The sequence below is a fragment of the Spinacia oleracea genome, chromosome 5 (assembly GCF_020520425.1).
Source record: "Spinacia oleracea cultivar Varoflay chromosome 5, BTI_SOV_V1, whole genome shotgun sequence".
Lineage (NCBI taxonomy): Eukaryota > Viridiplantae > Streptophyta > Magnoliopsida > Caryophyllales > Amaranthaceae > Spinacia > Spinacia oleracea.
The window spans coordinates 53,179,272-53,323,450 of record NC_079491.1 but is presented as its reverse complement, the minus strand read 5'-3'; the positions used below and the strand labels follow the sequence as shown (position 1 = coordinate 53,323,450).

Sequence of the window (144,179 nt, the reverse complement as noted above, 5' to 3'; positions counted from 1 at the left end):
GGTGCTTGAAAGGTTCAAGATGGCAGACTCCAAGCGAGGCTACCTACCCATGTCTCGTGGAATGACTCTAAGCAAGACTCAGTGCCCAAAAACACTCGATGAGCGTAGACGAATGAATGGGATTCCATATGCATCATTGATTGGTTCAATAATGTATGCTATGATATGTACACACCCGGATGTTGCGTATGCACTCAGTGCTACGAGCAGATACCAGTCAGACCCAAGAGAGGCACATTGGACTGCTGCCAAGAATATTCTGAAGTACCTGAAAAGGCACAAAGATGACTTCCTGGTCTATGGTGGAGATGATGAATTAATTGTTAAAGGCTATACGGACGCAAGTTTCCAAACCGACAAAGATGATTTCTGATCACAGTCTGGGTTTGTCTTCTTCCTCAAGCTGGAAAAGTGCTAAGCAAAGCACCATTGCGGATTCTACAACTGAAGCGGAGTACATTGCTGCACATGAAGCAGCAAAGGAAGCTATATGGCTAAGGAAGTTCATAGGTGAACTTGGTGTAGTCCCCTCCATTAAAGGACCAATAGCCCTATATTGTGATAATAACGGAGCTATTGCACAGGCAAAGGAGCCTAGACACCACCAAAGAGTCAAGCATGTACTTCGTAGATTTCACCTTCTACGAGAGTTCGATGAAAGAAAAGAAGTCGAGATAAGCAAGATTGGAACTGATGACAACATCTCAGATCCATTGACTAAACCTCTTCCGCAGGCGAAGCACAACTCGCACACTGCAGCTATGGGAATCAAGCATGTTGGAGAATGGCTTTGATGTCCTTGTTTAATGTTTTAAAGTTTTAGAGTTTAATTCTTTGTAAAAAATTATTGGTTAATCATTCACAATAAATTAATAGAATTCATTTTCCATTTAATTTGTGGTTTATTAAATGATGAGTCCCTTCAATTTGACGAAATATTCAAGATAGACTGTCAGGACCAGTCCTGTGACTAAGAAATGTCTATCAATTGAACTTGAATGTCAAAAGTTGAAAATGGTCCCTAGTCGGAGTTTTCTATAAAGATGGACGCATAGAAAACGTGAGACGACTAGAATGCAAGATGACTAGTAGTTCTGTTTCTTGAACTATGTGGACATGGCAATGTCATAATCATTTGCATAGAAACTTACTTTGGGAAGACTGGTATCGGACAGACCTATGAAACTTTACTGTAAGAGATGAAAATCTAACATAAGTAAATTTCATTAAAATTATTAGACACTAAATCCTCAATACCTGAGTGATTTGAGATTACTTGTTTGAGAACTGCTTACTTTGACGTTGACCAACCGTCGCACCGTAAAAGGAGGCTATAAAGGCAACGCTCAGGTAATCACCTATCAAACGAAGTCTAATCTCAAGATCGCAAGATTGGGATTGTCCTCCCATAAATCGGGATGAGATGCTTAAAAGTTGTACAAGGCCACTCGGAGAGCTAGAAACTGTAAAATGCATGGCCGTGCTCGGATGAATCATAGGCTATGATTATCTGTTTATTTGATCAGTTGAACTCTGAAACCGAGAAACACCTATGGACGTAATAAGGATGACAACTCTTACCTTATGTTCAAGAGCAAGCATCGAGCGACAAAGGAATTAGGAAATGCACACTTGTCCCTAAGGACAAGTGGGAGACTGAAGGAAATAATGCCCTTGGTCCAAGTATGCATATAATGTTAAGTCTAATAAATGCGGTTCAGTATTAATTAACAAGTTAATAATTCAGTGAGATCAAGAGAGCTGAATGCCTAGCTAGAGGCCGCTTCAGTTCAAGTGGAATTAATGATATTAATCCACAGTTTACTCTTGACTAAACCCGTAGGGTCACACAAATAGTACGTAAACGGATCAAGTATTTAATGGCATTAAATACTCTATCTATGGATATTCGGAATCGACGAATCTTGGTTTCAGTGGGAGCTGAGATCGTCAAAGGCAAGCAAGTGAATACTCCGGAAACAATGATATTGCCGGAAACGGAAATATGGATCGTATCGGAAATATAAATATTATCCAAGTCGTAGATGTTGCCGGAAACGGAAACATGGTACGTATTGGAAAATATTATTGGAAATAGAAATATTGCCGGAATCAGAAATATTGCCGGAAACGGAAATATTGTTAGAATCGGAAATATTATCGAAATCGAAAAATAATTCCGGAAACGATATTTGTTCGAAACGGAAATTAATTCCGGAATCGGAAATATTAAATATTGTTCGTATCGGAAATGAATTCCGGAATCGAGAATTTAATCGGAAAGCGTATCGTACGAATTAGCATCGGACGAGGCCTTCCAGACGAAGGCCCAGCACGAAGTCGGGCCATCGCCCAGGAAGCCAAAGCGCAAACACACGCCAAAGCCAAGACCAGGCCCAGCGCGAAGGCCAGGCCCAGCCAAGGCCTTGGGCGCGCGCGCAGGCAGCGGCGAGCTGGGCCGTGCGCTGTGCGTGGGCCGTAAGACCTGCGTGCGGTGCATTGCCACTCGTGTGTGTTACTCGGAATCCTAAGGCTACCGGGATTCGTAATATGATTAAATCTAATCCTAATAGATAAAGTTTGTTTAATTAGAGTCCTAGTAGATTATAATTAAATAGATTTGTATTCTAATAGGATTATAATTCCTTTCCATAAACTCTATAAATAGGTGCCTAGGGTCACATATTTACATCGAGAATTGAAGTATTCAAAGGTAAGATTTTGGAACAAAATCAGCCAAACACTTGTACCTATTAGCCGAAAATTCTTAGAACCTTAAGGGCGATTCTAGTTGGTTAAGATTAAGGCGGATTCGGACGTGCTGTGGACTATCTACGGAGGGACGACACTTGGAGTCCTAAAGACTTGTTCTTGTTCGGTTCGGGCGCTGCTAGGGAGGGCACGCTACAAAGTGTATGTATCTGAATTATGCTAAATGATTATGTGTAAATAATATGTTTCCTGGCATTAAGGTTTTCCGCATGATTTATGTTTTGTCATATGTATCATAACCTAACACCCTTTCCACCCTGAAGGCTTTGGGCTTCTCCGAGTACGATCTAATCCTAACTACCCAGCAGACCATCAAGTTCTAGGGCATTGCATACAAAATCCTGGGGGTCCTCGATCTAGTCTTTTCTTTTTAGACTTACTACAACAGTGCTGAATTTCTGGTCATCGACGTGCCTGCCGACTTCGATCTACTATTTGGAGAACCTTGGTTCGAGGAGCTATTGGATGGCCCTACCTGTCTCATCCCCAAAGCTTCAAGCTTCTATGAGACTTCCATCAAGAATACACCGGCCTTGCGCAAGGAAAGGGATGAATGTATCCAAGGATACTACCATAGATGGAGAATCTCTGCTCGTACAATCCAGCCTGAGCTGCCTGAGGGCAAAATGGTGAGAATGTTCCTCTTAAGGCTCAATACCTCATGCAAAGGCCGCTTCGCTGCATTTCCCTATAACACATGGCACCAAGTCTGGCATCAAGTCTTACAGATCTGTGGATGCAGCCCCGCCTATGATGATGACGATGGTGATGAAGACGTTTGGGAATACCCCGAGAACTATCTCTATGATTAGTGTCTTTTGTTCAAGTCCAGAGTATGTCTTTCAATTTTCGAGTCTAGTGATGAGTCTAAGAGTCTAGGGTTAGAGTCTTGCATCAATCAAGAGCCTCTAAAGGCCGAACTTCAAGTTAAAATTGTCGATGTAATGATTGCTGATTTCAATAACACTTCAATTTCCTCTTACTCTTCAAGTCCAAATTCAAAACACACCCCTAATCCAAACAACTTTGCCTCACAAGAAACTGACCTTGAAATACTAAAAGCTATTGAAAATCATGAAAACAGGATGCCCATAATTGAGGAAACATAAAAAGTTAACCTTTCTAACAACAGTGATCCAAAACTAGTTTAGATTGGTTTGACTCTATCTCAAGCAGAGCCGGATGACATTATCAAGCTACTTTCAGATTACATAGACGTCTTCGCATGGTCCTATCATGATATGCCAGGGGTTGATCCAAGCATCGGTCAGCATACAATTCTCCTCATCCCAGGTTCAAAGCCCATCAAGCAGAAACTCCGTCGCATGAAACCGGACGTTTCCCTCAAAATTCAAGAAGAAGTCTCTAAGCAGCTAGAGGCTGGGTTTATTCGAGAAGCCAAATATCTAGAATGGATTGCAAATGTCGTCCCAGTTCCAAAGAAAGACGGCAAAGTACGAATTTGTGTTGATTACAAAGATCTTAAGAAGGCTAGCCCTAAAGACGGTTTTCCATTGCCTCACATCGACATCTTGGTCGACAACACCGCAAATCATGCCTTACTCTCTTTTATGGACGGGTATGCAGGCTACAATCATATTCCCATGGCAGAGGAAGATATGAAGAAGACAACCTTCATCACTCAGTGGGATACATATTACTATACAGTTAGGCCGTTCGGACTGAAGAACGCGGGGGCTACATATCAAAGAACAGCCACAACCATCATGAGCGACATGATTCATAGGGAAATCGAGGTATATGTCGACGACATGATTGTCAAATCCAAAGAGCGACACGAGCATACCTCAGTACTTCGAAAGTTCTTCATTAGACTCAGGCAATACAATACGAGGCTCAATAATAAAAAATGTGCATTCGGGGTGACGTCAGGCAAGTTGCTCGGATATGTCATCAGTTCTCGGGGCATCGAGGCTGATCCTTCAAAAATCAAGGCCATCCTAGATATGAAACCGCCAGCGAATGAGAAGGAAATTCGGGGGTCCCTTGGCAGATTGCACTACATCAGTAGGTTCATTTCAAAGCTCACTATGATCTGTGAACCGGTATTTCGAAAGCTCCGCAAGAGTGAGCCCAAGGTATGGGACGAAGACTGTCAACATGCGTTTGACACTATCAAAGACTACCTTTCCAACCTGCCAGTGCTAAAGCCATCCATGCCAGGGATTCCCCTCAGGCTTTACCTTACAACAACAGATTCAGCAGTAGGGGCCATGCTTGCCCAGGATATTGAAGGCAAAGAGAATGCCGTATACTACATAATAAAAAAGTTGATCGAGTACGAAACCAGATATACTCAACTCGAGAGACTCAGCATCGCCTTGGTTTGGGCCACAAAGAAACTACGGTACTACATGCTCTCCCATACAGTGTATGTAATTAGCAAAGCGGATCCTCTCAAGTATCTATTTGAAAAACCAGCTCTCAACGGATGGTTGTCCAGATGGTTGGTCATGCTAGTGGAATTCGATCTCAAGTACATTCCTCAAAAATCCATCAAGGGTTCAGCAGTCTCAGACTTCCTAGCCGACTGCCCCATCGAGGCAGAAGAGGAGGATTATGAATTACCCGAAGAGCAAATTCTAATGACAAGCAATGACAGTTGGTCGCTGCACTTTGACGGTGCCTCAAATCAGAACGGATGTGGTGTTGGAGTGATTCTAGAAGCCCCAGACGACACTCACATTCCTATGTCAGCAAAATCGCAATTCAACGTCACAAACAATGCGGCAGAATATGAAGCATACATTATGGGCCTAGAAGCCGCCTTAGCATTGGGTGTCCAGAAACTTCGAGTGTACGGGGATTCCTCCCTGATCATCAATCAAATTTCTAGCAAGTGGAAAGTAAGGAGCGAAAGCTTGGCCCCATACCAGTCCTATCTTGAGAAGCTGTCTAAGCAAGTAGAAGAGCTTCGCTACACATATCTCCCGATAGAGGAGAATCAATTCACCGACGCACTAGCAAAGCTGGCATCAATTATCAACATTCCAAATGGCAAAGCTGAAATGCCACTTAAAATTGAAACACGTCAAGAAGCAACATATGTCCATGCTATTGACGACATCGAGCCAGACAGAGACGAGCCTTGGTTTACAGACATTCAAAGGTATCTGCAAAACTCTGAGTATCCCCCGCACTTTTCAAGCAAGAGTCAAAGGGCTTTACGGATACAATCAACCAATTTTGTCATAGAAGGCGGCGTTCTATACAAGAGGTCCCCTAGCGGCCCCAATCTCCGATGTGTTGACAAGCACGAAGCACAAAGAGTCATGGACACCGTATATGCTGGAGTCTGTGGCACCCACATGAATGGGAAGATGTTGGCCCTCAAAGTCACCAGGGCTAGATATTACTGGACTACCCTCGAACGGGATTGTTACTTCTTTGTCAAGAAATGTCCTACTTGCCAAATATGTGCGAATCTGAAGCACATTCCCCCATCCTTGCTATATTCTCAGTCATCACCATGGCCATTCTCAGCTTGGGGTATCGACGTCATTGGTAAAGTCACTCCAATAGGCACTGGGGGTCATGAATTCATACTGGTCGTCATCGACATTTTTAACTAAGTGGGTCGAGGCCAGGTCATTCAAAGTGTTGGGTTCCAAGCAAGTGGCCCAGTTCATACTGTGAGGGGGTCGAAAAGGCGCGAGGCTAATGCATGACCTCGTCCCTCGTGGGTGTGACGATTCTTTTTATTCAATCAAGTGTAATTGGATTTCCTGTGAGTATACACCCAATTGACTAGTAATATAGGAGTCGCCATTCAAATTTTAACGACAATGAGAAAAACTGACAAAACTCGGTTATCGTGACATAAAGGGAGTGCAATTATGTTTGACCACGACGGCCGTAGATTCCCTTGTGATCCCTGGTGTGGGGATCTCTCAATATACACCCGCAAGGTAGAGATTGAGGGTTCGGGGGACTGTAACTACCGAGAGGAGTACTTCGCTCGTCGATAACTCCAGAGGCAGGATATCCTTACTAGCTCAGCATAAATAATTGAAGGGACATGCGTTAACTATTAAACTAATCTGAGTTGATTTTAGCAATATGCAACATATAATACTAATTCGATCGTGATTATCTGATTTAAATAGCATTAAGGGACCTAGCATGATAATCCGATTTCCCAAAAATATCATATTTGTTAGGCGTGATAGAACAATCAGATTTAGTTAGTTTAACAGCTCATAAAAAGGGCGAGGAAAGCAGTTAAATCATCAAAAAGGGACACATTACGACGCACCCTTGAGAGGTGCGTCACGGTTCTCAGAAAACTAACCACTTTGACTTTGCTATTTCTCCTTTTTATTTAAAGAATCTCAATTATGGGACAGGATACGTTCTGTTCAATTTATGGATCGATTGTGACAGAACGCGTGAACAGTTTCGCAGCGAGAGGCTTAGGCTAAGGGTTGGAGTCAATACTCAGAATATAATTGTGTGTTGTTGTGTGTCCTTTCACGTCGAATTTAGGGGGCTATTTATAAAGAAGAGTTCGTGGAAAGATAGAATTGCAGAGTTCTAATCCACAAAGAATTAGGAAAAAACATGTACCCAGGTATTTTCAGCGCCCAGGCCTGGGCGCCGAAGATTTCGGCGCCTAGAGCCAGGCGTTGAAAATAGGGTATGGGCTGTTTTCTTTAGTCAGATTCGGATTCCTGAAATCCGTAGAGTTTGAGATTAATTCGAGTCTTTTAGCGCGTATCAATTTTGTGACGGAATGCATCCGGGCCCGTTACGAACTCTAGGCTCGTTAGGATTTTAATTAATACGTAACTCTTATTTCCGAATCATATTAGGAATAGGATTCTCGCAGTTTTCTATCTCATTTAGGATTTATGTTGGAATGCAACACCTAATTCTGACAGGTTTCTATCTTTTATGATCTCCCACTTTTAGAAGCTACCTTTTACGGCAGTTACTATTTTTAGCAGGTTTCCATAAATAGCAGGTTTCGGGTGATATGAAAAGGGGAATTTGAGATTCGTTATTTTATAGGAGATGCGTTGTCAAGTGGAGATTTACGTTTTCATCATCGAACCTTTCCCTTTCGGGAATGGGGACAAAAGTAGGTGTCTACAGTTAGCCCCCACTTTGACTGAGTCTTGGAATAAGACGATGGTCAAAGTATTAGACGGAGTTCGTCACACAAGCCATGGTGACCTGCTTTTGCGAGGGTCTCACGAGCCCCCGAGTGATAACATTTGACTTAAGAGTCATCACTTGAAGTGTCGACATATCCCTCACGTGTCATTGGGATTTGTCAATGGATAGTATAGAATACTCCCTCACTTTGTCATTGGGATTTGTCAATGGATAGTATAGAATACTCCCTCACTTTGTCATTGGAAGTATCTAAAGAGGCGTAGAAACTCCCTCACTTTGTCATTGGGAGTAACTACAGATGTTTTCGAAATCAAAGCTATAAAGTGTAATTGGGCCTGGCCAAGCCCAACCACAAGGTAAAAATGTTTTTAAAGATTCTTATTTTTAGGGCTAGCTAAACGAGAAAACCCCCTTGTTTTTATGGGACGTAAAACGAAGGAAAATCCAGCACATCGTTCTTTTTTGGAAAAACGGAAAACCAATCCTTTAATTTTTGGAAAAAGGGAAAACCGAAAAAATTTATCGCTGCAGCGACTAAGGACCTGCGCGGTTAGTGACGCAGACCCCGCCCGCTGAAGGTGGGCGAGCCTGTCCGCTGAGGGTGGACGCCCGTCCGATAGAAGTGGACGAATCTGTTTTGATGTTTTGAAAATAAGGACCTACGCGGTTTGTGACGTAGACCCCGCCGGCTGAAGATGGCGAACATGTCCGCTAAGGGTGGACACCCCGTCCGATAGAAGTGGACGAATCTATTTTAAAATTTATTTTTCTTTTTTGAAAATAAGGACCTACGTGGTTTGCGCCGTAGACCCCGCCGGCTGAAGATGGCGAGCCTATTTTAAATTTGAAGACTTTATTTTTGTCGAAAACTGAGGACCTGCGTGGCTAGTGACACAGACCCCGCCCGCTGAAGGTGGGCGAGCCCTGTCCGCTAAGGGTGGACGCCCCGCTCGCTGGAGGTGAGCGAACCTGAATTCGTCTTTTTGATTTGGGATTCGCGTGCCGCGGTCTTGCCTGATTGAGGTGGACAAGGTCCTTATTTTATTTTTTTCTTGTGATTTCTCTTGAGAATTTCTTTTCGTTCATTCTTGTAGGAGCGAATTCTTTCGAGGGATGCTCGGATTTAGTTGTAACCTGAATGTGGGTTGACAATGTGTTTAGATGGACCATAGTCTCGTGGTCATCACCTTTTCATGGTTTTGAGCTAGTCTTTTCGGCTCAATTTTGCCACTACCTGGGTCCTTGATTAGGGGACTATGTATAAGTATCAACGGCGACCTTTGTCTTGAGGTCGTAAACCGGTTTTAATTTTTGAGACATCCAAACACGGGACTTCGTACAGCGTAGTCTGGAAATATTGTTTTTACCTTTGTATACTCTATATTTTCTTTCGAGCCCCCAAGAATTCGTGCTTGACGGTCATTTCTTGTTGAAGAGGTTCCTTGGGGATACGCATTTCGTAATGTCCTTGATCGTGTTTGGGATTGCGCTCGTAAGTGCGAGCGATCTTTTTAGTGGCGTGCTACTTTTAACAAAGCCGTGAGGTGCGACTTTCGGCAATTTTAAAGTCGAATGAATATGGCAGGGCCCTATAGAAGTCAGAGCTATTTTTTTTTGGGTCGGTGATCATTTTCGGCGCCCAAGCCTGGGCGTTAAAGATTTCGGCGCCCAGCGCTGGGCGCTGAAAATAATTTCCGGCGAGGTTTCTTGATCACATAGTTGGCCTCTTGTTCATTCGCTTATTTCACTTGGAAGTTCTATGTATTCTCTCTTCTTTTGTTTTTTTCTTTGTTTTTAGAACGTGATGATTTTCTTGAGAAGCCGTAGCCGATTGGTGGACTACGGTGCTTGTTGCTTTGGGCGATTATTTTAAGGAACTGTTGCTCTTAAGGCGTACAGTTATTGCGATAGTTGGGCGAGTCTATATGGCCCGAGGAACATACCTTGAGGTGTAAGACTTTGATCGCTCTTATATTTTTTTGAACGTGTTCGTGAATGATGATATGTATGTGCGAACGAGCGTTCATAGAATGGCCGTTGTGTGCGGTCCATTAATCAGATTGCTTGAATTGTTTCATTTTTTTTTGAGCAACGACTGATTTTGAATAGTTTGCTTAGAAGCTTGATAGGGTTCAGGCCCATTCATGAAGTGGGCTCAAACATCGTGCCCTTTCGATTGTTCAAACATTTGCTTCGAGATTTTTTTTATTTTGCTATGGTTGTTTCGTAGCTTGGAGCTCCCAAGTATGCATGTTGGGATGCTTCCTTTTGGCGTACGATTTTTGTAGGTTCTTTCGAGAAAGATGCCTTGGGGTTCCTCTCGTGTAGGTGCGAGCTATCCCTTCCGTGGTAGGTAATATTTTGCTACCTTTAATCCTTAATGTAGAAGTCGTGTGGCTTGCATTTTGAATTTGGGCGATAAGTAGTCTTTGCCTCTTTTACACGTGCTCTTGGTCGTGCCTACATTAGTGCAACATGCCTTACTCTTCTTTTAGACTTGTACCGTGGGACGGTTGAACTTATGGTGCGACGTAGGCTTGTGTGGCCTAACGGCGTGTCTTAGAACATTCTTCCAGGTGTTGGGATATCATTTGCATTGGAGTATTTCATCATGCCTTGTTCAGGTGCTCGAATAAGTGTAGCACCTTCTGCGTGGGTTTGCACGGCTTATTACTTCGTTCGATGCGAGGATTCATAGGTGTTTCTTTCTTATTTTTATATCTGGGTAAAACTTGGCTAGCAGAAAGATTCAGCGCCTAGGCTGGGGCGTTAAAGATATCGGCGCCCAGCTCTGGGCGTTGAAAATGATTTCGGGGCAGAACTTTGACAGTATTTTTTTTTTCTTTCGCTTTTGCTTTGGAACGATGTAGACTGTGTAACAGGCGCTTTATAGGGCGAGCGTTATGTGCAGTGGTTTGATCGGAGTTTTGGTGACTCGCGATTTTCAGTTACCCTTGTTAGTGGGGTGACTTTATATATTCTAAGTAGCGCTTAGAGTTTGGGAGGAGTTGTAGTCATTCTAAGGTTTGTTTTACACGATTAGAGCTTAGGATTGAGCCCCTATGATGTATGTATAGCATTAGCGCCGAGAATTTGCGATGAAATCGTCATTTCGAGCATTTTTAGAGTGTTTTTCTCAAGCCTCCAACTGTAGCTACGGGATTGGCTTGGTGCTATAATGCCTTGCATACGTTTTTGTGCATTCATGGTGACATGGATCATGAATAGTTTGAACCAAACTCGTTTAGTGCGAGGTACGTTCGAGTAGTGATTTTGCTACTTCTCTTGTAAATGTCGTATTGTGCGACATTGCCATGGTCAAGGTAGTCACATGTTGAAGTGTGCCTTGACCAAAATCTAGGTGCCTTTCTTTACCCATAATCATATTTAGAAATCTTTTTGACTTACTTGCAACATCAAGATAAACACATACTTAGCTTAAACCAAACGACACTTTATTATGTTCGAAGAAGTCTTTTTATTTGAAGTCCGAGTCCTACTGTATACAATCTGAGGTGTCCTAAGTAAGTTGACTTATAGAAGGGTTCGTACAGGATTACATGAGTGAATCAAAATACTGTTACGATTTTTGGAATGTTGTCTAAGGATTAGCTGGAAGCCAAGGTGCAGGTGTCAAGGTATACTTGTGCCCGTTTGGCATATACTTTAGGCTTTTAGGGCCATCTTTTCCAAAATTTCGGGAATATAAACCATTTTCAAATTGGCTTAGATTTACTTGGTGTATGTCTGTATAAAAGGTCGAGGTATACTTAGTTCCTTCCCTATCTCTTTCATTTCAATATTTAGCCCCCAGTTGCTGTTATGTCTTTCCATTAATAATGTTTTCAGATTTCGATTTTAGATGCCCGTGTCATATGTCTGAGTAGGGTGAGCCTTGGTTAAGTGCCAAGTCCTATTGACAATGTCTGTTTTTTTTTAAAAAAAAGGGGATTCGCAAGCATTTGAATTACCATGAACGGGTGCCCTGAGTTCGAAGGAACGATGGGGCAATGCCGTAGAACAATTCTCTTTATTGCAAGCTTACTGCCTTTACTACTTGTCGGCGACTATGACTGTGTCTAGGGGTGAAAGAAGGCTTTAAGCGAACGACTATGTCTAGTAGTGAAAGAAAGTCTTTAAGTGAGTTAGTTCGCTTTAGGGAGGGTCAAGTCGAGTACTTTAGAGGTCATGGACGCTTGCGCTAGCCCCCATTCAATTGAGGCAAAGCGATTTTTTGAGTCTTGGCTAAGTGCCTAGGAGTGTGAGTGCTCCTTCTGGCAAAGGTACGTGCCCTTTATTATTTTTTGATGTGTGCTCATTTTGGCATCTTGACGACTTGGATTCTTTCTTTGACTTAAATTTTTCTTTCGACTTGGATTGCATGTAATTAAATTTCAATAAGGGACTCTATTTCTTATTCTTGTTTTTCTATAGGCTTTAATATTTTTGCAAATTGGTTGGACCGAATCATGGATTGCCTACGTATCCGCCTTAAATAGATTTAATTTGGAATCAAGTCTTGCGTAGTTCTTAGCCAGAAAATGGTTTCTTAGAATGCCGAATTCGATAAGTATGTTCTGAGATGGAAACATATTATTTGAAACGGTAGAATAAGTGAGGTTTATTATTATTTTAATCTGCTGCTTTGCCGTAAGCCAAAAATTTGTTTTATATATTTTTTGAGTACATGTATTTTTTTGGTGGTACGTATGTCTGAATACGTGTTGTACCCCCCAAGTGTTCGTTATTGTTCCGTGTATGTGCGGATAAAATGACGAGCGCTTCTGGACAAATTTTAGCAAGCAGAGAGATTCAGCGCCCCGACTGGGGCGCTAAAGATTTCGGCGCCCAACTGTGGGCGCTGAAAATGACTTATGAGCGGATCTTTTTTGGTGCGCTAGATGCTTCTTTTCCTTTTTAGACTAACTTAGAGGCGCTTTGCAAAGTTTGCTTTTTATTTACATTTTTTGTACTTTTCATTTGTCTTTTTTTTTTTATATTCGCGACTCAAGACGGTTTGAAAGATGGGTTGAATGAGATAGGATAATTTGTATAGGTATTGGTCAAGCATGAGGATTATATTTGCTAGGGCTCACAATTTGCAGCCTCGAACTAGTGTCATGAGTTTACATCAACCAAGGCCAATGAGTAGCATGGGGACGGCTCAAGGGAATATCAACAGGATGCATTCAAACAAGTTATATGGTCATTATGCTAATGGTGGTGTAAGAGCAGGTTTTGAAAATAATGGGCATGACACGCGTGTCAATGGCCGTGCGTGGTTTGCGGTTGACAACAAGTTCGAGAACAAGAGTCGGGGTAATGGTTTCTTGGGTTGTGGCGATGAGAACATGGATGGGTTAAATGAGCTGAACAGGGGCCCCAGAGCGAAGGCGTCTAAGGATTGGAAAGGGTAGACATCGTAGAACTTTATGTAGTCTTTGTGGCATGATTTGGATTGGTTGACTCAATTCTTTTCCTTCGTCTATTTGGGTAAATTTTGCACTTTGGGAGGTACGGGCTAAGTATTTCATGGCTCGCTCTTTTCGCTCTCCCTTTTCTCTTTCTCTTTTTTTCTTTTCGCTCGGGATTTCTCCCCAACATAAATCCTTCAATCAATTTGGGCTAAAAGGTAGATGGTTGTGGTCTTTGAGTCACGAGGCGAGACTGAGTGAGCCTCGTTTGGTAGGCCTATAGTGGACCTTTACCTTTAGTGGGCCTAGGGTGGACCTTTAATTTTAGTAGGCCTAGGGTGGACCTTTAAATTGTTTTACTTTGCAAGCGTATATAGTCATTTATTAAAATGTGCAAATGGCGTAGATTCAAAATCTTTTTTTTACTTTATTGAAATTTAACGAAAGAATTACATCGAAAATAATTTTTTTTTGCTTCTTTTCAGATTCCAGTTTTCGGGATTTAATTTGACTCAAACTTTCATTAATTTTTTTGATTTTAACCCGTGTATGAATACAAGGAGGTGGCCTAGACTTAAAATAATGACATGGCGTAAGCCTATAATACTTGACCAAGCGACTTTCAGACTTAGGCTAATTGGACCATAACTTTCGTTGGTTGACACTTTAGATTTTAACCCTTGGGTGTTCATTTGTCATGCGCCATTTTGCTTAATGTTGGCAAGGTGGTTAATTGGGGAGATCGAATTTTCATTTTTGCAAGACTAGAATCATTAGTGCGGCTTCTCTCTTAGTGTGTATTGCTTTTACCCCAATGGTAGCCTTATGGTATGCCGATTTGGGTATTTTCATGGTTGGTCATGTTGTATTCATGGAAAATCTTTTAGTCCGTACTTAGTAGTATTTCAAGGAGTGAGTGACTCGAGAGGACTATGATAGTCGTGACCCAATGTGATCCTAAGCCTTGAGGCTATTAATTTTTGCTAACGGTATTGACACCTTAGGTTCACTTTGGGGTTTGTGCGACTATGGGGGAATGATTTTCAGAATGTGACCGTTTCCATTTTGCAAATACTTGAATTAAATAATATGTTCTTTTTATTGGTGAGAGAGAGTATTGAGGACGTGGATAATTAGCAAGGGATGACAATTACATATGGGTGCTTATTGATTTAAATGTTAGGAGGGGAGACTCAATATGGTTTAACCTTTTAACTTGCAGAACGACACCAAGCGTTGGGACAAATTCTATGGATAAGACAACTAAGACTTAGGATTTAGATTGTACTTTGGCATAGCCTAGTCTAGACTCGGATTTATTTTTTTATTCGAACATTATTTTTCTTGAAGACTTTATTTGAACATTATTTTTTGAATACTTTTCCCATGTGATATTCATAGTTATTAGCATGTTCGGTTTTGGTGTCGAGCATTGTCGTCGTAGGAGGCCTGACAACGACACAAAGAGTTATTTATTTTTATTTTTTAGTCGCTTTTAGAATCTAGTGCCTTTTCCTACGCCCTCGCAGCAATTTTTTTCGAAAAGTTTTTTTTTTGCTACGTATATTTTTTATGCGCGGGCACCGAGGCTGCTGTGCCTGACCAAAAGGCCAGGCAGCAACTTCAGCGCCCAGCAGTGGGCGTGAGAAATTTCGGCGCCCAGCCAGGGGCGTTGAAAATGCGTCCCTGGCTGGTTCTCGTTTTCTGTTTGCGTCTACTTTTGTTTATGCGACTTCGATTTTGCGTGCTTGCCTAATAACGTCCTTACGCGTTGTGCAGCGTTTGTGGGATTCGTTACAGGCCATCCCGAGCGTCGCTTATTTTTGTGGCGATCGTTCGGGTTTGTGGAACACGTATTTTGGTATAACTCTTTGGCCAATTGGTTTATGAATGTTTGGGTAACTTTTAAGGTCGTTGGTTTTTCTAAGATTATTTGTCTAGCATTATTCGTATGCACAATCATAACATAGTCACATAGTTCGCTACACATAACTACATTACAAACATGGATTTGAAAATTAAATATGTCACGTAATTTATGATAGGCTTCTATGGGTAGTATTTGCGCCTGGCTTGGTACCGCTTCTATCGTAGATCCAACACATGCCCCGGTCGAGGTAGTGTCTTCAACAGACGAATTTTGCCCAAGAGGCCAACCCGCAAGTGCAAGCCAAGGGGGCATGCAGGCGAGAGGGACCTAATGAGCGAGCGATTGGGTTCGGGATAGGTGTACTACCTGCACAAGTACCGAGTGGGAAACATGTGCGGCGTATGCACCCCCCTATTGGCGAAGAAAGGTATCCTTAGTCCCAACTCCCGAGGGAGCCGAGATTCGTTATGCTGTTCTGCCCGTTCACATTAATATGCTGATTTTCAGGTCGTCCCAACTTGATGGGGAAATAAACGCGGGGTAGGATCGTTTCACCCTTCGGCTATTTTGATTACCTACAAGCACGAGTATTTCCTTCACTATCCCCAGTGGAGTCGCCACTGTGAGGGGGTCGAAAAAGCGCGAGGCTAATGCATGACCTCGTCCCTCGTGGGTGTGACGATTCTTTTTATTCAATCAAGTGTAATTGGATTTCCTGTGAGTATACACCCAATTGACTAGTAATATAGGAGTCGCCATTCAATTTTTAACGACAATGAGAAAAACTGACAAAACCCGGTTATCGTGACATAAAGGGAGTGCAATTATGTTTGACCACGACGGCCGTAGGTTCCCTTGTGATCCCTGGTGTGGGGATCTCTCAATATACACCCGCAAGGTAGAGATTGAGGGTTCGGGGGACTGTAACTACCGAGAGGAGTACTTCGCTCGTCGATAACTCCAGAGGCAGGATATCCTTACTAGCTCAGCATAAATAATTGAAGGGACATGCGTTAACTATTAAACTAATCTGAGTTGATTTTAGCAATATGCAACATATAATACTAATTCGATCGTGATTATCTGATTTAAATAGCATTAAGGGACCTAGCATGATAATCCGATTTCCCAAAAATATCATATTTGTTAGGCGTAATAGAACAATCAGATTTAGTTAGTTTAACAGCTCATAAAAAGGGCGAGAAAAGCAGTTAAATCATCGAAAAGGGACACATTACGACGCACCCTTGAGAGGTGCGTCACGGTTCTCAGAAAACTAACCACTTTGACTTTGCTATTTCTCCTTTTTATTTAACGAATCTCAATTATGGGGCAGGATACGTTCTGTTCGATTTATGGATCGATTGCGACAAAACGCGTGAACAGTTTCGCAGCGAGAGGCTTAGGCTAAGGGTTGGAGTCAATACTCAGAATATAATTGTGTGTTGTTGTGTGTCCTTTCACGTCGAATTTAGGGGGCTATTTATAGGGATGAGTTCGTGGAAAGATAGAATTGCAGAGTTCTAATCCACAAAGAATTAGGAAAAAACACGTACCCAGGTATTTTCAGCGCCCAGAGCCAGGCGTTGAAAATAGGGTATGGGCTGTTTTCTTTAGTCAGATTCGGATTCCTGAAATCCGTAGAGTTTGAGATTAATTCGAGTCTTTTAGCGCGTATCAATTTTGTGACGGAATGCATCCGGGCCCGTTACGAACTCTAGGCTCGTTAGGATTTTAATTAATACGTAACTCTTATTTCCGAATCATATTAGGAATAGGATTCTCGCAGTTTTCTATCTCATTTAGGATTTATGTTGGAATGCAACACCTAATTCTGACAGGTTTCTATCTTTTATGATCTCCCACTTTTAGAAGCTACCTTTTACGGCAGTTACTATTTTTAGCAGGTTTCGGGTGATATGAAAAGGGGAATTTGAGATTCGTTATTTTATAGGAGATGCGTTGTCAAGTGGAGATTTGCGTTTTCATCATCGAACCTTTCCCTTTCGCGAATGGGGACAAAAGTAGGTGTCTACACATACAAGAAAACATCATATGCAGATATGGAGTTCCTCACGAGTTCATTAGTGACCAAGGAACCCATTTTCAAGGAGAGTGTGAAGATTTATTCACCGAGTACAAAATTCAACATCACCGTTCTTCGCCTTATCGCCCACAAACTAATGGGGCAGTCGAAGCAGCCAACAAGAATGTCAAAACCATCATCATGAAAATGAGAACCAATTACAAAGACTGGCCCCAGAAGCTGCACTTTGCATTGTGGGGGTATCGAACATCAATCCCCACCTCAACGGGCGCGACCCCATTTTTATTGGTCTATGAAATGGAAGCAGTACAACCTATTGAGCTAGAGATACCTTCTCTCAGGATAGTCCTCGAAAGCAAAATCCCAGAAGCTGCATGGGTACAAGCAAGATATGACGAGCTAGTCATGCTCGATGAGCGCCGGCTTCAAGCCGCTCACCATGTACAACTCTATCAGCACCGAGTGGCCAGACATTTCAACAAGAGGGTCAGAACCCGAAACATCAAGGAAGGAGAGCTTGTCCTGAAAGCCCTTCGCAAGAGCGTCATGGACCCAAGGGGAAAATTTAAACCCAACTGGGTCGGACCATACATTGTCAAGAAAATCCTCTCCGGGGGAGCAGTCGAATTAACAGATGTCGATGGGACAGAATTCCGAACCTTGACAAACCTCGACCAGCTCAAGAAGTTCTATGTCTAAGTTCTAGATTCAAAATTCAAAATCAAATTCAAAAAGTTTTGTAGGTTAGAACTACATTCTGCCTGATTCCTTAACGGGACACGTAGGCAACCTCATTCCGAGGCCCGACCACTTTAATACAAAAAAAATTCTAAATTTCCTCAATTAAGGGCATCCTAAAAATCAAATCAAAATTCAAAATTCAATTGTTGTTGTTGTCTTTATTCCAAATGTGCAAATTCAAAGCAAAGCATGTTCAAGCGGAATTTAACACAATAACTCTTTATTTGGCTCTAAGGCCTTCAAAGCTAATTCAAAATACAAGGTTGGGATCAAGTGAAGCAAAGTTCAAAGCATTTTCACTTCCACTAAACACACTTCCTAAACACATTTTCTAAACACATTCTTAAACACAGTTCCTTCTAGTACAACTTCAAACACATTGAGCCTACAAAGATCTGGAGTCGGGCGACTATGCTCTTGAGTCTTAGCACCTTGAGTACTATCCCCTGGCTCTTCCCGCAGTCATTCATCAATCTTCCCCTTGCCCAAGCGGCGGGAGAGGGAACTTGCTAGTCTTCCAAGACGGAAGATGACGAACCTCCTTTGGACTCAGAACGGTCAAGCACCGGAGGGGCCACACTCCCATCACCTTCCTCATGATCAGTTGATGCAGGGCGTCTAGCTCTAGAACCTCAGACTCTTGCTGGTCCGGAGAGAGAAATGTCCCTCTGGCTTGGGACTTTCATCCATACAATATACCCCGCAGACAGAGTAGCATGCTCAGGTGGGTATTGAACATTCAAGAATGGTTTGTGATAGTTCAGTAGGAACACTTGACAAGAGGGGGGGTGAATTGTTTCTTGGGAACTTGAGTAAGTTTCTTGCGGAATTTAAACAATAAAGAGACTGAGAACAATGAGCGAAGAAAGATATAAAACGGAGGAACCTTCTTGACCCTAATCAAGAAGAACCTCACTACTCTTTTGTATTAATGCAATAACTCTATTACAAATACACTCTTTAACTCGAGTTCCTCTCGAACACGAGTTCCGCACAGCAATCCCCTTCGATTACTGTGCTACTCTTTCTCTCTCTGACTTAACTCTAAGTCGCTCCTTTTCTTTTTGACTTAACTCTAAGTCACTGTTTCTCTCTTTGACTAAACTCTTAGTCGCTCTTTCTCTCTTTGACTAAACTCTAAGTCACTCAAGGATCACTCAATCCTTAAACCCAAAATACAATATGATAGATAGATTCTAGTACGTAATAAAACTTATAATAATAAGGAACTCAAGGAACACTCTATTTTGCCAACTGATTCTTTTAAAACGTTTAAGCTCTTTAAGATAGATTTTGTAGAAATCAGTTGTATTTTGAAAAGCCAAAACTCTTCTCCTTTTATAGGAGAGTTTTACCTAAGGTTGGGTACCCATGTTCTCCTCAACTACCCACTAACAGTTACTGCTCAGTAACATGGGCATAGTTGGAGAGAAACAGGGAGACCAAATCAAAACACTAAATGCACGTTTAAACAGAAATACGTGGGAGAGTTTTAAGGATCATGGAAAATCTTTTGCTTGAGAAACAAGGAGAATGAAAACAGAATCCTATGTTTACATTTATTAATTAAATTCATTTTATTTATTAACAAAGACTTTCCAACTTAAAACTCTTTTATAATTACAGTTAATATATTTCAATTTAAAACGTACCAAAATACTTAGGTTCCTTTCGTTCCAAATTACGTATAAATAATATTAAATACTTACATAAATCCTAAACATAAACTCATATGTTGTAGTCTTCATGTTGCACCTTTAGAAGCTTCACTCGAAGACTTCCCAATTTGTTCCTTCTCTGGAACATCGAGGATCCACATAATATATGAGGATCTCGCCTTAGGAACTCGCCTAAGGATCTCGCCTTTGTAAACTTGCTTAATGATTATATCTTCAATGTAGTGTCTGACATGGATCAATTACTTGCTTATATTCCACGTTGCTTAGTTTATCCAACTCAGGATCTCCTTAACTTAGCATTATCCCTCTAAGGATCTCGGAACCTATTATGCAACATAACTTAACCAATTGTCAGGAGTTTGCTTTGTCATCATCAAAACTTTAGGGTCAACAATATTCCCCCTTTTTGGTGATGACAACAAAAGCAAACTTTCACTAAATGTAACAATAATCAATTAGCATAAATATAAAGCAATAAATTAAATAAATTATTTTTATAAAAATTAATCTAAACTTCCTAAATGAAATTAAGGAAAATTGAAATTAATTTTAATAAACGAAAATAAAATTAAAAACGAGAAATAAAATTTTTACGAGAAATAAAATTTTATAAACTTACATCGAGAAGAGAGTAGTGAGACGGACTCAAGTGATCAATTTAAGTTAAGTTTGCATTCATTTCCCCCTGTTGGCATTAACAAAAAGTAGAAAAATACAGTACTAATATATACCGATTATAGCGCCCTCCGATCAACGGTTGGCAAACTAAGTTAGCCTCAAAGTTAAGTTCCAACGTACTAAATTCGAATATAAAACATAATAATTAACAAGTCAAGTATTTAGAGATACGATCTTTTAGGAGTTCCACAGAAATAAAAGAATAAAAATCGTATGTTTCCCAACAGAGGGTTACATACCAAAAAGAATATAAAAAATAAAATAAAAAGTTCCAAAAAAAATCAAAAGCGTAATGTAACACAAATGGATAGGATCAGGAAAGATGGCTTGGGTATGTAGCAAGTTTAGGTTGTTCCTTTTTCAACTGCATATAGATCCATATCCCTTCTCAATTGCGTCTTTTCATTCTTCCACTTTCTCATCATCATTCTCATTATCATAATATATATCAACAAACAACAGAGAACTGTTCACCTTAGGAACCACCATTTAAACCCTTTCATACTATTTTTTTTTTTTTTTTTTAATAAAATAAAGCAACGTCTTCCCCTTAATATATACATCATAACCCATTCTTGATGTTCTAGTATTTCAACGAATTCCTCAATTTTTCACACCAAGTTTATAAACTGCAAACCTTTTCACCAAATATGCATCCTCAACCGAAGGAACACGGGATGAGGTAACTTCCCCCTAAGAACAATCCGCCTTATTTCTTATTTCTTTTTTCTTTTTCTTTTTTTTTCTTTTTTTTTCGGTTTTTGCAACTCCTCATTCTCCTCGGCGAACTGAACATAAACAAAGGGGAGTGTGTGGGCGTGATTTGGGCCGTGGGTTACCGCCGCCACCAGCGAAGGGTTGGGGTCACCGACACTGGTGGCCCGCGAGACTGTGAGGATATGGTATGGTGGCCGTCGCGACAAGGAAGGGAGGCCGACGCTGTTCCATGGTTGGGCTAGGAGTTTTGTTTACCGGCGCACGGCTGGATCTGGGTTAACCACCGCTACCAGCGAAGGGTGGCCGAACAAAGGAAGCCGACGCAACGGTTTGAAGTCGCGCGCGGCTGGTCTCGGTCGATTGGCTGGGCGAGTCCGGCTCGACGAGACCGGCGGTCATGGCTGGGCTTGACGGGCCGCCGTTAGTGGTGGTTAGGGTTTTAAATTGGGGGATTTTTTATTTAGGGTTTGAATTTGGGGGTTTTCATTGTTAGGGTTTGAATTTGGGGATTTTTGAATTTTAGGGTTTGTGGTGGTGAAATTGATGAGTTTTGAATTTGTGGTGGATTTGGGTATGAGAGATCCATAGGTGTGATCCATTAGCTTTTAATTTTGGAAAAAATAAAATTTAATGGAAAATAAATAAAAATATGGATATATAAAAAGAAATAAAAATAATAAAAATAATTTGTGGAAAAATAAAAGATGGAAGAAAATTGTAACAAAAAGAGTATATCCATGATCCTCCTATTTTAGTGGAACTGTTTTAATTACGTATCTCATATTGCTTGACTAATTAAATACATATTTTAATTTTAAATTTTTAGTTGTTCCTTAACAATGGTAAACTTCAGTTATGCTTTACGCACATGTATTTATAATGGTATATAGTAGTTATGCATAAATCTATAAAAGTAATACCTTGTGAGGAACTTTCCTGCTTACTTATCTCAGCTTGATCATCCCGAGGTCCAATCTCATTTTCCCGTGCTTCTTTCTGCTTGTTTACTTTGCATGTTCCTTGCACAAATTTTCATTAGTTGTACCAAACAGTATATTATCAACGTAAAATTGTACAACTAGTGAGTCAGTTCCTTTTGATTTTAAGAATAAAGTTTTGTCATATCTGCTTCGTTTAAAATCATTTTTCAGAAGGATTTTAGATAATATTTCGCACCACGATCTTGTAACTTGCTTTAACCCATGGAGAGCTTTGTCAGGCTTATAGATGTGATTTGAAAATTCATGATTTTTATAATGGGGAGGTTGTTCCACACATACGTCCTTTTTAAAAAATTCATTTATGGAGACACTTTTGACGTCCATGTGGTACAACTTCATTTCTGTAAAGGCTGCAAAAATAATTAAAGTTTTTATAGTTTCTAATCTAACAACAGGAACAAAAGTTTCTTCGAAATTAGTACCTTCCTGTTGATTGTAGCCTTTAACAACTAACCTTGCTCTGTTCCTGACCATTGTTCCACGTTTATCAAGCTTGATCCTGTACATCCATTTGAGTTCTATCCCCTTCTGGTTATTTGGCTTGATTATGGAGAGGAACGCATGGAAAGTACAGAAGTTCCTAAGTTCAGATCTTGTCACAATTCCTCTTTCAATGTCGCTGACGATCAGATCCATTGGAGAGGAACTCTGATGTTTCCATGGCTTAGGTTGAGATTGAGCCACAAGAATATTCAAACTTTCCTCAGTTACTTCTGTTTCTTGAGTTCCTTGAGATCCTCGAGTTCCTTGTTCCTGTTGAATAATAGGGTGATCCTCAGGAACAGGGACTTCTGGATCATGAACTCTAAGATCTTGTTCCTCTTGAGTAGGAACTCCCTGATTCACTTTGATTTCTTGAACTCCTGATTCAACTGTCTCTTTATGTTGTCTAGCTGGAGAAGTTTCCTCATTGTTATCTGTGAAGTGAATCAAACCATTTTCGAAATCCTTCTGTTCCTGAACTTCATTAGTTTCATCAAGCATAATATGTTCATTTTCAACTCTTTTAAAAGAGTCTTTAAGAGAGGTGTTCCTGTCAGGCAACTGAAAGAACCTACCATGTACATCAGATTTAACATTATCGAGGTAGGTTGTGTGTTCTTTGCTAAGTTCCATTGCCTTGTCACTTTGAGCCTTTATTACGATAAGCTTTTTAAAAATGTCTAGAGTTTCTATCAATAATTCCACTAATTTATTTACAGACAGAGATTGAAGAGTTGAGGAACTTACTTCACTTGATGGATCTTGTGTTGATTCATCGATCTTTGCCATAAGACAAAGGTTTGCTGTTTCTTCTGGTTGATCCTCATCTTCTTCCGAGTCAGTGGCTTCTTCCCAAGCTTCGATCATAGCCTTCTTGAAGTTGGGCTTGGCAAAGGTGGATTTGTTGAATCTTTCCTTATATTGATCCTTTCCCTTGCCTTTCCCTTTTTCATTTTCCCACTGAGGGCAGTCTTTGATTTGATGGTCAGAATCACCGCACTTGAAACATCCTTGGTCAGACTTGGAACCGCTTGGTTTTCTCATTGAGTTCCTTCCTCTTAGATTTCCAGGTTTAGAGTTCCTGTAAAATCTTTTCATTCTTCTGACCAACGTAGCAACCTCATCTTCATCAGGTTCTGAGTCCTCCTGTTCCTCAGCCTTGAGAGCAAGGCCTCGGTTCTCAGGAACAGCTGCTCCTAGATGTAATTCATGAGTCATCAAGGATCCCGCCAATTGTTCAATGTTGAATTTGGTGAAGTCCTTTGTTTCAAACAATGCAGTGACCTTGGTTCTCCATCTACCATCCTGTGGCATGCTCCTTAGGATCTTCCTAACCTGTTCATCAGAGGGAATAATTCTTCCAAGAGAAACTAGCTCATTAGTAATGTTAGTGAAACGAGTAAACATTTCCTGGATTGTTTCTCTTGGTTGCATTTCAAAACGTTCATACTTAGACATTAATAAATCAATTTTAGAACGTTTGACCTCATTAGTTCCTTCATGAGTTATTTGAAGAAGATCCCAGATTTGCTTTGCGCTCTTGCACCCCATAACTCTGTTATGTTCGTGAGGTCCAAGGCCGCAATGCAAGATTTTCACAGCCATTGCATTGATTTCAAATTTCTCAAAATCTTCCTTAGTAAATTCAGACATGGGTTTAGGAACTACCTCATTTTGAGCATTGGTCATTGTTACCTCGAAATCACCGACTTCTATGACTCGCCAGACTTGATAGTTCTCTGCCTTGATATAGATCTCCATCCTGTTCTTCCAGTAGGTGTAGAATTTCCCGTTGAACATTGGAGGTCTTTGAGTGGAATAACCTTCTTCGAGTTTCTCGTAAGCGTTCATACTTTCCAGGAACTTTTTCTCAACAGGGTTTCCTGTATTTTTGTGAGATCCTGCTCTGATACCAACTGATAGTTCAGTAGGAACACTTGACAAGAGGGGGGGTGAATTGTTTCTTGGGAACTTGAGTAAGTTTCTTGCGGAATTTAAACAATAAAGAGACTGAGAACAATGAGCGAAGAAAGATATAAAACGGAGGAACCTTCTTGACCCTAATCAAGAAGAACCTCACTACTCTTTTGTATTAATGCAATAACTCTATTACAAATACACTCTTTAACTCGAGTTCCTCTCGAACACGAGTTCCGCACAGCAATCCCCTTCGATTACTGTGCTACTCTTTCTCTCTCTGACTTAACTCTAAGTCGCTCCTTTTCTTTTTGACTTAACTCTAAGTCACTGTTTCTCTCTTTGACTAAACTCTTAGTCGCTCTTTCTCTCTTTGACTAAACTCTAAGTCACTCAAGGATCACTCAATCCTTAAACCCAAAATACAATATGATAGATAGATTCTAGTACGTAATAAAACTTATAATAATAAGGAACTCAAGGAACACTCTATTTTGCCAACTGATTCTTTTAAAACGTTTAAGCTCTTTAAGATAGATTTTGTAGAAATCAGTTGTATTTTGAAAAGCCAAAACTCTTCTCCTTTTATAGGAGAGTTTTACCTAAGGTTGGGTACCCATGTTCTCCTCAACTACCCACTAACAGTTACTGCTCAGTAACATGGGCATAGTTGGAGAGAAACAGGGAGACCAAATCTAAACACTAAATGCACGTTTAAACAGAAATACGTGGGAGAGTTTTAAGGATCATGGAAAATCTTTTGCTTGAGAAACAAGGAGAATGAAAACAGAATCCTATGTTTACATTTATTAATTAAATTCATTTTATTTATTAACAAAGACTTTCCAACTTAAAACTCTTTTATAATTACAGTTAATATATTTCAATTTAAAACGTACCAAAATACTTAGGTTCCTTTCGTTCCAAATTACGTATAAATAATATTAAATACTTACATAAATCCTAAACATAAACTCATATGTTGTAGTCTTCATGTTGCACCTTTAGAAGCTTCACTCGAAGACTTCCCAATTTGTTCCTTCTCTGGAACATCGAGGATCCACATAATATATGAGGATCTCGCCTTAGGAACTCGCCTAAGGATCTCGCCTTTGTAAACTTGCTTAATGATTATATCTTCAATGTAGTGTCTGACATGGATCAATTACTTGCTTATATTCCACGTTGCTTAGTTTATCCAACTCAGGATCTCCTTAACTTAGCATTATCCCTCTAAGGATCTCGGAACCTATTATGCAACATAACTTAACCAATTGTCAGGAGTTTGCTTTGTCATCATCAAAACTTTAGGGTCAACAGTTTGGCGACCCAATACCGCCTCCAAACTTCAAGTCGATCAGAATTCAGTGCAACGGGTTTCGGATGTTCCTCAGCACAATCCGGGATTTGTTGTTTCAAGCCGTACTGTCTCATTACTCGAGCAGGCGAGTAGAAAACTAACATTGTGAGGCTTGGCACCCTCAATGCATTAGAGCCATGGGCATGTCTCATAGCAGCAATCCCCCCCCCCTCCAAGGAACTACCCACCTTATACAAGATTCAACCCCAGAAAGTGCGCATCGCCACTCGTCCAATGAAAGTCGGCCGCACATCATGGGTCGCACAGTGAACCCTTTTCTATTATAGCTTTCCATGTTCTCCGGTGGTGCCACCAGCATGAACCTCTCCATAAGCCAAGCCTTGGGGAGTATACAAGAAAAGCAATTCAAAATTCAACATTCAAAATACAAGTACAAATTCAATATACAAAAAAGCACCAGATCCTTACTTGGAGTAATACCGGACTTCCCGACGGCAAAGAAGAGGGGTCCGACCTCAACATATCAAGGCCCATCAATGTTTCGCCAATCACGAGCGGCATTTGGTCCCGGCCACTAGCAAATTGCTCCAAAATCTCTATTAGGGAGGCATCGCCATTGCCAAACCGCTGCTTCGAAAAGAGGAAGCAAGCGAAGATACAAAAACTCAAGGCCCTCAAGCGGAAAACCTTGGGGACGTCAAACCCAGAAAAGTAAGTAACAAGGAGGGACAAATCCACCCCTCGGCCATATACAACAGCACTCAAAAGTGGGGGCTTCAAGCCCAAATATCTTTCAAAGCCCAAGAAAAAGTGTTCTTCAACACTAGGCATGCATGGCTCTGTCATAACGGGCCACCCCAATATAGCACTAAACACTTCAGGGAGGGGACATACCTCATTATTTCCAAAGCGGAAGACATGATTATTTGGATCCCAAGCCTCCAGAGCAGCAAGAATGAAGTGCACATCAAGTTTCACAAATCGGAAGGAGGCGAGCACCCCAAGATGCATGCCATCAAGCTCCCTTTTCTCCAATTTGTCTAGCGAACCAAGCCAAGAGTTCAAGGAATTTTCAAAAGACATGGCCACTTTCTTTCTTTTTCGTGAGGAAACAGTATGCAAAAAATGCAAGGAAGGATTGATGCAAAGTATGATCCGGAAAGCTCCCTATTTATGCAAGAACCGGCATTTATGGTAGTACGCCGGGGCCAGGCGCCGAAGCCTGCGCCAAGCGCAGGGGTCTGCAACAAGGACGAGGCCACCGTCCCATTTATGATTCCGAGTACGCACTCTTTATAGATTTGGACAGCTAAGTGCAGCCCCAATAATTCAAGATTCCAAGCCGCAAGCCGCGCAATTTCAAGCAGTCCGAGTTAGCGCTTCGGGCCGATTTCGGGTCAATCTGTTCAAAATTCAAAAATTCTAGTCCTAGATCGGCGTCCTAAGTCGAGTCTGCATATGCATAAGCAAATTTTGAATATACTTTGACTTGCGCTTTTTCTAACCAAAAAACATCAGTCAAAGTGGGGGCTTATAGTTGGTATGTACACCCGAAAAAATGGGCAAATTTTTTTCAAGAGTCTGCATAAGCAAATTTTGAATTTACTTTGACTTGCGCTTTTTCTAACCAAAAAATCTCAGTCAAAGTGGGGGCTTATAGTGGGTATGTACACCCGAAAAAATGGGCAAATTTTTGCAAATTTTGCATGCATACATATGGCTACAAACTTCAAAGGCACACACAAAGCATACAAAATTCAAATTTTCAACCACATAAAATTCAAATTTTCAACCATACAAAATTCAAATTTTCAGCCATACAAGATCCAAAAATTCCAAACCTTACAATATTCAAGTACAAAACCATACAAAATTCAAAATTCCAAATACAAGCCTAAAACAATCCATACAAATTCCAACCAAGGCAAGCTGGAACTCGCTACCATGCAGGATCAGTCCGAGTCATCATCAGCCGTAATGTCAACCACAGGCTCCTTGTTCCTGTTTCGGCTCCTATAGCGCTCCAGATCCTGATCCAGCTCCGTCCCAGGGGTAGCAGGCTACTGCTCTGAAATAGGAAGAGTACCGGAGGGACGATAAGTTCCCTGCTGAGAGGAAGGATACTGATAAGGCGACGAGAACGCCATGAACTGGCGCTGCATCTCAAAAGCCTGGGACTGACGCATCCGCTCCATCTCCTTCCAATAAGCCCAAGATTCTGCACTCCAAGGGGGAGAGCTACTCGCTCCGAAGTAAGGACCAGGGGGAGGCATAAAAGGCATCGAACCGCCCGGACCTCCAAAAGAATGCCTGGTAGGCTCAGCATATGCAAAGGGTACAGCTCCCCTAGCAACATCAGAATGCCTCTGATGAGTACTAGTACCAGAACCCAGGCCCAGACCTAAGCTCGGTCCCTCCTGCCCTACCGAAGTCTCCACCTGGGGCTCCCTGTCAATGGAATCTCTGCGACCTCGACGGCGCTCCTATACAAAATGCAAAATTCAAGAATCAGACATCCATGTTCAAATTTCCAGAATACAAAAATTTCACAGTCAATGAATAAACCTCTCTATCCCGGCTAGTAAGCTTCTTGGTCAGATTGGCACACTGCCTCTTCAAGGAATTAATTACAAGCATCCAGCGACGCACTCTCGCCCGAGGCGCCTGCATACAAGATTCAAAATCAATTTCCAGATACAAGATTGCAATCAACTTCAAGAAAATACAACGGTACTTACAGCTGCATAATGCTCCGGTACAGCATCATACGACCTCCGATGTGGAGGAGAAGCTATAGGAACAGTCACCTCCACCTGCTCTCCGTCCGAGTCAACATAGCGGACGACCCTGTCAGCATAGGGAATATCCTTGGGGTCGATCTCCTCCTCCTACAAGCATTCATACAATAGTCAAGAATACAAGAATACAAGAATATAAGATACAAATTCAAAAGCTCACTGGCAGTACGAAGCGTACAGGTGGAGCGAGTCTCGCCAAAAGGCCCTCATGACTGCTTTTCCTATCTACAAAATTCTCCCAAGGGAGACAAACGGCATCGCCCCCATCATCCAAATAGAGCCGGAGAACATCTTCAGTCCGTGCTAGCATGATCTTCGTTAGGTCCTTAGGGACAAGCCTGCCCCTCGTACTATGTTGAAGGGACACTCGCTCCCCCAAGTACCACATATGGCGATACATCCCCGGGAGCAAGACCCGCCGTCCAGACAAGAAGTGGGACTGCATAGCCAAAACAGGTATAGGAACACCAACAAAAGGACGCCAAATCACCTGCAGAACAGACAACTCAGACAAGTATACAAGTGCAACAGATACAAAAGACCAGAACAGTACAAAGGCATACCTCCTCAACAGGCAAAACCCGCAAAGCTCTGCGGAAGGTCGCCAAAGACACCCTCCGCGCACCGCTCCTACCCAAGAGGCAGCATACGGGTAAGCCGCAACCCCAGTACGACCCGGCGCCAAAGTCGGAAAATGCTCGTACATCCAAATCTTCAAAAAAAGCAAGCAAAAGCATCGGTCAAATCCTATGTGTACAAGATTCAAGATACAAACATACAAGTACAAAATACAAAGTACAAGGAGTCCTAAATACCTCCAGCACGCTCCACAAAGCAGCAATGCTCGCCTTGCTCTCCGGTGAAGTCCGGGGGGCGTTCTTTATTTCATACAAAAGGTGGCTGTATGCCAGACCACCCCACTTGAGGCCTAAAAAAACCCTCAAGTCCCTCAAATCTTCCAGGAAGCCAATCAGCAACCGGCTATTCCTGCTCGGAGCCATCACTCTACTCACAAGAGCCAAGAGGAAGAGCCGAACCCTCTGCTCCGCAGATATGTGAAGGAAATAATGCCCTTGGTCCAAGTATGCATTCTATGTTAAGTCTAATAAATGCGGTTCAGTATTAATTAACAAGTTAATAATTCAGTGAGATCAAGTGAGCTGAATGCCTAGCTAGAGGCCGCTTCAGTTCAAGTGGAATTAATGATATTAATCCACAGCTTACTCTTGACTGAACCCGTAGGGTCACACAAATAGTACGTAAACGGATCAAGTATTTAATGGCATTAAATACTCCATCTATGAATATTCGGAACCGACGGATCTTGGTTTCAGTGGGAGCTAAGATCGTCACAGGCAAGAAATGAATACTCCGGAAACGATGATATTGCCGGAAACGGAAATATGGATCGTATCGGAAATATGAATATTATCCAAGTCGTAGATGTTGCCGGAAACGGAAACATGGTACGTATCGGAAAATATTATTGGAAATGGAAATATTACCAGAATCGGAAATATTGCCGGAAACGGAAATATTGTCAGAATTGGAAATATTACCGGAATCGGAAAATAATTCCGGAAACGGAAATATTAAATATTTGTTCGAAACGGAAATTAATTCCGGAATCGGAAATATTAAATATTGTTCGTATCGGAAATAAATTCCGGAACTGGAAATTTAATCGGAAGCGTATCGTACGAATTAGCATCGGACGAGGCCTGCCGGACGAAGGCCCAGCACGAAGCCGGGCCATCGCCCAGCAAGCACGCGCGCCACAAGCCCAGCCAAGGCAGCGCCCAGGCCTACCGCAAGGCAGGCCCAGCGCGCGCCAAGGCCACGGATGCGTGGGCCGCGCTGCATGGGCTGCTGCTCGCACGCGCATGGGCAGCCCTTGTGGCTGCCGTGTGTGTGTGAGTTTGTGCTCATGCGTGATTCCTAAATCTACAAGTGTTAGTGTATGATTAAATTTCTATTCCTAATTGGATAAATTAATTAAATAGAATTCATGTAGGATTCTAATTTCAATTAATTCGTATCCTACTAGGATTACGATTCCTTTTCCATAACTCTATAAATAAAGGCCTAGGGGTCATTATTTATACACAAGTTTTAAGTATTCAAAACTAAGATTTTTAAGCAGAAAAATCAGCCAATATTCTTGCCTACCTAACCGAAAATATTAGAACCTTAAGGGCGATTCTAGTTGGTCAATCTTAAGGCGGATCCGGACGTGCTGTGGACTATCTATGGAGGGACGACACTTGGAGTCCTAAAGACTTGTTCTTGTTCGGTTCGGGCGCAGCTATGGAAGGCACGCAACAAAGAGTATGCATCTAAACTATGCTAAATGATTATGTGTAAATAATATGTTTCCTGGCTTTATGGTTTTTCCGCATGATTTATGAACTGTCATATGAATCATAACCTAACAGTGGTATCACGAGCCCCTTATTATTTTCATAATCTAAATTGCATGAACATGGTTAAATATTACAAATTTGCAAGAATTAAAAGGGGTGATTAATTTTCGTAATTGTTAATTAATTGCAAATTGCGTTTATTTAATTATACGTACGCAGTTTTTCGGCAGTTTCTTCGTTACTCATCCAAATCGAGTGATTTTTGTGTCAATTCCGCATGTAAAAGGCATTCTAAAATTTTGACAAAAATAATTTTTTTCTGCCGAACCCAGAATTCTCAAATTCGAAGCCTAACTATGACTTTTCGAAGGTTTTAGTTTTTCGAATGCAAAATTTCGTAGATTTAAGATGTTAAATTAAATATTTGCGATTCTTGTTGATAAATCTTGAATTTTTGATTGACCTACTGCATATGTTTAACAAGTTTGAATGCCTAGTCTTGTTAATTATGCAATCTAATTTGTAATTATGATTAATTTGTTGAAAATTAGAATAATTTAGAATTAATTTGATTTTCATAATTAATTGTAATTTAATTAGAAACCTATGATTAAAAACCACCATAAAAATTGTAAATTTACGATAAATTTTAAATTTTTATGACCTAGACTTGAATCCATAACAATCGGAAATCAATTGGATAATAAATTTTCGATTTTTTCGCCCTAAAATTATGAAATTAATAATATTTATTAATTTGTCATTAATTTTAAATATAAATTTTAAATTTTTATGCGATTCGTTCATATAACTTGCACGCACGAAGCAATGGACGCTTCGTGTTACCCTTAAGGGGTGTTGTATAATGCGGGCATGCGACGACGAGCAAGGGAGCTCGTCGCCCGTGCGGCACGAATGCAATGAGCAAGGGCGTAGTGCACGAGCACAAGGCAGCAGCCCTGCCTTGTGTCGTGTGCCACGAGCAATGAACGAATGGGCATGGGCGAAGGGCGAGCCAAGGCAGTCGCGTGTGGGCAGCAAGCGAGCTGCGCCACAGCGCGCGCTGCCTCGCACAAGAGCGCGCAGCCTCGCGCGCAGCGAGCGCAAGCTCGCGTGCCACGAGCGCAAGCTCGCGTGCCACGAGCGCTGCGCCCAGCATTACTCGCGCGCACAGCGCGCGATGTCGCCCGCCCAGCGAGCGATGTCGCGCCCCAGCGAGCGATGGCTCGCGCGCGCAGCGAGCGATGTCGCGCGCCCAGCGAGCGATGGCTCGCGCGCCCAGCGAGCGATGGCTCGCGCGCCCAGCGAGCGATGGCTCGCGCGCCCAGCGAGCGATGTCGCGCGCCCAGCGAGCGATGTCGCGCGCGCGCACTGCGAGCGATAGCTCGCGTGCGATGAGCGCTGGCGCGCGCAGCGAGCACAATGTGTGCGGAGGCTTGCGATAGGGAAGCAGCAGCTATGCGACGAGCGCATGGGCTGCGCGCACATGGCCAGCAATGGCTGTGTGCGTACGGTCCATGGGCGTGCAACGCGTAGGGTGTTTGCGTTACGATTAGATCGTTTTGAATGTTTAATTTGAAAATTTCAGTTCACGTAATTTTAATTGATTTTAAAATTAATAATTTGAATTATTTTCTTGGATTTTAATTTTGAATATTATAATTATAATAAATGTTATTTATTCTAATTATTTTACTAAAATTAAAATCATGAATTAATTTAAATACGACTGAAATTAAATTAAATTTTTGGATTCAATTATAAATTGATATGAGCTTTAAATTTTAATTAAATTTGTATGTTTCCGGTTGGACTAGAAATACATTTTTATGTTTAAAATTGGTAAAGCATATGAATTTATTGGTTTAAGTGGGAGCGCTTTTTAGTCATAAACTCTTGATTAGGTCTACAAATCCTTAAGGTTAAAACAACTTGATTAGAATTAATAAGGACTGAATAATTGGTAGATTATTGGTGCCCTTGATTAATTGCTGCAAATGTTTACGTGATGCATAATGTGTTTTACTAACCAGCTATGTGGGCCATTCATGATAATGAATGGGTGAATGGTATATATTGTATATGTACTGTTTTGCAGGTTATGAAGTGACTAGTATGGCCCAAATAGGATAGAAAATATGGTCTGCGTACCATTAATTTGAATGTAATTGGTCTAAAGTACCAAAGTTATTTTTCAATTCAAATATGGTCTGCGAACCATCAAATAGTTGTAATTAGTTATAGCTTATCCTATTTGAAGAAAATGGTGCCTCCCACGGAGATTTTCAAGACGGACTTTGAAGTCAAAGCTTCAAGATGAAGTCGGGCCATACTAGATCACAAATATCTTATGCATGTTTTAAGTTATTTATTGCTTTAAATATGTCTTAAAATGCATGAGATCAAAAGCTTGATTATGTTGCATGATTAAGGATTTTAGTTCACTTAAAATCTAACCAACATAGTAAGAGCCTTAAGTTCCAAACTTAAAAATTGAGTTAAAAGGTGCCATGCCAAAATATACACTTGCTTGGATATCCTTTACATCAATCTAGTAATAGTTTTCGCTCAGCGAGGTGTTACTTATTGGTCCTAAAGGGGCAAGGTACACAAATAATTGTGAGTACATGTTAGTTTTGGTGAAACTCAACGATATAAGTAAGGAGTCCTTTTATGTCGTGGCAAATTCGATAGGTTTACCTAATAAGTTCTTAGACGTACCTATCAACCAAGAATAGTTTCTAGACTATTAGCAAAAGGCTTTTGCTTACCTAAGATGTTCTAGGATTAAGTCGACAAACTGTGCTTAGTTCTTCAATGATTTTAGGATCTTGGAATCATTTTATTCACACCTGCCGGAACACATAACTTGAATAAAATGCTTAATAAACATTGAATTATGCATGTATGCTAGAATTTAAGTTTATTAAGAGAAACTGTGAATGGTTATTTATTTGTTTATTCTTTTCAATTGTAGTTTTTAATATGGCAAACAACAATTCATTCAACATTCGATCAATTCTCGAAAAGGAGAAGTTGAACGGGAAAAACTTCCTTGACTGGCAAAGGAACTTGCAAATAGTTCTTATGCAGGAAGAAAAGGAGTATGTCCTAGATGAGGCGATGCCCGAAGCTCCAGGCGACGGGGTCACTCAGGCAGCCCTCAATCGTTGGATTGATGCCAACAAGGATGTGAAATGTCTAATGCTCGCCACCATGAGTGCAGATCTGCAGAAAACGTTCATCAACTCAGATGCTTTCACAATCATCAGTGAGTTGAAGAACATGTTCCAAGATCTGGCTCGAGTCGAAAGATTCGAGACTCATAGGCAAATTCTTGAGACCAAGCTTAAGAAAGGCGAGCCCGTAAGTCCACATGTTCTCAAAATGATTGGACTCATTGAGAATATGAGTCGGCTGGATCAGCAATTTTCTCAGGAAATGGCTATAGACACCATCCTCCATTCTCTTCATAGCGGGTATGATCAGTTCAAACTGAACTACAGTATGAATAGTCTGGACAAAACGCTCACTGAGCTTCACGGTATGCTGAAGACCGCTGAAAAGACGCTCAAAAGTGATAAGCAGGATGTGCTTATGGTGCGTGGGGGCAAGTTCAAGAAATCTGGAAAGAAGAGGAATGCTAAGAAAGGTGGCAACAAGGCCAGCCCAACTAAGCAAACTGGCGCCAAATCTGCAAAGAGGAAGGTCAGTCAACCCACTTCTGAATCCGAATGCTTCTACTGCAAGAAGAAGGGGCATTGGAAGAGAGATTGCTTGAAGCTAAAGGAAGATCAGAAGAACGGAACAGTCGTTCCATCTTCAGGTATTTTCGTTATAGACTGTATACTTGCTAATTCAACTTCTTGGGTATTAGATACAGGTTGTGGCTCACACTTATGTTCCAATCCACAGGGACTAAGAAGAAGTAGAAAGTTAAGCAAGGGTGAAGTCGACCTACGAGTGGGAAATGGAGCACGGATTGCTGCATTAGCTGTAGGAACTTACTATTTGTCGTTGCCCTCCGGGCTAGTTTTGGAACTGGAAGAATGTTTCCATGTTCCAAGTCTTACTAAAAACATCATTTCAGTTTCTTGCTTAGATGCTAAGGGATTTTCCTTTATAATAAAAGACAATAGTTGTTCGTTTTATTTTAAAGAGATGTTTTATGGATCTGCTAGATTAGTCAATGGACTTTATTTATTAGATCACGACAAACAAGTATATAACATAAATACCAAAAAGGCCAAAAAGGATGATTCAGATCTCACCTATCTGTGGCATTGTCGATTAGGCCATATAAACTTGAAACGCTTAGAAAGACTTCAAAGGGAAGGAATTCTAGAACCATTTGACTTAGAGGATTATGGTAAATGCGAATCATGTTTACTTGGCAAAATGACAAAGCAACCTTTCTCTAAAGTTGGAGAAAGAGCAAATGAACTATTGGGTTTAATCCATACAGATGTATGTGGACCAATGAGTACAAATGCTAGAGGTGGTTTCAGCTACTTTATCACTTTCACTGATGACTTCAGTAGGTATGGTTATGTCTACCTAATGAAGCATAAGTCTGAATCCTTTGACAAATTCAAGGAATTTCAGAGTGAAGTAGAGAATCAATTAGGCAAGAAGATCAAGGCACTGCGGTCTGATAGAGGCGGTGAATATCTGAGCTATGAATTTGATGACCATCTGAAAGAATGTGGAATTCTATCAGAATTGACTCCTCCTGGAACACCACAATGGAACGGTGTGTCAGAACGGAGGAACAGAACCTTGCTAGACATGGTCAGGTCAATGATGGGTCAGGCCGAACTTCCATTAGAATTTTGGGGACATGCACTAAATACAGCTACACTCACTATAAATAGAGCTCCGTCTAAAGCTGTCGAAAAGACTCCATACGAATTATGGTTTGGAAAGCCTCCAAATGTGTCTTTTCTTAAGATTTGGGGATGTGAAGTATACGTCAAACGATTAATTTCAGACAAACTTCATCCAAAATCTGACAAATGTATCCTTGTGGGCTATCCAAAGGAAACAAAGGGGTATTACTTCTACAATACATCTGAGAACAAAGTGTTTGTTGCTCGAGATGGTGTCTTTTTGGAGAAGGATCACATTTCCAAAATGACAAGTGGGAGAAAAGTAGACCTCGAAGAAATTCGAGTCGAACAACAAACTCTAGAGAATGCTCAAGATGACATTCAAGATGAAACTCAGAGATCTTTAGAAGAATCTGGTGAGAATCATGGTCAATCTAGAAATGTTACCCCGCGTAGATCGCAAAGATATAGATCTCAACCGGAAAGGTACTTAGGTATTTTGACGAACGAGAGCTATGACGTTCTATTACTTGAAAGTGATGAACCTGCGACTTACAAGCAAGCTATGACGAGCCCTAGCTCCAAGCAATGGCAAGAAGCCATGCAATCTGAATTAGACTCCATGTCTGAAAACCAAGTATGGGATTTGGTCGATTTGCCAGATGGCTACCAAGCCATTGGAAGCAAATGGGTTTTCAAACTGAAAAAGGACAAGGATGGGAAACTTGAAGTTTTCAAAGCTAGATTGGTTGCAAAAGGTTACAGGCAAGTCCACGGTGTGGATTACGATGAAACCTTTTCACCAGTTGCAATGCTAAAGTCTATTCGAATAATGTTAGCAATCGCTGCATATTACGATTACGAAATATGGCAGATGGATGTCAAAACTGCTTTCTTAAACGGCGTTTTAACAGAAACTGTGTTTATGACACAGCCTGAAGGTTTTGAGGATCCAAAGAATGCTAAAAAGGTATGCAAGCTAAAGAAGTCAATCTACGGATTGAAGCAGGCATCCAGGAGCTGGAATATACGTTTTGATGAAGCAGTCAGTGACTTTGGTTTCATCAAGAACGCGGACGAATCTTGTGTATACAAGAAGGTCAGTGGGAGCAAAATTGCTTTCCTAGTATTATATGTCGACGACATATTGCTTATCGGAAATGACATTCCTATGTTGAACTCTGTCAAGATTTGGCTTGGGAAATGTTTTTCGATGAAGGATCTAGGAGAAGCACAGTACATATTGGGCATCAAGATTTACAGAGATAGATCTAAAAAGATGATTGGACTTAGTCAAAGCACTTATATCAATAAGGTGCTTGATAGGTTCAAGATGGCGGACTCCAAGCGAGGCTACCTACCCATGTCTCATGGAATGACTCTAAGCAAGACTCAGTGCCCAAAAACACTTGATGAGCGTAGACGAATGAATGGGATTCCATATGCATCATTGATTGGTTCAATAATGTATGCTATGATATGTACACGCCCGGATGTTGCGTACGCACTCAGTGCTACGAGCAGATACCAGTCAGACCCAGGAGAGGCGCATTGGACTGCTGCCAAGAACATTCTGAAGTACCTGAAAAGGCACAAAGATGACTTCCTGGTCTATGGTGGAGATGATGAATTAATTGTTAAAGGCTATACGGACGCAAGTTTCCAAACCGACAAAGATGATTTCAGATCACAGTCTGGGTTTGTCTTCTGCCTCAACGGAGGAGCAGTAAGCTGGAAAAGTGCTAAGCAAAGCACCATTGCGGATTCTACAACTGAAGCGGAGTACATTGCTGCGCATGAAGCAGCAAAGGAAGCTATATGGCTAAGGAAGTTCATAGGAGAACTTGGTGTAGTCCCCTCCATTAAAGGACCAATAGCCCTGTATTGTGATAATAACGGAGCTATTGCACAGGCAAAAGAGCCTAGACACCACCAGAGAGTCAAGCATGTACTTCGTAGATTTCACCTTCTACGAGAGTTCGTTGAAAGAAAAGAAGTCGAGATAAGCAAAATTGGAACTGATGACAACATATCAGATCCTTTAACTAAACCTCTGCCGCAAGCGAAGCACAACTCGCACACTGCAGCTATGGGAATCAAGCATATTGGAGAATGGCTTTGATGTCTCAGTTTAATGTTTTAAAGTTTTAGAGTTTAAATCTTTGTAAAACATTATTGGTTAATCATTCACAATAAATGAAAGGAATTCATTTTTCCATTTAATTTGTGGTTTATTAAATGATGAGTCCCTTCAACTTGACGATATATTCAAGATAGACTGTCAGGACCAGTCCTGTGACTAAGAAATGTCTATCAAGTGAACTTGAATGTCAAAGGTTGAAAATGGTCCCTAATCGGAGTTTTCTATAAAATTGGACGCATAGAAAACATTAGACGATTAGAATGCAAGATGACTAGTAGTTCTGTTTCTTGAACTATGTGGACATGGCAATGTCATAATCATTTGCATAGATACTTACTTTGGGAAGACTAGTATCGGACAAGACCTATGAAACTTTACTGTAAGAGATGAAAGTCTGTCATAAGTAAATTTCATTAAATTATTAGACACTAAATCCTCAATACCTGAGTGATTTGAGATTACTTGTTTGAGAACTGGTTGCTTTGACGTTGACCAACCGTCGCACCGTAAAAGGAGGCTATAAAGGCAACGCTCAGGTAATCACCTATCAAACGAAGTCTAATCTCAAGATCGCAAGATTGGGATTGTCCTCCCATAAATCGGGATGAGATGCTTAAAAGTTGTACAAGGCCACTCGGAGAGCTAGAAACTGTGAAATGCATGGCCGTGCTCGGATGAATCATAGGCTATGATTATCTGTTTATTTGATCAGTTGAACTCTGAAACCGAGGAACACCTCTGGACATAATAAGGATGACAACTCTTACCTTATGTTCAAGAGCAAGCATCGAGCGACAAAGGAATTAGGAAATGCACACTTGTCCCTAAGGACAAGTGGGAGACTGAAGGAAATAATGCCCTTGGTCCAAGTATGCATTCTATGTTAAGTATAATAAATGCGGTTCAGTATTAATTAACAAGTTAATAATTCAGTGAGATCAAGTGAGCTGAATGCCTAGCTAGAGGCCGCTTCAGTTCAAGTGGAATTAATGATATTAATCCACAGCTTACTCTTGACTGAACCCGTAGGGTCACACAAATAGTACGTAAACGGATCAAGTATTTAATGGCATTAAATACTCCATCTATGAATATTCGGAACCGACGGATCTTGGTTTCAGTGGGAGCTAAGATCGTCACAGGCAAGAAATGAATACTCCGGAAACGATGATATTGCCGGAAACGGAAATATGGATCGTATCGGAAATATGAATATTATCCAAGTCGTAGATGTTGCCGGAAACGGAAACATGGTACGTATCGGAAAATATTATTGGAAATGGAAATATTACCAGAATCGGAAATATTGCCGGAAACGGAAATATTGTCAGAATTGGAAATATTACCGGAATCGGAAAATAATTCCGGAAACGGAAATATTAAATATTTGTTCGAAACGGAAATTAATTCCGGAATCGGAAATATTAAATATTGTTCGTATCGGAAATAAATTCCGGAACTGGAAATTTAATCGGAAGCGTATCGTACGAATTAGCATCGGACGAGGCCTGCCGGACGAAGGCCCAGCACGAAGCCGGGCCATCGCCCAGCAAGCACGCGCGCCACAAGCCCAGCCAAGGCAGCGCCCAGGCCTACCGCAAGGCAGGCCCAGCGCGCGCCAAGGCCACGGATGCGTGGGCCGCGCTGCATGGGCTGCTGCTCGCACGCGCATGGGCAGCCCTTGTGGCTGCCGTGTGTGTGTGAGTTTGTGCTCATGCGTGATTCCTAAATCTACAAGTGTTAGTGTATGATTAAATTTCTATTCCTAATTGGATAAATTAATTAAATAGAATTCATGTAGGATTCTAATTTCAATTAATTCGTATCCTACTAGGATTACGATTCCTTTTCCATAACTCTATAAATAAAGGCCTAGGGGTCATTATTTATACACAAGTTTTAAGTATTCAAAACTAAGATTTTTAAGCAGAAAAATCAGCCAATATTCTTGCCTACCTAACCGAAAATATTAGAACCTTAAGGGCGATTCTAGTTGGTCAATCTTAAGGCGGATCCGGACGTGCTGTGGACTATCTACGGAGGGACGACACTTGGAGTCCTAAAGACTTGTTCTTGTTCGGTTCGGGCGCAGCTAGGGAAGGCACGCAACAAAGAGTATGCATCTAAACTATGCTAAATGATTATGTGTAAATAATATGTTTCCTGGCTTTATGGTTTTTCCGCATGATTTATGAACTGTCATATGAATCATAACCTAACAATATGTCCGCACTGAGGATCCCAGACATGATCACCGTCATAGGAGCATGGGTGTCATCAGTTATCAAGTTAACAACAGGGCCAATCAACTTCCTGACACCGCTCGAATACCATTTCAACTCAGAATCGAAAGTCACATTCCTCTCAGAGAAGGGAAGGCCTGTGATCATAGAAAACTCGAAAGGGGTAATGGTGATCTCCCCCCATACCATATGAAAAGTGTTGGTGGTATCCCACCACCGCTCCAGCAGGGCCTGTAGTCGGGCTTTGACGCCCGTCCTCCCTTGAGCATCTCCCAAAGCACGCCAGAAATCGACCAGGCCCGTCTGCAACCAGATCGCTCGAGCCTCCGCGTTGTCATAGACAGCATGGAAAACATCATGAAGATCCTTCAGGGACCAAAATGTTCGCAACGGCTCTCCGTCAGCCTACAGACGATCGGATCAGTTCGAAACCTGTACAAGTTCAAAAGACAAATCACAGTACAAGACTCACCAAACCAGCGCGAGGCCGCTGGGACAAATGAAACTCCGATCGAAACACAAGATCAGAAGGCCACCATCCATTTCCGTCAAAGGTAGGGACTCTCCGCGGTACCATGCTTGGCTCCAGCACATTCATCACGGCCGCTTCGTCATCCGAAGCATCCTCCATAGCAGCTCGAACCGCCGAACATTCGGCAAGCTTTCTCCGGGTGTGACGAGGCATACTAAGTCATTAGAAATGCAAAAATATCAACATTCTAGATTGGGGGCTATCTTATACTAGCCCGTACAAAAGTCAAAATTCTAAAAATCCCCGATGGCAGTACAAATTCAGCCAGGGACCTCTACTTCAACATACAAATTCTACGCCAACGCCTAGGCTATCCATGCCGAAGCAGGTATATAAATTCTACACCAACGCCTAGGCTATCCATGCCGAAGCAGGTATACAAGTTCTACACCAACGCCTAGGCTATCCACGCCGAAGCAGGAATACAAGTTCAACACCAACATCTAGGCATCCTAGCCTACTCTCCCGCGATACCCAACAAGATCACCAGTGAGATCACTATCTACAAATAACAAGTACAAAGTTCAAGGAAAAGTTTAAAATTCTACAGGTTCCAAAAAATTCAAAAATTCAAGATTCTACAGAAGTTCAAATTCTACAAGTTCCAGCAGTTCAAGTTCAAGTGGCTACCAAACCATTTTCTACAAGATTCAAGAAGCCTACTATCATACAAGAATCATATCAACAAATATTTGAAAGTACAAAAATCAAAGCTACATGCAATCCTAGAGATTATTTCATAAACGAAACATGAAATACTTACATGGACAAGGCAAGAACAACAAGATCAAAGGTGAGTATTCGACCTTTGAGAGAGAAAAAGCAAGATAATGAGAATGTTTGCTCTTCAAATGGCACGACAAAGGGGGATTTTATAGCCCAGCCCCACGCCGAATGCCTAGCTCTGCGCTGGGCGCCGAGCTGCTGCATGCGCGGAATCTTCGGCGCATGGTCCTCCGTACTGATTGTACGTTCTTTGCTACTACGGTTTTCTGCACCAGACATCAAACATCAAATCATGCTATCCTCCGAAATTACGAGTATATACCTGTGACTCCAAACACCAACAGATAAGTATCTCAAGAATACAAAGTCTGAAAAATACAAGAATTCAGGCGTTTGACTCCAAACGGACCCAAGCTCTAGGAAAGTCAGCCGAAATTTCAAAATTTCAAGAGCCAATAAAAATCTCTTCTCCCCAGTGAAGCACATCCCCAACGGATCAATTCAGGGTATTCAAAATCCAAAATTCAATATTCAAGAATTCAAGATTCAAAATTTTCAATGCCAAGCTTCGTCCTGAACTAAAGGCGGAAAAGCAATACAAGTACAAACCAGAGTCGTCACAACCGCACGGAGGTAGACTCTGTCCTTTTTTCTAACGCCTGTCTTGTGCAGGTACCGGCGTACAAAGAATGGTCTTGATTGCAGTACATCTTGACCGTTCTCCGTCCCAAGTCGAAAGCTTTGACTTGCGCTTTCCTAACCGGACGCCCAGTCAAAGTGGGGGCTTCTGTAGACACCTAAATCGTGTATCCCCATTGGGATGATGACGATACCATTATCCTTGCTAGGTGGTTGGAACAACTCCGTGCGGAAGTCCTGATTGCTGAATATATTCCGAAATCCAAGAGCCAAAGTCTAATCCCCGAGACCGTTCCCATTCCGGAACTCGGTACAAAATTCATTCCGAAAACCAATTTCAAAATCCAGGTACAATCTCACCCAATGGACCACTCCTTTGGCTTTACAAGGCCTTTTCCAATCAAAATGAAACTAAGCAATCCAAATTCGGGTGCCGACCCACAAAACCGAGCACGCCGGGCCTCGTCCCGTAAAATCGAATTCAAAAACTGAAACGGCTAGTTTTTAGTCGCAAACTTCGTTAATCCCCAAGCAAAACTACGTGCCAAAAAACTTACAATTCGTACAAAGGTACGCCCACTACAAGCCAAATGCAAGGACGGCATCTTTGTCCTTGCTTGGCATCTTCTGTGCCACGTCAGGGGGGCCTAACGCAGCTGATGCGCTGGACGCAGCTGTCAGCTGGCGTTTAGCCCCTCATTTTCCTATTTAAACCCCTAATTTTCAGCATTTTAAGGCAGCAATTGACAACAGAACGTCGTAATACAAAAATTGCCTCTCAACATCAAAATACAAACTCTTCAAAAATCCCATACAAACTTCAAATATTCAAGCAATTGGAACTCCAAGAGGAATTCTAACCTAAACCTAACTAGGTAATTCCGAATCCCAATCCTAATCTATTATGTTTCCATGATTTCTCTTTCAAAATGATTAGTATAGTTGGCACTTTTATTCTTAAAAGTGTCACTTACAACAATCACATATTTTTACAAAATCAACACTTTCTATGATACAAATACAAAGTTTCAAGATTCAATGATGTTTAAGGTTGTTTGTAATCACTTCCTTAAACTAGAATCATTTTCAAAACATGGAGTAATCAAGGTGAGGCCTTTCTAATGTTTAAAGGTCTAATCTTTGAGATTCAAAACTCCACTTTTCAAAATTCAAGTTCAAGTTTCAAGGTTTAATGATGTTTAAGGTTGTTTGTAATCACTTCCTTAAACTAGAACCACTTCAAAATAGGAGCACATCAAAGATGAAACCTTTTCAACATTAAAAGGTCTAATCTTTGAGATTCTAGAATCCTTATTTCAATATTCAAATACAAGTTTCAAGATTCAATGATGTTTAGGGTTGTTTGTAATCACTAAACTAGAATCATCTCAATATATGGAGCATATCAAAGATGAAGCCTTTTCAACATTAAACGGTCTAATCTTTGGGATTCAAGACTCCTAAGTTCAATATTCAAGTTCAATACTCAAGTTCAATATTTCAAGTTCAATATTCAAGTTTCAATATTTCAAGTTCAATTTCTATGTCCAAAATCTAAGACACTTTAGGATGAGCAACTTGTCCTAAAGTCGAGATTTTTAGACTTGAATCCATGTCGGACGCACTTATTCATAAGGAGTCGTTTGGCGTTCGGATCTCAAATACAATAGTTCAATTTCAATATCGCAATTTCAATAACGCCTTTAAATATTGCACCTTTCAATTCCGCACTTACTATTATGCAACTTTACTTGCCTAGTCCTTCTAGGCAATGTGGTTTCCCACCTAGTCCTTTTCTAGGTGGTGATGTATTTTTACTAATTATGCATTTATTTTCTATTGTGATGTTGCTTTACTTGTTTTTTGCTTTCATCATCTCACATGCTAAATACAATAAAATGCAAGGTTACACCACGCTTAACAAAGATAATTTCTTGGACAAACCGGTCTTAGGTTCCCTTAAATTAACTTTAAAGCAAAGTGGTCACAATACAAAGTAGAAATTCTATTTGTTTAAACACTAAATCAAAACCCACATAGTGTCATGACTAGGGTTTTTTCGAAATTGTTATGTGCCATGCATTCGAATATAATTTCTAAAGCTCGCGGAATAAGCATCTTGTTCCCTTGCCCGGATCTCACCCATCCGTTTCTAAGATTCAATGCCTTATCTGATATAGAGTCAACTTTGGTCTTTCCAAACGGGACCCTTAAAAATGTTTGGTGGCGACTCCTTCGAAATCCAAAAATACAAAAGTTCTAAAGCCGCTCTCGTATGAGAAATACAAAAAGTACGAGAGGAACACAAAAAAAACCCCTACAGTTTCGTACTGACTTTTTCAGGAAAAAAATTTCTTTGCCCCATTGTGGACGGTTACCCTAGTGTTTTAGGTGATCAGTCTAATTTGGGGCGCTAATCTAGGCCACTCCTTAGGCCGTCAACCGATTAGTCTTTTCTGACGCTGCCGATGAGGAGTTGTCAGTTTTTTATTGACCGTCTTATTGAGTCAATTTGCGTGTGTTTTTTATATCTTGGTTTTGAGAGTTCCTATGCGATGTGTGGCTTGTTAGGCCGCAGTGATAGTGAGTTTCAGAGTTTGATAACCAGAAAATTATCATAGAATTAGTTCATGTTTAAAGTAGGTTGGCCGTTTTGCAGGCGCATATTACAAGCCGTTTTGTTGGCTCTTACATAATTTTTAGGCCGTTTTGTAGGCTCTTACATAAAATACCCTGACTAATATATTGAAATCCTATGTCCTAGCCACTTTTTTCTAGCTTAACTGGGATAATCTCGTTAGCTGCGGGTGGCTCTTCTTCATACTTTCTTTTGCCTTTGATCCCGGTTGAGTCCTTCCTCCATGCTGACGGGTTAAGAGTTGTGAGGTAGCAGTCCCGTGCTTGTTGTTGATCTCCATGTATAGTTCCTATTTCTCCGTCGTCACATACATACTCCATGAGCATGAGATGGGTGACGACCACTGCTTTGATCTTGTTCAGAGTGGGACGTCCCAAGATGACATTGTATGCCGTTAAGTCCTTGACGAGTAGGAAGTCCACACCCATCTTTCTTCCATCATTATGTCCTCCTATCCGTACTGGCAAGTGATGACGCCCACAGGGTGTATGATGCTTCCTCCAAAGCCAATGATAGGGTAGTGGATGCTTTCAATTGTCTTAGGGTCATGTGCTAGACGGCTTAGACACTCCATGCTCATTATATCAGATGAACTTCCTGTATCTATCAATATGCGTTTTACCCTCATGTTGGAGATCTTGATCTAGAGAGCGAGAGGGTCGTCATGCGGGGTGGCTACGCGTCCTCCATCTGATTCACATATCTCTATCCGAGGGAAGGGATCCATTGGTGACTTTCCTGATAGAATCACTTGACCTAGCCGGCGGGCATAATCTTTCTATCCCCTCATGGTGGGTCTTCCAGCAGCTGGTCCTCCTGATATGACGGCTACAAACCCTCATGCGCTGTGATTTCCTTCTGCAGTTGAGACAGGTGACTTGTTTTTCTTGTACTGGTTTTTTCATGTGTCGTGAGTGCTTCATTGAAGGTAGTTCTTCAGGTGCCCCTTGGAGGCTAGGCCATCCAGGGCCCTCTTCAGACTTCTACAATCCTTGGTATCATGACCTATATCTTCGTGGAACTGGCAATACAGCTTAGGATCTCGATTCTCAACAGGTGATTTCATTGGAAAGGGTCGTTCAAGGTCAAACCTGGTCCCCACGTCCACTAGGATTGTGAGAAGGTATGTATTGTATTCAAAGTATTCTCTCTCGGAGAATTGGAATCATGCTCTTTCGAAAGGGCCCAAGTACCATTAACTTGTGAGACCTTCCTATCAGTCTTCTCTTTCTTCCCGGATGAGTCTGTCGCCTCTCCAGCCTTTCCATCTTTGGACACACTGCATATTTCTGTGGCATAAATAAAGGCCTCGGCCTCGTCCAGGACTTCTGCCATCGTTCGCACACTCTTCTTAACTAAGTCAAACTTGAATAATCCCTTCTTTAGGCCTCTGAAAAAATTGTCGAAGGAGACGCCATCGGGCAGATCTGGGATTTTTCCTGCTTCCATATTGAAACATTTAACATAGCTTCGCAAAGACTCATCTTTCCCTTGTTGAATGCGGCCCAGGTGCATGCTTGTTTTCCTTTCTTCCTTGTATGCCATAAACCTGGTGGAAAACAGGGCATGTAGCTCGTTGAAGGAGGCAATTGATCCTGGAGGTAGTCGCTCGAACCATTTGGATGCTACTCTTTTGAAGGTAGCTGGAAAGTACTTGCACCATGTGGCTTCATTGGTTCCTTGAACATACATGTGGTGACGGTATGCAACTAGGTGCATGTCTGGGTCTGTGGTACCGTCATAAGCTTCAATGGTAGGAGTTTTGACTTTATGCTCTTTCGGGCGTTCATTATGGCCTCGCAGAAGGGTGCTCATGTGCCTCAACGTCAAACTATTCAGTCCTTGTTGGATATGATAAGTGGGTTCACGGCGGCTTGAGACCATACGAGGACGCGTGCTTACTCTGTTTGGTGTCATCTGAGTTTGTCCTCGAGTGGAGGGGTAGAATGGAGGATCTTCCATAACAGGGGTGGATCCAGTGTCAGATAATTCAGATTCGGCTTCATAGTGCTCTTGTCGTCTTGAGGGTGGTCGTAGGATGGCAGGTGGATTTACTCAAGAATGTTGACGGGCTGCCTGTTCCCGCCGAGGTGGGAGAGCTCGATGGACGTGGTCAGTTTCTGGACGTTCTGCCAAAGGACTGGCTCCCCGGCTAGCTTGTGGACGGGAACTTTCTCCTGCTCTCCAGACGTTGGACCTGAGCCGCATTTTGTTTATCCGATTAACGCCTAGGCTGAGGGGCCTTTGTGGGGTCGTCCTTTCAGTGTTGTATACCAGCATGTTCCTTCGTATTTCATCCTGCAACGTGGTGCTCATCTGCTGTTGGAAGGTTTAATTCATTTGTTGTTGAAACCCTGCTAGGATTTCGAGCAGCGATCCTACCGAGACTGGTAGGTCCAAATTTTCATCCAGCACGGCGTCCCTAATGCTGGGACTAAGATGGTCGCCTGGGGGAGGTGCCTCGACCTCCGGCTCCTCCTCAACAATCACCTCGGCCTCCTGCACTCAGCGTGGTGTGTTTCCAGCATTGGAGACTCAATTTGCTTCTTCTATATGATGTTGACTTCTTTCTCGGGGTCGTTGTTCCCCTGATCCGTCGTTGTGCTCTTCACCTTCAGATTGCGGTTCGGCCATGATACTATACCTCCCCACAGACGACGCCAAATGTTGTGGGATCTTTTGGGGTGATTATGTATCACGCGTTCCTCGGAGGTATCAAGTATGCACTGGCACGATCTTCCTGCAACCTGCAAAACAAGAAAATTCCCGTAGGAATATTCCCTTCAATGCCTTTTAAGTATAGGCTAGAGAGAGAAGTAAATTTTAGAGAGAAGGCAGAGCAAAGATAGTTTAAGGTAGGTGGGAATGAATTGAATGCCCCTTTTATCTTGGGATCTGAACTATTTATAGGGCTAAGGTTTCTTGGGAATTGATCCCTAGACCCTAGCTGCATTATTGGATGTCTTCTGAGGTTGGGACATGTGTCTTTTTTTATGATGTTTTCTGGGCTGAGGGTGCCTTTCTGAGTTGGCCCTCTCTTTTGGGCTTTTATTTTATTTCTTCAATAAGACATTTCTTAAGTGCCTATCTCATCATCAGAGGGTCACGTGTCTCTCTTAGGGGGACTTTTAGTTTAGGCCACATCACAAACCTTTACTTTTGAAGGTAATGTATTATGCTTAACAATGATACGATACTCGTGCAATCATCAAAATCCATTTTAGTATTTTTTTAATGATAACATATTCTCAAAATTATAGCTACTAACGTGTATATATATATATGTCTATATATGTTAAATTTAGAATAATTTAGCTATTAACGTATTACGTATATATGTTTATATAGAATAATTTAGAATACTAAACTATTATTCTTTAACTTAGTTAATAGCTAAATTTAATAATTTAGTATTGCACGGCAATAATTCAGTATTGCACGACCTTAAAATTATATTCTTTGAATCTTTAACATACATAGACAAATATACATAAGAATATTTAGATTTTAGGTATACGTAAGAATACATATGTCTATATTTAATTAATTTCCGTATATCTTTTTTAATGTACAAATCTTTAACGTATAGTAAGTATATTTTCTTTGATATGCACAAATCTTCAACGTATAGTAAGTATATTTATTGTCAGTATATATATTTTAATCAATCAAATCTGATTAAGCATATTTTAACATTAATTAATTACATAGTTAAGTTAATTTATTTAGGGGAAGGGAAAAGAGCGAGAATATTTTTAATGACAGAGCGACATGTGTCATCTTAGGTTTTAGGGGTTTCTCTTTTAGTATAGTTATAGATGATACTTAGATCATGATAAAATTTCGTTCCAATTTACTATACCTAAATAAAAAAATGATATTATTTAGATTATGATATAATATTGAAAATGATACTTTATGCCAGTTTTATTATAACTCTTTTAGTATAGGTATAGTAAGATCATGATAAAATTTTGTTTGAAGTTACTATACCTAAATATAAAATAGTATTATTTAGATTATGATATAATATTGAAAAAGATACTCTATGTCAATTTTATTACGGAGTATATATCTTTTAATATAGGCATACTCCGTATTAGATTATTTCTATTATTAAGTTTATCCCTGTTCGGTAGTAGCTTTTGGAGTAGCGGGTAGTGTTTTGACCTAGTCTAAACGCTAGTTAAAAAAATTGTGAGTGTTTGGCAAGGTAGTGTTTTAGGTAGAGGGTAGAGGTTAGAGGTAGAGTTTGAGGAGCTTTTGTCAAACGTTAGAATTATTAACGTTTCATCATGATAAGTAGCGTTACAAATTATTCTCAACATATCCCACGTACATCACGTCTCTCCATCTCCTCCAAAATCCCCCATCTCCTTTACCACTCCCCAGTCTCCATTGAAGGTCGATCTTCTATCATCAATAGATATCTCTTATCTCCTCAAAAAGGTAAGTTTTTCTCTTCTTTTTTTTTTTTTGTTCTTTCTTTTTCTTTGTCCGTGTAAATTAATTGATTTTCTATTGTATGTATTACCTTTTCTAGCAGCTTTTGTGTTGAAAATTTTAGGGTTTTTCTAGGATTTTAAAATATACTACCTTCATGTTTACTATTGTAATTGATACGATTTTGATTACTTCCTAAGATAGAGTTTTAGCTTTATGTAAACTATTTGTACGTAATATATTGTTTGGCAGAATTAATAGCAAGACTGGTAATTTAGAGAATTTTGCCTTCTTTATGCATAATTTGATTGAAGTATCCTTTAGGTGGTTAATGCCTGACTGGTGGGGAAGGAAAAGGTAGCCGAAGGAAGCACTTATTCTTGTTACGTTTACAATTTTACATGTTTTTTATCCTTCGACATCTTAGCTGATCAATCTTCTAATTTGTATTCTCTTTGCAGGATTATTCTTGTCATCTTGTGTTGCATTATGAATTTATGATGGAACATCTTATATTAAAAACACCTGAAGTATAATCCAGGTTGTGATATTTGACTTTTAGTGCATTATTATTGTGAATTTGCGACCGACCGTGAAAATTAGGGATGTTAATGGGGCGGGGCGGATGCGGATGTAGGTCCCTCCATCCCCATCTAAATTTTTCATCCCCATCCCCGCCCCATCAACCATGGCGGGTACAAAATTAATCCCCATCCCCGCCCCAACGGGTACAAACTAAATTCCATCCCCGCCCTACCACCCGCCTGGTTATCCATCCCCATCTCACCCCCGCCCCATACCCGCGCCAATACCCTCCTAATTTTTCTCATTTAGCAAATATTTGTCATATATACGGAGTAATGAAAAATTAACTTTAGAAAAAGTACCATATACTAAAAGTAACATATATAATCGAAAAAAAGTATCCGCCATAACAAAGAAAATACAAAAAAAAAATTTAAAAGTCTCATCTAAATTCATATTATCACTTACAAACAAATAAATCCACATCCGCACCATCACCCATGGCGGGTATAAAGTGGGGCGAGTGAAAATTATGATCTTTTGTAACGTTAACCGCTAGTTTTGCCAAACACCCATACAATCAACCGTTACCTTAACATCTAATCTCTACCCTCTACTCATAGACCGCTACCCGCTACTCAACCGCTAAAAGCTACCCGCTACCGCTAGTTTTGCCTGAATAGGGCAATATATATATGATAATATTTCCTAAAAGTAATATTCATAAGCAAATCAAATAATATTTTAGTTTGGAAAAGATATTCACACATAATATTATTAAATTAAAATTGTAATTGTAGTTCATTTATTTAAGGGAAGAAAAAGAGCGAGAAAAAAATCAATGTGAGAGTGACATGTGTCAGTTTTGCATCTAGGACCTCTCTTTTAGTATAGTTATAGATGGTATAGAAATGCATAGGAAGTACTCCCTCCACCCTGAATACTCGAACCGGTTTAACCGGCACATAATTTAATGCAAAATAATTGATTTATTATTTAAATAGATGATAAATGATAGTGAAGTATTTTTTAATATAGATAGTGAAAAATGTGTCAACTTTTTAAAGAGTAGTGGAAAATAACTTACTTTTTAATGTTTTTTCAGGGAGCATGAATATCGGTGGGTCCATGGGTAGGTATGATATTAATAAAAGCTTGTCATTTATAGAACGGTGCGAGTAATTCGAAACGGATTTATAAGAAAAGCGGTGCGAGTATTTCGGGACGGAGAAAGTACCTATTAGGCTATTACAAACTTGGAGTTCCCCGTTTTAAGATACCCAAGGCACCAAGTATGTAATCATACCAAGTGCCTTAGGAGTATTCCGGGACGGAGAAAGTACCTATTAGGCTATTACAAACTTGGAGTTCCCCGTTTTAAGATACCCAAGGCACCAAGTATGTAATCATACCAAGTGCCTTAGGAGTATTCCGGGACGGAGAAAGTACCTATTAGGCTATTACAAACTTGGAGTTCCCCGTTTTAAGATACCCAAGGCACCAAGTATGTAATCATACCAAGTGCCTTAGGAGTATTCCGGGACGGAGAAAGTACCTATTAGGCTATTACAAACTTGGAGTTCCCCGTTTTAAGATACCCAAGGCACCAAGTATGTAATCATACCAAGTGCCTTAGGAGTATTCCGGGACGGAGAAAGTACCTATTAGGCTATTACAAACTTGGAGTTCCCCGTTTTAAGATACCCAAGGCACCAAGTATGCAATCATACCAAGTGCCTTGGGAGATAGGATGCATGACAACCCAGCATTACTCAGAAATCAAGATACCTACACATTTCTGAAACAATAGAGTTTAACTGCAAATCTGGATCAGTACAATTTTTTAAACATAAAGCCAAAAAGGACTAGAGGGGGCATCTCAAGACACCGATGTGTGGAAGCCAGGTTACTACTTACTACAATTAGCTTTATCTACAACAAGGTATGAAGCTATGAATTACTGACAGTAAATTAATCTTGATGCAGAAGCTATGAATTACACGTACAATAAAAATGTACAATATTCCTCACTTTCAAATTTGAATCATCATATTGTTACCAAAATGGTAAATCAAATCAAACTACAGATGGAAGAGATGTTGCATTCTTTCCCATGTCTTAACTTGCTGATAAGCAAATGGCCGCATTTCTTTCCTATACAGATGTCCATAATATTTTTAAGCAATCTGCACGTACACATTAGAACTAGCATATTGAAAATAAAGGACTAGATAAAGATAAACATTAGAACTAGCATATTGAAAATAAAGGACTAGATAAATTAGTATTCTTACGCTCAGCTTGAATTCAACGAACTTTCTTCACACGCTTGGATGGTCTTACAATATCCTTTCTCGAATCTTCGAAACTCTTGATTTCTTTATAACTCTGTTTGAGAATTGTCAAGAAATTTGAAGAGAACAAAAAGAAATTCCTATTCAATTTGTACAAACAGACAAGCTTAACTGTTTTGTTCTAGGTTACAAGCTTCAATGCACTGTGTTTATGACACCAAATAGGGCTCACAAGATGAACATTATAGCACAAAAGGTACGATGACTTTATTCACCAAGCACCAAGGGCAGCAACAAGCAAGTAACAGCCTCCGTATAACACAGAACAATATACCTCATACAACATGACTTTAAAGACTCATACACTTATGCCCCTCAAGTTTTAATAGACTTCCACCAAAAAAAGGAGCCAACATCTATAGAAATCTTCTGTAACACAAAAGTTTATCAACCAAAGAAAGACTCCGCCATCTAACTTTCCAGAATATGTGTGGTCTACTCTAGAAGAAGAAACACATGATGCTTATTAGTTATTACATATTTGTCTCATATATGAAGGCATTACATGAAAAGAGTAGTAACTCAGCTTCTTGTAGGTTGGATAAGCACACATGGGAAACACAATCTTTCTAAGTTACGGAGTCTTTTGTGTTCACCCCCCTTCATTTTTCTATTTTGATCTCTTTTATTTTTTCAAGGACCAAGAAAACCTACCTTCAACATTCGGCTCCCACGCTTTCAACCATCAGTTGCCTTCGCTTTCTAGCTATACCTTGCTGGCAACATTACTTAGTGTCCATAACACATAGGATTACATATTTACATTTATGTATTATTCAAACTGGGATTGCATTTAAGAATTGGAAATCTTAACTAAGTAGGCACAATTCAGCTGCTAAGGCACTACCTTTTAACTCTCTTATTAGTTAATCCGCATTCGCTTATTTGTTTTTCCTTCTACAACTTGTCACCTATATATTTAAGAAAAAACATATAGGGTATGTTTTTTGCAATAGAATAACAGGGTAATCTTCTCTCTACCACAAACAACGTAATCAACTCAATGCTTTTCTACCATTGGTAGCCAATAACTCCTCCAAGATGCCACAAGTTGTGGCAATCCTTGATTACTTACAGCCACACAAAGTTGTGAGACTTGTGTCTCACTTCATTTTCCTTGTGACTCCTTTTTCACCTCCATGCAGTTTGTTAGGAGGTATAAAGCAACTGTCTGACTTTCAATATTACGGACTAATCAAATGTAGAGCTAAATGCTTTCTGTTTCAACTTTGTTGCAATGTATAGCTAGTTCATCTCTTCCAATCAAACTTCACCGAAGGAAATAAGCTCACTGTAATTATTCAATAACAACTGTCAGAAGTTTGGTCCTCTATTTCGAGAAGAGGGTACGTGTTGGTGCCATGGTGGTGGTGATAAGAGGGAGGACAAGGGAGTTTGTATAATAAAAAAGACTTGCTTCCAGCATAGATTCCATTTTACGTTGAAGCAGCCACTCGGCCCACTCCTTAATCTGAGGGAAAATCTATAACTTTATACTACGGAGTAAAACGGAAACTGGGAAAGACACATGTCACTTCATTCTGCAAAATTTTCCCGCCAAAAACTCTCGTCCTAAAATATTTGTTTGTACTTTATTTTTATTTTTATTTTCTATCCTTCTTTTATTATGGAAATAATAGTTATCACTTAATAATAATTTGCTGAAAGTGATTTTTGGTAATTTGTCATATAGGTACCAATAAAGAAAAAAATATCAGTTTTTTCATGAAACGCCCTCGAGTTTAACGGAACGCACCAAATAACCCAGCAAGTTTCAAAAAACATAATATACCCCAAGGGGAAAAAAATTTGCACCAAATGCCCCTGAACTTAACGGAAGTCTAACGCCGTTAGTGATTAACCGCTGATTAATCTAATTAACCCCCTAATTAACACAATTAAACCTAATTAACTCTAAACAACCCCCATTGCTTCACTTTCTCTCTCCTCGGAAAACTTCAACCTTCCTCCAATGGCGTCCACTTTTCTGTCTCCTCATCCTTCTTCTCTCTCTTCTAAAACCCTCTCAAAATTCCGCTTTTCCCCTATTCCTTCCCCCGATACCAACCTCAAAACCACCTCCATCAAATCATCTTCTTCTTCCAACCTCAACCCCATATCCACCTTTTTCTCCCCGAAAACCCAACATCCAAGATTCCGACAACTTTGTCGGATTCTCCGATGACAAGCCCCGTGAGGAGTGCGGCGTTGTCGGAATTTATGGCGACGCGGAAGCCTCCCATCCATGTTATCTCGCGCAGCACGCTCTCCGGCAAGATCATTTAAGTCAATCTCCCTGGTATGCAATTTGTATTTGGGGAAATTTGGAGCATGTATTTCTGGGATTTTTCAATCAAATCAAATTGGGAGAAAAATGTAAAAGAAATTTCAACCTTAATTCCGTTTATTCGATTAAGGTATGACGTTAATCTTTGTTCATAGTAATAATTTGCAGAGAAAAAGTTGATGATAATGATGACGCGCAGGCCCAAAAGTTATTGCTACATTTCAATAAATGAGTTCATCACCGGAGCTAGCAAGAGCATCCATTTCCACGAAATGCGATGGAGGATATTGCTACTCTTCTCACTCTTCTACACTTAGATCTAGGATCTTAATTAATAAATTTTCGTGCTTTGGTGTTTCAATTTTGGAGTTCTTGGATTTGGTGTTCTTAATTTCTGGGTTTATTATGATGGTTGGGAGTCGGGATGAGAAAGGGGTTAGGGACAACATTGGGCTCAGGCGAGGTGGGTGAGTTGGGGATTGGGGAGACATCGAGTTACGTGAGATCGATTTGGGCAACGGCGGGAGCGGTCCAGGCGAGGTAAGTGAGAAGGGGCCGGGGGTGGTGACGGGCACAAGGGTGTTTAGGTGGGTGGTTGTGTGGTTATGTAAGGTTTAGGTTTAATTAGGATTAGTTTAGGGTTAATTAGGTTTAATTATGCCAATTAGGGGTTGTTAGGAATTAAACACAACTTAGTTAAGTCGACAAGAATACAAAACGGACTTGGAGTTAAATATAATATATTGTTTCCTAGTTTACGTAGAATTGTAATTAGGAAACTAATAGTATTTTGGTATGTAACAATCTCTAGAATTATTTAGACTTGGGGAGCAAGTATAATTCTAGTAGATGTAGGTTTCTAGTTTAGCCTATAAAATGGGGTTTAGGCCTAGCTAGAAAATAAGAACGAAAAGAGGGGAAAATACATTGGTGAGAGGAATCATCAATTGAGGGGTTATTGTGTTATTTTGTAGGAACTTAATAATACGATAATATTTGAGGGGAGGAAATCTAAATTTCCTCATAAACACTTGTGTCTATTATTATTGTCTTTGCTATTTGTCATATATTATATTGTAGGGTTTGTTCCCAATCGTTCGTGGCACGCGTTTGGTTATAACAGGGGTTAATTAAGTTAATTAGCGATTAATCACTAACGACGTTAGACTTCCGTTAAGTTGTGGGGCATTTGGTGCAAATAAGTTTAAATAGGAGTATATTAAGTTTTTTGAAACTTGTCGGGGTATTTGGTGCATTCCTGGTGCGTTCCGTGAAACCTTGAGGGCATTTCATGAAAAAACCGAAAATATATTTACTCAATATTTGGTCAAATTAGTATATTAAGCATATCGAATATTTGGTCAAATTAGTATATTAAGCATATCGAATATTTGGTCAAATTAGTATATTAAGCATATCGAATATTTGGTCAAATTAGTATATTAAGCATATCAAATATGTAATACAAAGTACTCCGTAAGACGAAAATATTATTAATTAAAGACCCGTTCGCTATCATTTGTTGTTTCCAGTTTTGTGTTTTTTACAAAATTAAAAACCAAAAATTGAAAACCATAAAAAAATTTGTTGTCAGTTTTCAAAATCAACATAATTACTGTAGGTATGACTAATTTTTGGTTCATAATTCAATCTAATTCATATGACTTACAGAACCAAAAAACCAAAAACTGACAGTGGTACAGAACGAACCCTTTTGCAACAACATTAACAAAGCCTTAGTCCCAAAATGTTTTGGGGTCGGCTAACATGAATCGTCGTAGGAGATCGTCACTGTCATCAATCAAACTAGAAGGAGCGGGAAGTTAAAAATAAAAACAAGGAAGAGAAAGTGGAATTAATGAAGAGGAAAATGTATATATATATTTTAAAAAAAATATTATAAGAAATAAGTAAAGTTTAAAATAAATGAATAAGTAAAATAAGTACATTTTAAAATAGCATGTAAAATTTAAAAAAAAATAGAATTTAAAAAAATAGAAAATAAATAAATTAAAAAAAAAACAGAAAAATAGAAGTTGTATAAGTCAAATGAAATTATCAATGTATATCTCTCCCTCCATTTTGTCCTATCCAACGCCATATTTTCCTCAATCCCAAGAAAGCTCATATCGTGCTCAATCACCTTCCTCCGAGTTTTCTTAGGTCTTCCCCTACCCCTTGCAATTCTATCACTTTGTCGCCCTTCTATCCTCCTAACCGGGTCATCACTTGATCTTTTGCTTACATGTCCAAACCATCTTAAACGATTTTCCATCATCTTAAACTCAATCGGTGCAACCCCTACTTTTTTCCTAATAATCTCATTCTTCAAACGATCCTTTCTTGTATGCCCACACATCCAACGTAACATGCGCATCTCCGCCACATTCATCTTATGACGTGACAATGTTTCACTTCCCAGCATTCCGTGCCGTATAACAAAGCCGGTCGAATTGTCTTGCGGTAAAATTTTCCTTTCAATCTTTGGTGCATGTCTGGATCACATAGGAACTCGGTGGCACCTTTCCACTTCAACCAAACTGCTTTGATTCTATAAGCCACATCGCCATCCAATTCTCCATCATTTTGGATGATAGATCTTAAATAACAGAATATTTCAGAGCCTTGGACAATTTTCCAATCTAAGGTAATCACCCCTGTATCTCTGTCTTGGACTCCACTAAACTTACACTCCATATATTCCATCTTGTTTCTACTCAGTCTAAAACCCCGAGATTTCAAAGTTTGTCTCCATAACTCCAACTTACTTTTCACTCCTTTTGTTTCATTAAACAACACAATATCATCTGCAAACATCATGCACCGAGGTATACCATCTTGAAATGACCTCGTCAATTCGTCCATGACTATAGCAAAAAGAAGCGGGCAAAGTGCGGAACCTTCATGCACTCCAATCGTAATGGGGAATTCCTCGGTCTTACCAACACTAGTTCTCACACTCGTGCTAACTCCCTCATGCATGTTCTTGATGATATCAATATACTTCCTCGGAATTCCTTTCCTACTTAATGCCCACCAGATAATTTCCCTTGGTACCTTATCATACCACAAAACGAGCCCTTTAGGGGAAAATATTTCAGTTAAATATTTTATTAAAAATATTGGTCAAAAAATAATTTAAGAATATTCATGCGTGCATGGTACCTAATCTAGTTTGGCAATAAGATAAAGGGTCTGTAGTTTCGTTTCTATAAACAGATAGAACATGTAATATTTGAATTCATGGATTCCAAAGCTGGCTAAATCAATATGCAGGGACTTCGTAAATGAAGTCTTGGAGATAGTTTTGATGTTGAAGAGGCAAAAAAAATGAAGAAAAAAAAGATCCACCAGGGAAGCTTGGGAAGAAGAAAGAACACTAACATAAACCATTGGAGTTATATGAGTTATTAATCAGAAATATACTCTCTGAAACGAATATTAGAATAGTTCTCACAAGTCAGCATACACGTTTTATGGTGTCATGTGATGACTGATGCCACTAAGGCTCTAATGCATGTTCCTCAAAGAATCCAAGAGAAAGTCATCAAAAATACATTATTTGAAGTAGCTTGTTTACAAATCAACATATTAGTAGTGGATGTTTTGTTGCTGGAGACAATATACTTTATTACTCAATAATTGGTAATATAATAATACAGTTAAACAGGTGTTCTATCTTCACGAGGCAACATGTAATAAGTCGGAATATGCATGAAGTCATTTTACTTATTTATTTTACCTCTTCCCATCTTCGCTGAAGCTCAAGAAGTTCGTGGCAGTAATCCAGGCATTCAGCATGATAAGCAGCAGCCAAGTCTTTAATCAATGACTTTCGTCTGATGATACCGATCACTTTGAGGACACGAAACAAGAATCACCAGTAAGAAAGAAAGAAAAAAAATTGAGATAAATTCAGAACTAACATTCAAGAACAATAAATGGAAAACTGTGAGGAAATCCAAAATCATCATGCCAAAGCAGAACATTTATCTTTAAATGGAAACACAAGAAAATTTCGTAGAGACTTTGTTTTCTCCCGGGTGTTCGGCAGGGTGCACACGATGATTTAGGTAGAAAACATAAATCAAGAGACAAATGCAGCGACAATGTGAAAGTTACAGTTACTAATTTATGAACACCCACTACTCGTCCTAAATCAAAGAGAGATACAGTAATATCTAAAGGATTTACCAACTTCGTCTGTATTTGTTAGTGGCATTACTAGTTCAAATCAAAATGTCTACTGACAGTTAATTCTGAAAAGGGGGTGTTTTTTTTACCAGTCAAATCCTGTAGGAGTAACACAAATTATCTATCACATAAAATCGAAACCATTACTATTCCATTCCACGATTACGAAAATCCAAGAACCATAAATTGACTACTTCGTTATGCTTGACCTAACTGGGAACCTGACTATCGGCAAAAGATTACTGTAAATTGTTAAAGCCCTCTACTAAATTCGAACAAAGCCCTAATTCGTTTCTTGCAAAAAAAAAATTCTAAATAAAAGCACCGTAGTTTTTAAACAAGTTCAGAAAGCATTAAACCATTGTTTAAGATCAAGCAGTTGAATAATCATTAAAGCAAGAAATTCATTGAATTCATAAATAACTACTCAGGGAGGGACAGAGAGAATACTTCGACTAGGGTTGAACTCGAGGACAGCGGGTGAGGGATCAGATTGCAGTTGCGGAGATTCGGGACGCGGAGTTGGTAACGGTGCCGATTCCGGCGGAGGTAATTGAGTTTGAGGCGGATGAGGTACCGGTGCCGGTGACTGAGGCGGGGGAGCTGCCTGTACTTCTTCGGACATTCTATCTCAGCAAAGTTTCCGATGGAGTTTTAGCAACAAAAAAATTCAATTATATAACAGATTTTTAATGAAATACCCGAGTTTTACCGTAATTCACCAACGTCCATTAAGTTTCACAAATACATAAAATGTTGATTGGCCTCTCTTTTAGATATAAAAAAAATAAAAAAATAAAATACTTGATTATTGTTATGAAATTAGGGAGAAAGGGGGAGAGAGGGTAGAGAGAAAACAGGCGGTTATCATCTTATTCTCATCAATATAATATGTACATATACATGTATTATATAGGATACAGATGTCAGGTGTATAATGGGCATCCACAATACAATATATTTATAACACTCCCCTTTGGATGTCCATTATCTAAAACAATACAATGACCCTGTAATATACATGAGATGATGCCTCATTAAAAACCTTTTTAGTAAAACTACAGGATAAAAACCTAGTGAAGGAAAATAGTACAACACTCATCATAATACGCTTAGGATGTTGCCTCGTTAAAAACCTTACCAGGAAAACCCAATGGGACAAAACCATGGTTAAGGGAAAAAAAGTGCAACGCGTATTTTCTCCCCCTGATGAATACATCACTTGAGATCTTCAAGTTCAATGAATATAATATTGTTGATAAATTTTCAAATGTATCAACATGTAACTCCTTGAAATTTGATTCTCCACCATTTGACTTGAATTTTCAAATCTTCACTTGTATGCACTAGGTGAGTATTTATATCACCAAACTGTTGAAAATAATACCTGAAATAAATATATATTCTTGCATATAATATTACAAAATGTATCCTTTCATATTGGACATATGTATAAGCCTTTTTCTGGAGGTCATAAGTAGTAGTAATAATCAATGTTGATCAAAATTTCTCTAGTCATACTTTCATGACAATACATGAAAAATAATAATATCTTGTCCAACTTAGGGTATAATATAATTTATGGTTCTTCTCGACCATAAAATAAAACTCAATGTAAGGACATTATATACTTTTATCTTCAAATTTTGAATCAACTCATATTCGAACAAGAATTCTTCTGTGAATAAAATAATATGTATATTTCATAATTCAAGTACTCAAACTACTGGTTGAGACAGTCATTTCAAAATCACTCTTTAAGACTTTTGATAATATTTGATCAATGTTATGACATTCATATGTAAAACTTAAAGGGCAAGATGTTTAAGAACATCATGTATAAGTTTTTCAGGAACTTTTCTTATTTGCATGATTCATAACATGTTATTAAATCAACATTATATATATATACTTCTTTCGCAACTGTTTGCCCATTGGAGTAAGAAACTCCTCTTATAATATTCATAAAGTTGCAAATCCGTCTTACCCTTTGGATGCATATTCATATACGACATTATAATAGTTTTGAAACATATATAACTGTATAATGAAAATCATATCATGATAAACATAAAACAAACTAAACGTATGATGAATGATGCATTTGCCTATTAACTACACATGTATATGTGAATGTAAGACTCAAAATGCAAAACATTGTACAGTGTGGATATTTCAAATCCATAACTTGTTGGACTTCAGGTCCATGAGCTCATTTGATCATTATAATGATGTCTACATCGAAATAGATATAGATTTACAATCCCCTATTCAATCCATTATTTCTTGCATATGCATTATATTTCGGTTCCATCATCTACCGGTATCATCAAAATTCTTCAACATATTTTTTTCATGCTATTCATCAATAATATCTGAATAATTATTCAATAGGTACCATTCATCTTTTTCACACGGGCCATCTATTATAGTTCAGATATCTATACCACTCCAAGGGTATTTCATACACTATATAATAGTGTTTTCTTTCTTTTCAATAATATCATCAACTGCATTATCTTGCCCTTTTCATATAAATAAATCTATATCTCATCATTATTTGGAACCGTATAAATAATCTATACTTCAGGTGTAGAGATTTAAATAAATATTGGCAAGATATATGTCTCAACACTTACTATGTGTAACATCGAGCACTATGACTAACATATATCTTTATGTCTCTAGACATGTAAAACTTAACATAATTAAGTCATATATATTTATGTCCAAACATACTTCGAGGACATAAGGTTGGCATTTACACTTACTCAAATGGGGATCAATATATTATCTTTCAATTTTGCCAACTTATTCTAGCTCGTCTCCCCCCAAGTTGAGAAAATATTTTCAATATATTATGGGGCATAAAATCTTTCACCAACTAATAATACACTTTTCAGCGTGTATTTTAATAAATGTTTCATACTTTCGTTCTCTTCTGGAGATTAACATTGATTATGGGGAGTAGATGCAATATGCAGTTGTATTCTTTTCATATTTTCTCATTTCGTGCTGACATATGATTGCCTGATTGCCTCAATCAAGAGATTTACGGTATTTTAATCAATCATAGAACAATTGTAAACTTCTTGGTGATTTTCATATCACCTACTATCATTCTGGTGAACTCCAGGTCACTTACTATCATGGTGAACTTCATATCACCTATTATATAAAAGTTTTCAAAGCTATTAATATCTCTTGTATTTATTTTCTCAATCGATTCATTAAAACTGTTCGATTGAAATACAACTCAACCTCATCATTATGTCTTGCCTTTGAATATACTAGTTGTTGGACCGCGCACGTTAATACTAACGTGCGCGGTCCCCCGAGATATTGAAATTAGTTCGTAAAATTAAATCAAAAAAGGAGAAAGTGAAACAAAGAAAAGAAATTGGTAATATATGTAATTAACAAGAGTTGAACCTAGGTTGTTTGAACAAGCAACATAGAGCATCTAAAGGGAAGGAATGAAAAAAAAAATCTTAGTAATAGTGAATTTCACCATTTTGTGACTCATAACACTATTCTTAAGCATAGTACTCCAATTGTGAGTATTTTAAAGGTTTGGGATACAACATATGAGGGAGTGTCAGCACATAAACTTTTATTTAACAATAAACTCTCATGACGGGTGTTCTTAAACCCGGATGGCCTAAATCATCACATCATACATATATAATATAATATAAAATATTTCATTCGATAACTGTTGGTTATCTTCCCAAAGTGATCACTGGAATTATAAAATACTATAATTTGGACATATTGTGATGTGATATAAGGACACAAACTAGTGTCTCATTTGTAATAGCAAGACAACCCAACAAACTTATGGAAAGATAGTTTGTACTCTTCTGGAGTATGCATTGTAATTGTGATACATATCAATTTCAATAAACATATTCATCTTTCTTCATCTTCAAGATGATATCAATATCATAAACTCATACTCGTGTTCATAATTTATGAACAAAAACCTGTACCACATTTACCATCCATGTATCATTTTAATCCATATGTCACTATTTTGTGAACTTAAAAGCTATCTCACACTGATTTTTGTATATATTCTATTCTTAACTATTGTGGGAGCAATTGTACCTACCCACTAAACATATCTCTTCATGATCTATTCTCAAACTTAGTTCCCATAGGCAGTAATATATTTGCTCTTCTGGAGCCTTCTATAATATTTGTACTATCCGATATAGTACTTTTCAGTAATATCAAGGGCCCAATCTCAAGTTTTGGTTTGGGATTTAGTAGGGAAAAAAAAATATCTATCGTGATATCATAATAATTCACAAGTACTAATATATCAACACTTGCAATTATTTCATATACGAATTCATCCGTATCAATATAAGTGTATATGCGTATTAATTAGAGGTTACTAAAAGTATCATTCGTATATAAAACAAAGTACGAACATCCTTCATGATATCGTTAATACAAATTCAGTTACAAATATATCATAAATATAAAAATCAATTACGAATGTCAATGCAAATGGAGACATCATATTGCATCAATCAAGGTGAAATTGAAATACATAAATAATGGAACATCATATTAAGGCACTATCAATAGATTAAATAGCACTTATCAACAAATTATGACAGTAAATCAAATAGCACTATCAACAAATTAAAAAGAAACCATTAAAAGTGAAAAGTATACCAAAACGTGAACTACCGAATTATCGATTGCGGTGAATGATGATCGATCAAAATAAGCAATAATATGACCAATTACAAACCAATTACAACATATAATGAATAAAGATCAATGAGTTTAAAGTAATTAACCAATAGGAAGATAGCACACAAATGCATGTAGACGCATGATATCATAATTTGTTTAATACTATCTATCCGCCAAACCCACACATAAAAGCATTTTAAGATGACTCAGCTTAAAATGGTCACCAATTGGTTATCATTGCCAAGTCATTGCTTTGTCACTGTCTAGTCAGCTGAAAAAATTTCAAGTACAATTCAAATTTGAAATTCAAATAATAAAAGGATTTAATTTTTTTTTTTTTTTGGTGAAATGTCGATGAAACCGATGTTTTTCATCTCCCCCAAGTCAGTTGATCTGTTATGTTTCGTTTGTTTTGATTTTCCAGTAAAAGATCTTTGTTTTGAATTCTCCTTCTTCATCGTTTTATCATCTATGTCAATGGAGTAATTCCTTTGAAATTGTAATTTCTATGTCGATATTTCCAATGTTGGATTTGGTTTACTGTTGCATATCTGTTATGTTTCGTTTGTTTTGATTTTCCAGTAAAGATCTTTGTTTTGAATTCTCCTTCTTCATCGTTTTATCATCTATGTCAATGGAGTAATTCCTTTGAAATTGTAATTTTTATGTCGATATTTCCAATGTTGGATTTGGTTTACTTTTGCATATTTTTTTCCTAATAAGTGATAGTATTCCCTAATTTTATCAATGTTTTGTTTAAGTTTGCAAATAAAAAACATGGTTTGTTGTTCACAAATTGCATTGAATTGGAAAAAGATGGAGCGAAAAATTCTGGACAATTGGATAAAAATGGAGCAAAAAAAAAAAGGGTGGGGGGTTGGTAGGGAAGAAGTGAATTGCGCGTTTTATTATGCTCAAGCCAGTACTCGAACCCTTGAACTTCGTGTAAGCAATGCTCTATGTTAATGTTGTAGTTGTGACCATTGTGACGTGAGGCCGAAGCCATTGTTGGTTTTGCATAGGAATTGTATTTGTTCGGTTCCATTATCTTTACAATACAATGTAAATTATATTGTATATAAAGGAAATCGCTGATTTATTAAATTGTATACAAGAAACATTCTTAAAATAAATTGTGTATAAACTGTAGTTAGTGTAAAGATTTAGTTGTAATATAAATGAGGATATGTAGTTTTTTATGAATTGATAATGAACCTATTTAATCCATTACCACTCAATCCGTTGTTTGCTACATTATATGTTTTGGAGTTTGGTTATTGCAAACGTGTGTGTATTTTTACGGGATTGAGTCGTAATTGTTCCAAGTGTAAGATTGTCAAACATTCACGCAACATACTTAATACGTTACTTTAATGTATGCAACATGAAAATTTTTCCATAGCATTAGTTTAAAAATTAACAACAAAAACTCGGTTATTGCTAAGTCGATCAGAATGTTTGTAGCATCACAAGCATCCGTAGTTCATGAACGAGGCGAGCACATTGTTTACAAAATCTTGATCTTCCATATCCATGTAATTCAACTCAACATCTTGGGCAGGGCCTGCTACAAAATTACAATTGCTAAATTAGATATCATATGAAAGTCATACTGAGAATGTTTGTTATGAGTATCATAATACGAGGGTTAATTTGCATGTTACCTGCATTGTTAGTGTTTTCAATTTCTTGGTTGATTACGTTTTGTGCGTTCGGTGCGGCTTGTGGGGGGTTAAAGATTGCTGCCCACTCTTCCTCCCTAAACTGATGTTCGACCCATGGTCCTTTGTAGTAAACCTTGGATATGACGTAACTTCCTTGTTCTTCTCCTAGGTCATTGTCTGTAAGGTGGTACTCTTTCATCCTCCATAACGTATGTTCTCCACGCCATTTGAACGACAGACTTTTGATTTCTCCTACCATTGTTCCCAAATTAAACACATTTATAGCCGTACCTGAGATTTTCCATTGGCCTCGACTAGGCGTCAATCTGTTACGCACTCCTCCTCTTTGTACGAAAAAGAACCATGCATTTTCCCCATAATCAATTGGTGACATATGTGGTAGTTCCCATGGCTCGTATGCGTAGAAATCAATATCTGTAATTGCCTCGCAACCTAAAGGTTGTTCTCTAATCTTTCTTTTTAGGTACCACACTAGTAGTTCCTCATTCGTCGGGTGGAACCTCAAACCAGGTGCAAGCTTCTGTAAATTTGTGCAGAATACATAATTAGGTTGACAAACAACTACAACACTACTTAAGAGTAAAACCCGAATTAGTTGATTAAATCGTTGCAATATACTTCCTAGCATAAAAATTGCGCGTAAAAGTTGTGATTTTGCTACTACATTAGTGACACAGTTGTGTACGACGTACTCCATCTAACCATGTACTTCGTTTCTTCCTCGAAAAATAATTTATGGTTTCGAAATATATAGTATTTCAAGTTAATAATTTGTAAATAAATGCAGTTTTCTGAACTAATCTCAACATCAAAAGAAAGTATACAACCCACATGTAAAAATTGTTTTCATTAGCTTATGCATCTAATAAAAGTTATTGTATAGCCACTAATTTTGCTGGGTTTTAGTTATTATTATTTTTTTTTTAACTTGAATTTTGTTAAAGAAAGGACGTAATTAGTTGTTTTGTTGTTAAAAATTGTAGTTAAATGTGGTCCTATAACCTAAATAATCAGTCGTAATTTGTATATTTTACGATTGTAATGAGTACAAATCAACTAATGATGACTAATTATGCATTATGTGGGACCGACGTAATCCCACTGTAAGTGGTCAATATATCTTCACGTAATCCCACTGTAGGAAACCCTAATTAGCTAAGAAAATGAGTATGTTGATTTCTACTTCCTAGCATCTACATTGAACACAAGATCAACAAGAACACCAACAACAGATCGATCAACAACAAGACCAACACCAACAACAGATCGATCAACAACATGACCAACACCAACAACAGATCGAGTAACATCAACAAAAATAACAGAATACATCACCACCAACAACAGATCAACACTCAGAACATTAAGAAAATACCACAAAATTATCAACACCAAGAATAATGAAAGGGAACATGCAGCTAAAGATTCGAATGAAACACACGTAATTTCGACTTTAATTAACATAAAACTAGTAAAAAATTGATGAATTAGACAAAGAAATGGTAGTATACAAACCAAGTTCTCCCCCAAAATCTGATTGACCATAGTTATTGTTGGTAGATTTTTTTTTTCGCGTGTGATGTGAGAGAGAGAGACAGAGGTGTTGGTTTGTTTGGTGTGAGGAATGAAGTTGAGTTGGTGAAGCTTTTATGGTAAAGGTGTGGTGGTCGGACTAAAAAAAACAGTGGACTGAAGCAATTTTTCGCATGTACAGTATACAGTGAGGTTTGGTAATAGGGTGGAAGACAAAGGTTGTTGTGATAGAATCCATATTTTTAATATTTTTTATTTATCTGATTATTCGTTATTAGATGTTTTAATTTTATGTTCTATGTGATTTATATTTTGTATAGATAAATCAAGTATGGAATATTAAACATACTTTAATAAGAAACAGTACCAGGAAATGCATGCGTAATAGTTTTTTTTATGGAAAAATGGATTTCGTGGTGGTAATCATCACTCTTTTTGAACATTTTTCTCTTCTTCCAAGTTGTGTGCAACTCTTTTTGAATGTTTTCAAGTAAATGGGTGCAAATAGTTTACAAAATTGTTATCTCACCTAATATTTTTATCATCTACTATGAAATGTTCACGTATTTTTAACTAAAACAAATCAAAAATCAATTACCAATGTTACGCAAATGAAATATCTTTTTAATTATACCTAATGAAATGAATATAGTACGTTCAATTATTTTATAATTCATAAGTTATGGTATGTGAATCATATATATTTTGTTGAAATTAATTTGTGATATTATGTAGTTCTATCAACATGTTTAAAATTTTCATTTCTATTAATATGTTACTTATAATTTCAGTGATATACGTGGTTACAAACATTCAACCAATAAACCTAATACGTTAGTTTGAATGTTATCTAACATCAAAATGTTTCCACATCACAATTGGAATTACGTACAACAATTAGTCGGTTAATACTATATCGATCTGAATTTATGTAGACTTGGGAATGAACGAGTCCAAAATCATGTGCAAATGATCTTGTTCTTCCAGTTCGATGAAGTTCGCCTCGTAATGCAGGTCATTCACATCATTTTGTCCAGGGCTCGCTACAAAATAAGAAATGCTAAATTAGATACCCTGCCATATGAAATTTATAACGAAATTGTTTAGTATGTGTATCATAACATGGGGTAAATTTGCATGTTACCTGCATGGTCATTGTTTGCCATACTTTGGTGGTTTGCGTTATCTTCGCTCTGTGCGACTTGTGGAGGATCAAAGAGTGGAACCCATTCTTCCTCAACGAATTGGTTTTCGTTCCACGGTCCGTTGTAGTAAAGCTTGCAGATGACATATTTGTGATGATCGTGTCCAACGTCATCACCGGTAATGGAATACTCTTTCATCCTCCATTGCGTATGTTCTTCACCCCATTTGAAATAGAAGTTTTTTACTTCTCCGACAATTGTTCCCAAATGAAACACATATTTTGTCGCTCCAGAACCTTTCCATTGACCATCCCTAGTCAATCTCTTACGTTCTTCTCCTCTTGGTACAAAAAAAAACCACAAATTGTCCCTTGAGTCCAACGTTGATAGGGTTGGCAGTTCCCACGGCTCGTAGTTGTAGAAATCTACTTGAGTAATAGCTTCCCAACCATACGGTTTTCCTGTGATCTTTCTTTTGAGGTACCACTGAACTAGTTCCTCGTCTGTTGGGTTGAATCGAAAACTCGGTCCAAACGGCTGTACATTTGTTGTAGCATTTGTTTAACAAAAGGGTAGCAAGATGACTCACAATGGGATGCAATTAGTTGTAAAATGTGATGCAAGCAAATTTAATGGTTGAACTATCTAATGTGTATAAAATGAGATGTTTGTGAGATTACCATAGAGTGTCATGTACACATATGTTCGTTTTTTGATACATTTGTATTTAACATTTGTTCTTTTTTTTATTAACCAACTTATTATTATAGTTGTCACCAATTTCACATGTTGTTTTTACTTTGAAAGCAATTGTAAAATGAGTGGCAATTAATTAATTTCTGTAATAGAACACATATTATCAATTAATCTCGATTAAATCTAATTACATTTTTAGCAAATTAATATGTGAAGTAGAACCAGTTTTGGCGAATGAAATTGTCCAGATCTGAATTAGTTGTTCATAATGTAAACATGGAATCCCAATTTTTAGTCAAACCCTAATTAGTTTTAAACATTTAATGGATGAATTATACTTTTTAGTTACCAAAATTGAACATGTGACCTCTTAATTCTTTTGGATTGTTGTAAGAAACAAGACAAAAAATACCAATCTTAACTTAGTACAACTCGAACAGCAACACGAATAGCAAAAACATGACCACCATTTACAACACCATCACCATCGCCAACACCCACACCAACACCAACACCAACACCCATCACAAACAACCACCAACAACACCAAGCACTTCCAATTTCGTGACCAAAACAACTAATCACAGCAGTTTATCAAAAGAACTTAAATTAGGATTTAAGTACAACATAATTAGTATACAATAATCGAAACACACAAAGGAAGGGTTGGATCCATACCACGATTGGCCCCAAATTGTAATTCGCCATCTCTGGAAGCTCGTGTTGGTGTTGAGAGTCCATGACTACACTCAAATTTGGGCGTGTTTGGTTTGTGGAGAGAGAGAGGAAATGATTCTCTTTTTTGAGCTTTGTGAAATGAGTTTGTGAGGTGTGTGATGTAAGAATGAGTGTAGTCTGATTAAATGTAAAAGGAAAATGAACTTAGTTTTTGCATGTAAAGTAGTCTGAATTTTGAGACAGGTATGGTAGTATGGGGAAGACAAAGGTTGATGTGATTGCCTTGTTGACTTTTTGACTCCATAAATTATAAATGTAAATTATTTATTTGTGTATATTCTTTTAAAAAAAAGTTATCCGTTTTTAATTTGTCACTATTATTTTTAATTTTAGTCGTGTATGGAAAATTATTCATCCATTACCAATAATAAGTTCCAAAATACGCAAATGTAAGAGTTAATTTTATCGACAGAAGGTACATTGTGGGTGTCATCATTACCCTTATTTCTTCCCCAAATTTGAACTACGTGATTATTTTTAGTTATTCTTTTACCAAAATTTGACATTGTGGTTACTTTAATATCAAATGATGTTGAAATTATATTTTACTGTGACCTATTTAGTTGACGTCATATTAATTTGACCCTTACATGCATGTTAATGAAACAGAAAACGTTGTTTAATAAAATATACTTTTACAAGCATATGAATCCGCATATGGGATATGTAAGAAAAATTATTGGGTTATTGCAAAATCTAGCCGCCAAAATTTTTACTACGTGTTCATAAAACCCTTAGTCGCGGTATACTTCAAGGTCGTTGCCCTACCAAGTATCATCCATTACTTCGTCACAATGTAATATTTTAATCATGACAAATTCTCTCCATTTTTTGCAAACTTTAGCTATTTCCATTGCCTCCGTAGACGTGAAACGTGGAAATATCAATCTCCCCATAATGTTTTCGTCGAATAGTGCCCAATGTTGTTCTGGTTTCAGCTGCAATGTTATTATTTTAATTTAAAATAAAGTTAGTAATCATCTCCTAATATCTATCAGTAAATTGCAAAACCAGAAGCTGAATAGTACAATTTAGGATAATTACTACTTTTTGGACAACTATATGACTATATACATAAATTGATCATCTCCTTTAATGTCCACTCGAACGTTTGCAGTAGATAACTCCATCTTAGTTCATGTAATTAAATATTTAAAAATACACAAAATTATACACACAAACATGTAGAATAATTTTCCCAAATTACAACCCCTTTGTAATGAAATTTAGTTTAACGACTCCATTTTACAATTTACCAATTACACCTACATTATTTCGATTTTGTGTAGGAAACAAAATCATTTAACACAACTTGAAGTGTAAATCGTAGTATTAAACAATCACTCCCCCAATTTTTTGATTGATTATTCACAAAATTATTAAATCAACAACAACATTAGCAATTGAGCATTCTTTTTATTTAAATTTCGTAACTAACACCACAATCCACAACTAATTAAATTATTAATTCCAGATCTAGCTTTAACAATCAATTAACATCCAAGGGGTCATCAATAGTTATGAAATAATTTCATCTCAAATGTTAAAATAATAGAATTAATTCCTACATAATCACTATATAGACATGAAATAAAGAATTGAGAGGTAAGCTTCTTACCAATTCCAACCCAAGTTGTGTTGGTAGCTGTTGTTCCCCATCTTGTTGTTGTTGATTTTCCATTCCGTGAAGATGTAGTTTAGGGAGGGTTTTGGAGTTTATTTTTTATTGAGAGAGTGATTTTGTGGAGTTGTGTCTTGGAAGCTTACTTACTTCTTTGTAGTTCTATTAAAGTGATTTTTCTCTGAATTTTTAGACAAGAATGGGAGTGTAAGGGGAGACAACGTATGATGTGATAGGTTTGTTGACTATTGGACTACCTTTATTTGTTTTATTTAACCTGTTTTCAATTTATACGAGATATAATACTGGTTGTGTATGTTAAGTTTATTTTACGGTTTTAAAATATATTGTGTATGTAATAATAATGATGCAATAATTTTTGTACCAACTCCCAAGACGCAGACGCTTGGGTTAATTTTATCGAAATTAATGAAGTCGTGCGTGTCTCAATTCTGCTGTAACATTAACTGTATAAATCATTTTTGTTGTAATTGTTAATGGAATTGTAATCCCAAGTAAAGCTTTTGAGTTCCATTTCATAATTTATTTGGTTATAATGTACAATAATCTATTATTCATTATTGTAAATTTGAGGACTTCTGTCAATACATACTTTAAGTTAATGGCACAAAAAAAAGTTGCGTAGGGAATTTATTTTATTAATTAAACGAACGATAACGTGACGAAGCATTGTAAGGCAAATGTAGAAAACGATTACAATTATCAAATCCTAGTGAAATAAATAAGCAAGGCAAAGGCAATCATGAATGCCATCTTGTACATGAATACTTCTGCGTCACGTGCCTTTTCGATTTGGGCAATGAGCATCTCATTTGCAAGAGTTAATCGCACACTCTCTTCCCGCAGATTTGAATTATCTTCTTGAAGTACCTCAACAATGTTGATATTGATGTCGTTCTCCCAAGTGAAGAAACCACAATTATCGTCCTGCATCCGAATCTAAATCATTATTATCCATCCCATATACTAAAGTAGGCACTGAAAAAAAAAATTAGTGTATTTGTTACCAACCTTCCAATAAGGGCATGAGTAGAACCTTTGTCCAGCGTTCTTCGTGTGTTTAAAAAGGTCAAGTTTGGCTTTTTGACCATGGTAGCAAAACAAATTCTTCACTCTACTCCCACGGGTGTGTCTTGTTGACGGGGATGAGGTTCGGGATTCATAATCTAAAACCATGCTCTTAATTTTGTGATTTATAGTTTTGTAGTGGAACTGTTTGGTTTCAAGAGTACTTTGCTGAAGTAGGCAAGCCATACTTATAGTCCAATATGTTGGTTTTAGATTTGAAAAAACGGTACATTCTAAATATGACCGTTGTTATGTGGATGTTGGTTGGTCTGTCTGGAAATTATATGTTATACTTGGTATAATATTGGACATAAATGGAAAAATAATTCCAATGAGTCCTCATTCTAATACATATAATTTTACATATTCAGTAAATGTTTATGAATTGTGAAAACATAACAAGGAAAAGAATGAAAACAAATTTATTACAATCACTTATTGGGATCACAAATTTCCCGCACAATTAAAAAACTGAATGACCTACTGATATTACACTCATGCACAGAATTAAATTAAAAAAAAATGAAGGATTAAAAAACGAAATAATACAAAACCTTAATAGAAAGTATTTATATGTCACCGTACACATAATCCACAACTACCTCGTCGAACCCATAGGAATCATCTGGTCCTTTGTCTGATTTCAAGACCCTGTCCACGCTTTCTTGGTCCCATAGACGTAGACGACTTGAATTTGGAATTTTTTTTAGGATTCTCGTACTGTACGCCAGTCGATCGATGTAGATTATCTGTAAGAACAGAGTAACTGTTTTAACAAATACAATTTAAACAAGTTATCGTACCCTATTAATCAAAATGTTTCAAATGTGGTACTCACGAGCAAAAGTAGTGTACACCCCCCGTATCCTTCTTTTGAGGAATTGAATTTGTTTCCATATTTGATAAGCCAGTCCAGTACATAACGTCCCCAATTATAAGTGGATGCTTCGCTCGCTATCTGTAGGACGCTTAGATGCAAAGGGCTTATCCATCCACACTTTTGAGTTGGGCATAAAATGGTTCCTAGTGCGTACAATAAGAAGTCTCTTTGAAAGGACTCTTTATCAGGCCGGTGACAGACGATTTTACCAAACACTTCAGATTGTGTAACAGCTCCGTACATTGTGTTCTGCTTGTATAATGTTTTTATGGTTAGAGCTGTGCTCTTATTTGATAAACTAGGATGCATCAATTCTTTATCGGACGGTATTCCTAACACCCAATGTACCATTTCCTCATCAATTGTAACCATGTAGTTGTCCCTAACCTTTAGTTGTAAGGTATTAGGATCAAACCTGGATGTAATCCAGTACCCAAACTTTGGGTCAATATTGAAAATCCTAGTGAATAAAAGTTCCTCAAAGCCCATATCAACAATCCACAACTTTTGTTTACCGGATAATTTCCCAAGTAGAATTCCAAATTGACTAAGAGCACATCCCATTCTAGGAATCTGTAAGTATTTGAAGTTGTCTTAGTGGGAGAGTTAATCATTTTGATTAAAATCAGACTTTTACATGCATATTTTATAATATCGGGGTTGTGAAATTAATATTAGGTCGTTGTAAAAAATCTAATTAACGTAGTTGCGTAAAATATGAGTGGTTACCTTCCTCCCGATATGTTCGTTATCCTTAGTGGATCCAGTATGCGAATCAGAACTGTCCGAGTCTTTTCCATTTGATTTCTTAGTCTATTAATATTATAATATTTATTAGACATGTAATCAAATAATTCATAGCACAATACAATAAAGTAGTGTATGGACAATTAAATGTGACTCACCCTAGGTTTTTTGGTAGATGTTGTTGGGCTGGCCGCAACCTTTCTTTTTGCAGCCCCTCTCCCTTCTTCTTCAACATCTCGATGTTGAACCACGATTTGAACAAGTGGATTGGTTTTTGTGAGTTCAACCAGCTTCACAAAGTCATCCTCATCTTTTATTGGCACACCATCCTCGTGAAATCGGTCCATATCTGCAACGAACCAGATCGTATACTCTTTTCGGCATCCTAATTCTTCGATTAGGTGTTCCATATGTGTAAGGCTTAGACGAATTCTATTACTGATAATCGTCTGTGACAATCCATTCTCATATCCTCTCTTGGGATGGAAAATGAACTTCCCATGATACCAAATGGTAAGGAATATTATTGTTTTCCAATTGCAAAGCCTGTATCACATTTAATCATAGACTGCTTCAAATCAACCAATCTAATTGAAACGAATCTAATTGAACAAGTAGAAAATCAATGGTTGACAAAGTGTGGAATAATTTACCTTAAATTTTCCTCCACGGAGAGCATTTTTCCGTCACCGATTTTGTGTATCTGTGTTTGGTTTTTGTCATACAGTTGGGTAGTTATTCAAAAGGAATTGTGTAAAAAGCGGGGTTTCCAAAGGTACATTCAATAATGCGATGCTGACTAGAAAAGCGTGATGTACGATTAATTAATAATACATACATAATAAAATGCACACAAATAATTTATAATAACTGGTTAACATTGTTAACTCCAACAACACAATGTAATAAAATAGAAGTTAATACATGAAATACCTTAACTAAATATTACATTAATGATTTAAAAAATGTAGAACATCGTGATTATAACAAGCCACCAACTATTCGTCGGTCAAGTCAATGACTTCAATCTTCTTTTGTCTCCCGATCATCATTAAGTATTCATTCTCTTCAATTGGCTCCCTCTTGATTAACCTGTCGTCCGCTTTAGCCACCGATATTATACGTTGCCCAGACGAGTTTGGTTCAATACCTTGCCAAGAGTAGTTTTCTAACAAATAGGAGTCCCTTTCATCCATGAAAACCTCGCTAACTTTAGGAACATAATGTAATTCACTTAGCAATTTCGATGTCTCTGAAGGACCTAGACGATTAATCACCACTCTCATGAACATTCTCCACTCGACTTTGAACCTCTCCTGCTCAATTTCAACAGCCAGGTATTTCGACCATCTTCTGGTGGGTTGAACATCTACAATTTTTAAAACAACATTAGGTTTTGTATTGTTTTGGTTACACTAAAGGACCACATTGTTGTTTTGACAAATTTTAAACATTAAAAAATTACCTTTTCCATTCACTGTGATAGTTTGGGATGCACTTCCTCCAGATGATACATTCCTTCCTCTCCTTGTTCGTGGGTTGACTGGTTGCCAGATTTCTTTGCCATTGTTGAAAGGAAATGGGTTAGTGGATTTGGTATCGGTTTTGTGTATGTAGTTGATTGCTTGAATGAATATGAGTACAATTTCAAGGGTTGTATTTATATGGCACTTCTTTGACTCACCAAAGACCAAATGTTGGAGAAATGGCGGGATTACTTGGCGTAATATGTGGTGCACATATTTTATTTGTCACAACAGAAATTAATTAATAAGTTTTGTAATTTATTTTGTTTGATGAAATCGTTGTGTATATGAGTATGAATGCAAGTTTATTTGTTTTCCCACACTATTAATCACCAAATTAAATTTTCCCGCCAACACAAAGGGTTGGTCATGCAACCAATCAGCTAATGACCCAATCCTTGTAGTAGGCAAGAAGCAGACGAACCAATCCCTGTTTCACCAAACAGTAGTCGGGTCCACCATAGTTGTAACAATAATTTGCTATAGAATTGTGTATGTGTTTTAAATGTCCTTCGTGTTTGATGGTATATTCCTGTATGCACATTAGTTAAATGAATTGTGTATGTGTTTTAAAGATGTCAATTAGGTTATACCGATGATGGATGATGGCTCGGGAAACATGAACGGTTATCTCAAATCTTGGTGAGGAGATAACTTAGGTGTCATCATCTACTAGGTTATCCGGGATGATTGATTGCTCGAGTAACATGAACGACTTTCTAATCGTGGTACGGAGATCAATTAGGTGTCATCATCTACTAGGTTATACCGATGATGGATGATGGCTCGGGAAACATGAACGGTTATCTAATCTTGGTAAGGAGAGAACTTAGGTGTCATCATCTACTAGGTTATCCGGGATGATTGATTGCTCGAGTAACATGAACGGTTATCTAATCTTGGTAAGGAGATCAATTAGGTGTCATCATCTACTAGGTTATACCGATGATGGATGATGGCTCGGGAAACATGAACGGTTATCTAATCTTGGTAAGGAGATCAATTAGGTGTCATCATCTACTAGGTTATACCGATGATGGATGATGGCTCGGGAAACATGAACGGTTATCTAATCTTGGTAAGGAGATCAATTAGGTGTCATCATCTACTAGGTTATACCGATGATGGATGATGGCTCGGGAAACATGAACGGTTATCTAATCTTGGTAAGGAGATCAATTAGGTGTCATCATCTACTAGGTTATACCCGTGATGGATGATGGCTCGGGAAACATGAACGGTTATCTAATCTTGGTAAGGAGATCAATTAGGTGTCATCATCTACTAGGTTATACCCGTGATGGATGATGGCTCGGGAAACATGAACGGTTATCTAATCTTGGTAAGGAGATCAATTAGGTGTCATCATCTACTAGGTTATACCGATGATGGATGATGGCTCGGGAAACATGAACGGTTATCTAATCTTGGTAAGGAGATAACTTAGGTGTCATCATCTACTAGGTTATCCGGGATGATTGATTGCTCGAGTAACATGAACGGTTATCTAATCTTGGTAAGGAGATCAATTAGGTGTCATCATCTACTAGGTTATACCGATGATGGATGATGGCTCGGGAAACATGAACGGTTATCTAATCTTGGTAAGGAGATCAATTAGGTGTCATCATCTACTAGGTTATACCGATGATGGATGATGGCTCGGGAAACATGAACGGTTATCTAATCTTGGTAAGGAGATCAATTAGGTGTCATCATCTACTAGGTTATACCCGTGATGGATGATGGCTCGGGAAACATGAACGGTTATCTAATCTTGGTAAGGAGATCAATTAGGTGTCATCATCTACTAGGTTATACCCGTGATGGATGATGGCTCGGGAAACATGAACGGTTATCTAATCTTGGTAAGGAGATAACTTAGGTGTCATCATCTACTATGTTATTATCAAGCCGTTTTAAGTCAATCATTCAAGGTACATGAAAATTTATACATGAATGGTTTTTAAAAATTTAGAGGAACATGAATGGTTAATAAAAATTTATACTATTACTTCGACATAAATATGTAATTAATAAATCATTAATACTGACCTTATTCATTAGTAATTGAAATATTTGTACACATTGTAACATAACCAACAATTTAATTATAATTAATTATTAAGGAGGGTGCACAACTAGGATATTATTTATATTTTAATTTTTTTTCAACTAAAGTTAATTTGAAAATTGAAAAAGCTAACACCTACTCACCTACATGTCGGACGACATCATTACCATGTTTGACCAATTTGTTTTTCATGTGTTGTTTTATTTGGAAATTAAATTCGCCGGTTTAAAAAATTAAAGCTTGGTCTCCCTCAACCATTTACTTAGAAAACCACTACAACACCCAAACTCTCTCCAAACGCCGACGGCCTCACCCGCGTGAACAGTGAATGTAAGTAAAATTGATCTCATCACTTAAATCGTTATTCTAGATGCACCAATCAATATATTTGGTTTGTGTTCATGTTAAAACATGATTGCATGTGTATTTTGTTTTAAAATTGATTAGTAATTGAAGTTTCAATCAATTAGGGACGACCCTGCTGCACACGATTTTGGGGAGGTGGCTTCGATTGCTGCAGCCTATGCCATGAATTCAGATTCAATTGATTGCAATACTGGTGAAACAACCCCAGAACAAGAGGAATTGGAAGCCGATGCCCTCGAAGAGAACGAAAATTGCAGTCCAGAAAACACCGTTGATAGTGGCGCCGGTTCTACTGTTTCCCCACAAGTATGTTACACTTACCATCCGTTTTGGTTTAGTAAAAGTTTTTTGTGAGAACCTAAAATAATAATAAGCTAATAAATGTTGGAAAAAGGCAAGGTTAAGTATTCATTTAGAATATAATCAAGTAATTACTCTGTTGAATATGATGTAGACCGTTCAAATAGAGAAAAATGGACAAAGGGAAATGGAAGAGATACCCATCTTTCACGACATCGGAGTGTCTCAGGTATTATCTTTTAAGACATTACTTTTTAAGAAATTGGGTAAAAAGTTGTAAGTAGATGAAAATGAATAATGTTATTTAGTTATAAGAAAACACACGCACAATTTTTTTCAAATATGATCCTTTACGGGTATAATGTTGTGCTTTACAATAGGATAAAATTTGGGACGACATAGGCATTGGTGAGCATTCAAGCCCGGTTCTAAACTTTGAAGACATTGAGGTAAAACAACCGTAATGTCTTACTTAGTTATTTAAAGTTCAAAATTACTTGATAAAATAACAGTGGTCAATTGTATTAGTGGGTAATGTTACATGTTGCTGCAACTTTTGCTATTGTTAGAATGACATTCTACCTGGACATCAAGAAACCCCACACGATGACCAGTCCGATGATGTTATCAACCACCCCACAAACGTTGAACCTAATAATGAGCAGATGCCACAAAGGGAAACGGATAGGGTGGTGAAAGATAAACGTCCACACTGGCCTAGGAGAGGAAGGCCGCCTTTGACGGATGATGAACGGTTGAAGCGTGGGAAGCCTCTTGGAAGATGGGTTCCGGGTGGCCCAGGAAGGCCACCATTGGGGAAGGGTCAAAGCAAGGCAGCAAAACCGGTATTTTACTTTTTAAGCTTTATTAGTCTACAACAACAATTCGTAACCATTGCTTGTCGTGTTTGTAACGTGTTTCCATAAATGTTTCATTTTGTTCAGCATACGTCGTTAAGGGTTTACCCTCAATTAGTTATAGACGCAGTGAATGCAATGTGTCCAGTAAGAAAAGATTGGGTTGCGAGTGCGGGGTTTAGGTACATTCTACAACTTAAGGTAAACAAGGTAGATAGACATTTTATGACTTGGTTAGAAAAGCGGTGGGACTGGAAGAGACAAGTTCTTCTTATACGTGATGACTACGAGATTACAATTGATGAGGAAATGATATCTTGGATCACTGGCTTACCAATTGGTGACCAAGACTTCAACTCAATGACATTAGGGGAAGATGAAATTGTAGAATTCCAAACTGCTTACAACACTCGTAGTGGGATTGATTACACAGAGGTTTACAACAAATGTAGTGTTGAGGTCAATAAGTTCTGGTTTACAAGGAATTTCTTGTTGTTGACTATGGGAAGTCTATTTTGTATGAACAAGTACAACTTCATAACCCCAAAACTACTGCCATTATTGAAGAAAGAATACGTTGAGAATCCGGCTACATGGAATTGGTGCGGGTTTGTGTATGAATGGATGACAGGTCGTGGGAAGGAACCAGGAAAAGCTTCTGCGTTTGTGTTATTGGTAAGTTAATAGTTTATTTATCTGTGTTATAACACTGTGGTGAATTATTAATCAGTATTTTGTATGTTGACAGATTGCATACCTGGATCGTATCAAGTTTAAAAAAACTGGAAAGTTATGGTGCAAAGAAAAGCCACGCATAGGTGCTTGGACCACCGAGGACATGGACTTGGTCATTGCTACTGATAAAGGGTCCAACGGCGAGTTTGGAAAAGCGGAGGTAAATTCGTAAAAACACACACATATCTCACATTATCATAGCTGAAAAAAGGAATGAATGCACTAACACACCAATGTCATAACACACTGAAAACAGGTGGTTCGGGACGTTGTTTACGGTAAAGAGTACCCAATTGGAAAACCAGTTACAATACCACCTTGGATCCATCATCTAGGAGACAATGTTGTTGGGGAACCCATCATTCCTCCAGATGTGCAAAAGGTCAACTTACGCCAACACAAGGATCAGCAACAACCAAACAAGAAGGTAGATTACCTTAACCAGATAGTATTTTATACAGCCTATTCCAAAATTTTGAAAACATTCACTAATGAAATGTATGAACTTAACCAAATACGTACCGAATGTAGGGTAAAGTCCCTAATAAAAGGAAGCGTAAAAAAATTGCTAAGAGAACATCCAGTAGAAGTTCCGAGGATGAATACGATACCAGCGAAGAAGATGATGAAACCCAGTCCGACGATGACATCCACAGAAGGGACTTCGCAAATCAACCGCCGTTGGTTCATCCTAAGCATGCAAGGATTGCTGACACGATACTGGCAAAAAACAAAAAAGGACCTCAAGTTCTTTTCAAATGCGGGGGACATTCACTGACTCGTGGTTTGTTGTATTCCTCTTTTACGATTCCAGGAGAAATAAATCTCCAGGTATGTGTTGTCAAATTATGTGCGTTTTCATAACATATGGGCCACGATATTCTGTCTCGGAAACATAATGGTAATTTCCACTTACAGATTATGGATGCTTGGTGTGCTACTTTGAACATGGACATCTTAACGAACCCTGGAAATAAATCATACGTGATCCACCCAACGCTTTTGGTAAGTGTATTACAAGAGTTGATGTTATAGCAGGTGGATTAAGAATAACAATAATGACCATTTTCTTGTAGAGTGATATAATGGAAATTGACATAAAATCAAACACGTATATGGAGTTGGAGGTGCAGAAGGTGAATGAAATAAAGAAAGACTTCGCAAACAACTTTGTTTGGAATGAAATCAAAGAGGTAAAATATCCATTTTATGTCGTTCATATATTCACGCTATTTGGCCTAATCATAATTCAGCTTAAACCCACTTGAAATGCAGTTGTATATACCCCTTTTCCTTGGTGACAATTGGTTAGTGATTAACATATCCGGTGGAAGAAGAGAGCTGAGGTTATTTGACCCAAGGATAAAGCCACATACAGCTGAATCTGCTGTCCGTTTACTAGGCCTCAAGATTGTACGTCCTCTATAATTTTTATTTGTTAGTTGAAATGATAAATCGAATTGTGAATCATGCGTCCTGAAACTTTTTGTGATGTACACCAGGCTAGCATAATTGGGCAGATTTCACCCCAACCCACCGAGAACGACGTGTGGTCATCGTTTTCAAAAGGCGATATCAAATTTGTTGTTAGAAACAATCCGTCCGCGAAAATCGGTACGGACTGTGGCTTGTTGTGCATGCTCCACTTGTTGTCTGTCCTGGAGAATGTGCAAGATATGATGAAGGTAACACAATACTTTTGTATGGCTTTGTTATTAATTAAACAACATACAAACGATGATTCAGTTGAATGGTTTGAATTGCAGACTTATTTGGACAACGATAATGGTGTTAAGAAATTCCTACTTGCTCGGTTGGTGGGAAGCCATCACAATGAGGTCAAGTCAAATGACGTTTTGAAATTAATTCTAGGCAAATATCCGGCATAAGTTTCGTTCCAAATTCCTACTACAACAATGATTTCTTTAGAATTTGTGTGGATTAATATTACGATGTGATCATATTGTATTCAGTCACATTCAGATTGTTACATTATTCAGAATATTTTTCTCTTAATCCCCCGGAATATGTAATTCATGCATCAACAACTCCCTTTTCGGTTATTTTAAACCTACATACATTTAACTCTAGCGTAGATGATAACAAGATACTTATCATTCTTACGTAACTTTGGTCTGCGGAATTAATTGATTTTGATAAGAATAACCTTGTTCCTATATTCCGAGTCCATCCGTTGCCCAGAGCAGGCCGAACCTTCCTTCCGGAGGACATCATGAAATGTGTAGAGGAATCGGAATCAGTTGGAAACACATCAATAACATTATTGACCACTAGGACGGCAACATTGTATTGGGATGCAATGGACTTCAAACCGTATCCAATTGCACGAAGCAATTGTGTTCGTGACTCTAGCCCTTGAGCCGTGTTCTCAAAATGGCTAGTGCAAATACTTGCAATAGAGTCTATAACAACTAACCTGACATGCCTGCATGTGTTGTGCGACTGTTTAATCAACTTTACAACCCAGTCAAGTACGTCAGGTAACTCATACGGTGATTCAACCTGTTTGGTTGTTATATGATCACAGGGGTTGTCATTGGGATCAAGAGAGGTCTCTAAAATGAAGGGTATTAGAGAAGTTAACCTTCGAATTGGAAAAGGTCCAATTGAGTGTATATAAATGGTTGCCCCATACATTTCACCCACTGACGGAGGTAATTGACATGCAATACTAGTTTGAAGGCAAAGTTGTGTCTTACCGGTCGCATTCTCCCCGCATAATTCAGTCACTTCACCAACACTTATTCCACCTTGCAAAATACTATCAATAGAATCGTACTTCGTTGTAATTTTTGGATGATTTGCTGACATTCTTTTACTTTAATTTACTTTTACACTAAACAACCATTAATATATATACAAGTTGGATTGTGCTACACTAAACTTGGATGTCAACAAGAAGATTAATTATGTCACTCAAACTCATACAAACTACACAGAAACTTAAACAATTATTTCTACAATTTGAAAATTACTAACAAAATACCACAAATAAAGACACCAACATTTTCAACAACAAATGTGAACAAAATAAATGTAAAAATATTCCAATGTAGTAAATTTAATTTAATTAATTAATCGTTGTATGCGTGTCAACGAACTGTAATTAAAGACGGTATTCTAATTACTTTTATCAGCACGTGGAGCATTAAGTCAAACTATTAGTATATTCTGGACGCAAATGAGGCAATGGCTTCGGCCTCACGTCACAATGGTTACTGCCTTAACATAGAGCATTGCTTCCCCTTTGGTCTGAGGTTCGATACCTGGTAGCAGCGGCATTATGCATATTAACCTTCCCCCACCCCCCCCCTAACCCGCACACTTTTTTTTGTAGCTTTTCCCCATACTATTTTGATGTCAAATTCAGTTCAACGCTTTGCGTTTATTTAAAGTTAAAAATTAGATTAAATTTAAAAAGTACCAATAAACAAACTTCAAATGACAATCTAGCGCAAAAATTCCATACAGATAATACGGTACCCAATTCATTATAACATTGATAAAAACAACTACATGGTCAATCTTCCTCCAAGTCTTGTGTTCCATTCAAAGGTATCATAATCAAAAGTTTGAGATATATCTTCGGACAAATTTATTTGAGATGATTCAGGAATGTCTTCTAAAACAGGTCCAATGGATGAGGAATGTAAACGGGCATCCTGAACGTTGTTCGCATGCTCTTGCCTTGCCCGGTAGCTAGGAATATGGCCATAAGTAGACCTTATGAGTTCCTACAATTAATTACCGTAACTTGTATAAATTATAAGTCGTAATAAAAAATAAACATTCAAATAAAAAAAAAAACAAACAATTTTACATTACCTCGTTCGCTGCAATCTCAGCGTGATTACATGCTTGGTTCTTCTTTGATTTTTCGTAAATTGAATACGGTCCTTTCTTAGACCGCCCAACATGCCTCTTATCAATGGGGGTTTTAATGGCACCATCCTCAGCAGGTTGAGATGCCCTCTTTAGGGCACGTTCATTACACTCCCTCGGTCGTAGCCTACGACGACCAAATACGTTACGTGCTTCGGGATCCCACCAACAAATAGACTGATCACCTCCTTCACCAGTCTTTCTTATACCGACTGCATCCTCCATTTTCAGCCTAAGACTATCAGTGCCTTCCGTATATAACTTGTAGGCAGCTTCATTGCGCATGGCTAATTCTTTCAAATAATTATGCCTTTGGGAAAGCTCATTAGCTTTGGCTAACGTTGCGGTTTCTTCAGGATCATAGTATGAAACCCTAACACTCTCATACGAACTAACTTGCTTCGTCCATCTATCTAGTATATATTTCTCCGGTATAAATTGGAAATCCTCCACATCCATTGCTTTGAGTATGTGCCTACATAAAATACCCCTAAATTCAAACAACTGACATGAGCAACTGACTTCCCCCTTAACCTTATCTACTTTAACAACGTAACTTTTGAACCTTTTCCTCCAATGAGGGGAGGTCAGTTTCTCATCTGCTCTATACAATACAAGTGACCCTATTGCATTGGTTTTGGTTACGTTCGTATGGGTTAAACCTTTACGCTCATTCACAACCGCAGCAAACATCTCATTGGTGTATACAGTATGCAACACATACTCAGCTAACACACTCTTGTCCACATCAAGTTTAGGAGGCTTATCTATACTATTATGATTATCCTTCGACTCTTCCTCTGCCTTTATCTTCATACAGAACTCGTAGTTTTTAATAAACTGCGTTAATCCACAATCTAAGTTTACATGAATTTTGAATGTGCGATTCATACCTTCACTTCGTTGCGTAGAGGACATTCCAGCCCAAAATTTACCTCTATTGTAAGCTGGTGCCCATTGCCGACGTTTATCATACGCATCCAGCATCCAACCCTGACGTTGATTATATTTGTCCATCACAAGACACCAAGCCTCATCAAACTCCTCGGGATCGAGCATGTCATGAACGGCGGTTCTAATTAGCGTGTCGATGCTTTTCCATTCATCGAGCTTGCCGAGATTGCGAGAGGCATTTTGTAGCATGTGCCACAAACAAAGCCTATGAGGAACCCCAGGGAAAACTATGCTTATCGCTCTACCTATTGCCTTGTCTTGATCGGTTATAATTCCCTTAGGAGGCTTTCCCATGCACTTAAGCCATTCCTCAAAGACCCAAACAAAACTCGGAGTGTCTTCGTGTGAGATTAAAGCGGCAGCAAAAAAATTGACCTCCCATGGTGGTTGACGCCAACAAACGGGGCAAATGGCATACGATACCTAGTTAATTCAGTAATTATTACTGTGTGAAGTAGGATGGAAAAACAATATCAAGTATACTATTATCGCATGCATACAAAATAACATTACAATAACATGCACTACCACATGCACAATTAATTCAATTTCAAGAAGACTAAACTAAATAACCCATAAAACTAACAACCACAGTTATGTAATAGAAACAAATAAATAATAAAATAACATACCTGTTGCTAGAAAAGGTGGTGTCGAAACTGATCACATCCCCGAAATATTTGCAACTTCCTCTACTACGCGCGTCGGACCAGAATGCGTTCTTTAAAATACCCTCTTCATCTCGTTCTATAGAACTATAAAAATCGCCATTCAGATCTCGTTGTGCTTTAAAATACTCTTCAAGTGCAACAGCATCCCCTTTCTCAAACATGGTTTTACAACGTTCAACAGCTATGGCGTTCCTCAAATCTTTTTTGTTGAACGTCATATTATCAAAACCACCCTTTTCAATCAATTGCGTGCCAAAGTTTCTACTAATGCTAACACCGGCACGTTCATTTATCATTACCCTATCAAAGGTAGCACTACCGATGCTTCTATAGTTAACCATCATCCTACTATTTTCGGGCAATAGAGGATGATTATGCACCAAATCACAACTAATAACTACAAACTCTCCGTTTTTCTCTTTACCATAAAAAAAAACGTTGCAACCAGTAACATTAGACCCGACACTAGATTTCACGCCACCTTTCTTACACTTTAATCTGATCATCTCCATCGTATGAGGCCTAGCCTCAAGCTCACCAATACCAACTCTACTAACACCCTTATCCTTGTACTCCTTCTTAATCTTACTACATATTACAAACAACTCAAAACCAGTCATGTACGCATAACGATTGCAAAATTCAAAAAACTCACTACCGGACTCAAAACACATTCCTGGACAAGGGGTGGTTGGCGTAGTTGAATTCACAATAGTTCCTTCTCCGACGTCAGGTTCAACATTAAGGTCTATACTAACCATTGTACTCTGGCATAACAAATGAAATTAAACAAATAATAAATTAATACAAATTAAATTAAATCATACAATGCTTTTATACAAATAAATAGTTATCGAAAATTTTCAAATTAAATTAAAATAAACAAATAAAAAATTGATATAATAAAATAACATTTTGTTTTTAATTAGACATATACAATTAATTATATTAAAATGGATAACATACATATCTTATCCACGAAAATAAAATCTTATACACACAAGGTACATAGGTTTCTCCGTCAACTTCAATCAACAACATCGGGCATTCCGCTTAATAAATTAATGGTTCATAGATTATACGACAGTAATAAAATCACAATACATTAATAAGGAATTGGTTCTGGAAAAAAATTTACTAACAATAAACATAAAAGGAGAACAAATTTGTAAATAACAAAGTTAAAAGATTACTTAGTAATTGCTTTGTATTACATGAAAAGTAGAAATGGAGTTCATGAATATTCACCTCTTACAACAAGCTTGGTAAGTGATAACCTTCTGTGGATAGTTAATGCTCAGCTTCACTTTCCGTTTTTTTTTTTTTTTTTTTTTTTGGGAAATTTAGGCGGGGAATATTTCAGAGGATTTTTGGGCGCTAGAATACCCGCTGTGAAGAGCAAAATGGCGGAAAAAATGAAAACCTTTCCCTCCTAAAATATACCATTTCCCACCTAAAACCAAAATGTACAATCTGACATGTCAATCACCCATTGCATTCTAAGTCCAGTCAACATAAAACCATTTTATGTGTATGGACTCCCCTATCTATCTCCGTCAATCAAAACTCCAGTATAAAAACAAAACTCTTTTCTCAATCAGGCGCATGAAAATTAGTGCAATAAACTTGGAAAATCAAAACTACGTTACAGTACGACAATAGACATGGAAAATTATCACAAACTGTTAATCAAATAAACATGGCGAAATTGACGGTTATCATCGCAGTTCATAAAACTACAGACGAGTAAACACAAAATAATATAATAATTAATACGTAGTGATACTAACCGATAACGAGAGAAAGGGGGAGAGAGGAAGAGAGAAAACAGGCGGTTATCATCTTATTCTCATCAATATAATATGTACATATACATGTATTATATAGGATACAGATGTCAGGGGTATAATGGGCATCCACAATACAATATATTTATAACAATTGTAAATTATTTTGTTACTCCCTCCGTCCCGGAATACTTGACCTGTTTTCCTTATCGGGTCGTCCCTTAATACTTGACCTGTTTCTAAAAATGGAAATATTCTAACAATATTATATTATTTCTCACTCCACCCCTATTAACCCACCTACCCCTACTCCATACAAAAAATAATTAAAAATTCAACCCCTACTCTCCCCCAACCCCACCCCTTCACACATTTCCCACTAACTACATTAAAATAATAACCCACTATCAACTACTACCTATTAAATTAAATAAGTCAATTCAAGTCCCTTAAACTCTGTGCCGGTCAAACCGGATCGAGTATTCCGGGACGGAGGGAGTACCTTTTTACCCAAAAAAATATTTAATTCTATTTTCCTAAAAAAATGTCATTCTATACATGAGGAATACTATATAAAATTTGTTTTTATATTTTGGTAACAAATACATACATATACAATGCACAAAAGATGAGAGAGAAACTTAGAGAGAGAAAGAGAAAAAAGAAGAAAAAACCCTATGAGATACCAAAGACTGTTCTCGGTGCCTCCGCCTCCTTCCTTCCCCATTCGTTTCCATGGATCTGCCATGGATCCTCAAGATCTCTTCTTCAAAACCTCCACCACAATAGATTTACTACTTCCCAGGGTAATTATTATCCTAGAACCTATTTAATTAGAGTATTAATTACAGTAAATCAAACACATTTCTTGACTGATTCTTCTCGCCCCTTGGATCTTAATCAAACGACCATTGTTGTTCTGCCTAATGAGTACCTGGTTATCTACAATAGTAATTATGAAGAGAAGCCAATTTTGCTGGATTTTAATTGTGATTTCTCTATTTGTCGTCATTCATTGAACAATCTGGTGCGAGCTTGCTCTAGAAAAACGAGATCTGGTGGAGTTGATTCTTGGATTACCCAAATCTATTCATCTACCTCAGGGAAGTGCCTTTATTTAGCCTTTAATGATGCATTTTCCTTGCTACTTTGTCGATTGTGGTTTATCAACTTATGCCTTGTGTGTTTCCTTTTCATTTGTCACTTTAATCTTGTCATGCAAGCTATTATCTACATTAGTACGGACAATTTTTGTGATGATTTGTATGTCCTTGATGCCCAATCTATTACTTACATTAATTCGGACCTTTTCTGTGTTGATTTGGATGTCCTTGATGCCCAAGTTTCCTTGATTTTAAATTTCCTTTACAATTATGCCATCTGTTTGTCCGTGTTATATGTTGTTTGTTCTAAACCCGTCGTTTTAAGATTTTACAGACTTACTTCTATTTTAAATTCCAAAGTCCTTCATATTTCCATGATTATCCTTTGTTGTTTCGATTTCCTAGTTGGCTGGTTTACTATGGCACTTATCTCAATCATGTACCATTTCTCTGGGCACCAATGCAGGGTGATTAATGAAAATGTAGTTTGTTATGTTAAGTTCTCTATGCTTCAATCTTCTGCAGTTATGTTGCCTTATGTATGCTATCCAGGTTACTTAACCTATCTTGCCCCCTCTATTCAGTCTGCTTCCTTTACTGAATTTTATGATGCCCCTGTTGCTTACTTTGTCCCTTGTGTTTCCTATCTGTGGTACGCTTATTTCACAGGATTTGGGTTCCAAATTAGGCTCCTTGGCAAGTTGAGGTACCCAATTTCTGGGACGCTCCTTGTAAGGTTGAAGATTAGTTTTGTGAAACTTTCCTCCAATAAGCTAATGTTCGATGATGCTCCTAATAATTCCCCTCATTCTTGGCCTGAGAACTTTATAACTCTCCCCTCTCCTCTCCCAGTTAGGGCCAATGTGCTTCACAGGAATATCCGGTGTATTCACTCACATAATTTGGCTTCTTCTAACTTATGTTCATGTCCTTGTTCTATTTCAGACTTTATCTACATTGATGTTAGCTTTGTGGAAATTCAGATCCGGCATTGTACGTTCTGTTCTCAATTGTGCAGCTGGAGGAACATTACTTCTTATGCTACTCCTTGTAATCAATTTGTAATTCGTTTTACAACTTTCGAACTATTTCCTTTTGTGTATAAGGACACTAAACTCATATGGGTTTTATTTCTTAAACTTATGAACCGGAGTTTTAACTCCGCTACTGAATCGCCTAAGGAGTTCTCTCCTTATCGGAACCGGATTTCAAAATCCGCATTGCTATGTGACTCTCTTTACATCATTTTGTCACACGTCCGTTTTTGTGTTTCTAAGTACCTTCTTTATTATGGCTTTGACCATTCTTTGAAGTTGCAGAATCACGTTCTTTCTTTTCGAAATTTTGCCTGGATTCTGGTAAATGCCGAACAATTCGAACCCTTAGTCAATGCATGAAAGTGTGTGCTTGGAATATACGAGGTGGTAAAAGAGATCACGCAATAGCTGAACTTATGAACCTTAAGCAACAAGAAAAACCGGATATATGTTTTATATTAGAAACTTTAACAAATAATGCTAATAGTCAAGCGATAGTTAAAGCCACCCGGTTTCAGAATCATCTTATTATTGATCCTATTAATCATTGTGGAGGAATTTGGATCCTTTGGAATAACGATAATATTAAAGTCGTTAATTCAACCCTTACGGACAGATGTGCTCACCTGACTGTCCTCTTTAAACCATCAAACACCACTGTATTAGTTTCCGGAGTTTATTGCCCAGCAAAAGAAGAGGATAAGTCCCTATTTTGGGATGACCTTTCGTCTTTCTACGTCAATGTTGCCCTTCCTTGGCTCCTCGTTGGAGATTTCAATGAACTCCTCTCGCCTAACGATAAATTCGGGGGGAATCCTATCCAATCTCAACAATGCAAACGTTTACCAACTTTTTTGACTAACACAAATGCTATGGATGTGCCTTGTTTACACTCTGCTTACTCTTGGAAATCAAACCAAGATAACCTTATCCTGGAACGCATTGATCGAGCTATTATGAATACTCATTTCTCATGTCTGTTCCCTAAAAGCATTGTCAAATACGGGATCTTCTCAGTATCAGACCATGCTCCTGTAATCTTTGACTCGAATTATGAAAATCCGAACTTAAATCAACTCTTTCGCTTTAACAATATGTGGACCCTTGACCAGGATTCACACGCTATCGTTGCCAAAGAATGGAATAAGCGAAGAGAAGGATCTCGCTTTTTCAGAATTCGTGATAAGCTCTCTGCTATTAAACTCCGCCTTGGGAATGGGCAAAAGCCAAATTTGGAAACAATATTGCTAAACTGCAAAAGAATAGCGAAAAAATCATGGATATTCAAAACCGTCTAATAGCCCAGCCCTTCAACCAAATTTTGCATAATCATTTATCAAGAATGATCAAGCAAAGGGAAAAACTTCTCGTTTTCGGTCAATCAGCTTGGAAATCCTTCAATACAAAGAAATGGCTCATTCAAGGAGACAGGAACTCTAGATTCTTTCATCAGAAAATAAAATCCCAATCGGCTAGGAACACAATTTTCCGATTGCAAAATGATTTAGGGCAATGGGAATCTGAACCCCCCATCATCAAAGAAAATTTTCTCCAGTCTTTCAAACATCGCTTCTTATCCTCTTCAGATCCCAATAGAAATCTTGATCTCTCCTTTTTACCAAATTGGCTCTCACAGGATCAGCAAACTTAACTATTAAAACCTTTTTTGGACATTGAGATCAAAGACGCCTTTTTCTCCATGGATTCCCTTAAGTCACCAGGATCTGATGGCTTTGGCCCCCAATTCTTTAAAGCTTATTGGCCAACAATTGGCAATGAGGTAACTACGGCTGTTAAAAGATTTTTCTTTCACGGTAAAATCCCCAAAGCTCTTAATCACACAATAATCACCCTCATTCCAAAGAATGACAATCCTGAGAATCCTAACCATTTTAGACCTATTAGCCTCTGCAACACTACTTACAAGGAAATTTCTAAATTATTAGTAAGTAGGCTTCGACCAATACTACAGCAACATATAAGCCCTTTCCAAAATGCCTTCACAGCAGAACGATCCATCCATGATAACCTTTTGATTGCTCAAGAAATTCTAAACACATTCCAAAAATCAACCTCTAAAATGGGATGGTGTGCACTTAAACTTGACATGGAAAAAGCCTATGACAGAATTGAATGAGATTTTCTCTGGGCCACTCTTTCATCCTTTGGCTTCCCAAGTCAATGGATTCAATGGGTCAAAGCCTGTGTTACTACGGATTCTTATTCTCTTAAAATCAATGGCTCTACCACGGAACATTTTACCCCCTCAAGAAGCATTTGACAAGGAGATCCTCTATCCCCCTATCTCTTCCTTATTTGCATGGAAGTGTTTACTGTTATGCTCACTAAAAGTAGTACTTTGTCACGCACTGGTGTTGGAATTCGCATCGCCCCGCATACTCCCAAAATTCCTTGCCTCCTTTTTGCGGACGATAGTCTTCTTTTCGTTAAGGCTACATCCTCCGCAACAAACCATCTAAAAACTTTAATTAATACTTTTTGCAATTTTTCAGGATAATTAGTCAATTTTCATAAATCATCGATCATTTTTTCAAAGAAGATAGATAATTCCCGTCGTAGTCTCCTTGCTGGAAACTTCTCGATGACCAAATCTTCTTCCTTAGGAAGATATCTCGGTGCTCATTTCTCGTCCTTCAAGCCAACAAAAGCAGACTACAATTCTCTTCTTCAAAAGAATATCTCGCGTATCAATCTATGGCATGCTAATTTCCTCTCAAAAGCAGGTAGAACCGTACTCATTCAAAGTAATCTGGAAGCACTTCCAGCTTTTGTCTGTTCTTCCTTCCTCCTTCTTCAAAAAACTTGCTTGAACCTAGATTCTATCCATCGTAATTTCTTCTGGAAGCAATCGCCGACTTCTACTCATACCCCACTTATTTCATGGAATAAAATTTGTCAACCTAAAAGTATGGGGGGTTTGGGCCTTCATAAAACGAGACCCCTAAACCAAGCTTTTCTAGCAAAACTTGGATGGAAGATTCTCCAAAATGATCAAAGTCTTTGGGTCTCCCTCATTAGGAAAAAGTACCTTACGAACACGACTTTCTTTGAGTATAATCCAAAACCAAAAGACTCGTCTATCTGGAAACATATCCTCAATCAAAGAGAAATTCTCCATAAAGGAATTCGTTGGAAAATTGAAAATGGGAAATCTATCAATTTCTGGCTCGACAACTGGGTAATCCAGGATAACCTTCTCAATCACCTGAATCTGAACATTAGTAATGTTAATACAAATCTGCTCGTATCTGATTTTATTCTTCCCAATCATGACTGGGATCGTACTAAACTAGCTGGTACGGTCCCCCCAACCTTAGCCTTGAAAATCCAAGGTCTCCCTATTCCAACTACGAGTTTGGATGATACTCCAGTTTGGGGTGCTACTTCCTCGGGGGAATTTTCTGTTAAGTCTGCTACTTGGTTAGCCCATGGGTTGGCTCCTAATCCTCAAAAATGGGATCATATCTGGATCTAGAATTTAGACATCCCACCTAAGATAGCCATTTTCCTATGGTAGATATGTCACAACATCATTCCAGTCCGTGACACGCTTCATAAAAGAAATATTCTTCCCTTTGATGTGTGCCCTCTATGTGAAACTTACATTGAAACCATTAATCATCTATGTATGCAATGCCCCTCTGCAAAACTCCTATGGGACCTACCGTTAACTAAAAACTAGTTAGATTATTACAAGCTCTCGCATAACCTTCTTGAGAACATGCAGTTTCTAAAGAATTACTCTATCTCCCTATGTAAATTCTCTTTCCTCATATGGCCACTATGGAAAGAAAGGAATAATTATATTTTCAAGAATACTTCTTTTAATCCTTACAGAGTATTCCACAAAGCCAGCTCGGCTTATCAAGAGTGGCAGTCTCGCCTCCTTCTAGATCAACACCAGCTAAAGGGCACCCCTTTCACCTCTCATACTTCCACTATTACCACCCCACCTTCCCCTCCTATCATGGTTCGCCGGTTTCCTCCTCCGACGGATATCTTCAAACTCAATTTTGACGGCTCCAGTAAAACTTCATCAGCAGCAGCAGGTATTATCATCCGCAACAGTTCAGGTAATCCAGTTTCGGCTTGTACCTTCAACCTCGGTCATATTCAGGCTTTCATGGCCGAAGCTATTGCCCTTCACAAAGGTCTCCAAGAAGCTAGGCGTCTCAACATTGCTCACATTCAAATTGAAGGTGATAATCTTCTTGTCATCAACTCTGTTAAAGGAATTTGGGTGCCTCCCTGGAAGATTCATAACACCATCAAGGATATTAAGCATCTCCTCGACCTCTTCGACACTTGGGAAATCAAACACATTTTCAGAGAAGCAAACTCAGCAGCAGATTGGATAGCAAATGTAGGACACCTCATTGTTGGGAAAATGTATATAGATCCTAAGACTAGTCATAGTTTATCTTCCATTCTTTGTAATGACTACTCAGGAGTGACTCTCGTGCGGAGAGGCTCCTAAGTATATTCTTCTTATCTTTCAAAAAAAAAAAGTATTTGGTAACAAATATAACAATATATGATTATATTTTTATTAAAAAAATTAATCCATTATACGGATTACGTAGTAGGGTATTTACAAAAAATAATTAATGTCATTTACCGATTTGTACTTACATAATTAGAATACAAATAAATTAGAAAATCAACCAAGTATGAAAAAGGTTACTATAATATTGTATAATATTTAACAACTAAATTTGATAATTATAAGTAATATTTTATTACTTTAAAAAAGAAATTACGGAGTATGTAACTTCCTTAAACACGAGAAAAATTTGCGTAACCTTATCTTTCTACTACTCTACTATATAACTCCTCAATTTTTTATATTTTGCAACTCTTTTATTTTTACACTAACTATTATATTTACACATCTCTGTCATTTTAATGTTATTTGGTGAGTATTAATATAGATGATGAACATAGTCATGTACTCCGTATCATTTTGTTGGATTTGTCTAAATACTTACATAATACAAATTTAATACCCATATCATAATACAAATTTAATAAAATGACTAATTGTATATATATATATATTGTCAATTATTATTTAAAATATGTGCCTTATATTGACCGAGGATATGTATAACGAATATTTATCTTTGCTTTAATATTTAAAGTAGTATTTATCAAGGTTTTATAAAATATGCTTATTGAAAAAAGAAATTGTTTAATAACTTTGCATCTTTTCTTTCTCGAATTTATAATTTCTATTTATCCTTTTATTTAATAGTTCCTTAATCTTTTAAATGAAAAATAATTTAAAGATTTTATAGTTTCATTTTATATTATTAGTTTCTTTGTCTTTGATCATTTGATGGGTAACATATTTTCCTTTATTTTACATTGCAATATAATGAAAAATCTTTGGGTGCAATTTTAGATAACGGAAATTGATGTGGAGCTATGTCTCTCTCTCTAATTCCCTCTCGTATACTTTATTCTATATAAAAAATTCTCACTATGTCCCATCATACCTATTTTTCTATTAGATTATATAATATAATCTTACAATAACTTATCGCATAAAACTCCGTGAATAGACTATTACAACAATTAAATCCGGAAGGAGAGAGTACATATTATAATATTTTGTTTATTTAATCAATAATTCTAATAAGATACTGGAATTGTAGAAGTCTCTATAGTACATAGTAGAATTTTAAAATTCAAAACTCTCTTACAAAAAAAATTGAGTCATGGAGTGGGTTTGAGGCGAGTGTGGATACACGGGTGGGTGATAGATTGGGGATGAGTTTTACTTTTAACCCGTTAGGATGTCAGTGGGGCGGTTTTTCGGGAGATCCCCCCGTGTATCCGTCCCAAGTGGGCGGGGTTGAAGAAAGTTTGGTGGGTGACGGGGTTAAAAAATGAATTCGTCACTGGTGACGGGACGATGGTGGATTTTAGATTGGACCTGTCTGCGTCGTTAATATTCATCTAATTGATTATGAACTTTATATATATATATATATATATATATATATATATATATATATATATATATATATATATATATATATATATATATATATATATATATATATATATATATATATATATATATATATATATATATATATATATATATATAATTGCTACTAACTTACATAGTACAATATTTTTATTTATTTATTCAATTACTCTATTTAGACAAACGAATTGTCAAATACTCTAAATAGAGTTTTTAAAATTCAAAACTCTTACAAAAAAAAAGAGTTGAACCTAAGGATGGGTTTGAGGCGGGTGTGGGTATACCGGGGGGTGATGATAGGGGATGAAATTTATTTTGTACTGAAGGAAATAATGCCCTTGGTCCAAGTATGCATTCTATGTTGAGTCTAATAAATGCGGTTCAGTATTAATTAACAAGTTAATAATTCAGTGAGATCAAGTGAGCTGAATGCCTAGCTAGAGGCCGCTTCAGTTCAAGTGGAATTAATGATTTTAATCCACAGCTTACTCTTGACTGAACCCGTAGGGTCACACAAATAGTACGTAAACGGATCAAGTATTTAATGGCATTAAATACTCCAGCTATGGATATTCGGAATCGACTGATCTTGGTTTCAGTGGGAGCTGAGATCGTCACAGGCAAGAAATGAATACTCCGGAAACGATGATATTGCCGGAAACGGAAATATGGATCGTATCGGAAATATAAATATTATCCAAGTCGTAGATGTTGCCGGAAACGGAAACATGGTACGTATCGGAAAATATTATCGGAAATGGAAATATTGCCAGAATCGGAAATATTGCCGGAAACGGAAATATTGTCAGAATCGGAAATATTATCGGAATCGGAAAATAATTCTGGAAACGGAAATATTAAATATTTGTTCGAAACGGAAATTGATTCCGGGATCGGAAATATTAAATATTGTTCGTATCGGAAATGAATTCCGGAATCGGGAATTTAATCGGAAGCGTATCGTACGAATTAGCATCGGACGAGGCCCGCTAGACGAAGGCCCAGCACGAAGCCAGGCCATCGCCCAGCGAGCCAACGCGCACCATCGCACGCCAAGCCTCGACCAGGCCCAGCGCAAGGCCAGGCCCAGCCAAGGCCTTGGGCGCGCGCGCGAGAGCACAACAGTGGGCCGAGCGCTGTGCGCCTAGCGTGGGCCGCAAGGCTTGCGCGGGTGTACAGTGCTCGTGCAATGCTTGTGCGGGAATCCTGAAGCAATCGGGATTCGAAGTATGATTAAATCCTAAAACTATTAGATAATGATTATTTAATTAGAGTCCTAGTAGGGTTATAATTAAATAAATTAGTATCCTAATAGGATTCCAAAACCTTTTCCATAACTCTATAAATAGGTGCCTAGGGTCACATATTTACGTGAGATTATTCAAGTATTCAAAGTGAGTTTTTGAGAGAAAATTCAGACACATTCCTTGCCTAAAAGTGCCGAAAATCTTTAGTACCTTAAGGGCGATTCTAGTTGGTCAATCTTAAGGCGGATCCGGACGTGCTGTGGACTATCTACGGAGGGACGACACTTGGAGTCCTAAAGACTTGTTCTTGTTCGGTTCGGGCGCAGCTAGGGAAGGCACGCAACAAAGAGTATGCATCTAAACTATGCTATATGATTATGTGTAAATAATATGTATTCCTGGCTAAATGGTTTTTCCGCATGATTTATGAATTGTCATATGTATCATAACCTAATAGTGGTATCACGAGCCTCTTATTATTTTCATAATCTAAATTGCATGAACATGGTTAAATATTACGAATTTTCAAGAATTAAAAGGGGTGATTAATTTTCGTAATTGTTAATTAATTGCAAATTGCGTTTATTTAATTATACGTACGCAGTTTTTCGGCAGTTTCTTCGTTACTCATCCAAATCGAGTGATTTTTGTGTCAATTCCGCATTAAATATCTTACACTGCAATAAATCCTTTTAGAAAGGTGACAGTAAATTTCCTCGATTGGTAGTGAATCCAAGAACGATTCACGGAAATGAGAGAAAGTGAGCAATTTAAAATGTACGTTTCTTATAGCGACTTTTATGGTTGTTTTCGAACATCAAAGTCGAATGGCAAACCAATTGGTGCTTGTGAATTCAAAATACACTGTAGTTTTGAGATCATAAAGCATTGAGTTTAATACGCTTAGCTTTACCAATGGTTAACAACCTAATATCTTTGTCCATTTAATTCTCGAATGAGTCTAGTCCCTAGACATTCGAATAGATCGATGCTTAGAGAACTTTAGAAGCTTCTGGTAAGATCATCTAGTTGAAACTTAACATTCAACATAAATGGTAAGAACCTTGTTGAGTGACATTGGACATGTCTAACAAAGTATAAAAGTCAACACTAAAGAATTCAATTCTTAAGACTATAAGAAAGGGTACAAGAAATAGGAAAACGAGGAACATATGAAAGGAATTTACGATTCCGTTTCTACCTATAAGTTTATGTTTAAAGAGAAGTGACCTAGCAATCAAACTTCCTTGGTATCATATACCGCTTGAGGTTCTTACTTCGGTAATAACTCAAACAATGGAAGCTAGGATACACTAATGACCTACAAGTGGGAAATGAAGCATGGCAATGCTACATTAGTTGTAGGGTCATCTAGTTTGTTTTAAGTCCTTTCAAAGGCTGGAACTTAATGGCTATTTTGTTCCATAATCAACATACCTAAATTTCTGTTTTCAAACACAGAAAGACTCACATTCAAGAAAAACAAAAACAATGTTTGTTTGTTTATTTGAATGAAATGGTCAATTACAGGTTGAGTCAATATGCTTGATTAAAACAAACAACTCTTTAAAGAACTTTACTAGGTTCAAATCAACCCCTTGATTTGAGTTCCACTAATCTTTGGCATTGTTGCTTAGACCATATCAACAAGTTAACATTCAAAAGCTCTATTTTGATGGACTTTTGAAAGTTGATTGATTTCTAGATCATCTTACTTGTTGAAAGTAACAAAAGATATGAACTATTGTTAGAACGCCTAGACAATAGAGTTCAAAGCTAAAGAAAGATTTTATGACTTTATTATTTCACATGGATTTGAGTGAATATAGGTTTATTTACTCAAATGTGATATAAGTTGAATCTGTTTGGCTAGTTCAAAGATTCAGAAGTATAAAATCCACTTGGCAAGAAATCATAAAGATCTAGGTTAGATCATGTTGATGATTACTTGAGACCAAATATGATCATCAATGATTGTGTGTTGTAATTTCACAATCTAGGTCCATAAGATATGGCATATCTTAGTTGGAATAATCGAAGTCAATTAGTACTTGATTCGATCAATGATGGATCATAAAGACTTTTCCTATAATTTCTAAAACAAAATGCTCAACTACCACCAAACTAAACCAAATTCGTCAAAGCTATTGAAAAGTAATTTCAGAATATCTTTTCATAATATATCTAAAGAGTTCCTAAACTCAGTGGGAGCTTAGTGTTTGTTATTCAACAAACTAAGGCCCAAGTATAGATATATGTTTCATTGTGATTTATTCAAATGAGACACAAGGGTATTGTTTCTACCACGAATTTTTGAGAACATAATGTTTGTTTGCTCGAAATAATGTCCTTTTGGAGATTCGTTTCCAAAATGACAAGTGGGAGAAAATAGACCTCGAAAGTCTTCAAGGCGAACAACAAACATAAACGGACATTCCGGAGGCTTTTTCGAAGTGCTTCAGAAAAACCGAACTTATTCTTTAAGGACTTTAGAAGTGGCTTTAAAGAATAGACATCTCTTAGAAGACTTTACAAGTGCTTCAAGGAGAACAGAATATTCAAAGGACTTTCAAGTGGCTATTGATATTCTATTGTTTGATGTTCTATACCCAAGTAGGCATAGAGTTCAAGTCACTGAAACTATGAGATTCTTCTATTAAATAGTGAAGAATCATGGAGTTCAGGTCACTGAAGCTATGCGATTCTTCTATTAGATAGTGAAGAAACCTACAACTTGCAGTCAAACTATTATCATGTAGATTAATGAGTTTGTGACTTGTAAGAAAGCTATGACGAAACCCAGATTCCCTAAAATGGTTAGAGGCCATATATAGACTCAAATGTTTTAAATGGTTAGAGGCCATAAAACGTACTCAATGTTTTGATGACAAAATTGAAATTTTGTTGATTTGCAAGAATAGTTTCACACCTATTGGTTGCAAGTTTGTTTTAAGGATAAAAACCATCAAACATGGAATTGTGTTCACACACAAAGCTAGATTAGTTGCTAAAGGTTACAAGAAAATTCATGGCATGGATTGTGTTGAAACCTCATGCATAATCGTGATGCTCAAGTCTATAACTCAAGCAATGGAAGCATATTGGTACATATGACAATTGGATGACAAAACGTATTCCTCAATCAAATGTTGGAAGAAAACTATGTACATGGCATGTCATAGGATTTGTGGATCCAAATAAATGCTTGAAAGAGAAAGCTAGCTTATAAAATCTAAGTACAGATTTAAGCAAGCAATTGGGGATTAGAATTATATTTTAATGAAGCTAATAAGTATTTTAGTTTCATAAAATATACATGATTCTTATAGATATATAAGAAGTTTAGTGGGAGTACATAAAAACTTAATTGGTCCTATGTGTATCACACACATATCTCTCTATTGTAAAATAACATTCAAATGCTAAATGACTTAGATTTGAAATTATTCATCAATGATGGACCATGGCGAAACTTAGTACATACTGGGTATTAAGATCTATTTACAAAGATCTTATGATATTGTTTTGGATTAAGTAATGGCATTTACTAAATCAAACACGAAAGTCTCCATTGGAGATATTCGACCCATGTGAATAAATCTAAGTAAAGGATGTTTGAACTATGTATAAGCATTTACTAAGTTAAACATCAAAGAGTCTAAATGAGATTCTTGACCTATATTATATGTCAAAGAATTTAGCTGAATTTAGTATCTACTGAAACTAGATAAGCTAAAGTTACATGAATAGAATTCAATTGGGAATTATTCTGCAAAAGAATTTATCATGTATGAGGATCGCCAAAAACGTATCGTATGACTTTAGCCATGACGAACATATACCAATCTCTATTGATCTAAGTAAAGATCAACTAGATTGAGATCAAGAATACTTATGGTACTTGAAAAGGTACATAGGAATAGTTCTTGATTCAAGGAAATAAAGATATGCTAAATATTGATGATACACGCATAAACACTGGCAAAGGATCAAGCAAGACCCTTTGGAGTTAACCATTGATAAGGACGAGCTATAGAGCATCGTGTTTTGAAATGGCAACATGGATTGAAGACCATGAGTTGTTGCGTGGGAAATTAAAATAATAATTTCTATGTTCTAAGATATAGTTGGAGAGTCTTCCACATATCTATAAACTGCTTGGATAGGTAAATCCAAACAAAGCATCACTAGCAACCTATACAGTTGAAGTAAAAGTAATTATTGCCTAAGAAGCAATAAAACAGGGTTGTTTAAAGTTCTTCACTGAACTTGGGTAGATCACCTATCTGCTGGCTTGATGGTTCTTCATTGAAAAATGCGTAGAACCACTCTTGAAGCAAGAAAAAGGTCTGCTAACTTGATGGTTCTTCATTGAGAAATGCGTAGAACCACCATTGTAGCGAGAAAGACTAGATCACAAGATAAACATACTCAAAAGATCTTATCATCTATCTCGAAGAACATTCGATGAAAATGATATTAAGATTGGCAAAGCATGATAACTAAACCTATGCAACAAGTGAGAAGCAACACTTACATTGTAGCACTGGAAATCAAGCATAGCTTTGAAATTCCATGAACTGTTTTAGAAGATGGGTTTGAGGCCCATGGTTGTAAAACATTGGGGTTGAACATTTATCATATATGAAATGCATTTTCATATTCCATTTAATCTTGGTTTAGTATTAAATGATGAGTCCCTTCAATTTGACGATATATTCAAGATAGACTGTCAGGACCAGTCCTGTGACTAAGAAATGTCTATCAAGTGAACTTGAATGTCAAAGGTTGAAAATGGTCCCTAGTCGGAGTTTTCTATAAAATTGGACGCATAGAAAACGTTAGACGATTAGAATGAAAGATGACTAGTAGTTCTGTTTCTTGAACTATGTGGACATGGCAATGTCATAATCATTTGCATAGATACTTACTTTGGGAAGACTAGTATCGGACAAGACCTGTGAAACTTTACTGTAAGAGATGAAAATCTGTCATAAGTAAATTTCATTAAAATTATTAGACACTAAATCCTCAATACCTGAGTGATTTGAGATTACTTGTTTGAGAACTGGTTGCTTTGACGTTGACCAACCGTCGCACCGTAAAAGGAGGCTATAAAGGCAACGCTCAGGTAATCACCTATCAAACGAAGTCTAATCTCAAGATCGCAAGATTGGGATTGTCCTCCCATAAATCGGGATGAGATGCTTAAAAGTTGTACAAGGCCACTCGGAGAGCTAGAAACTGTGAAATGCATGGCCGTGCTCGGATGAATCATAAGCTATGATTATCTGTTTATTTGATCAGTTGAACTCTAAAACCGAGGAACACCTCTGGACATAATAAGGATGACAACTCTTACCTTATGTTCAAGAGCAAGCATCGAGCGACAAAGGAATTAGGAAATGCACACTTGTCCCTAAGGACAAGTGGGAGACTGAAGGAAATAATGCCCTTGGTCCAAGTATGCATTCTATGTTGAGTCTAATAAATGCGGTTCAGCATTAATTAACAAGTTAATAATTCAGTGAGATCAAGTGAGCTGAATGCCTAGCTAGAGGCCGCTTCAGTTCAAGTGGAATTAATGATTTTAATCCACAGCTTACTCTTGACTGAACCCGTAGGGTCACACAAATAGTACGTAAACGGATCAAGTATTTAATGGCATTAAATACTCCAGCTATGGATATTCGGAATCGACGGATCTTGGTTTCAGTGGGAGCTGAGATCGTCACAGGCAAGAAATGAATACTCCGGAAACGATGATATTGCCGGAAACGGAAATATGGATCGTATCGGAAATATAAATATTATCCAAGTCGTAGATGTTGCCGGAAACGGAAACATGGTACGTATCGGAAAATATTATCGGAAACGGAAATATTGCCAGAATCGGAAATATTGCTGGAAACGGAAATATTGTCAGAATCGGAAATATTATCGGAATCGGAAAATAATTCCGGAAACGGAAATATTAAATATTTGTTCGAAACGGAAATTGATTCCGGGATCGGAAATATTAAATATTGTTCGTATCGGAAATGAATTCCGGAATCGGGAATTTAATCGGAAGCGTATCGTACGAATTAGCATCGGACGAGGCCCGCTAGACGAAGGCCCAGCACGAAGCCAGGCCATCGCCCAGCGAGCCAACGCGCACCATCGCACGCCAAGCCTCGACCAGGCCCAGCGCAAGGCCAGGCCCAGCCAAGGCCTTGGGCGCGCGCGCGAGAGCACAACAGTGGGCCGAGCGCTGTGCGCCTAGCGTGGGCCGCAAGGCTTGCGCGGGTGTACAGTGCTCGTGCAATGCTTGTGCGGGAATCCTGAAGCAATCGGGATTCGAAGTATGATTAAATCCTAAAACTATTAGATAATGATTATTTAATTAGAGTCCTAGTAGGGTTATAATTAAATAAATTAGTATCCTAATAGGATTTCAAAACCTTTTCCATAACTCTATAAATAGGTGCCTAGGGTCACATATTTACGTGAGATTATTCAAGTATTCAAAGTGAGTTTTTGAGAGAAAATTCAGACACATTCCTTGCCTAAAAGTGCCGAAAATCTTTAGTACCTTAAGGGCGATTCTAGTTGGTCAATCTTAAGGCGGATCCGGACGTGCTGTGGACTATCTACGGAGGGACGACACTTGGAGTCCTAAAGACTTGTTCTTGTTCGGTTCGGGCGCAGCTAGGGAAGGCACGCAACAAAGAGTATGCATCTAAACTATGCTATATGATTATGTGTAAATAATATGTATTCCTGGCTAAATGGTTTTTCCGCATGATTTATGAATTGTCATATGTATCATAACCTAACATGTACCTCCCGAGACGCGGATTGGGAGTGGTGGGTATCGTTCCTACCGTTGATGTAGAAGATGGGGAAGTGAATTGTTGGTGGATACGCGTCTTCAGAGCCAACTCCGCCTCAAAGTCATCTCTAAATGAATAAAGTAAGTGGTGTATGTAGGTGCTAAGTGACCAGGTAATGAGGTTGATGGGGGTGACCGTGCGAGTATTAAGTAGGAATTACTATCCAATTAGTAAAGGGTGGACGAGATAACTTTATGCTTGACACAAGTAGGAATAATTTATTTATTTTATATATCTACCCTTATTTGTTTTAATAAACAAGAAATTGAATGAGCAATAACAAAATTTATCCATCCTTAGTTTTAATTTGGAAAATATCCATAAGTACTATTTTGATGATATTGTCTAACAGATTTCATATAAATTTATATTTAGATGATTATATCGTGCATCGCACGGGTATCATACTAGTTAACATCTAATTTACCCATTAACCCATCTTTTAAACCAATCCTTTAACCCATTTTTTTCTTTTTTAATTTTGTTTTCCCTTTCCCATCTTCCTCCTCATTCTTCCATGTCATTTCCACCATGACCACTTCTCTTCAAACACTAGCAACCTCCATCACCATTAAAGTCAAGTTGAAGATTTTTCATTCCTCCATGCTTACCCAAAAAATAATACGACCACCAAAAAAACTCTGTCCATTATCACCCTAAATCAGAGCTCCTGCTTCAAGCTCCATTAGGTCATCGCCGCCCTGCTCGTCGCCATGCCTGATCTCTCTCCTTCCCGCCACCATTTTTATTTCCTATGCAAATTCCAATTCTTCAAAGCAAATGATGCGTCAAATCTCATCAATCGACATCCAACAACAACTCTAAACTCAATTATCATCCTCCTCCAGATCCACTATCTTTCTTCAAAATGAACCCATGTTTTTCCATTATTGTTTTCTTTGCATTATTTAGGTTTCCATCTCCATTTTTTATGGATGAATTTGCAGTTTTTATCTCCATAGATCCCACAAATCAAATATACAGTCAATCACTTACCAATAAATAATATTGCATTTTAGTAATCATCAACAATCGTAAAATATACGGTCAACAACAAGTAATATACAATCAAAACTGAGTAATATGTACTCCATAGTCCATAATCAATAACTACAAATATACAGTTAACATGTAACGTTATACCACCTAAAGTTTTCAAGAATTTTTTTTACGAAAATGTCATTTGATTGGAAATTTTTTTCCAATCATTAAGATTAACTCGAAATTTCTCACCAGTCAAAGTGTATTCGTTAAATAAATACTGAGGAAATAAAACTCATAATATTTGGAGGTTGGTTGATTGGTTTAAAAAGTTAACTGAGTTGAAAGTGTGGTTAACTCACAAAAGAAAAAACTGTACGACAACTTTTGTGTAAGACTGCCGCCTTACTGGAAAGACCACTTTGATTGCTTAACTAATTGCTTTCAATGTTTAATTAATTAGTTATAGTGCTTAACTAATTATTTTCATTTCTTAACTAATTGATTCCGGTGCTCAACTAATTGGTTCAAGTGTTTAACTAATTAGTTCTAGTGTTTAACTAAATAATTCTAGTGCTTAACTAATTAGTTCTAGTGCTTAACTAAATAATTCTAGTGTTTAACTAATTGGTTTCAGTGCTTAACTAATTGATTCCAGTGCTTAATTAATTGGTTCTGGTGCTTAACTAATTGATTCTATTGTTTAACTTATATGACATCAAGATGATTTTTTCGTAAACCCTCTCTTTATAAAAGTTTGTAAAAATCGTGGTGAGGTCAGGTAGAAAAAAAAACATGTGAAGTAAATGGAAAATAAACGTCTTCATTCCTCAACAGTAGAGGTTAACTACAAAGGCTTTTTTTACCCATACCCAGGGGTAAAATAGTATTTTCACTCAATTCGTTGAAAAGTCAAACAAAGTACAAAGTATCGGCAACAATGACAATTATTAATACAACAATGACAAATATTAATACACCAATGACAATATTTCATTACAACAATGACAATATTTATGCAAACGATGGCAATACTTATATAACACTTCGTGCACATACTTTTACCCATTCATCTAATATGTTTCACTTTTACTCATTCATTTAAGTGGTCCCTTTACTTTTTCTATTTTATTTCTTTTTTTTGGTGATTGTGACAGTATTTTAATACAACAATGACAATATATATACAACAATGACTATATTATATTACTGTTGACATCATATAATAAGTTAACCAAAATTTTTTGTGTGCCCCCGATATACGATATTTTACTGTACATCCAACCCAGCGCGTAAAAAGTGAAAAATAAAACTCACTCAAGGTAAAAAGTGACCCAAACCAAAGATAAAAGTGAATTCGACCAAATATATAAGTTACCTTATTCGAGGACTAAAGTTACTTTACTCAGCTCAGGGATAAATATTACCCTAACCAATGAAAAATGAACCTAACAATAAAACAACGAAGTGACTTTGATCAAGATATGCTTGTTACAAGTATAACTATGACCAATACAACACCAACAATGAGAATATACTAATACACAAGTGTAATATAGGTAGTAGGATATGTGGGGCTTGAACCCACACCATGTACAATATTGTACACTGCTCTACCATTTGAGCTATTAACCTTTAAAATAAGGTAATTTATTACTACAATAAAGAAAACTAATAACATCAATAAGGGTAACTAAAAGAACATAACAGGTGCGGATAATCTTCCTCTTTTGAGCCGCCACACAATAAATTATCGTAGATCGATATTTCTGAAAAGTTTGTGTAAATTAGCAACACTTTTACACATTTATTTAAGGGTGGGCTATCTTTTCCAATTAATTTTTTTTTGGGAGGGTATGGATAAAAAAGTCGCAGGTGACCAGCGGTGTAGTCAGTCTCCTCAACGGTAGAACTGTCAAAAACTGACCCGACCCGAAAACCCGACCTGAACCGACCGAACCCGTAATCGACCATGACCCAAAATTTTGGTAAAACAGGTAACCCGAAACCCGACTTGTACCCGACTCGAAAAAACCGATAACCGATTCTAACCCGGCGTTGTATGACCCGAACCCAACCGACACCCGACCGAAAGATAACCGATAACCGAACTGACCCGATTGAGTAATGATTCGAACCTGATTCGATACCCGAAAATGACCTACACCTAATTTTTACCACATAACTTGTTATGACTTGACATGTGGAGTAATTATTTTACACTTGAATTTTTAAGATGAATAAATCAGATATTGACTCAAACTGAACCCGTGTCCGAGAGTGAATCCGCCCTGAATTTTAACCGACCTAAAAATTATCCGATCCAAACTTGACCCCAAACCCGAGATTAACCGATTCAAACCCGACTATAAAAGACCCAAACCCGAAATTAAACCAGACCCGAACATGACTCGACCCGGACCCGACTTGTACCCGAAATGGGAAAATCCGACATGACCTGACCGAAAATAAACCGAGCGAACCCGACCTGCACACGAGTGATAAAATAACCCGATACAACCCGATCTGATCATGACCCGAGACTCAAGAAGACCCGACCCGATGACGTGTTTTGACAGGTCTATTGAACGGTATGCATTACTAACTTAATGTTTATGCTCTATTACTTCCTCGTTCGGTCCATTCCTCGTTCAAATTTCGACATTTCCGCGCCTCTTCTTCAAGCTTCTCCCTTACTGTCCCCACTCAACTCAGCAAAACTCCGGCAGTAAACCGTAGCAGAAATGGCAGTTACTTCCACCGCCAGCCAGCATTCCTCTTCCTTGACCACCAACCACCATTCCTCTTCCTTCACCACCAACCTCCATACCTCCTCCTTCACCAGTGACCCCCTTCTTCCATGGCTCTAGTACTTCCTCTCTCCTCTTCCTTCTCTCAATTTCTAAAATCAAAACACATTTTGCGCTAATTTCTTCTCTAATTCACTCAATAATTTGTTTGTCGCAGTTCAATCAGAAAGGGATTAGACGATCTCGATAAAAGTGAAGAGAACAGTGTAGCTTTCGATGAGCTTGTATTTGATTGCATCGGAACCTTCAAGAACAATCCTCATTATCAAAATGACGTTCGATTCCTTCAAGTTTGGTTCCTCTATGTAATTTTCTCACTTCCCCTTTTTCTGCAGTTTTGCCATTTTTAGGGTTTCTGAAAATTGCTGATTTTTTTTTTCTTATGATTTGGGGTTTTTTTTTGGTTCTCTAGATGGATTCTCGAGATTTCGACAGTGTATTCGAAGAATTGGAGGAGCGTAAGATTTGTTTCAAAAATTCTGTACTTTACGAAACGTGTGCTGTGGTTTTGGAAGCTATAGGGCGATTAACTGCTGCTCAAAGAGTGTATCGTTTGGGCATTTCAAGGTCCTTTCTCGCTCATAGCATCATTGTTTTAAGTGAATGTCAACTAGCTTAATTGGTTAAAGTCGTGGGAGCGGGATCAAACCTGTTGTTGCTTCCAAAAAAAAAAGTTTTAATTTGGTAGATTTTTCTGAATTTTGTGAGATTATAGGAATGCCGAGCCTGTTGAAAGCTTGAAGAATGCTTACACATTGTTTTCTGAGAGGATGTCAGCTGCACATAAGGCATGTTCTATTCATCAGGTAAATGTGTCCTAATTATTGACTCGTATTGCTTTGATGTGGCTTCCATGAACTACGCTTTTGCACTATTTACTACTTCAGTTTGCGTAGAATTGGATCCTGAGATATGGGTATGTTTAGAAAAAGATCAAATAATTTGCTTTGTTAACATCAATGTCATGGCTTTCTGGTTGTTCCATGCTCGATTTTTTTGGCTTGCTGCATCCTTAGAGTTCATTGCTTCATAAATAGCTTTGTTAACGGGACTGCGGAACTCAAAGTAGATAATGGCATAAATATATGTCCTAGTGTCAAACTCGGGATTTTTACGATAAGTTTCAATGTTTATGGTCCAAAGAATGTGTTGGGGATGAATGTTTTCTTCAGGTAAATGGAAGTGAGTCAATCACCCATGTGTCTATACTGCCACAGTGTTATCATGCTTCTAATTCTCGTCTATTACTCTGTTGGGTTTCTCCTGCTTTCATTGTGCTAATTCTCTCGTGTCACAAGATCAAAGTTCAATAAACAATATAAACTTTTCCAAGTTAATTTATAAGTATTGTATTCTTGTAAGTCCTTACAATGTAAATCTTGAAGGTTCTATCATGTTCATCTTCATTTTTCTGCCCAATCTAGTGTTCTTGATTTTTAAAAAGCTTTTGTATGTTTGAGAACTGATGAGGTTCATACAAGTAATTTCCGTATTTGCAGAATGTTGATAGAGTCAAAGAGATGCTTGGAGAGATTCGTGTCAACCCATGGTCGACTACCTCCTCCGATGAAGTTTTGCAGAAGATTCTTCCACATTTAGTGAAATATGATGTGGGTTGCTGTTGCTTTCATGTTGCCTCCTTCCTCCCCTTCTCATAGGGTTTATTATGCATGGTTTCCATAGGTGGCATAGACATTGGTTACGTAAACTGAGTTCGATTATGGTCATGAGTTTGTAATCAACTCTTCACTATGTTTGATTCAGGGATACCATGTTAGTTTAAAAAACTACCCTGGGAAGGTTGCTCTGTCTACTATACAGAAATCATCTAGGAATAAGATAATAAAGATTGGTAAATTGGCTGCAACATCTTCTGTTCCTTTTTTGTTTTCTTTTTTAATTGTATCATCAAGCCTAATGCCTGTTGTTCTAACTATGATGTCACTATGTGAAGGTAAAAGGGACTACCAGATTAAAGGATGCGCTGGTAGCGGAGGATTTGCACAAGTTTTTAAAGCTTTTGTTGACTCTGACCCTAATGAAATTGTTGCACTTAAGGTAACATACTTCGTCAAGAATCATGCCGATTTCACTTTTTATTCCAGCAAGTGTGATGCACTCACTAGATCTGTGCTAATTTGAGATAATGGCAGATACAAGCACCTCCTTTCCCTTGGGAGTTTTATATGTACCGGCAACTTGATAAGCGTCTCCCATCTGAGGAAGTAAGCTGTTTTTCCCCTTCCATCCACCTTTTAAAAGATCATCTATAATACATAAGTACATTGTACATTTTTTTTTGAAGGTACATAAGTACAATGTACATAACACTTATTGTGATACTTTTTACTTTTTTTTTATACAGAGATCCAGGTTTGGAAATGCTCAAAGAATGCATCATTACTCGGATTACAGCATACTTGTTTGTGACTATCTGCCACATGGGACCCTTCTCGTACGTTTATGCTGTAATATTTTGCATAATATTCTTCTCATGTACTCCTATAGAGTTGGCTGATAAAAGGGTATGGTCAGGATGCAATAAACTCATATATGTTAACTGTTGGGGCATCCATGGAAGAGGTGTTATGTATGTATTACACGATCGAGATGCTTCACATGCTTGAGACTCTACATAGTGCTGGCATCATCCACGGAGATTTCAAACCTGATAACCTTCTTATTCGCAATTCCAGGTAACTCCTGATACCATGGATATTCAATAAACAACAGTATTTGTTACAAACTGAGAGTTTCGGGACAAAAGTTGATTTTTAATTCCACTGTTTTTAAGGATGGCCCTGCACACTTTGAGATAACTATGTAGTTGCTTTATTGGCCTATTTAAATGCAAAACAAAGATGCGGATTTTTTCACAACTTTATTTGAATACAGATGTCTAATTGATGACCAGTGCAAGAAATAATTATCTGGTTATTGACTTATTGCCTACGGTAGGAATAGGCCATATAAATTTTCATCTATTACTATATTCCGTACTTCAAAAGAAAACTTGCAAAGTTTTGCGTTACAGAAACCAAATATGCAGACGAGGGATTTTCTATCAAGTCGTGGTTCCTCACCTGCAATCTTCAATACCAAACTAAGCTTTCACCTTTAATAACTTAATTACAAAAGCACTCGTAAGTGACAATATCAAACATATGCACTCTGCATTCTGCAGAATAGGTATCACAAGAAATGGAAGAATATCTTATCAAGGAAACTGTAGGTCCTTTTGCATGGTCAGATGAACCTGTTAAGTATCAATTTAGGCCATGTCGTTCCAATGTAAGATAAGAAAGGGCTTATTGCTGCATTTTGGGTTGATATTTGTCTTAGCTTTCGAAGGCTGAGATCTACTGGAAATTTATTTTCCATCTTTAAACTTTCTATTTGTTGTATGTTCTATTCTGTCTTCACATCTTGGAAATATGGGGGTATGAGTTACAAGGGAAAACAGCCAAAGCCCATAGTATAATTTTACACCTGAAAATGTGGCAGAAATATTTATTTCAAAAGGTTATCTTCTGCATCGTCAGAATTGGCTAAAATGTTGGAGATATGAAGTTACTTAAAGGCTTAAAGCTAGCTTGACAAAGATGCATTGCATCACCACGTTATTACATCTTTTGGATTTTGAAAAAATCTATTTTACATGATCTGATTTCTTACAGAGATGATCTGACAGATGATTTGGAACATTTTGTCAAAAGATGTGGCCCTTGGCAGGATCAGGTTAAAAACTATTGCATTGCGAAATATTAATATGAATAACTTGCATGTGTTTATGTTCTGTTGAGATCCTTTTTAAGTGTTAATTTTGTGATGCAGGGGCTTTGCCTTGTTGACTGGGGTAGGGGAATAGACTTGAGTCTTTTCCCTGCTGATACAAAGTTTGTGGGTGATTGCCGTACTTCAGGCTTTTGTTGTGTTGAAATGCGAGAAGAGAAGCCTTGGAAATTTCAGGTTAGTGAGTAACTAATAATTGCAACTTCTGCCACTCATTCCTTTCTCTTCCCCATCTAGTTAATAGTGACCAAAAGTTGGAAATTTGACTCGTACAGGTGGACACTTATGGCCTCTGTGTTATTGTTCATACAATGCTGCACAACACATACATGGATATCAACAAAAAAGCATCTGCTGATGGAGGCTATATATATCTACCAAAATTACAATTTAAAAGGTGAGTTTGTGTGTGTGGTTAATGATTTTACTTGCTAATTACTAAGATTTGTATACATCTAAACCCAATGATATTCTTGTATAAGTTAGGTATTGGAACATCAAACTGTGGGAGAATCTTTTCAAAAGGTTGCTCAACGTCCAACCTGGTGATGACCACTTGAAGATGCTGCGAGAACTCAGGGAGTCCTTTCAAGAATATGTATTATCAGACCCATCCTTTGTAAAGAAACTAAGGGAGTTGCTGCGGAAGCAAAGGTCATCTCTTTGTTCTGCTTAACTCATCATGCAAGAAGCAACCTTGTGAATATTTAATGTCTGCAGTGAGAACATCAGACAAGCAGAAGGTAGACATCAGCAAATTAACAATTCGATCTGCTGTTTCTAAACTTGTGTCTCTCGCCCTATCTTATTTATTTATGTTGGGAAAAATGCTCCTTCTAGTAGAAGAACCAGGCTTATACCAATGATCATTTGTTAGCTTTTAATCAAATCATTTGCGTCTATTCCTGCACATAACTATCATGTCTTCCTTCATAAATAGTTAAATACTGCCAATACGCCATTCCCCTACAAGTATATATGATCCCATGTATGTGTCAGTAAACCGTCAGTTCTCTATTTATAGACAGTTTCATTGGATTAAGATGCAGAAAGTCAACGTCTCATTGATAACCAACATGTAGGTTCCGTTTGGTAGGGCATAAAACGTTTTCATGGAAAACGATTTTCTCCTTTTCAATCACTTTACGTTGTTTGGTTGGGCAAGGGATGGAAAACAATTTTCAATGACTCTCTCAAAGGTGGAAAATCCTTTTCCATTTGAAAGGAAAGGAAACCACTTTTCCTTATTTCCTCCTTACCTCCCTCTCCTTTCTCCCTCTCAATCTTCACCATCTTCTCCCATTTTCCTAGGTACCAAGCAAAGGAAAACTAGTTTGAAATTGTGTTTTCCCTTAAAATACGTTTTCCACGGAAAATCATATTACAATGAAAACGTTTTACACCATACCAAACAGACCTTAGTCTTTAATTCCTACCTACACAACGATCCCTCTCATTGTCCATACAAAATTTATTACATTATTTTAGTATTTTTTTGGAACACCATTTGGTCAAATTCGCAAAGTTTTATTCTTTTTTGGACCGACGGAATTCGCAAAGTAAAGCAAGCGAGGATTGAGAGGCTTCCAACACCTGAATTCTCATTTCTCACCTCTCAAGTCTCAACTACTCTCCCAACTAAGAAATTGAAAATATAGAAACAACAATCAAGCATAATCAACATTCAATCAAAATAAAACATTAAAAAAAACAACTAAAATATTGATTTAAGAAAGGAGTGATTCTAAATCAACAATTGTTAATTGATTAGTAGTACAAATCATATGGTTTAATCGCAAAGAAAAAGACTTTTAAGATACACATTTATACTCAAATTTTATTCATTTAAGCTTAAATTTATTCATTTAGTCTCAAATTTTATTCATCTAATCTTAAATTTATTCATTTAATCTCAAATTTATTCATATCAAATTACTATAACAATGTTTGATATGCTATTTTGACCAAAATATTTAATATACTAATATGTTGATTGGACTAAAATATTATCCATTATTAATATTACGATTTGGCTACAATGTTACCAAATATCAACAAACTATTATTACGTGGCAGGAGGCATGTATTATTTCCATAATTTATAGACAAATATTTATTTTTTGCACATAAATCATAAATAAAAAGGATATTAAAAAAACAAAGTACTTCATACGTTCTTGAGTGTTAGTCCCCTTTCTTAATTGAGTTGTTTTTATTTATTAGGCCATTTTAGAATTTTTCCTTATTTGTTTACTCTCAAGTAAACTTTTATCCCCATTAGAGCAACTTCAATGGTGAGCTACAAGATGTTGTGGCTAACTTTGCCACATCAAATTTCTAACTAGAATTGATTAAAACTACAAATTATCACATTGGTGGGCTACAATGCTTTGTAGCTCCCTATAATTTTTAATTTAAATAATTTATTTATTTGAGCTATATTTTTTTTGAACTACGTAGCCCAAAATAGTTACAAGGTTTTAACGGCTACTTATGTCATTGTTGTAGCAATGGTGGGCTACCTGCTCACCATTTTGTAACCATTGGAGTTGCTCTTAACCCTCCAATTCTTTCTATCTCCTACCTACATGGGTAATATTTTATTGAAATTCATGTGACAATTGTACTTTTCTTGGATTATCTTAGATTTCAAAATGGACTAACATTCAAGAACGGTAAAATAGTGATTTTATAATAAATAAATCAACTCACGTTCCTTAATACGGATGGAGTATTTTTTTTTGTGTGTGATAATATACGATGGAATAATAGATACGGAGTACATAGTAGATTAATAGTAAGCTAACCCTGAAATCTTTGTGGAATAATAATTACTTGTGGCCCATTGGGACCAGAGGCATTCTGTCACGAGCCATCTCTAAAATATACCCACACCAAGGCAACAAGGCATCCAAGGCAACACTATGGTGCATCGCTAGGCAACGAGGCAACAACATGGGCCACAGGGGCACCCATGGGCGCTGGCAGCAGGGGGAGCACCCACCCCCTATAGAGGATTATTTTGAATTAGCCATAAACTGCCAGTGAACACCCATATGACAGTAACATAATAATGGACTGTTTGGTGGGCCAAATGAATTTGGATTAGGCTCAAACTTAATGGACCCAAATATTTTGGCCCAATGAAGACAATGGTTGGGCTAGAATTGGGTTTTGAGGCCCGCATGGGCCCGATGGTGCAGCAAGGTACTTGGAATGCCTCTGGAAGGTTCTAGAGTGCTCTTGGGCATTCTAGCTTGACTTTCTCTAGAGTGTTCTAGCATGGATGACTCTAGAACACCCTTGTACATATTTGTGAGTATATTCTAGAAGCCTCCTTGTATTTTCTGATTTCTTAGGAGGTAGGAATATTCTAGATAATTGTAGAGAACTCCCTTGGAGGAGCATTGTAGAATATTCTAGAGTAGAAGTCTCTAGGCCACCAAGGCACTATAAATAGGCCTTGGCATTCATTTGTACAAAGCATCAAACACTTGTAATTCTCTCTCAAGCAATACAAAGCATTCTTTAAAAGCAATCACTTGTGCCTTAGCATTTTCCACACAAAAGCTTTCGTAGCATCACTTAGCATCAAGCAAGCATCGAAGTGCCTTGACTAGTTAGTCCGACGGGTGTGAGACGCTAGTAGGAAGCATGTAATACTAAGGAAAATAGTCAGTACGTGACAATTCGCTATATTAGCTACAAAAGTAGGGGGCAAGTGAGTCCATGCAACGATAAAAACAAAAGAAGCCGTAAATAATCGTGGCTTCCAGTACTTTCGATTGCGTTTACTTTTCTTGAAGCGGACACTCTGCATATTCCTTACACTTGGGAGAATCCAGAACCTCAGCTCCTTCGACGGTGCTATTTTCTCTATCCTACTCTCATTCAGTTTCTGTTAAACCATCCGATTTGCAGTACCGATTAATCACTTGTAATCTGAACGGTCTGTAACTGTAACTCTGTTGTGTTTGATCATATTAATTAGTTGCTTTGTTTGGGAAGTAATTATCAACCATATGTTCATTTGTTTACGTTTTCAAGATTATTTGCTTCATTTGTTGTTGTTAAGCTTGATCTTGCTCTAATAATACATCAGACATCAGAAATTACTTAGGTGAAGATGTATTAATACTCGTATTTTAACTTAAATCATACAACTACAAATTTATTAAAGAAAAACTCCCAGTTTCTCATAGGTTGACACGTAAGGAGTTTATTGATGTTTTTCTTGAAAATTCTCATCAATGTTATCCCACTTTTTGGACTAACGACAAACCGTTTTGACGTTTGATCATGTCGTGTCGACCAGGTACTGTCATATCACAGGTTGCGACGCGTCGGGTGAACAGGTCGGACGTAGCATCAAGCGACGAGGTATAGGCGATAAGCTAGTGACCAGCAACCAGCAACAAGAGAGGCGACGAGGGACAAGCGACAGAAGATAAGAAGAGAATAGGTTAAACTCAAAGCCCAAGGCCCAAGACTTGAAGCGCCGTCAGATAAGCAGAATAAGTCAAGGGAGTGTCCAAAGATCTCAGGGGGCTGTTGGAGATGAGCAAGGAACGTGGGGATAACGGTAACTAATTAACCGGTTCCTATTTTCTGGGGATCTTCTCAACCAATCATGCCGTTGGATTCAAGCTATATAAGCAGGAGGCAGCGGCTCTCAAACCACACGTTAACTCAAGCATTCTAGCAATATTAAAGCATTATACTTTCTAGCCATTAGCAAAAAATTATTGTATCCGTTTATTTATTCGCAAAGTACTCTTATTTACTTAGTTTCTTAGGATTACATAGTGGATTGGTAGCCTCATAGCTACCCGCGGTTTTTCTCCCTATTCCTGGGTTTTCCACGTCAACATCTCCTTGTGTCGCCTCTCCTTTTATCGCTTTCTGCATTTATTTACTTAGTTAGTGTCGACCCAAGCCAAGTGTTGCCCCTAGACGAAATTTGGCATAAACAGTTTGGCGCCGTTTGTGGGGACATTAGCTAAGTTTCGCACAAAAAACCTTCTCAAAAACACCTCTCTCAAAATGACTTCCGGAGACATGACACTCGCAGAGATGAAGGCGGCCTACGACAAGGCCCAAGTAAAGCTGGCTCGTGAGAAAGCAGAAAACGCCCGCGTCCTGGCCCAGAACGAGCAACTCGCGTCCGAAAATCTGTCCTCCAAAGCATCTGTTGAAAACCTCCAGAAAGAACTAGATTCCACAAAGAGCAATAAGTATCAGTCGTGTTACAAACCTGGTGGAAAGCCAAAGAAGCTGACATTTGAAATGCCTGCTGATTTCGAAGATTTGTCCCCGTCCGAAGAAGATCCCTTTGAAGAAGAAGAAGGAGCAACACCTGACCCTGTGACCCGCCGCCTGAACAAGATGGAATCGTATATGAAGAAGCAGCGTTCGCTGATGTTTAAACTGATGACCAAGCTACCGGGAGCACCTACACCAGTGGAGACAAAACCAACCGACGGGTACGCAACATCACCATTATGCGAGGCGATCGCCAGAGTAACAGTCCCGCACCAGCTACGACTACCTATTTGGACCACCCTCTGCGACGGAACATCCGACCCTTACAGGCACGTCAACGTCTACAAGCAGCGAATGTGGCAAATCAGTATCCCATGGGACCTGGTTGAACTTGTTATGTGAAAATCTTTCGGAGGTACCCTCAACGGAGTAGCTCTGGAGTGGCTCATGAACATCACCCCCAGATCCATATCCTGCCTTTCCGACCTCATCAACGCCTTCTATCAACAGTTCGCTAGCAGCCGTCAACTGGAGAAACAGATGAGTGACCTCTATCAGTTGGTCCAAGCTCCCATCGAGTCGGTATGCGATTACTTTAACCGCTTTAATTGTGAAAAAATTAGTATAAAAAACTGTGATGTCAAGATAGCTATCGAAGCATTCAAGAGAGGCCTCATCCCCAACTCGGAGTTGTTCCGGGAGATCACCAAGTATCCCTGCGCAACGTTCGAGGAGGTCAAATCGAGAGCCAGTGCCCAGATGCGGATCGAGGACGACGAGGTCACACGGACGAAAACACCACGATCAGCAGGGGGCAGCAGCGACAGGCGGTCGTACACCCCGAGGAACAACAGTTGGCGACACCAACCATACAATCGCCAAAACTAGGTACAAAATGTCAATCAGTATAATGATACTAACAATGTTTACAGGAATGAATGGGCCGATCACCCCGACATCTCCGAATACGGATTCAACGTCGACATCGGATTCAGTAGACGCACAATAGGAGCACCATGATGGATTGGTAATATCGCTCCCGATAGGCAACACTTTGATAAAAAAGATACTGATCGACAACGGCCGCTTGGAAAACGTACTATTCTTGGAGGCCCTACAGGAAATGGGGCTCGAGGAAAAGAACATTGTCAGGAGATCAACAATCTTGGTAAGGTTCAGTGGAGAATCACTGCGAACAGTCGAAGAGATATCACTGCCCACATATGCAGAAGGTGACAACATCATGACCAAATTCAACGTCGTCGACTGCCCATCAGCATACAACGTCATCCTAGGGCGACCGTGTATCCACAAAATGAAAGCAGTACCGTCGACATACCATCAATCAATTAAGTTCCCAACCAAATGGGGTGTTGTGAGGGGGTCGAAAAAGCACGAGGCTAATGCGTGACCTCGTCCCTCGTGGGTGTGACGTTTCTTTTTGTCAAATCAAGTGTAATTGGATTTCCTGTGAGTTTACACCCAATTGACTAGTAATATAGGAGTCGCCATTCAGCTTTTAACGACAATGAGAAAAACTGACAAAACCCGGTTATCGTGACATAAAGGGAGTGCAATTATGTTTGACCACGACGGCCGTATGTTCCCTTGTGATCCCTGGTGTGGGGATCTCTCAACATACACCCGCAAGGTAGAGATTGAGGGTTCGGGGGACTGTAACTACCGAGAGGAGTACTCGCTCTTCGATAACTCCAGAGGCAGGATATCCTTACTAGCTCAGCATAAATAATTGAAGGGACATGCGTTAACTATTAAACTAATCTGAGTTGATTTTAACAATATGCAACATATAATACTAGATCGATCGCGATTATCTGATTTAGATTGTTTTAAGGGACCTAGCATGATAATCCAATTCCCCAACATATTATCTTTATTAGGTGTGATAGAACAATCAGATTTGATTAGTTTAACAGTTCATAAAAGGGCGAGGAAAGCAATTAAATCATGCGAAGGGGCACATTACGACGCACCCTTGAGAGGTGCGTCACGGTTCTCAGAAAACTAAACACTTTGACTTTGCTATTTCTCCTTTTATTTAACGAATCTCAAACTACGGGACAGGATACGTTCTATTCGATTTTTGGATCGATTGCAATAGAACGCGTGATCAATTTTGCAGCGTGAGGCTTAGGCTTAGGGGTTGGAGTCAATACTCAGAATAATGAATTGTGTGTTTTCACGTCGAATTTGGGGCTATATTTATAGAAAAGAGTTTGTGGAAAGATAGAATTTTAGAGCTCTAATCCACGAAGAATTAGGAAAGAACACGTCCCAGGTAATTTCAGCGCCAAGGGCTGGGCGCCGAAGATTTTGGCGCCCAGAGGCAGGCGTTGAAAATAGGGTCTGGGCCGTTTTCTTTGTCAGATTTGGACTCTTAGAATCCGGAGTGTTTGAGACTTATTCGAGTCTTTTAGCGCGTATTAACTTTATGACGGAATGCGTCTGGGCCCGTTACAAACTCTAGGCTCGTTAGGATTTTAATTAATACGTAACTCTTATTTTCGAATCATATTAGGAATAGGGTTCCTCTTGTAATTTCTATCTCATTTAGGATTTATGTTGGAGTGCAACACCTAATTCTGACAGGTTTCTATCTTTTATGACTTGCCACTTTTAACAACTACCCATTACGGCAGTTACTATTTGTAGCAGGTTTCCATAAATATCAGGTTTTTATAAATAGTAGGTTTCAGGTGAAATGAAAAGGGTGATTGAGATTCGTTATTTTATAGGAGATGCATTGCCAAGTGGAGATTTATGTTCTCATCATCGAACCTTCCCTTTCGGGAATGGGGACAAAAGTAGGTGTCTACAGTTAGCCCCCACTTTGACTGAGTCTCGGGATGAGACGATGGTCAAAGTACTGGACGGAGTGCGTCACACAAGCCATGGTGTATGTGACCGGTTTTGCGAGGGTCTCACGAGCCCCCGAGTGATAACATTTGACTTAAGGGTCATCACTTGAAGTGTCGACATATCCCTCACGTGTCATTGGGATTTGTCAACTTGATAGTATAGAAACTTCCTCACTTTGTCATTGGAAGTATCTAAAGATGTGTAGGAACTCCCTCACTTTGTCATTGGAAGTAGCTAAAGATGTTTCAAAATCAAAGCTATAAAGTGTAATTGGGCCTGGCCAAGCCCAATCACGAGGTAAAAAATGTTTTTAAAGATTCTCATTTCCAGGGTTAGCTAAACGAGAAAACCCCATTGTTTTTATGGGACGTAAAACGAAGGAAAATCCAGCACATCGTTCTTTTTTGGAAAAACGGAAAACCAATCCTTTAATTTTTGGAAAAAAGGAAAACTACTCACATCGTTCTTTTTTGGAAAAACGGAAAACCAATCCTTTAAAAAAAGGGAAAACTACTCATATCGTTCTTTTTGGAAAACCGGAAAACCAATCCTTTATAAAAAGGGAAAACTACTCACATCGTTCTTTTTTGGAAAAACGGAAAACCAATCCTTTAAAAAAAGGGAAAACTACTCACGTCGTTCTTTTTTGGAAAAACGGAAAACCGATCCTTTAAAAAAAGAGAAAACTACTCACATCGTTCTTTTTTTGGAAAAACGGAAAACCAATCCTTTAAAAAAAAAGGAAAACTACTCACATCGTTCTTTTTTTTTTTTGGAAAAACGGAAAACCAATCCTTCAAAAAAGGGAAAACTACCCACATCGTTCTTTTTTTTGGAAAAACGGAAAACCAATCCTTTTAAAAAAAGGGAAAACCAGAAAAAAGTTATTGCTGCAGCAACTAAGGACCTGCGCGGTTAGTGACGCAGACCCCGCCGGCTAAAGATGGCGAGCCTGTTTTTTGGTTCATCGTGATTTCTTTTGAGAATTTCTTTTATTCATTCTTGCAAGAGCGAATTCTTTCGAGGGATGCTCGGACTTAGTTGTAACCTGAATGTGGGTTGACAACGGCTTAGACGGACCTTTGTCTTGTGGTCATCTTTTTTCATGGTTTTGAGCTAGTCTTTGCGGCTCAATTTTGCCACCACTCGGTCTTTGATCAGAGGACCATGTACAAGTATCGACGGCGACCTTTATTCTGAGGTCAAAATCCGTTTTTTTTCTTTTGAGATTATCCAAACATGGGACTGTGTATAGCGTAGTCCGGGAACATGGTTTTAAATTTTCACACTCTTTGTTGGAGTATATATTTTCTTTCGAGCCCCCAAGCACTCGGGCTTGACGGTCATTTCTTGCCAAGAGAGGTACGTATTTTATAACGTCCTTTAATCATGTTTGGGGTCGTGCTCGTATGTGCGAGTGACCTTTATAGTGGTATGCTATTTTGACGAAGTCGTGGAGTGCGACTTCAGTTTCCGGGCGACAAAGTTTATTTTCCAATAATATCCGGTTTAGCTTGGCCCGGATTAATCTTTTGACAAACAAACATTTTTCATTTTGAGAAACCAACGACTTAACAATATTTTTTTGGTGTTTCGAAGAATGACCTTGATATTTATTTTGCTCATATTTGTTTTGAAAAGTGTACACATATATTCCTTGAGACGAGTCTAAGTTTCGACCAAGCTTTAACATTCATTTTCACTATTTGGGTGCTAAAGGTGCTTTGGGCTTGATCTTGATTGCAATAGGGCCTCGTGTCTACCAACACGGTTTTAAGTCCTTTCCTGTATCGCGTTTTGTGAAATCCGAGCCTTCGGCTGCATTTTCAGCGCCCAAGGCTAGGCGTTAATCATTTCGGCGCTCAGCCGCGGGCGCTGAAAGTCTTTTCCTGGCGATTTTTGGCTTTCGGATTTCTTAGCGCGTTTCTGAATGGGATCAGGATGTCATTTGATGTCTTCAGCTATATATAGGGGTTAGATACGTCCCTCTTTTCCATCACTCTCAATCTTCTTCTCTCTTGTAGTTGCTTAGCTTTAATTCCTCCTTGTTTTTGTCATGTCGATTCCTCCCTTCTCCCTCCAACGAGCTGTGAGGCGTTGGCTAAGAGCCCATACTCCTACAGAAAAGGCTTTGTTGAAAGAATACCACTTAGAGGCACTTTTAGGCTTACAACAAATTAATATTGATTATAACTTTCTGTATGCAGCCCTGAGCTTTTGGGATTCCGATCACCATGTTTTTGTTTTTCGGGGCAATGAAATATGTCCTTTGCCAGATGAATTTGCTGCGATCCTTGGTTATCCTACTAATGCTACTCCTGCCACCCCTGACACCATTGAAGAGGGTAAAACAACCATAGGGACTTTCCTAGGACTAGATGCTAACATGCTCGCTGAGATTGTTGTAGGTGATGAGGTTGATTTGGCAAAGCTTGTAAAACATCACTTTAGGCCTAGTAAAAACATGACCGAACAGAAATTGAACATTCGAGCCCTTGTATTTTGCTTGTTGAATCATTATTTGCTGTCGAATAACAATGGTGAGTTCGGTGACATAAGGTTGATCCCTTTGATTAGCCAGATGGAAAGTTGCTATTCTATTATGCCGTTGGTTGTCGCCGAGACTTTGCTGAGTGCGGATGAGTTGAAGAAGAATGCCAAATCTGAATATTTTAAGGGAAGCCCCCTATTGCTGCAGGTAATCGATCTTTTCTTTGCGCATATATATGTTTTTATTATTATTTTTTACTCGTCCCTCCTGGAGCTGAGTTTCAGCGCCCAGGGATGGGCGTTAGAGTTTTCGGCGCCTGATCCTGGGCGTTGAAACTGCGCCCCAGGTTCCGTTTTTTATTATTATTTTTAATTTGATCGTACCCGTTTTTTGCAGATTTGGCTCATGGAACGACTTAGGTTATTAGAGACTCCTGCCGATCCTAAATATTATCGCCCTATAGCCTTGGGTAACCGAAAGTATTTGCACCGAGGTCAGGACGAGGCAGAGTGGGCTTCTTTTTTACTCATGGTATCTGTTCTATTAAGTGGGTGGTACCGTGGTGGGGTTTGACTACTATGACGGGGGGTTCTGATGTGTCAGTTTATGTTTCTTTGTTGGGGCTATCTCGGCCCATTTATATATTTCCTTACCGAGTCATGCGTCAATACGGCTTAAGGCAGACTATCCCCTTTTCTGATACAATACCACCTAAAGTAGCGGCCTTTTCACAAGCACGGGTTCAAGCATGGGCTAAGTATTATGATGGTCTCCCGCGTTGGGCCGTGGCTACAAATGGCTTTGTGGGTCTTTCTGAAAACTACAATTTGTGGATGAGTTCCGATGACAAAGCTGTGAGGACCGAGGCTCGCAATGGGGAGCCGACTGAGCTTTTGATACCTCGTATTCGGGTTAGATATGAGGGTCGTGATTCCGCCAATCCTCGCACCCATGGTATTAAGACTGTGAAAGCTCGTCCTGATCGAAAGCGAAAGGAAGTCCCTCCCCGTTCCAGTTCTAGGCCTAAGAAGATGCCTAACATGAAGGGGCCTGCTGTTGCTAAAAGAAATGCAAGCTCTCGCGGAGATCGTTGCCGGAACAATGTATGGGTTAGGAAGGCTCTGCCGCCAGTAGAAACAGTGACTAATCCAGTTGATGTCGATAATCCTTCCCCCACCATTGTCTGTGCCCTTGAGGCTGAGCGGGCTATAACTGTTCAAACTGAGAATGTTTCTGAAGCCTTGGCATCTTTGGAAGTTAGTGTCCAGGAGCCGGTTCTTATGGAGATTGATATAGGGGCAGCGCAGAAAACTGTGGGGGTGGACCCTGTGAACATTGCCCTCTACAAGACTTTATTTGATGATCCGGAAGAACTAGAGTAGTGTAGTTCTTGCTAGGGTGTAGGTGCCCTTTATTTGTTTCAGTTGTGTTTGTTTTTCATTCCTTAGCACTTTTGTTTTCCTTCTTATCATTTTTTAATAAAGGCGTATTTTATTTTTACTTCTTTTTTGCTTCTCCATTTTCTTCATTATATATGTCTAACACTTTTGCACAACGTATATATATTTTTTATTTGATTGGACCGAATCCATAAATAGGATTGCCTACGTATCTTTGTTAAATATTTTTAACTTAGAATCAGGTCGCGCGTAGTTCTAGCTAGAATAAATTCTAGGATGCCGGATTTTAATAGATAAGCCCTGAGGTGGAAACATATTATTTAATCGGTAAAATGAGTGAAGTATTATCATTATTTTAGTCTGCTGTTTTTTGCCGACTGAGCTGGAAACATAAAAATGAAGTTCCATGTGTTTTTTGTACGGCTATTTTTTGGTACGCATATCTGGATACGTGCTGTACCCCCTAGTGTTCATTATTTTTCCGTTATGTGCGGATAAAATGACGAGCACTTCTGAAAAGTTTAGGCAGGCAGAGAGTTTCAACGCCCAGGCTGGGGCGTCAAAAATTTCGGCGCCCAGCCCTGGGCGCTGAAAATGATTTCTGGGCGGTCCTTTCGACGCTTTGCTTCACATGTTCTTGCATTTATTTCTTTTCTCTTTGTTTTGTGCTTTACTTTTTTACTCGTATTAAAAATCAATTTTGACGCTATTTCGGAGGCTTTTTTGGCTGTTAGCGTGAGACGCAATTTTGTCCGGATTAATTTTTTTTATTCGTGACTCGAAACGGTTTCGAGAGTGGGGTTAGTGTGTGGCAGATATGAAGATCTTCGTATAGGCTTTTTGAGTGGGCTGAGGTGCGTGTCGATGCGGGGGGCGGTGTTTATTTTTTATGAGTTTTTTTTTGAGCAACATTTGCATTATTTTGATTTCGTTTTTTGATTCCTTTGGGTTGCATGGGTTAGACCCTCATGTTGTGGTAATATGATAGGGTGGCTTATTTTGGGGATTCCTTTTTTTGATGAATTTCGGTGTCACGATTCAAGACCGAGTGGGTCTTGTTTATTGGGCCTAGAGTGGGCCGCCTCTTTGTTTTTGTATTTGCAAGTACATTTGGTGTTTCTTTAGTGTTAGAATAAAAGTTTTTAGGAGAAATCTTACGCCTTTATTAATTTGGAAAGTAAGGAAAACACTGAAACAAAGTTAACCTATATTCTAAGGGGTCTTAGGACCATCTAAAGCCTTTATTTTTTTTTCCCATCAATCTAAAGAATTACTAGGCGGTTTTTTTTTTTACTAAGGTGCTCTCTATGGCTCAAGCCTTGGGTTTAGTCTCGTAAAACTTTGGTCCTCCGCCGGTACTCATCTTGAATTCTATCCCTTTTGTGTTGGCCCACTGACATGTCTTCACCCATCCGTTCTCGGCCTCTTCTAGTGTTGATGCAGGAGAGATTAACCGGGTTGGATCGAAACCTTCATCTTGTGAATCTAGGGTAGTCATCACAGTCTCGTTCTCCATAGTCCTCGATTCGTTAAACAATGTCCATAGAGCCTGGTTGTCCAATATTTCAGCTGTTTTGGTCTTGGTGAGGTGAGGTGCCTCATCCAAGGTATGGCGGTCATGGGAAATTTCAAATCTGGGCCAAGTTTCAGTAAAGAGGTCCTGGCCCGATACTTGAGACAGGTAGACATCTTCAGCATCATCATCCCACACACCGCACACTTCTCTCTCGATTTGATCCATAGGGACCATGGCGAGTGGTGCACCTTGGGGCGTAATATACGCCGTAGGGTCAAAGTTCATATTTTCTGGTTGGTCAAGAGAGATGTGACAAGAACCGAGTGGGCTCTTGTTGTTGTTGGGTTTGCCAACGTTTGGGAGAGGTATTATTTCCTCTATCATATCCTGGATCGTGTGTTTTAGTCTCCAGCAGTTTTCAGTATCATGCCCATTCCCTTGATAGAACTCGCAGCGAGCGCCCTCGACCCAGTACTTACTTTTGACTGGAGGGTCGGGTGTGGGGCCTATGGGCCTTAGTTTTCCTTGATTGGTTAATCTTTGGAAAGCTTGTACTAGAGTCGACCCGAGTGGGGCAAACTTTCGATTTCGGGTCCACCCTCCCGGGCTCCTTCGGGTTGGAGTTTCTTTCACGACATGGACCTCTTGGGCTTGGGGCATGGGGCCCCTGTGGTAGGTGCTACTCTTGTATGCAGGTTTGCTTTGTACTGTTTTTGTGAGGTCATCCTCGATCTTCATTCCTACTTCATAAACCCTCTTGAAGGTATCACGGCTCAAGTATCTAAGATGTGGTTTGTAAGTTGGGTCCAGGTTGTCAATGAATTTTTGGACTAATTCGGTTTCGGGAAGCCAAATGACCAGTAATGCAAAATGTTTGGCTTGCGCAGCCGCTAAGGATTCGTTTTCCATTTTCAGTTGGCTCATGAGTTGGGCCATTTGGACCATCTGGTCTCGCAATTCTTCGATGGACATGTTTGAGGATGCGAATCGAGGTTGGGGAAACGGAGATCCTTGAAATGAGGGATGATGGACGGAGCTTGGAGTCACTAAACCTTGTGTTGGTGATGTATCTTCGAGACGCACTAACCTTTGATTTTTAGATCGGCACCAAGTGGCAGGACCAGCCCTATGCATAAGATAAGCTAAAGTTTAGGCCCCAAAGTTTACAGCATTACTTAGTCTAGACTTTTGACTTTCTCTATTGGTTTTTCGCTCTTTCTTTTGTTGGTACACTTTTGGTTTTTCTTTTGGTCATTCTTTGGATTTTCGAAACACTTGCCCGTGTGACATTCGTAGTTATTAGCATGCTCGGTTTTGGTGCCGAGCATCGTCGTCGTAGGAGACCTAATCAACGACACAAAGAGTTATTTATTTTTATTCATATTTTTTTTAGTCGCTTTAAGAATCGAGTGCTTTTCACACGCCCTTGCAGCATTTTTTTTTTACGAATATTTTTTTTTTGCTACGTATTTTTTTGTGCGGGCACCGAGGCTGCTGCGCCTGACCCAAAGGCCAGCCAGCAACTTCAGCGCCCAACGTAGGGCGTGAGAAATTTTGGCGCCCAGCCAGGGGCGTTGAAAATGTGTCCCTGGCTGGTTCTCGTCTTTTGTTTGCGTATACTTTTTGTTTATGCGACTTTGATTTTGTGTGCTTGCCCAATAACGTCCTTTACGCGTTGTGCAGCGTTTGTGGGATTCGTTACGGGCCATCCCGAGCGTCGCTTATTTTTGCGGCGATCGTTCGGGTTCGCGGAACACGTATCTTGGTATAACTCTTTGGCCAATTGGTTTATGAATGTTTGGGCAATTTTTAAGGTCGTTGGTTTTCTAACATTGTTTGTCACACACAATCATACATTTCGCTATACATAACTAACATTACATCATGAGGCAATAATAATATGTCATGTAGTTTATGATAGGCTTCTATGGGTAGTATTTGCGCCTGGCTTGGTACCGCTTCTATCGCAGATCCAACACATGCCCTGGTCGAGGTAGTGCCTTCAACAGACGAATTTCGCCCAAGAGGCCAATCACGATGTAAGCCAAGGGGGCATGCACCATTGAGAGGGACCTAATGGGCGAGCGATTGGGTTTGGGACAGGTGTACTACTAGCGAAAGTTCCGAGTGGACAACATTCGAAGCGTATGCACCCCCTGGTTGGCGATGGGTATCCTTAGTCCCAACTCCCGAGATGAAACATCCAAGGGAGCCAAGATTCGTTATGCGGTTCTGTCCGTTCACATTAATATGCTGATTTTCAGGTCGTCCCAACTTAATGGGGAAATAAACGCGGGGTAGGATCGTTTCACCCTTCGGCTATTTTGATTACCTACAAGCACGAGTATTTCCTTCACTATCCCCAGCGGAGTCGCCACTGTGAGGGGGTCGAAAAAGCACGAGGCTAATGCGTGACCTCGTCCCTCGTGGGTGTGACGTTTCTTTTTGTCAAATCAAGTGTAATTGGATTTCCTGTGAGTTTACACCCAATTGACTAGTAATATAGGAGTCGCTATTCATTTTTTAACAAAAATGAGAAAAACTGACAAAACCCGGTTATCGTGACATAAAGGGAGTGCAATTGTGTTTGACCCAACGGCCGTAGGTTCCCTTGTGATCCTTGGTGTGGGGATCTCTCAACATACACCCGCAAGGTAGAGATTGAGGGTTCGGGGGACTGTAACTACCGAGAGGAGTACTCGCTCTTCGATAACTCCAGAGGCAGGATATCCTTACTAGCTCAGCATAAACAATTGAAGGGACATGCGTTAACTATTAAACTAATCTGAGTTGATTTTAACAATATGCAACATATAATACTAGATCGATCGCGATTATCTGATTTAGATTATTTTAAGGGACCTAGCATGATAATCCAATTTCCCAACATATTATCTTTATTAGGCGTGATAGAACAATCAGATTTGATTAGTTTAACAGTTCATAAAAGGGCGAGGAAAGCAATTAAATCATGCGAAGGGGCACATTACGACGCACCCTTGAGAGGTGCGTCACGGTTCTCAGAAAACTAACCACTTTGACTTTGCTATTTCTCCTTTTATTTAACGAATCTCAAACTACTGGATAGGATACGTTCTGTTCGATTTTTGGATCGATTGCGACAGAACGCGTGATCAATTTCGCAGCGTGAGGCTTAGGCTTAGGGGTTGGAGTCAATACTCAGAATAATGAATTCTGTGTTTTCACGTTGAATTTGGGGCTATATTTATAGAAAAGAGTTTGTGGAAAGATAAAATTTTAGAGCTCTAATCCACGAAGAATTAGGAAAGAACACGTCCCAGGTAATTTCAGCGCCCAGGGCTGGGCGCCGAAGATTTGGGCGCCCAGAGCCAGGCGTTGAAAATAGGGTCTGGGCCGTTTTCTTTGTCAGATTTGGACTCTTAGAATCCGGAGTGTTTGAGACTTATTCGAGTCTTTTAGCGCGTATTAACTTTATGACGGAATGCGTCTGGGCCCGTTACAAACTCTAGGCTCGTTAGGATTTTAATTAATACGTAACTCTTATTTTCGAATCATATTAGGAATAGGGTTCCTCTTGTAATTTCTATCTCATTTAGGATTTATGTTGGAGTGCAACACCTAATTCTGACAGGTTTCTATCTTTTATGACTTGCCACTTTTAACAACTACCCATTACGGCAGTTACTATTTTTAGCAGGTTTCCATAAATAGCAGGTTTCTATAAATAGCAGCTTTCGGGTGAAATGAAAAGGGTGATTGAGATTCGTTATTTTATAGGAGATGCGTTGCCAAGTGGAGATTTATGTTTTCATCATCGAACCTTCCCTTTCGGGAATGGGGACAAAAGTAGGTGTCTACAGGTATCATGGAGATCAAAGGACAACAGAGAGACGCAAAACGCTGCTACGAAACCGCACTGAAACAGCGAAAATCATCCATCTAGCAATTACAACCAGGGTCTACAGTAGATGAACCGGATGACCAACAGATCGATGAAATTGTACTAGATCCGACGAAGGCAGACCAAGTCATAAGGATCGGAGCTTCGCTGCTTGACAATATCAAAAGTCAGATAGTAACGTTCCGAAGAGAAAACTTGGACTGCTTCGCTTGGTCGCATGAAGATATGACAGGAATCAGCCCGGACGTCATCACCCACAAGCTCAACGTCGACCCCAACTTCAAACCGGTCAAACAGAAACGAAGAAAGTTAGCGCCCGAAAGAAATAAAATCATAGATGGAGAGGTCCAGAAATTGATCGATTCGGGGAAAATCAGAGAGGTTAAGTATCCAGACTGGTTAGCAAATAACGTCGTCGTCAGCAAAAAGAACGGGAAATGGAGAGTATGCATCGACTTCACGGACATCAACAAAGCTTGCCCCAAAGATCCGTTCCCATTGCCGCACATCGACGCCATGGTCGACGCCACCGCCGGTCACGAGCTACTCACATTTATGAACGCCTACTCGGGATACAACCAGATTCTCATGCACCCGGAGGATCAAGAAAGTACATCTTTTGTAACAGATAGGGGAATTTATTGTTATAAAGTCATGCCTTTTGGTCTTAAAAATGCAGGTGCGACGTACCAACGAATGGGTTATAAAATGTTCAAGGATCAGCTCGGAGATACGATGGAAGTCTACATTGACGAAAAATTGGTGAAATCAAAGAAAGAAGACGACCACGTGGAACACCTGCGACAATCCTTCGAAATATTAAGGAAATATGGTATAAAACTTAACCCGACTAAATGTTCTTTCCGAGTGTCTGCAGGAAAGTTCTTGGGCTACGTCGTCACCCAACGAGGAATCGAGGCGAGCCCCGACCAAGTACGTGCAATCATCAACATCCAGTCGCCTAGAAATATAAAACAGGTACAACACTTGACAGGAAGAGGGGCAGCATTAAACCGTTTTATTTCCAGGTCGTCAGACAAGTGTCGTTTATTTTACGACGTCTTGCGAAAAAACAAGGGATTTCATTGGTCTGAAGACCACGAAACGACTTTACAAAATCTCAAAAAATGTTTGATGTCGCCACCCCTCCTGTCCAAGCCCAAAGAAGGTGAAGTCTTACAACTTTACCTTGCCGCCAGCCCAACAACAGTTAGCGCGGTGCTAGCCCGAGAAGACGAGACGCAACAACTGCCCATTTACTACATCACTAACTCTCTGTTAGAGGCAGAGACCAGGTACTCCTCCCTTGAAAAAATTATTTTAGCACTAGTTACTGCTGCCAAAAAACTAAGGCATTATTTTCAAACTCACCAAATAGTGGTGATGACTAATTACCCAATCAAGTCTGTGATGCGTAGGCCAGAACTCACAGGTCGCATGGAAAAATGGAAGATGGCACTAGGAGGATTCGACATTAAATACCAACCCAGGACGGCTGTTAAGTCGCAGGCCCTAGCTGACTTTGTGGCCGACTTCAGCCCCGACTTAGAATTGGTGGTAGACGACGAAGTTAAACACATCAACAACGTGGACGAAGGCGGAACGTGGACACTCTTTGTCGACGGATCTTCCAACTTTCGAGGTGCAGGATTAAGCGTCGTGCTGAAATCACCACAAGGGGACATGATAGCACATGCCATATGCTGCGACTTCAAAGAAACAAACAACGAAGCAGAGTACGAGGTGAAGGAAATAGTGCCCTTGGTCCAAGTATGCATTCAATGTTAAGTCTAATAAATGCGGTTCAGTATTAATTAACAAGTTAATAATTCAGTGAGAACAAGTGAGCTGAATGCCTAGCTAGAGGCCGCTTCAGTTCAAGTGGAATTAATGATATTAATCCACAGCTTACTCTTGACTGAACCCGTAGGGTCACACAAATAGTACGTAAACGGATCAAGTATTTAATAGCATTAAATACTCCATCTATGGATATTCGGAATCGGCGGATCTTGGTTTCAGTGGGAGCTGAGATCGTCACAAGCAAGAAATGAATACTCCGGAAACGATGATATTGCCGGAAATGGAAATATGGATCGTATCGGAAATAAAAATATTATCCAAGTCGTAGATGTTGCCGGAAACGGAAACATGGCACGTATCGGAAAATATTATTGGAAATGGAAATATTAATCTGAAATATTGCCGGAAACGGAAATATTGTCAGAATTAATGATATTATCGAAATCGGAAAAAAATTCCGAAAACGGAAATATTAAATATTTGTTCGAAACGGAAATTAATTCCGGAATCGAAAATATTAAATGTTGTTCGTATCGGAAATGAATTCCGGAATCGGAAATTTAATCGGAAGCGTATCGTACGAATCAGCATCGGACGAGGCTTGCTAGACGAAGGCCCAGCACGAAGCCAGGCCATCGCCCAACAAGCCACACGCAACAAACACACGCCAAGCTCGACCAGGCCCAGCGCAAGGCCAGGCCCAGCCAAGCCTTGGCGCGCGTGCATAATGGGCTGCGGGCAAAGGGGTTGTGCGCCGTGCGTGGGGCGCGAGGCTTGCGCATGGGCGTGCGGCTCGTGCGTACGTAAGTGTTTGTGTTCCTGTATGAATCCTAAAGCTATCGGGATTCTACATATTGATTAAATCCTAATCCTAATAAGATTATATTTATTATTTAGAGTTCAAGTTGGATTCTAATTAATAAATCCGAATCCTAGTAGGATTATAATTCCTTTTCCATACCTCTATAAATAGGAGCCTAGGTTCATAATTTATAGATACAATTGAAGTATTCAAAGGGTAAGTTTTTGAAAGAAAAATTCAGCCATACACTTGCACTAACCTTGCCGAAAATCCTAGCACCTTAAGGGTGATTCTAGTTGGTCAATCTTGAGGCGGATCCGGACGTACTGTGGACTATCTACGGAGGGACGACACTTGGAGTCTTAGCCTTGTTAATTATACAACCTAATTCGTAATTATGATTAATTTGTTGAAATTCAAATAATTAAGAATTAATTTGATTTTCATAATTAATTAATAGTTTAATTAGGTATCTATGATTAAAATCCACCATAAAAATTGTTAATTTATGTTAAATTTTTAATTTTTATGACCTAGATTTGAATCCATGTTAATCGGAAATTAATTGATTAATAAATTTTCGATTTTTCGCCCTAAAATTATGAAATTAATATGTTTTATTATTTTGTCATTAATTTTTGAATTAAAAATTTTAAATTTTTATGAAAACGCTCATTAATGTTGCACGCACAAAGCAATGGAAGCTACGTGTAACCCTCAAGGGGTGTTGTATAGTGCGGGCACGCGACGACGAGCAAGGGAGCTCGTCGCCCGTGCGGTACGAATGCAGCGAGCAACATAGCGCATGGCACGCGCACGAGGCAACGCAACCTATGCGTGTGTGCGTGTGTGCTATGCGATGGGCGAGGGCGACGATGCAATGCATGAGCGACGAGCAAGACGCGTGTGGGCAGCGATGCTGCCGCGCCACAGCGCGCCTGGCTCGCCCAGCCAACAAGTAGAACGCGCGAGCAGGGAGCGATCCCTCGCTCGGCGCGCTGGCCTGCGCAGCAACACGTAACACAGCACAAGGCTGCGCGCAGCGTGGCCAGCTGTGGCGTGTGGCTGTGTATGCTTTGTGCTACGATCAATCGAGCGGGGCGCGCTGCCTCGTGGCTTGATGGGGCTTGGGCGCAAGCCTAAGTGCCTCGTCTTGCGACGATTGGTACGTTTTGATTTTAATTTTGAATTTTCAGTTCAGAAATAATTTTAATTTATTTTAAAATTCGAAATTTAAATTGTTTTCTTGGATTTAATTTTGAATATTATAATTATTATATATTTTATTTATACTAATTATTTTACTAAAGTTAAATCTTGAATTAATTTAAATTCGTTTAATTCAACTGAAATAAATTAAATTAATGGATTCGATTATAAATTTATATGAGCTTTAAATTTTAATTAAATTTGTATGTTTCCGGTTAGACTAGAAATACATTTTTATGTTTAAAATTAAGCATATGAATTTATTGGTTTAAGTGGGAGCATTTTTAGTCATAAACTCTTGATTAGGTCTAGAAATCCCTTAAGGTTAAACAACTTGATTAGAGTTAATAAGGACTGAATAATTGGTAGATTATTGGTGCCCTTGATTAATTGCTGCAAATATTTATGTGATGCAAAACGTGTTTTACTAACCAGCTATGTGGGCCATTCATGATAATGAATGGGTGAATGGTATATATTGTATATGTACTTGTGAGGGGGTCGAAAAAGCACGAGGCTAATGCGTGACCTCGTCCCTCGTGGGTGTGACGATTCTTTTATTCAATCAAGTGTAATTGGATTTCCTGTGAGTATACACCCAATTGACTAGTAATATAGGAGTCGCCATTCAGTTTTTAACAACAATGAGAAAAACTGACAAAACCCGGTTATCGTGACATAAAGGGAGTGCAATTATGTTTGACCACGACGGCCGTAGGTTCCCTTGTGATCCCTGGTGTGGGGATCTCTGAACATACACCCGCAAGGTAGAGATTGAGGGTTCGGGGGACTGTAACTACCGAGAGGAGTACTTCGCTCGTCGATAACTCCAGAGGCAGGATATCCTTACTAGATCAGCATAAATAATTGAAGGGACATGCGTTAACTATTAAACTAATCTGAGTTGATTTTAGCAATATGCAACATATAATACTAGATCGATCGCGATTATCTGATTTAAATAGCATTAAGGGACCTAGCATGATAATCCAATTTCCCAAAAATATTATATTTGTTAGGCGTGATAGAACAATCAGATTTAGTTAGTTTAACAGTTCATAAAAAGGGCGAGGAAAGCAATTAAATCATCGAGAAGGGGGCACATTACGACGCACCCTTGAGAGGTGCGTCACGGTTCTCAGAAAACTAACCACTTTGACTTTGCTATTTCTCCTTTTTATTTAACGAATCTCAAATTATGGGACAGGATACGTTCTGTTCGATTTATGGATCGATTGCGACAGAACGCGTGAACAATTTCGCAGCGTGAGGCTTAGGCTAAGGGTTGGAGTCAATACTCAGAATATGAATTGTGTCTTGTTGTGTGTCGAATTTGGGGCCGTATTTATAGGGAAGAGTTTGTGGAAAGATAGAATTGCAGAGCCCTAATCCACAAAGAATTAGGGAAAAACACGTCCCAGGTATTTTCAGCGCCCAGGCCTGGGCGCAGAGCCAGGCGTTGAAAATAGGGTCTGGGCTGTTTTTTTAGTCAGATTCGGATTCCTGAAATCCGTAGTGTTTGAGACTTAATCGAGTCTTTTAGTGCGTATCAATTTCATGACGGAATGCGTCTGGGCCCGTTACGAACTCTAGGCTCGTTAGGATTTTAATTAATACGTAACTCTTAATTTTCGAATCATATTAGGAATAGGATTCTCGCAGTTTTCTATCTCATTTAGGATTTATGTTGGAGTGCAACACCTAATTCTGACAGGTTTCTATCTTTTATGACTTGCCACTTTTAGAAGCTACCCTTTACGGTAGTTACTATTTTTAGCAGGTTTCCATAAATAGCAGGTTTCTATAAATAGCAGGTTTCGGGTGAAATGAAAAGGGGAATTGAGATTCGTTTATTTTATAGGAGATGCGTTGTCAAGTGGAGATTAACGTTCTCATCATCGAACCTTTCCCTTTCAGGAATGGGGACAAAAGTAGGTGTCTACAGTATTGTTTTGCAGGTTATGAAGTGACTAGTATGGCCCAAATAGGATAGAAAATATGGTCTGCGTACCATTAATTTGAATGTAATTGGTCTAAAGTACCAAATTTTTTTTTCAATTCAAATATGGTCCGCGTACCATCAAATAGTTGTAATTAGTTTAATTATAGCTTATCCTATTTGAAGAAAATGGCGCCTCCCACGGAGATTTTCAAGACGGACTTTGAAGTTGAAACTTCAAGATGAAGTCGGGCCATACTAGATCACATTTATCTTATGCATGTTTTAAGTTATTTATTGCTTTTAAATATGTCTTAAATATGCATGAGATCAAAGCTTGATTATGTTGCATGGTTAAGGATTTTAGTTCACTTAAAATCTAACCAACATAGTAAGAGCCTTAAGTTCCAAACTTAAAAATTGAGTTAAAAGGTGCCATGCCAAAATAACACTTACTTGGATATCCTTTCTTCATCGATCTTAGTAATAGTTTTCCGCCATAGCGAGGTGTTACTTATCGATACTAAAGGGGTAAGGTACACAAATAATTGTGAGTACATGTTTATTTTGGTGAAACTCAACAATATAAGTAAGGAGTCCTTTTATGCCGTGGCAAAATCGATAGGTTTACCTAATAAGTTCTTAGACGTGCCTATCAACCAAGAATAGTTTCTAGACTATTAGCAAAAGGCTTTTGCTTACCTAAAAGATTTTAGAATTAAGTCTAAATACATTATGTGCTTAATTCTTCAATGATTTTAGGGTCTTGGAATCATTTTATTCACACCTGCCGGAACAATAAATTCAAATAAAATGCTAATAACTTGTTTAAATTGCATGATTGCTTTAATTTTCAAGTTATTATTCATGATAAATGTTTAGACTTTGCATGCTTCAATGAATGTTTTAATTATTGTTTATAATTAAATATCTTGCACTGCAATAAATCCTTTTAGAAAGGTAACAGTAAATTTCCTCGATTGGTAGTGAAATCCAAGAACGATTCACGGAAATGAGAGAAAATGAGCAATTTAAAATGTACGTTTCTTTTAGCGACTTTTATGGTTGTTTTCGAGTTTCAAAGCCGAATGGAAAACCGATTGGTGCTTGTGAATTCAAAATACATTGTAGTTTTGAGATCATGAAGCATTGAGTTTAAACGCTCAGCCTTACCAATGGTTAACAACCTAATATCTTTGTCCATTTAATTCTCGAATGAGTCTAGTCCCTAGACATTCTAATAGATCGATGCTTAGAGAACTTTAGAAGCTTCTGGTAAGATCATCTAGTTGAAACAAAGTATTCAACATAAATTAAATGGTAAGAACCTTGTTGGAGTGACATTGGACATGTCTAACAAAGTATAAAAGTCAACACTAAAGAATTCAATTCTTAAGACTATAAGAAAGGGTACAAGAAATAGGAAAACAAAGGAACAAATGAAAGGAATTTACGATTCCGTTTCTACCTATATGTTTAAAGAGAAGTAACCTAGCAATCAAACTTCCTTGGTATCATATACCGCTTGAGGTTCTTACTTCGGTAATAACTCAAACAATGGAAGCTAGGCTACACTAATGGCCTACAAGTGGAAAATGAAGCATGGCAATGCTACATTAGTTGTAGGGTCATCTAGTTTGTTTTAAGTCCTTTTAAGGATGGAACTTAATGGCTATTTTGTTCCATAATCAACATACCTAAATTTCTGCTTCAAACACAGAAAGACTCACATTCAAGAAAAACAAAAACAATGTTTGTTTGTTTATTTGAATGAAATGGTCATTTACGGGTTGAGTCAATATGCTTGATTAAAACAAACAACTCTTTAACAATAAAAACTTTACTAGGTTCAAATCAAACTCTTGATTTGAGTTCCACTAATCTTTGGCATTGTTACTTAGACCATATCAACAAGTTAACATTCATAAGCTCTATTTTGATGGACTTTTGAAAGTTGATTGATTTCTAAATCATTCAAGACGAGCTAGTCTTACTTGTTGAAAGTAACAAAAGATATGAACTATTGTTAGAACGCCTAGACAATAGAGTTCAAAGCTAAAGAAAGATTTTATGACTGTATTATTTCACATAGATTTGAGTGAATATAAGTTTATTTACTCAAAGTGATATAAGTTTGAATCTGTTTGGCTAGTTCAAAGATTCAGAAGTATAAAATCCACTTGGTAAGAAATCATAAAGATCTAGGATAGATCATGTTGATGATTACTTGAGACCAAATATGATCATCAATGATTGTGTGTTGTAATTTCACAATCTAGGTCCATAAGATATGGCATATCTTAGTTGGAATAATCGAAGTCAATTAGTACTTGATTCGATTAATGATGAATCATAAAGACTTTTCCTATAATTTCTAAACAAAATGCTCAACTACCACCAAACTAAACCAAATTCGTCAAAGCTATTGAAAAGTAATTTCAGTATATCTTTTCATAATATATCTAAAGAGTTCCTAAACTCAGTTGGAGCTTAGTGTTTGTTATTCAACAAACTAAGGCCCAAGTATAGATATACGTTTCATTGTGATTTATTCAAATGAGACACAAGGGTATTGTTTCTACCACGAATTTTTGAGAACATAATGTTTGTTTGCTCGAAATGATGTCCTTTTGGAGATTCGTTTCCAAAATGACAAGTGGGAGAAAATAGACCTCGAAAGTCTTCGAGGCGAACAACAAACATAAACGGACATTCCGGAGGCTTTTCGAAGTGCTTCAGAAAATCCGAACTTATTCTTTGAGGACTTTAGAAGTGGCTTTAAAAAATAGACATCTCTTAGAAGACTTTACAAGTGTTTCAAGGAGAACAGAATATTCAAAGGACTTTCAAGTGGCTATTGATATTCTATTTGTTTGATGTTCTATACCCAAGTAGGCATAGAGTTCAAGTCACTGGAACTATGATATTCTTCTATTGGATAGTGAAGAAACATTGAGTTCAGGTCACTGAAGCTATGCGATTCTTCTATTAGATAGTGAAGAAACCTACAACTTGCAGTCAAACTATTATCATGTAGATTAATAAGTTTATAACCTGTGAGAAAGCTATGACGAAACCCAGATTCCCTAAAATGGTTAGAGGCCATATATAGACTCAAATGTTTTAAATGGTTAGAGGCCATAAAACATACTCAATGTTTTGATGACAAAATTGAAATTTTGTTGATTTGCAAGAATAGTTTCACACCTATTGGTTGCAAGTTTGTTTTAAGGATAAAAACCATCAAACAAGAAATTGTGTTCACACACAAAGCTAGATTTGTTGCTAAAGGTTACAAGCAAATTCACGGTGTGGATTGTGTTGAAACCTCATGCAAAATCGTAATGCTTATGTCTATAATTCAAGCACTGATTGCATATTGGCACATATGGCAATTGGATGACAAAACATCTTCCTCAGTCAAATGTTGGAAGAAAACTATGTACATGGCATGTCATAGGATTTGTGGATCCAAATAATGCTTGAAATAAATGCTAGCTTAAGAAATCTAAGTACAGATTTAAGCAAGCAATTGGGAATTGGAATTTTATTTTAGTGAAGCTAATAAGTATTTTAGTTTCATAAAATATACATGATTCTTATAGATATATAAGAAGTTTAGTGGGAGTACATAAAACTTAATTGGTCTTATGTGTATCACACACATATCTCTCTATTGTGAAATAACATTCAAATGCTAATGACTTAGATTTGAAATTTTTCATCAATGACGGACCAAGGCGAAACTTAGTGCATACTAGGTATTAAGATCCATTGACAAAGATCTTATAATATTGTTTTGGATTGAGTAATGGCATTTACTAAATCAAACACGAAAGACTCCATTGGAGATATTCGACCCATATGAATAAATCTAAGTAAAGAATGTTTGAAGTATGTATAAGAATTTACTAAGTTAACATCAAAGAATCTAATGAGATTCTTCACCTATATTATATGTCAAAGAATTTAGCTGGATTCAGTATCTACTGAAATTGAATGAGCTAAAGTTACATGAATAGAATTCAATTGGGAATTATTCTGCAAAAGAATTTATCATGTATGATATAATATGAGGATCGCCAAAATCGTATCGTATGACTTTAGGCATGACGAACATATACCAATCTCTATTGATCTAAGTGAAGATCAACTAGATTGAGATCAAGAACAACTTATGGTACTTGAAAAGGTACATAGAAATAGTTCTTGATTCAAGGAAATAAAGATGTGCTAAATATTGATGCTACACGCATAAACACTGGCAAAGGATCAAGCAAGATTCCTTTGGAGTTACCCATTGACAAGGACGAGCTATAGAGCATCGTGTTTTGAAATGGCAACATGGGTTGGAGACCATGAGTTGTTGCGTGGGAAATTAAAATATTAATTTCTATGTTCTAAGATACAGCTGGAAAGTCTTCCACATATCTATGAACTGCTTGGATAAGTAAATCCAAACAAAGCATCACTAGCAACCTATACAGTTGAAGTTAAAGTAATTATTGCCTAAGAAGCAATGAAACAGGGTTGTTTAAGTTAAAGAGTTCTTCACTGAACTTGGGTGGATCACATGTCTGCTGACTTGATGGTTCTTCATTGCAAAATGCGTAGAACCACTATCGAAGTAAGAAAGACTAGATCACATAATAAACAAACTCAAAAGATCTTATCATCATATCTCGAAGAACATTCGATGAAAAGGATATTAAGATTGACAAAGCATGATAACTAAACCTTTGCAACAAGTGAGAAACAACACTCACATTGTGGCACTGGAAATCAAGCATAGCTTTGAAATCCATGAACTGTTTTAAAGATGGGTTTGAGGCCCATGGTTGTAAAACATTGGGGTTGAACATTTATCATATATGAAATGTATTTTCATATTCCATTTAATCTTGGTTTAGTATTAAATGATGAGTCCCTTCAAATTTGACGATATATTCAAGATAGACTGTCAGGACCAGTCCTGTGACTAAGAAATGTCTATCAAGTGAACTTGAATGTCAAAAGTTGAAAATGGTCCCTGGTCGGAGTTTTCAATAAAATTGGACGCATAGAAAACGTTAGACGACTAGAATGCAAGATGACTAGTAGTTCTGTTTCTTAAACTATGTGGACATGGCAATGTCATAATCATTTGCATAGATACTTACTTTGGGAAGACTAGTATCGGACAGACCTATGAAACTTCACTGTAAGAGATGAAAATCTGTCATAAGTAAATTTCATTAAAATTATTAGACACTAAATCCTCAATACCTGAGTGATTTGAGATTACTTGTTTGAGAACTGGTTACTTTGACGTTGACCAACCGTCGCACCGTAAAAGGAGGCTATAAAGGCAACGCTCAGGTAATCACCTATCAAACGAAGTCTAATCTCAAGATCGCAAGATTGGGATTGTCCTCCCATAAATCGGGATGAGATGCTTAAAAGTTGTACAAGGCCACTCGGAGAGCTAGAAACTGTGAAATGCATGGTCGTGCTCGGATGAATCATAGGCTATGATTATCTGTTTATTTGATCAGTTGAACTCTGAAACCGAGAAACACCTCTGGACATAATAAGGATGACAACTCTTACCTTATGTTCAAGAGCATGCATCGAGCGACAAAGGAATTAGGAAATGCACACTTGTCCCTAAGGACAAGTGGGAGACTGAAGGAAATAATGCCCTTGGTCCAAGTATGCATTCAATGTTAAGTCTAATAAATGCGGTTCAGTATTAATTAACAAGTTAATAATTCAGTGAGATCAAGTGAGCTGTATGCCTAGCTAGAGGCCGCTTCAGTTCAAGTGGAATTAATGATATTAATCCACAGCTTACTCTTGACTGAACCCGTAGGGTCACACAAATAGTACGTAAACGGATCAAGTATTTAATGGCATTAAATACTCCATCTATGGATATTCGGAATCGACGGATCTTGGTTTCAGTGGGAGCTGAGATCGTCACAGGCAAGAAATGAATACTCCGGAAACGATGATATTGCCGGAAACGGAAATATGGATCGTATCGGAAATATAAATATTATCCAAGTCGTAGATGTTGCCGGAAACGGAAACATGGTACGTATTTGAAAATATTATCGGAAATGGAAATATTGCCGGAATCAGAAATATTGCCGAAAACGGAAATATTGTCAGAATCGGAAATATTATCGGAATCGGAAAATAATTCCGGAAACGGAAATATTAAATATTTGTTCGAAACGGAAATTAATTCCGGAATCGAAAATATTAAATATTGTTCGTATCGGAAATGAATTCCGGAATCGGGAATTTAATCGGAAGCGTATCGTACGAATTAGCATCAGACGAGGCTTGCTAGACGAAGGCCCAGCACGAAGCCAGGCCGTCGCCCAGCAAGCCATATGCAACAAACACACGCCAAGCTCGACCAGGCCCAGCGCAAGGCCAGGCCCAGCCAAGCCTTGGCGCGCGCGCATAATGGGCTGCGGGCAAAGGGGCTATGCGCCGTGCGTGGGCCGCGAGGCTTGCGCATGGGCGTGCGGCTCGTGCGTATGTAAGTGTTTGTGTTCCTGTACGAATCCTAAAGCTATCGGGATTCTACATATTGATTAAATCCTAATCCTAATAAGATTATATTTATTATTTAGAGTTCAAGTTGGATTCTAATTAATAAATCCAAATCCTAGTAGGATTATAATTCCTTTTCCATACCTCTATAAATAGGAGCCTAGGGTCATAATTTATAGATACAATTGAAGTATTCAAAGGGTAAGTTTTTGAAAGAAAAATTCAGGCATACACTTGCACTAACCTAGCCGAAAATCCTAGCACCTTAAGGGCGATTCTAGTTGGTCAATCTTGAGGCGGATCCGGACGTACTGTGGACTATCTACGGAGGGACGACACTTGGAGTCCTAAAGACTTGTTCTTGTTCGGTTCGGGCGCAGCTAGGGAGGGCACGCAACAAAGTGTATGCATCTAAACTATGCTAAATGATTATGTGTAAATAATATGCTTTCCTGGCTTTATGGTTTTTCCGCATGATTTATGTTTTGTCATATGAATCATAACCTAACACGAGGCACTGGTCGCCGGAATGACATTGGCTGAAAATCTAGGAGCAAACGGACTCGACATCTTCAGCGACTCCCAACTGATCGTCAATCAAATCAACGGAGACTATGAAGCCAATGACCTCAAAATGACCTTGTACCTCAAAAAAGCCAAAAAATTAACCACAAAATTTAAACCTTTTTCCATCAAACAAGTACCACGAGACCAAAACACACAGGCCGACGCACTCGCAAACCTAGGATCTGCACTCAGAAAATCACCATTCTCAACCATACCCTTAGTGCACCTACTGTCGCCTACTATAGACAAAGAAATCCCACAAAACGCCAGCCTCGTCCTATCGACCACAAACAAAGACTGCTGGACCAAACCCATCCTCGACTACCTCACACACGAAACCCTGCCCAACGACAAGCTCGAAGCCAGAAAAATTCTTTTTAAAGCTTCACGATATGTTATTTTGCAGGGCGTCTTATTTAAAAAATCAGCCAACGGAATGATGATGAGATGCGCAAAAAAAAGAATGGGAAGGATCGCTCCAGCAGTACCACGAAGGAGAATGCGGAGGACACGAAGGAGGACGAAGCTTGTCAACCAGGATCAAGAGGTACGACTACTACTGGCCAACGATGCTCAAAGACGCCATGAGGTACGTCGCCAAGTGCGACAAATGCCAATGGCACGCAGGTATGACACATAAACCATCCAAATTCTTACATCGAACTTTAACACCTTGGCCTTTCATGAAATGGGGAATGTACATCGTCGGTAAATTACCCCTCACCCCAGGACAAAAGGTCTTCATGTTAGAACTAACGGATTACTTTTCTAAGTGGATAGAAGCAGGTGCATTCCAACAAGTAAGGGACAAATAAGTGTGCTCGTTTATTTGGACTAACATAATATGCAGGTTCGGAGTACCCTTAGAGATCATATGCGACAATGGATCACAATTCATAAGCGACAAGCCGAGAGCCTTCTGCAAAACGTGGAACATCGAGCTAAAGACGTCGGCGCCAAGATACCCCCAAGCAAATGGCCAAGCAGAGTCCAGCAACAAGACGATAATCGAATTGCTAAAGAAACGTCTAAACGACAAGAAGGGACGGTGGGCAGAAGAGCTGCCTTCCATCCTGTGGGCCAATAGGACGACGCCTAGGATGGCGACGGGGCAGACGCCTATCTCACTCTTTTACGGGTGCGGAGCCGTACTGCCCCCAGAAGTGAAACTGCCCAGTGCATGATACAGTCTCATGACACTAGAGCAGAACGACGTAGAACTAAGTGAGATTCTCGACAATACGGAAGGCTTACGGGAAGCAGCGCTGATAAGGATGGCATCACAACAATAGATCGTCGTAAAGTGTTTCAACAAGAACGTTAAGGTGAAGATGTTCAAGGAGGGCGACTAGGTGCTGTGCAAAACACCAAGGAGTTAAATGCAGGTAAATTGGCACCAGCATGGGAAGGACCGTACTTGATCGACAAGATCATTGGAAAGGGGGCATACAGACTCGTCACAAAGGACGGCCAGTCGGTCCCCCGAAGCTGGAACGTCGCCCACCTTAAACTTTACCACTTTTGAACCTTCGTCGTTCGCAATTTTATCAGCTTTTACGCTTTCCTTCCATTCACTTTCCTTTATGTCATTTTTTATCGATTTCATTTGTTCATAACCATTACCGACTTAGGCATCGGAAGGCCGTTGGCACAACCAACGACCTATTCTCCTAGCGACCCTTGTTCATTTCGCAGGTTAAACATTCGACAAATTAAAAAAGGACAACGACGCATCCATTAGTGGACGACATCGCCTCCAAAGGCCATGACCCTTAAACCCATTGGATCCCAACAACGACACATCGCTTCTACACGCGACGACTACAGACGAAGCAGGTACTATTTATATGCATATAACTTTGTCCTTCGAGTACCTATTTTGGTGACATCTAAATAAACTATGCACAACGGCAACATCGAAAGAAAAATCCATACAACATGAGTTACCACATTTCCAGAAATAAAACACACTCGAAAAACAAACCCATTTATCATACACAAAGAAAAACGCGCGACCTCTAGGACCACGACTTTCAAATCCAACTTGTCACCTCAATTGAAAATACACACATATTATCCAAACACCCCGTCGCCGCCATTGACGATGACAGGCTAAAGTCGTATCACCTAGTCAAAAATAAACCTAATTCCACTAACAAGGTAGCAAGGGAAGTCAGGATCGTATCCACAGGGAAACAAGCGTTCTTTCTACTATTAAAACTAAGGTCTAAACTATTGGGAAACAAGAAAGTTGGTTGATTTGTATATGAAAACTAAGACAATAATAAAAGAGGAATAAATAAGATATTAAGAGGTCTAGGGCATAGGTTCACCAATGAACAACAATCCGGGATGATAAACAATATTAATAATCAATAGAACAGTTAATTAGATTAGCATGCTCTCTCGAATCGATACTAATCATAGACTTAGAATTAAAGGGCTCTCGCTACGTATTAATCCCAGTTCTACCTATTGACACAAGCCTAAACATCAAATTGCATCTCTCGAATCTTAACTTGATATTGCTAGACTAATACAATTAGACCTGCGCAAATCTAATTGCATAGTAAATGAAATCAATCAATAGGAATTAACTACAATACCAACAATCAACAACATTTAATCATCCCTTCATATTAATTCATGGATTCCCAAAACCCTAGAATATAAACTACTCACAAATATTTAATTTAAACAAAGCAAACATGATTAATGAAAACATAATTAAAATTGAATAAAGAAGGAAAGAAATAATAAATACCAAATTGAAGAACAAAGGATGAAATTTAAAGTTTGAAACTTGAAAGCAATAATAAAAGTAATTAACAAAAGTTTAGAGAAAGAATAAAAACTAAGCAATAAACTAAGGTCCTAGAAAAAATAAGATCCCAAATAATATGTCTAAGGGCTATATTTATAGTCTTGCCCAAAAGTAGAAGAAAAAAACCGGAAACAAAGCAAAAATCCGCGCTGAGGGGTTGTCGTCGCCTGATCGGGCAATGGGCCGCCCGATCGGGCGATCTGCTCGTCAAACTGCACGATCTCGTATCTTAAAAACACCATATCTCCTTCGTTATAAGTCGGAATTAGGCGAGTGACCACCCGTTGGAAAGCTCTTGAAGTCTAGAATCCAAACCAATTTGAATCGCTGCATTTAGATTTGTATAACTCGAGTTATGATCAAAAGAGTGGACGACATTCAGTTTTCTACTTCTTTCACTATTCGCTTTGCATGAAAATTCTTCCAACTCAATGTTTGCGCTCTCGAAAGTATATAATCTCTTGTATTGATTCAAATAAGTAGGAAATGCACAAAAATATGTTAATTCCTACAATGATGAACCTGAAACTACAAACACACTACAAGGAGCACATTAGTACTAAAAATCGCTCCGAAGAGCTCATTTGAGATCAAAAAGTACTAAGGGACGGGGGTAAAAAATCTATATAAAACACATATATCAGACGACTAGTAAAAACATCCACAAAATAACCACAACATAA

At 38.5% G+C, this 144,179-nt stretch overlaps 6 protein-coding genes across 9 annotated transcripts; 3 read left to right on the top strand and 3 right to left on the bottom strand.

Annotated features, from left to right (window-relative positions):
• Positions 1-45,609: 45,609 nt before the first annotated feature.
• On the bottom strand, positions 45,610-46,652 carry LOC110788429 (uncharacterized). Its single transcript, XM_056829650.1, has 2 exons — positions 45,884-46,652; positions 45,610-45,797 (listed from the first exon to the last, which is right to left on the bottom strand). Exons 1-2 carry the CDS (start codon positions 46,650-46,652, stop codon positions 45,610-45,612), a joined length of 957 nt encoding a protein of 318 aa, XP_056685628.1.
• A 4,983-nt stretch (positions 46,653-51,635) lies between these two features.
• LOC110788440 (uncharacterized) lies at positions 51,636-59,156 on the bottom strand. 4 transcript variants are annotated; one of them, XM_021993085.2, is made up of 4 exons: positions 58,944-59,156; positions 58,042-58,154; positions 51,953-52,046; positions 51,636-51,863 (listed from the first exon to the last, which is right to left on the bottom strand). In XM_021993085.2, the coding sequence occupies exons 1-3, from the start codon at positions 59,116-59,118 to the stop codon at positions 51,966-51,968; spliced, it is 369 nt and encodes a 122-aa protein (XP_021848777.2). In that variant the 5' UTR covers positions 59,119-59,156; the 3' UTR covers positions 51,636-51,863; positions 51,953-51,965. The 4 variants fall into 4 exon arrangements, with proteins under 4 accessions (XP_021848777.2, XP_021848778.2, XP_021848776.2 ...); XM_021993086.2 differs by having other exon boundaries at positions 51,636-51,812; positions 58,944-59,155; XM_021993084.2 differs by having other exon boundaries at positions 51,636-51,844; positions 58,944-59,153.
• A 23,575-nt stretch (positions 59,157-82,731) lies between these two features.
• Positions 82,732-85,487, bottom strand: LOC130461517 (protein FAR1-RELATED SEQUENCE 5-like). Its single transcript, XM_056829649.1, has 4 exons — positions 84,688-85,487; positions 84,564-84,579; positions 83,045-84,478; positions 82,732-82,953 (listed from the first exon to the last, which is right to left on the bottom strand). The coding sequence occupies exons 1-4, from the start codon at positions 85,485-85,487 to the stop codon at positions 82,732-82,734; spliced, it is 2,472 nt and encodes an 823-aa protein (XP_056685627.1).
• Positions 85,488-91,255: 5,768 nt separating this feature from the next.
• On the top strand, positions 91,256-92,149 carry LOC130461516 (uncharacterized mitochondrial protein AtMg00310-like). The gene has a single exon (XM_056829648.1). The coding sequence runs from the start codon at positions 91,256-91,258 to the stop codon at positions 92,147-92,149; it is 894 nt and encodes a 297-aa protein (XP_056685626.1).
• Positions 92,150-92,395: 246 nt separating this feature from the next.
• Positions 92,396-93,151, top strand: LOC110788431 (uncharacterized). The gene has a single exon (XM_021993070.2). The coding sequence runs from the start codon at positions 92,396-92,398 to the stop codon at positions 93,149-93,151; it is 756 nt and encodes a 251-aa protein (XP_021848762.2).
• A 13,249-nt stretch (positions 93,152-106,400) lies between these two features.
• Positions 106,401-111,263, top strand: LOC110788441 (mitotic checkpoint serine/threonine-protein kinase BUB1). Its single transcript, XM_021993087.2, has 14 exons — positions 106,401-106,641; positions 106,740-106,887; positions 106,995-107,149; positions 107,298-107,388; positions 108,082-108,192; positions 108,347-108,434; positions 108,537-108,640; positions 108,736-108,807; positions 108,948-109,037; positions 109,118-109,278; positions 110,260-110,320; positions 110,417-110,551; positions 110,650-110,771; positions 110,861-111,263. Exons 1-14 carry the CDS (start codon positions 106,517-106,519, stop codon positions 111,048-111,050), a joined length of 1,653 nt encoding a protein of 550 aa, XP_021848779.1. The 5' UTR covers positions 106,401-106,516; the 3' UTR covers positions 111,051-111,263.
• Positions 111,264-144,179: the final 32,916 nt, after the last annotated feature.

What these genes read in the sequence shown, in the direction of transcription:
- LOC110788441 (XM_021993087.2), top strand. Translation starts at nt 106,517, where the DNA reads ATGGCAGTTACTTCCACCGCCAGCCAGCATTCCTCTTCCTTGACCACC. An exon ending in AGGCATGTTCTATTCATCAG is followed by an intron (nt 107,389 to 108,081) that starts GTAAATGTGTCC and finishes CCGTATTTGCAG; the next exon opens with AATGTTGATAGAGTCAAAGA. An exon ending in GAATAAGATAATAAAGATTG is followed by an intron (nt 108,435 to 108,536) that starts GTAAATTGGCTG and finishes CACTATGTGAAG; the next exon opens with GTAAAAGGGACTACCAGATT.
- LOC130461517 (XM_056829649.1), bottom strand. Translation starts at nt 85,487, where the DNA reads ATGGTTAGTATAGACCTTAATGTTGAACCTGACGTCGGAGAAGGAACT. An exon ending in CTGAGATTGCAGCGAACGAG is followed by an intron (nt 82,954 to 83,044) that starts GTAATGTAAAAT and finishes AATTAATTGTAG; the next exon opens with GAACTCATAAGGTCTACTTA.
- LOC110788440 (XM_021993085.2), bottom strand. Translation starts at nt 59,118, where the DNA reads ATGTCCGAAGAAGTACAGGCAGCTCCCCCGCCTCAGTCACCGGCACCG. An exon ending in CGAGTTCAACCCTAGTCGAA is followed by an intron (nt 58,155 to 58,943) that starts GTATTCTCTCTG and finishes GTGTCCTCAAAG; the next exon opens with TGATCGGTATCATCAGACGA. An exon ending in TTCAGCGAAGATGGGAAGAG is followed by an intron (nt 52,047 to 58,041) that starts GTAAAATAAATA and finishes ATTCTCAAACAG; the next exon opens with AGTTATAAAGAAATCAAGAG.
- LOC110788429 (XM_056829650.1), bottom strand. Translation starts at nt 46,652, where the DNA reads ATGGAAGATCCTCCATTCTACCCCTCCACTCGAGGACAAACTCAGATG. An exon ending in GAAGGTCTCACAAGTTAATG is followed by an intron (nt 45,798 to 45,883) that starts GTACTTGGGCCC and finishes TCACAATCCTAG; the next exon opens with TGGACGTGGGGACCAGGTTT.
- LOC110788431 (XM_021993070.2), top strand. Translation starts at nt 92,396, where the DNA reads ATGCAGTTTCTAAAGAATTACTCTATCTCCCTATGTAAATTCTCTTTC.
- LOC130461516 (XM_056829648.1), top strand. Translation starts at nt 91,256, where the DNA reads ATGACCAAATCTTCTTCCTTAGGAAGATATCTCGGTGCTCATTTCTCG.